The following is a 144179-nucleotide window of genomic DNA, read 5'->3' on the forward strand; positions in this document are numbered from 1 at the left end:
TCTCCATTGGGGTGCTTTCATGATGTTGTGGCCACATACAGTATCATGGCTGTGGTCTCCATTGGGGTGCTTCCATGATATTGTAGCCACATACAGTTTCATGGCTGTGGTCTCCATTGGGGTGCTTCCATGATATTGTAGCCACATACAGTATCATGGCTGTGGTCTCCATTGGGGTGCTTCCATGATGTTGTGGCCACATACAGTTTCATGGCTGTGGTCTCCATTGGGGTGCTTCCATGATATTGTAGCCACATACAGTATCATGGCTGTGGTCTCCATTGGGGTGCTTCCATGATATTGTAGCCACATACAGTATCATGGCTGTGGTCTCCATTGGGGTGCTTCCATGATGTTGTGGCCACATACAGTTTCATGGCTGTGGTCTCCATTGGGGTGCTTCAATGATGTTGTGGCCATATACAGTATCATGGCTGTGGTCTCCATTGGGGTGCTTCCATGATGTTGTGGCCATATACAGTATCATGGCTGTGGTCTCCATTGGGTGCTTCCATGATGTTGTGACCACATACAGTATCATGGCTGTAGTCTCCATTGGGGTGCTTCCATGATGTTGTGGCCACATACAGTATCATGGCTGTGGTCTCCATTGGGGTGCTTCCATGATGTTTTGGCCACATACAGTATCATGGCTGTGGTCTCCATTGGGGTGCTTCCATGATGTTGTGGCCACATACAGTATCATGGCTGTGGTCTCCATTGGGGTGCTTCCATGATGTTGTGGCCACATACAGTATCCTGGCTGTGGTCTCCATTGGGGTGCTTCCATGATATTGTAGCCACATACAGTATCATGGCTGTGGTCTCCATTGGGGTGCTTCCATGATGTTGTGGCCACATACAGTATCATGGCTGTGGTCTCCATTGGGGTGCTTCCATGATGTTGTGGCCACATACAGTATCATGGCTGTGGTCTCCATTGGGGTGCTTCCATGATGTTGTGGCCACATACAGTATCATGGCTGTAGTCTCCATTGGGGTGCTTCCATGATGTTGTGGCCACATACAGTATCATGGCTGTGGTTTCCATTTTGGTGCTTCCATTATGTTGTGGCCACATACAGTATCATGGCTGTGGTCTTCATTGGGTGCTTCCATGATGTTGTGGCCACATACAGTATCATGGCTGTGGTCTCCATTGGGGTGCTTCCATGATGTTGTGGCCACATACAGTATCATGGCTGTGGTCTCCATTGGGGTGCTTCCATGATGTTGTGGCCACATACAGTATCATGGCTGTGGTCTCCATTGGGGTGCTTCCATGATGTTGTGGCCACATACAGTATCATGGCTGTAGTCTCCATTGGAGTGCTTCCATGATGTTGTGGCCACATACAGTATCATGGCTGTGGTTTCCATTTTGGTGCTTCCATTATGTTGTGGCCACATACAGTATCATGGCTGTGGTCTCCATTGGGTGCTTCCATGATGTTGTGGCCACATACAGTTTCATGGCTGTGGTCTCCATTGGGGTGCTTCCATGATATTGTAGCCACATACAGTATCATGGCTGTGGTCTCCATTGGGGTGCTTCCATGATATTGTAGCCACATACAGTATCATGGCTGTGGTCTCCATTGGGGTGCTTTCATGATGTTGTGGCCACGTACAGTTTCATGGCTGTGGTCTCCATTGGGGTGCTTCCATGATGTTGTGGCCATATACAGTATCATGGCTGTGGTCTCCATTGGGGTGCTTCCATGATGTTGTGGCCATATACAGTATCATGGCTGTGGTCTCCATTGGGGTGCTTCCATGATGTTGTGGCCATATACAGTATCATGGCTGTGGTCTCCATTGGGTGCTTCCATGATGTTGTGACCACATACAGTATCATGGCTGTAGTCTCCATTGGGGTGCTTCCATGATGTTGTGGCCACATACAGTATCATGGCTGTGGTCTCCATTGGGGTGCTTCCATGATGTTTTGGCCACATACAGTATCATGGCTGTGGTCTCCATTGGGGTGCTTCCATGATGTTGTGGCCACATACAGTATCATGGCTGTGGTCTCCATTGGGGTGCTTCCATGATGTTGTGGCCACATACAGTATCCTGGCTGTGGTCTCCATTGGGGTGCTTCCATGATATTGTAGCTACATACAGTATCATGGCTGTGGTCTCCATTGGGGTGCTTCCATGATGTTGTGGCCATATACAGTATCATGGCTGTGGTCTCCATTGGGTGCTTCCATGATGTTGTGACCACATACAGTATCATGGCTGTAGTCTCCATTGGGGTGCTTCCATGATGTTGTGGCCACATACAGTATCATGGCTGTGGTCTCCATCGGGGTGCTTCCATGATGTTGTGGCCACTTACAGTATTATGGCTGTGGTTTCCATTTTGGTGCTTCCATTATGTTGTGGCCACATACAGTATTCAACATGAAGGTCTGGAAACCAGACCCCTATTGGGACTATGGGAGTTCTAGTGAAGATAACAACCAATCAGATTCTCCTTCTTACTGATTTAGCACCTTCTAAAAGATAATAGATACAATCTGATTGGTTGCTATGGGCAACATCCTATCTTCAATACAATAGAACTCCCAACTTTGTAAATTTGCCCTATTTGTGTAGTTGAATTCTTAAACCTTTTTAAAGACCAGATACTGAGATAACGACTATGGGGGTTATTCTGGTTCACTCCTTCTGGCAAATTTCTTCTTAGAGGGACAAAACCATGTGCACTGCAGGTGGGGCAGATGTGACATGTGCAGACAGAATTAGATCTGGGTGGGGTTTTACTTCAAAGTGAGATCTATATTGCAGGGTAACAATGAAACAGTCAGTATTTACCCTGCACAGAAACAAAATAACTCACCCAAATCTAACTCTCTCTGCACATGTTACATCTGCCCCCCTGCAGTGCACATGGTTTTGTCCATCTAAGAAGGAATTTTCCAGAAGGAGTGAACCAGAATAACCTCCTATATTCTTAGAAAGAAACTGTCCAGGGACAAATCTCTAAAACCTACAGTATTTCTAGAAATGAAACATTGACTGGCAGAAGCTTTGCAGCAGTACCGGATTTAAGAGTCTTAAATGAATTTAGAGGAATACAAATAATTTTGCAAATCTTGAAAGTCCCTAGCATTACTAATGCGTTTAAATCTAAATCCCTTTATAGTCGCTGGGATGTGCGATCAAGCGGGAGAGTTATCATTAATGGAAGGGGCTAATCACTTGTGTTCTATAACTCTTGGCAGTTAGGTAAAGATACACCCTCATTAAAGGGCTGTTTTCTGATAAACGGCAGGGTCACCTGGGAACAGAGGGGGTGCTCTCCTTTTCCATAAATCATGGATTAATATCTTATCAAAGTAAGAAATATGTTTTATTCATATATGTAAATTAAGAAATGAAAGTTTGACTGCAGAGGTTTTCTATTTGTACAATAACAGATGGATCGTTTTAGCAAATTAATGCACAGCTGCACTGTCCACAGTAGTGGGGGGCCAGGGCCTGATGAAACCTTTGGGGGGCCCAGGTCACTTTAGACAGGAGGGCTCCCTCCCAATTGTCCTTACTGGTGGCAAATTGCACAGGAGAATATTACACTGTCTAAACACAGAGTAAAGGCAGTATAATCTTGGTCATTGGGTAGGTGGGGGGGGGGCATATATAAATAAATATATGGCTATATATATATATATATATATATATATAAATACAACATGAAAAGCCTGTGTTTGTCCCTCTGTACCTTACTCTGTAGGAGGCGTGACAGGCTCAGCACTACCTCTGATTAAAAACCCTCCCATGACGAGGCCGTTGCTGCTGGGCGTGAGAAGCATATGATGAGCTCCACAAAGCAGAGCTCAGCACAAGCATCTCAGCCTCTGGCCTCTTGTGCAAAGTTTCATGGGACTTAGTCAACTCCCAGGAATGCATTGCACACTTGTGCAATCAGTGTGCCTTGGCTACCGATGCTCAGCACCATTAATCATTGTCACATTGGCAGATAGGTGAAGCTGCAGCACTACCCCACTGCCATGCACAAAACCTTTAGCTAAAAAATATATAATATTTTTTTTTTTTTAAATACTTGCCAACCACAGGGGGCCCCTAGATAGAGGGATGCCCAGGGGTACTGACCCCCTGTGCACTCTCCTTCATCCGGCCCTGTGGGGGTTGCAATCCTGCGTATCATTTATTTCTAAGGACTGAGTGGCCCACTGCTGACACCCACTGCTATGTTGTATATTGTGAACTTGGGTTGGAGTGAAGGGGGGGGGGGGGGGGCTTACATGATATGTTTGCATCTGGGACTACCACTTACAAGTTCCGCCACTGGGAGGGGGCATGGCATATTGGCATGCAAGCCCCACTGAGCTAAATATTCAGGATACTACTGGGGCACGCCGGGCAACCTGTGTAAAAGCTTCTACAGTGTCAGAATTGGCAAGGCTTTGACCCTAGTCACCACCAGGGTAACTCTCTCAACCAACCCAGGTAGCCTGAGGTGTGAAAAGTGTGACCCGGATTACTGTACCTACCAAAGCTGATGATTGGCTTTGTATCTATAATATGTGCAGTGTGTATCTCTAGTGATCTGCGCATGGGCGGGGTAGTCTGAGTACTTGAGCGCTAAGCTAGAGCTAAGACCTGGATCCATCCCAGGTTCCATGACCTAGGAAAGAGCAGGATTGAAGCCCCGCCTTTCTCTCTCTCTCTCTCTCTCTCTCTCTCTCTCTCTCTCTCTCTCTCTCTCTCTCTCTCATGTATATCCTTCATTTTGTCTACAATCTGTAGAAATTGTAGAAATCAATACAAATACTCTAATAAAAAGCAAATCAACAGCATCACAACATTACTTCAAGGTAAAAACACTTCAACAAGTCCCCATGGAAACAGCCTGAACAGTCATGATTATATACAATTTACATAGGAGCAAACATATCATTTAATACTGGCAACCTTTGGCCCAAATGAAGCTGGAGATAAAAAAGGTTTGTTGGACTGCAAAATGCTCCAAAAATATGCATCAAATATTCCACAAGGGTAGGAGTAGAACCCTTTACTCCAGGGCTGAGAGGGTTGTGGGTGCTGGGGGGTAACTATGTACTTTTATTATACCAGATAAGGACAATCCCGTCCTACTGTAGTTCCTGTAATGTGGACCACAGTCTTCCTACTGTCATTGATGTAATGCGGACCACAGTCTTCCTACTGTCATTGATGTAATGCGGACCACAGTCTTCCTACTGTCATTGATGTAATGCGGACCACAGTCTTCCTACTGTTTGCTGATTTAAATCTAGTGACTAACTGGCCAGAATCGCGATGACACAAAACATGTTGACATGCACTATGTTTCTTTCATGTTTTTTGTCCACGACGACATCTGTCTACATGGAACCCCAATTATACACCTTTCAGACCACAAATGCCGCCAAGATTAGGATACGGGTCCAACCCAGAAGGGACCCGGCATTTGCGGTCTCTTATCTTTGTGTCTGACCTGGCTTATTGCCGGCTCATTGATGTGACGGCAGGGGCAGGGCAGTGACGCATCATCAGGGGGCGGGGATGAGGCTGACAGTGCTGCCTCCTCCATATTGTGAATGGGACCCGGGTCATTCGACCCAGGGCACCCGTTCACACTGCACCTTGACCTGGCTAAGAGCCATGTTCAACCCTGGTCATGACCAGGGTTGAAATCCCAGGTTGCTCGACCTGAGGTGGCGCTTTCACACCGCAGCTCAACCCGGGTTGGTGACGTAAGGACCCGGCAATAACCCAGGTTGAGAGTGTGGCTGAAAGGTGTATTAGTGTAAGGCGTACCCTCACATGGCTTGCTTCGCTTGGCATTCTTTAGTTGCGGACAAAATGAATGCTTTAGGCCAGTAACCCATCGCCCCCTCATCTGTGAGGTATGTCTGATTCTGTGCCAAATTGGTGCAAGTGGAATAATAGGATGTAGGGGAGGGGGAGAAGAAGCAGCAGCAGCATATCAATTCATCCCCTCTATGTGACATGACCGCCTGTCCTGATCCTCAGACGTACAATGCTGTGACGTAGGAATGTGCCCCACAGTCCTGCCTAAACATGTCATATACCTTCTTACAGTGATGGGCACAGACGGCCCTCTTGGGTGTGGCATGGGGCTCCGACTGTCAGAATCCTGACTGCTGGTACACAGACAGTGGGCACAAAGGAGCTCCTTGCAATCGGCACATTGCGGGCTTGGTGTCTCGCTACGCACACCACAGGTTATATTCTCCATCTATGGGGGTCGTGGGCAAGTGAGATTAGCCCCTGTAAATTGGACTCCCAAGTATCAGTCGGGATTCCAATGTCTGTCTACTGACCTCCAGAATCCGACACCCGCCCCCCTCTTAGGGCCCCCATACACTAGTGGGCCCTTTTCACACGCTTTGGATGTATCGGGCGATAAATCAATGTGAAAAGTGTCAAATCGTCTGTCTTCACTTCCGATCCTAAGCGTAGTCTCATGTGCGTCGGATTGGATCTGGTGATTGTCATTGCTGCAATGAGGGTGCATCATATTCAGCAGCAGTGAATGGGACCGCATGCGATACATCATAAAGGCCCTTATTCCGATCGGTGCGGCCGGATCCGAATATGCGGCCAGCACCGTGCGTCCTAAACCCCGCCTTCCATACGGATCGCCAACTCCGTCCGAACGCGGTAAGAAGCTGTCCGAACGGACCGCACGTGTATTTCTCATGAATACACCTCCTCCATCTCAGGGAACCTCCCCCATCATTCGATGGTCGCAGACCATCGAATGCAGGACCGAGTGGCCAGGCAGCTCCCGCAACCTCAGACCACACGGGCATTTCTCCATGCAAAAGCAGGGATCTGGGCGGGCAGCTGATATCCGGCAATGTCATATGTCACGCCCGCATTACCATACGTACGCCCAGCGTTTGCATGGGAACGCCCATGAAACGCGGGGTGTAAACATATGGTAATGAGCCCAAACAGCCCTTCACACCCCTCTCCACCCCCTGTTCGTAGTGTACACATTTCATGCGGAATGTGGCCGTGCGTCCCGCTCGCACATGCGCAGAGACGCCTCTGCACATGCGCAGACACAAAACTTCGGCGGCACGAACGCACGCGGATATTACCGCACCAACCAGAATAAGGGCCAAAGTGACCGAATACCGCATCGTATGCGAGATATCCGCCCAGGAGCGCGGCAAGCGATACCTCCGCTGTGTATGCCACCTCACCAGCGGCAGCCAGCACATACTGTACCTCCTGTAAATACCAAATGTGTTGGTGACAGCTTGTCTGCTTATATCACTGCAGAAGAGCCGCACTCTGCGTACACAGGACACAACTGCAGTCACACAGGCAGCCCTGCACCACAATCCTGCGCACATCAACCTTTGCCTATGTTGTCTCTTGTATTGGTGCAAGGCAATCTAGCAGAGGTTAATGGAGTGGCAGACAGTGACGAACAGGAGATAGCTGGGTGGGGATGATGTGCACATGAAAGAAAAGCAATTGTGAGTGGGGAGAAAGAGAGGGAAGGAGAAAGGAGAGAGAATAAAAGAGAGGCGTTCTCTGCAAAGGAGGAGGATGGAGGGAGTGTGTCATGAGAGGGGGAGGCAGACTGACTGTTCCATACAGGCAGCAGCCAGTGAATGAGAGACACAGGCGGGGAGAGGAGGAACAGGGCATGTGTAAATGTGTCCAGTAACCAGGGACAACCATAGAAGCACAGCACTGGCAGCAGCGAGGCAGAACCTGCACATAGGGCAGACAGAGGCCTGTGTCAGCAGCAGCAGCAGCAGCCTCTCCTCTGTCAGGGGCCACAGAGCAGTGACATCTGAGCTGCAGCAGAGGCCAGACCCACAGCAGTCTCCCCACACTGAGGAGGCTGGGAAAGGGCCTCAGCTAGGGAAGGTCTGGGAACTGGAGGCTGCAATTCATGAAGTGATCTTCAGTTCTCACCATGGGGAAATCTAACAGCAAACTGAAGCCTGAGGTGGTGGAGGAGCTGACCAGGAAAACCTACTGTAAGTTCTCCTTCTTTCTACATGTCATCCGCTTATACATATTTATGGGTGCTGGTTGCCATAGGCTACCACACTTGGGTGTGCATACAGAGGAGGGTGCTTGCAGGTTAGTGGCAGCAGTAGGTGAGTCCAGGCTACATGCAGACAGGATGCATAATAATGTTTATAGCCAGAAATGTATCCACGATACAGGATGTGTCATCTGCTCCTGAATATGGGTCCTGGCTGGTTGCCATGGGCTACCCCACCTGGGTGGCTGCATGCAGGTCAGTGGCCGCAGCAGTGGCACTGTCAGGCTGGGGTTAGGAGGTGCAATGTGCAGCTAGAATCAGTTACTTGTATCCACAGCACAGGATGCTGTATATGGACCTCGCTGGTTGCTATGGGTTACCCCACCTGGATGGCTGCATGCAGGTCAGTGGCGGCAGCAGTGGCACTGTCAGGCTGGGGTTAGGAGGTGCAATGTGCAGCTAGAATCAGTTACTTGTATTCACAGCACAGGATGCTGTATATGGACCTCGCTGGTTGCTATGGGTTACCCCACCTGGATGGCTGCATGCAGGTCAGTGGCGGCAGCAGTGGCACTGTCAGGCTGGGGTTAGGAGGTGCAATGTGCAGCTAGAATCAGTTACTTGTACCCACAGCATAGGATGCTGTATATGGGTCCTGGCTGGTTGCCATGGGCTACCCCACCTGGGTGGCTGCATGCAGGTCAGTGGCGGCAGCAGTGGCACTGTCAGGCTGGGGTTAGGAGGTGCAATGTGCAGCTAGAATCAGTTACTTGTATCCACCGCACAGGATGCTGTATATGGACCTCGCTGGTTGCTATGGGTTACCCCACCTGGGTGGCTGCATGCAGGTCAGTGGCGGCAGCAGTGGCACTGTCAGGCTGGGGTTAGGAGGTGCAATGTGCAGCTAGAATCAGTTACTTGTACCCACAGCATAGGATGCTGTATATGGGTCCTGGCTGGTTGCCATGGGTTACCCCACCTGGGTGGCTGCATGCAGGTCAGTGGCCGCAGCAGTGGCACTGTCAGGCTGGGGTTATGAGGTGCAATGTGCAGCTAGAATCAGTTACTTGTACCCACAGCATAGGATGCTGTATATGGGTCCTGGCTGGTTGCCATGGGCTACCCCACCTGGGTGGCTGCATGCAGGTCAGTGGCGGCAGCAGTGGCACTGTCAGGCTGGGGTTAGGAGGTGCAATGTGCAGCTAGAATCAGTTACTTGTACCCACAGCACAGGATGCTGTATATGGACCTCGCTGGTTGCTATGGGCTACCCCACCTGGGTGGCTGCATGCAGGTCAGTGGCGGCAGCAGTGGCACTGTCAGGCTGGGGTTATGAGGTGCAATGTGCAGCTAGAATCAGTTACTTGTACCCACAGCATAGGATGCTGTATATGGGTCCTGGCTGGTTGCCATGGGCTACCCCACCTGGGTGGCTGCATGCAGGTCAGTGGCACTGTTAGGGTGGTAGAATCGGTTCCTTGTGGCACAGTGTAGGGCAGGACTGTCTGTATACATGGTCGGTTACACTGCGTCTAGGAGCTTACATGACGCAGACTGTTCATTCATATTGTTCTGCACTTTATACCAGGAATATGCTGCATGTCATTGCACTGGCATGGTGGGCACATGCTACAGATCACTGCACTGGCATGCTACAGATCATTGCCCTGGCACACTGGGCACATGTGGGAGATCTTTGCCCTGTCATGCTGGTTACATGGCTCCACACACATACACACACCCTCCCCCTCCTGGTACAGGAGAGCCATGTGTAAGGGTGTGGGCTGGGATTTCTTCTATATGGGAGCAGTGTGGGTGAATGTGCCTGACCGACGTCTGCATATAATGCCATGCGGGCACTGCTTATTTGTGCAGTATATTGCATGTGTAGATTGGCACTAATGGGAGGGCACATAATCAGCTAGACTTGGTAAGGTTGCCATTCTTGCCTTTAATGTTGTAGTCTAGGAATGTCATAGTTAATGCATTTTTTTATTATTAGTTTAATGATACATTTGTGCACAGTAAAGGAACAAAACAGGATAAACAAGGCAACAAAATGTAACATATTTATATAAATACTGCAATTTATTATTTATAACCAGTTATATATGTATCGCACACATATTCTGCAGCGCTGTACAGAGAATATCTGAACATTCACATCAGTCCCTGCCCCAGTGGAGCTTACAATCTATATTCCCTACCACATGTACACACAAACACACACACGCGCGCGCACACACACACACACACACACACACACACACACACACACACACACACACACACACACACACACACACACACACACACACACACACACATATATTCTAGGGTTAATTTTGTTGGGAGCCAATTGACCTACCAGTATATTTTTGGATTGTGGGAGGAACCCGGAGTACCCAGAGGAAAACCACCCATTCATTGGGAGAATATACAAACTCCACACAGTTCGGGTCATGGTGTTTTAACATATGGACAGCCTCGAAGTGTACCCGTGTAGGCTGATCCTGGTACCGCAGCCTAACCGTTCACTGGGCATGGGACATCTCAGGAAACTAGGGGCACTCAGCAAGCATACCGTGGGCAACCAATCAGATTCTATCGATTATCTTCTAGAAAGTGAAAAATAAATAAGAAGTAGAACTTGATTGGTTGCTATGAGCAAGATCCCATCTACAACATTATGAACATTCGGTTTTAGGCCAAAGTTGACATATTGCAAGTTGACATCTCATATTGAAAAGAGGGAGAAGGGGACGTGGAAGATCTTCTGCACTAGTTTGGTGATAAGTCCCCAGTTATAATTGCAGTGTTAGAGCAAAGTGGGGGTGCTGCCAACGACTAGAGCAAAGTGGGGGTGCTGCCAACGACTAGAGCAAAGTGGGGGTGCTGCCAACGACTAGAGCAAAGTGGGGGTGCTGCCAACGACTAGAGCAAAGTGGGGGTGCTGCCAACGACTAGAGCAAAGTGGGGGTGCTGCCAACGACAATAAGCTGACACAAAGGAAGAAGGAAAAATAAATACATTTCTTTCCTTAGTGCGCCAGCAAAAAAGAAAATATTTTTTCTTCTTCCTAAATTGACACCTCACCCATGTTGACATCTCACCCATGTTGACCTCTCACCCATGTTGACCTCTCACCCATGTTGACATCTCACCCATGTTGACCTAAGAGTAGGTCGATATTATGGATTTGACAGCATTTTCCATGTGTACAAATCATACTTAACCCATCATATACTGATAACACTAAGGGCGGGATATACCAGCCTATTACGGTACATCGCGAGGAGTTCGTGTGCGCCTGGATATCGCGACTATAGGGTAACGCCAGCAATACCAGGTGTTATTTGTACTCCTAGGCACAGCAGACGTACTGTCATTAGCCTACACAGGTGCACTGCAAGAAGCCTCTTTCAGCCATATATCAGAGAAGACTAGAAGGCTTCGCATTACATATGGCAAACATCATTTTGGTTTATTTTTTAAAAATAAACTCAATCTAGAACAATTTGTAGCCTAGGATTAGTAGTGCTTTAAATGTTATCCAGTCACATGGTCCACGGATACCAAATTGACATTCATAGGTGCCATGTCATGAAGTGTGAACACGCTCTGAGTTCCTACGGTTAGGAGGGTTAGGATGCGCTGGAGATGCCGCTGCCACAAGTAACCTATAGGGGATGTGGCCTGTGGCGGTGCTGGAGGTATCGCTGCAGGGGTCGGAGATTCCTACTGAGGTCCCTCCTGATACATTCAGGTGATACTTAATATTTGCAGCTACATTTTGGGGATTTAGCCAGAAATGTTAAATGATAAATAGATCCCATACGGATAATTCGGAGGGAGCAGGGCAGAGCAAGCAAAAACTGGGGGGTGGATTCTTCAGCGCAAATCTCATCTTCACCACAGAAAGTGGTGTGGACTGTCAAGTTATTGGTCTCTCTGTCTGGGGGAAATTTACTAAAGGAAATTTGTAAAAAAAAGTGTATTTGTATCCAGAAATAGACATATTTTTGACATTTACTATCCCGAAAATACAGCAATTCGTATTAGTATTCATGTGCTTTCAATACGAATACGAATTGCCGTATTTTCGGGATTGTAAATGTCAAAAATATGTGTATTTCTGGATACAAGTACACCTTTTTTTTACAAATTTTCTTTAGTAAATTTCCCCCTCTGTCTCTCTGTCTCTCTGTCTGTCTCTCTGTGTCTCTGTCTCTCTGTCTTTATCTCTGTGTCTCTGTCTGTCTCTCTGTCTTTATCTCTGTCTCTGTCTGTCTCTCTGTCTTTATCTCTGTGTCTCTGTCTGTCTCTCTGTCTTTCTCTATCTCTGTGTCTCTGTCTGTCTCTCTGTTTGTCTCTCTCTCTCTCTGGGCTAGATTCTCTAAACTTCAAAAGTGATAAAATGGAGAGTGATAGACAGCCAGCCAATCAGCTACTACCTGCCATGTCACAGACATTGTTTGAAAAACGTCAGACAGGAGCTGATTGGTTGGCATTTTATCACTCTCCATTTTATCACTTTTGAAACTTAGAGAATCTGGCCCTCTGTCTCTCTGTCTGTCTCTATAGGCCCCCATACACTACACGATTTGGGCACGATTTCACCCGATTCTGGAGGATCGGGCTGAGAAATCAGGTGAAATTGCCCAAATCGTGTAGGGTATGACATCCAATCTGATCCGATGCGCGGTCCCGTGCGCATCGGATCAGATCTGGATGTCGGACGGTCTGCACATAAGATAAATCTTATGTGCAGCCGGCATTGAGCTGGTCTGTGGGCGTGGGGACCGGAGAGCAGGGTCCGGTCCATGTGTGATGAGAGAGGGTAGTCACCTAGCGGCAGGAGAGGTGGTGGGGAGCGGGGTCCGGTCCAGCTGCAGGAGGGGTAGTGAGCTAGTGTGTGGACTGGAGACTAGGTAGCGGCAGCTGCAGGTGGGGAGCACGGAGCGCACGGCGCATAATAACAGAGTCCGGGTAGCGGTGAGCGGGAGAATAGGAAACATCCTATTCAAAAGACTGGGCGGACGCTGATTGTCCTAGAGCTTAGCCAATCAGCGTCAGCCCTGCCCGCCCAGTCTTTTGAATAGGATAGGATGTTTCCTATTCTCCCGCTCGCCGCTACCCGGACTCTGTTATTATGCGCTGTGCGCTCCGTGCTCCCCGCCTGCAGCTGCCGCTACCTAGTCTCCCCAGACCCTGCTCTCCCACAGCTCCCCCGGATTTACATGTGATAAATCGATCCAATTTATCACATGTAAAAAATGGCACATCAAGTGCCAAATCATATCAGGAGCTGCCGGGGGGAGCTCAGGGGAAGTCGGGGCCGACATTAGGCCGACTTGTCCTTAGGACAAGTTGGCGTAGTGTATGGGGGCCTTATCTCTGTGTCTCTGTCTGTCTCTCTGTCTTTATCTCTGTGTCTCTGTCTGTGTCTCTGTCTTTATCTCTGTGTCTCTGTCTGTCTCTCTGTATTTCTTTATCTCTGTGTCTCTGTCTGTCTGTCTGTCTGTCTGTCTCTCTCTGTCTCTGTCTGTATCTCTGTGTATCTATCTCTATCTCTGTGTCTCTGTCTCTGTCTTTCTCTGTGTCTCTGTCTCTGTCTGTATCTCTGTGTCTCTGTCTCTATCTCTGTGTCTCTGTCTGTCTCTCTGTCTTTATCTCTGTGTCTCTGTCTGTGTCTCTGTCTTTATCTCTGTGTCTCTGTCTGTCTCTCTGTATTTCTCTATCTCTGTGTCTCTGTCTGTCTGTCTCTCTCTCTCTGTCTCTGTCTGTATCTCTGTGTATCTGTCTCTATCTCTGTGTCTCTGTCTCTGTCTTTCTCTGTGTCTCTGTCTGTATCTCTGAGTCTCTGTCTCTGTCTCTATCTCTGTGTCTTTGTCTCTCTCTTTCTCTGTGTCTTTGTCTCTCTCTTCTTTGCTTAATCTCCCTATAAGTCTAATACATGATCAAAGATTGATCTGAAATATAATCAGGTTTTATACTTCTAGAACTTTCATACATATATTATTTATGAATATTATTATTAGTTTTTGTATGTGAGGAAAAGTGTGCACTGATGCTGCGTACACACGGTGAGATTCCCTTGCTATTCGGCTTAAGATTCGAGTGCTGTGCAATCTTTGCGACCTCTGTGCTATTTACATACAATTCATACAATCTTTTGATACTTGGTGATACCTCAGCGGCCAGATGCCCAGGTATCGTATGAGAGGTTGCATGCAATACCTTGGTGTGGTGTATGGGGGCCCTTAAGAGGTCTATTGAATAGAAGTCACGCAGTGATGTCACTGGCTCCTACCAAATTGTTTTGCACTTAGAACAAATAATACAATTTCTACTACTACATCTGTATGTGTTTCCATAGCCAGAGAGGAACATAAATACCAGCGGTTCCCATGGCAACCATCCGTTAAGGCAGATACATTAAGATTGCAGAATAAGTCAAATCCACAAAAACATTTCAGTCATGTTATATGCACAATGTACCCTGATCCTCCTCTCCAGAAGAGAGGCTGACCTATAAGTAGCTGATAATGGAATAAGTTGTGTTCTGTGGCGTTGACCCCCGCGGAGGTTACGGAGTTAACATTCTATAAATAATATTATCTGCAATTATATTTGTGGCATCTTTTTGTTACACAGCATCTGTGTCCCATTGTTCTGAGGATGCACTAAGGCAGCAGCAGCAGTTTCCCCTCCTTCAGAGACATGTGTGTTCCGGTGTGCGTGGGCTATGGGACTGTGCTGTGTTCTTGGTGCTCCACAATCCCAGCAAATGCCTCATGTTCTTCCCTGGTTGTTACTGTGCAGGGCCTGGCATAACGTGAGTGAGTGCTGGTGAGGGGTTTGTGGTGCCAGGTGCACTAATGTCCAGCGCAGGACATGTGTGGCCTCAGCTACTATTCCATCTATCCAGCCACTATGGACATGGTACCTCTCTGAGGCATGAGGTGAGTGAGTGCTGGTGAGGGGTCTGTGGTGCCAGGTGCACTAATGTCCAGCGCAGGACATGTGTGGCCTCAGATACTATTCCATCTATCCAGCCACTATGTACATGGTACCTCTCTGAGGCATGAGGTGAGTGAGTGCTGGTGAGGGGTCTGTGGTGCCAGGTGCACTTATGTCCAGCGCAGGACATGTGTGGCCTCAGCTACTATTCCATCTATCCAGCCACTATGTACATGGTACCTCTCTGAGGCATGAGGTGAGTGAGTGCTGGTGAGGACTCTGTGGTGCCAGGTGCACTAATGTCCAGCGCAGGACATGTGTGGCCTCAGCTACTATTCCATCTATCCAGCCACTATGGACATGGTACCTCTCTGAGGCATGAGGTGAGTGAGTGCTGGTGAGGGGTCTGTGGTGCCAGGTGCACTAATGACCAGCGCAGGACATGTGTGGCCTCAGCTACTATTCCATCTATCCAGCCACTATGGACATGGTACCTCTCTGAGGCATGAGGTGAATGAGTGCTGGTGAGGGGTCTGTGGTGCCAGGTGCACTAATGTCCAGCGCAGGGCATGTGTGGCCTCAGCTACTATTCCATCTATCCAGCCACTATGGACATGGGACCTCTCTGAGGCATGAGGTGAGTGAGTGCTGGTGAGGGTTCTGTGGTGCCAGGTGCACTAATGTCCAGCGCAGGACATGTGTGGCCTCAGCTACTATTCCATCTATCCAGCCACTATGGACATGGTACCTCTCTGAGGCATGAGGTGAGTGCTGGTGAGGGGTCTGTGGTGCCAGGTGCACTAATGTCCAGCGCAGGACATGTGTGGCCTCAGCTACTATTCCATCTATCCAGCCACTATGGACATGGTACCTCTCTGAGGCATGAGGTGAGTGCTGGTGAGGGGTCTGTGGTGCCAGGTGCACTAATGTCCAGCGCAGGACATGTGTGGCCTCAGCTACTATTCCATCTATCCAGCCACTATGGACATGGTACCACTCTGAGGCATGAGGTGAGTGCTGGTGAGGGGTCTGTGGTGCCAGGTGCACTAATGTCCAGCGCAGGACATGTGTGGCCTCAGATACTATTCCATCTATCCAGCCACTATGGACATGGGACCTCTCTGAGGCATGAGGTATGTGCTGGTGAGGGGTCTGTGGTGCCAGGTGCACTAATGTCCAGCGCAGGACATGTGTGGCCTCAACTACTATTACATCTATCCAGCCACTATGGACATGGGACCTCTCTGAGGCATGAGGTGAGTGAGTGCTGGTGAGGGGTCTGTGGTGCCAGGTGCACTAATGTCCAGCGCAGGACATGTGTGGCCACAGCTACTGTCTCTACTGTCTGTAGGTTTTATGTCCCCTTTATTGATCTATCTGTAGTAATGGGGCAGAGATAAGTCTGGTGAAGAGATAAAGTTGAAGGTGATAACGCAACGGCCAATAAACTCCTAACTATCATTTTTCAAACATAGCTGATTGGCTGGTGTGTTATCACCTTCTACTTTATCTCTTCACAAGGCTTAATACATCTGCCTCAGTATCTGAAAACTCTCCGTTATCTGGAGAACCGAGAAGGCCGCCATGGTCAATGGCGAAGTGGAAAGTGTAGTGACACCTGCTATACCAGAAACATATGCAAACGTGTGTCCGGATATACCTTTGCTGCAGAGGCCTAACTCTGGGAGGCAAAGGAGTCATCAGCCGCCGGGCTCCTGCTCCCATGGGGGCACCTCTACTCCCCTGCAAGTTTAAATCAGTTCATTGAAAGCCTTCAATATTGCTTCTGTGGCTGACTCCACCTCCTAGTAGGACCATAGACGACCATAGTCTGGGGGGGGGGTCGGGGGGGAGAGCACCGGCCGGAAACAAATTAAATCGGCGCCCCTGGTCCCAAGCCTCCCAGTAGAGACATTTTCTTAATATATGGTAATGTGGCTTATTCACATCCCTCCATTCTGCCTACACTGCAGGAGGCTCCTGATCTTTAGGGTAGTCCCTGCAGCCCTGGATGAGAAGACGGCTCTCCTGCATCCTATCATACCCTGTCAAATGTCTGATCCTATAGGGAGCCGTATTTCCAAAATGTTTGGGAAGCACTGGTTTAAGGGATTAGAAATTCAGACCCAGTGACAAATCAGGTGGTTTTATATCCTTCAGTAGTCATAGAGTGAGAATATAATAGTGTGTCGAGCGAAATGAGGCCCCATGCTCACATACATTGTGTTGTGTATTGATACGGTGTCCATGTTGACGTACGTCAACAACAGGAAAAAAGCATGTCGACCCTTACCAGGTTAACCTAATGTATGTAGACCTAACTTGTGTCGATCTAATGACCAACCCCCCAGCAACTGACCAGCTCCAACAAGCTCAGGCTTCAGTAATTGGTACCCCCCCCCCCCCCCCATCCCCCTCCTCTCTCCTCTTCAGTCGTCCCTCCCAGAGATATTACAAAATGCAGATTATAAGTAATGAGAAGAGAACTCATCATTGATACAGACAGAACCACACATTATATATTGATTATTACATTGCAGTCGGCTTCCATGGTGATGGGAAATAACCTGTAGAAATGTTTTCCTATAGTAGAAGGGTACTACACATGCATGGCATTTGTTATATACAGCCAGCAATTGCACTGTTTACCGCTAAGGTCATGGGTAATAACAATGCAAATTTCAATGAGGGGGGAAATAAATCAGAGAAATGAAGACTATTTAATGCAAATGCAGGGTCCTTGAACAGCTTGCAGTGATAAGCAATTTCCTCGTCTGACCTCCTGCCTAGGAATGACTTTGTGTGTCTGATGTGCAGCTCTAAAATCCCCAGTCTGGCATCTAAGCGCAGAACACAGTCACTGGTGGAATCTCGCTTTACACCATGGCCCATTAGGGAAATAATGCCGGCGAGTGCACTGTGAGTTACCCGGCGTGGCAGGCGAGTAGAATTGGCGCCAATGTATTTAAATATGTGTAGTGGATGACATATCTTTTATGGTTATATAGACATAGAGAGCACACCCGGGTTTTACCTGCAACAAAGGATGCTGGGAGTATATTAGGTTCACAGGACAGCTTGGTGGTTATGCACTTTAGGAGGAGATAGTGGGGGGCCTTGAAAAAGATCTGGGGGCCGACCGAAACGTTGGCCCATGGCCCACTGTCATGCACATTGCACTTTAAATTGATTTGGTGAGATGGATTTAAAAACTGCTCAAAGAAGACCGGTTAGTGTCCTCTTAATCTCTTAATTTTTTGTTATATATATATATATATATATATATATATATATATATATTTGATTTGGAGTGCACCAGGTTTTCTACTGATTGTGGAGTGCCGATATATTGGAGCATATATATATATATATATATATATATATATATATATTGGACTAGAAGAGTGGATGAGCCCAGCACTTACCCTCTGTATCTGCTGATGTTCAGTACGAAAGTAGAATACCTGTTAACCCTTGCTCAGAGGGGCCCTGGGATCGTTGTGTGCCATCATTAAATTGTAGAGAAGGTTTGAATTGGCTCTGAACTGTTGCCCGTAGATAATTTCCGTCATGTCTGAGGCTCTAGAACAGAAATTTCCAATCAGATGATTTGGTCCCTTTTTATTGATCATGATCTGAATAATTGTGAGCTGTAATTGCAGGTGTGGCTTTTATATTTCTACTGCCTGTAGTATCCATGTGAGATGTAAGTTCCCCATTTCTTTCATCACGGATAAACCCATGGGGATGCTGCAGCACGCCCCCTCCCCCCCTTCTCCTGCCCCGTCCAGTGGTGTAACTATAAATTTTGCTCCCCAATGCCAAAAAGTTTGTGGCGCCCCCCTCAGTCTCCTCTCCAGCGTGTTTCCCCAACAGGTGACGTGATGACGTCACACGCATAACGGAGGAGCTGAAGCAAGAGAAAGGAAGAGAGACCAGCAGACACTGCTGCTTCCCTTGGCTCCGACGCATCCCAGGCCGCCCCAGCACGCCCATCCGCCTGCCCATCCTGTACACAGGAGCCAATAGCCGGCTCTGTGTACAGTCAATTGAATCAGTGGGGGGATTCGTCATCTCTGCCATGGCTCCACCCGCGCTGCGGTTGACTCGTCCCCAGTGCTCAGTCAGTGGGCAGCGGCAGGCAGCAGCATGTCAGTGCATTGAGGGGGTGTCAGTGCCCGCATAGACCCCGCTTCCGCTTGCTCCACCAAGTGGCAGCTGGGGCTGCCTTACAGTAGTTACACCACTAGCCCCGTCTTTACCCCCACCGGCATCGGTAAGTGTGAATGTGGGATCACCGCCAGGTCCCCACTGCTGCCGTCAGCGGTGGTATATAGTGTGTTTGGGCCTTTAGAGAGAGATAAACTACCAACCAATCAGCTTCTGTCATAGTGTAGCAGTTAGTAGCTAATTGTCTGGTACTTTGGGCCCGATTAAAGGCTGTGTATATTCGCTGCTTAGAGAGCAGGTAAATGCCGCCCCGCTGAACATACGCCCCCCCCCCCCCCCATCTTCCGGTACGCAGAACAGATCTCTTATATATTTAGCCAGATCTGTCACTCAACCCCTGTGGAGAACGTTCCTGTGTAGGACAGTTTCACTTTCATGTGTCTGACGTTCCACCCCCTTGACATCACCTCCCCCCGCCCAGCCAGGGCTACAGTACACGCCCACCATCAACCATTACTCCACAGCCACCATCCACCATTACTCCTGCACATCCCTACCCTCTGCCAGGACCCCCGCGACCCCCCTCCCGCGATTCGCGGGACCCCCCGCGACCCCCCCTCCCGCGATTTGCGGGACCCCCCGCGATTTGCGGGACACCCCCCCGCGACCCCCCCTCCCGCGATTCGCGGGACCCCCCCTGACCCCCCCTACCGCGAATCGCGGGAACCCATCGACACCATTAGTTCGACACCTCAATAGGTCGACATGGTTTTAGGTCGACATACCATTAGGTCGACATGTCAATATGTCGACATGTCAATATGTCGACAGCTCATTAGGTCGACAGCTCATTAGGTCGACATGTTTTTAGGTCGACACTGCCATTAGGTCGACAGTGTCTATGTCGACAGTCAAAAGGTCGACATGGGTTTTTTCACTGTTTATTGAGCCGACATGTGCCGACAGGCGGTATTTCATGCCCTACTATCCACTAGGGCGTGGTGGGAGAATAAAATAGTGTACCGAGCGCAGCGAGGCACCGTGCCCGAAGCATAGCGAGCGGCTGCGGTACACTTCAAACTGTGTCCATGTCGACTGTGTCGACATTTAGGCCAAAAAACAGTGAAAAAACCCATGTCGACCTTTTGACTGTCGACATAGACTCTGTCGACCTAATGGCAGTGTCGACCTAAAAACATGTCGACCTAATGAGCTGTCGACCTAATGAGCTGTCGACACAATGACATGTCGACCTAATGGTATGTCGACCTAAAACCATGTCGACCTATTGAGCTGTCGAACTAATGGTGTCGATGTAATGGCTGTCTAATATCCGTCCCAGACCCGACCACCCCCTCCCGCGATTCGCTGGACCTCCGCAACCACCCCCTCCCGCGAAACGCGGGACCCCCGCGACCCTCCCGCAAATCGCGGGACCCCAGCGACCCCTCCCTCCCGCGAGCCCCCTCCCGCGATTCACAGGACCCCTGCATCCTCCCCTCCCGCGATTCGCGGGACCCCTGCGACCCCCCCTCCCGGCATTAAAAGGGCCCCCCGCGACCCCCCCTCCCGCGATTCACGGCACCCCCCCCCCTACTGTGATTTGCGACCCCCCTTCCGCAATTCGCGCCGCCCCCTCCCGCGATTCACGGAACCCCCCGTAGCGCCCCCCTCCCGCGATTTGCGGGCCCCCTCGGCACTTCTCGCGATTTGCGACCGCCCCCTAATTCACACATTCGGGGACCCCACCTCCCGCGATTCATGCCCCCCTCACGCAATTCACGGCACCCCCCACACCCCCCTTCCTGCGATTCGCAACCCCCCACGACCCCCCCTCCCGCGATTCACGAAACCCCCCGTAGCGCCCCCCTCCCGCGATTTGCGGGCCCCCTCGGCACCTCTCGCGATTTGCGACAGCCCCGTAATTCACACATTCGGGGACCCCCCCCTCCCGCGATTCATGCCCCCCTCACGCAATTCACGGCACCCCCCATACCCCCCTTCCTGCGATTCGGAACCCCCCACGACCCCCCCTCCCGCGATTCATGCCCCCTCCCGCGATTCACGGACCCCCGCACCACCCCCCTGCGCCCACCCTCCCTTGATTCACGCCCCCCTCATGCAATTCACGGCAACCCCCCACACCCCCCCTCCTGCGATTCGCAGCCCCCACACGACCCCCGCCTCCTGCGATTCATGACCCCTCCCGTGATTCACGGACCCCCGCACCCCCCCCCCTTGACTCACGGCACCCCACGCGCCCCTCCCGCAATTCACGGACCTCCGCAACCCCCCCTCCCGCAATTCACTAACCCCGACAACCCCCCTCCCGCAATTTGCGGACCCCCCTTCCCACGATTCAAGCCCCCCCGCACCCCCGCCCACGATTTGCGGACCCCCTCCCGCTAACCGCGGATCCCCACACACCACCCACCCTCCCGCAATTTGCAGACCCCCCAGACCCCCTTCCGGCAATTCCACCCCCCAGCGGACCACCGCGGCCCCCGCTCCCGCATTTCACGTACCCCCGTGACAATGGGGGATCCTGTACCACCACAAGCAGGTACCGCCCCTAGGTGGGAAATCCGGCCCTGGCTGCCACACTGCAGGTTTCCCCACTGCCCTCTGCACCAGCGCCACAACTTTTATCAATGTCTTGCCCACATACCACTATTATACAGCCTCCTGCTCTCATGCACGCTCACTCGCTCTCAGTGGGAGGAGACGCTCACCCACTGCCGGGAGCTGCATACTGTCCCCCACCCTCCTCCAGTTCTAGGGATGCCCATCGACCATCAATGATTTTCAAATAATCGATGGTTTATGGCCGATGTTGAATACTTTTGCCATCAATGTGGGAGGACACTGCCCTGCCTCCTGTTCTCCTGCCCCGTAACTTCCGCCAGTGGAGACCCGCTCACCCTGTGTTGCCCACATTCCCCTATCATGCTTTACCGCCCAGCCTGCTGCTCTCATGCACCCTAACTCCCACCCAGTTGGAGGAGACACTGACTCCTGTATTTCTGTGCTGCCACGCTGGACCCTCACCCACTGGCAGAAGCTGCACAGTGTCCACCACCCTCTTTAGTCCCCCGTATGCCCACACACCCCTATCACTACCCAGCTTCCTGCTCTCCTGAACCGTAACTTCCACCACTGGGTAATCGCTGACGCTGTGTTGCCCACATACCCCTATCATGCCTCATATCCCAGCCTCCTGCTCTCATGCACCCTAACTCCCACCCAGTAGGAGGAGACACTGACTCAGGGCCACCGTCCGGTACTCCTGTGCTGCCACGCTGGACCCTCACCCACTGCCAGAAGCTGCAATACAGGGCATCTTTCATACAATTCTAACCATATTTCTCACAATACAAATGTTCACAAATTAAGGGGCGTAGCCCCTTACGCCGGTGTGAAGAGCGCCCGTAGGGCGCGATGAATCACCTAGTATATATATATACGCTTGCACACCTGCTCACATGCGGCAGCACAGAGGAGAAATCATTTGAAGAATTTTCACCATCACATGATTATTGCCCTGTTCTCTGTGAAAGTAAACCGGGACTTACTCTTCATATGAACGCTTCCGACCAATTGGGGGCAGGTGCTAACATCATGTGACGTCATCAGCACGCCTGCATTCCCTGGGGTCCACCCAGTGTTTCTAGTGCCTTCGCTGGGGCACATGTGCAGTGGTGACAGTGCGCATGCACAGACCCCCACCATGGGTCCAGTGTTCAGGTCTGAAACGGTAGCGGCTAAATCAGAGTGTACCGATTGTACCGGTTTTTGGAGGGTTTAGGCGGCTCCTCCTTTACTCCATGATCGGGGAAGGTGCAGAAGGAAAGAATAATTAATTCTACTGGCTCTGGCCCCTCTCCGGCAGGTTAGGTCTCTCTCCAGCACCCTCTCAGTTCCCATGTGGTGCATGGCGGCGGGTCCCGGCAGCGTGCGTCGCATCATGATGTCATGCAGCCAACAGACCCTCCCACGCTAAAGAGAGATGCTGAAAGCCGGATGCACCCTGCGATGCACCGAGAACATGTTGGGAGGTGAGGGAGCGCGTTCATTTGTATATATGTAAGGGGAGTGTTATTTATCAGAAAGGGGCGTGTGGCCCCCTTTACCAATGGACACGCCCCCTTTCCGAATGTGTACAGATAGTGGTGTAACTATAAATTTTGGTCCCCCCTGCCAAAAAGTTTGTGCCCCCCCCCCCCTCCCCGGGTCCTCTATAGCGTGTTTCCCCAGCGTGTGACGTGATGACGTCACATGCATAACGGAGAAGCTGAAGCAGGAGAGAGGCAGGGAGACCAGCAGACACTTCTAATTCCCTGGCTCAGATGCGTCCCAGGCCGCCCTAGTACGCCCATTCGCCTGCACATCCTGTACACAGTAGGCAAAAGCCGTCTCTGTGTACAGTCAATTGAATCAGTGGGGGGATTTGTCGTCACTGTCATGGATGACTCGCCTCTGGTGCTCAGGCAGCTTCAGGCAGCAGCATGTCAGTGCGTCGAGTGGGTGCTAGCGCCCACACAGACCCTGCTGCTGCTTGCTCCCCCAAGCGGCTGCTGGGGCTGCCTTACAGTAGTTACGCCACTGTGTACAGATTTCCAACCTTCATATGTTGGAGGGTATGACTTATGGGCCCTACACACATGCCGATGTGTGTAGGGCGACCTAGCTGTGCTACGTCAGGCCGTTCTGCTCAGCACACAGAGCTGACAGCCCACACACAGAGCAAGCTGTCAGCTCTGTGTGCTGAGCGAGCAGACAGCGCCAGTGTTCTCCGGTGGGAGAACCCTGCCGATGCCGATATTGATGGACACTGTTCATCAATCTCGGCCAGCGACAAAGACGCGCGGGGACGCGCATTGCTGTCGCTATAGCCCCCCCACACACACACCGATGTGAGGGCATTTTCTAAGCGACTTTGCCAAACGAAGCAAAATCGCTTAGAAAATGCCTTAATATCGGCATGTGTGTAGGCCGTATTACTGATATCTAGAATCCTGCATTTCATATTTATTATTTATTTATTTATGCCTCCCAACATGACCCTCTCTAGAAGGGACACAATGCTCTGCTCCTGGAGAGGGTCATATTGGGAGGTATACGCAGCTACAGACACCACAAAGTCATTCACAGCGCTTGGCACTATACGTATTGAAGTCAACTGGAAGCTCATGAAGGAATACAGCCATAGTTAGCAATGCCTAGTCCGGAGCAAGGGGATCAATGGGAACTGTGCATTGTAATGCTGGCTGACATGTGTGCTTACAATCCGTCATCGAGATTCCGCGCTCACAGGCCAGGCTCCCAATGGGCTCCCAACTGAACACTCTGTCACATGATATAAATATTATATTATATAGAATATAAATAAATCCTATTTCATTCATTGATTGGCAGTTCATTTAGATTATTCCCTAACTGAATGACAGAGTTATAAACCTCTGCAAGCGGGAACAGCAACAATTCCTGTCTGGCATAGGAGCTTATTACGTCTGTATGTGTGAGTGAGTGAGTGCAATGCAGTCAGTTCAAATATTTAAAGACAAAAACTCCATCTATCAATATACTGTGAATGTTCTTGGTGTCTGTAGATACTGTTGTACCCCTTTAAGTGTTTAAGGTGACAGCTGCGTCCATATAGCTCACGCTGAGCTTAGTGCTGTCTCACTGGGTCAGAACTCGTGAGGTGGTTATCCGCGGCTCCTAGAGAGGTGTCTCTCCTGTCATCTCACCAATGCGCCAGCCAGGCCAACAGTCACTTCCCACCTAATTATCACCTCCGTCATCGTGTCTGTTCTGTGCTCGGAGGCGCAGTCCCACTTAATGGCTTTGTACGGAGAGGAAAACATACAGCTCTTATTCTATCGTCTTCTGTTTCATAATTCAGGAGTGTTTATTAATGCGCCATTTTAAGTGTAGAGCTCGCTCCCTCCCGTATTACCTCATTCCAACAATGGGGCAGATGTATTAAGCCTGGAAAAGAGATAAACTGGAGATAAAGTGGAGATAACATGGAAGAGATAACGCACCAGCCAATCAGCTGTGTCTGAAATATGACAGTTGGGATCTGATTGGCTGGTGCGTTATCTCCTTCAACTTTATCTCTGTCAGATCCCCTGCGTCCAGCACGGAGGCTGGCGCAGGGGGATCTCAGCGACGCGCTCCGGCTGTTGCCGGGCAGCGGGGACGCCGCCGCGTCACTCCGCAGCGTGTAGTCAGACGTGGACGCGACGGCAGCGCGCAACCCACGTCTGACGGCCGGGAGACTAGCTCCCGCCCGCTCCCACAGCGCCCGCCTCGGTTGCCTAGGCGATTGGGGACGCCAGGCAGCCGGGCGGGAGATTCAACATCCAGCTCACTATATAAGGCTTCCGGCCAGGACGCTCAGGGCCGGTTATAGCTCAGACCTTGTGCCCTGAGTGTTCCTGGTCCCTGGATTCCCTGACTCTGCCTTGGCCACAGCAGTCCAGCCTCTGTGTCCTGTACGGCATCTTAGCAGTCTGTTTTCCTGCTCTTTCCAGCTGCAACCCTGCATCAGCTAAGTGCCTGCATTATTCATTGTATTGTTACACTTATTACGTTGTTGAGTCATCTACTGTGTATTGTTACACTCATTGCATTATTGAGTCATCTACTGTGTATTGTTACACGTATTACATATTGAGTCATCTGCCGTGTATTGTTACACATACAATCTGAGTGAGTTATCTGCTGCATCTTGTGGGTCTTCTTGTGTGTACTGTGGCTCGTTATACCCTGTTCACACATTCTGGTCCTTACGAGATCCTCGCCAGAGGAAGGGTTTAGTTAGTCTGTCCCCTTGTCAATCACTGACCTTGGCGTGTGTGTTGTCCCATCGTAAGACCAGGTGGCATCGAGGTAGGAGCCTGACTAACGGGCTCCTACGAACGCGGCTATTAGTGGTGAAGCTTAGTTCCGCACACGCACGTCAACGTCACCTGGTTGCAACGGAGTTAGGCTGGCGAGGTAGGTCTTCCTGATCGTATCTCCTACCAGTCAGTGTCACGTGGTGCCTCGCCAGGCAGCATGACACAGGAGACCCTTACATTATAACCGGCCACCCACTTACTCAGTTGTTATCCTCGGCCAGTCATGGATCCCTCTCAGCAGGTCACGGGTCATGCTCTAGTGGGTCAGATTCATTCCCTCACACAGAAGCTCCAGGAGCTCACACTCCGGGTGAACTCCCAGGAGGAACAAGTCCAGGGGGCCCTCACGCCATCCAGGCATCCTGAACCTAAGCTTAATCTCCCGGATCGATTCTCTGGAGATCGTTCCCATTTTTATAACTTCAGGGAGTCATGTAAGCTATATTTCAAACTACGTCCCATATCCTCTGGTTCTGAGTCCCAGAGGGTGGGAATAGTTATTTCCCTGTTACAGGGAGATCCTCAGACCTGGGCCTTCGGACTCCCAGCAGGAGATGAAGCTTTTTCCTCTGTAAATTCTTTTTTTTCCGCTATGGGGTTGATTTATGATGACCCCGATAGATCTGCTTCGGCAGAGGCTAACCTCCGGGCCCTTAGGCAGGGACAGGGTACTGCAGAGAGTTATTGTACGCAGTTCAGGAGGTGGGCCAATGACTCAGGTTGGAATGACCCCGCACTGCGTAGTCAATTTAGAATTGGTCTGTCGGACACGCTCAAGGATGCTTTGGTTCATTATCCCTCTCCTACGTCCTTAGATGACATTATGCAATTAGCCATTAAGGTTGACAGGCGTTTTCGGGAACGTCAGAGAGAGAGGGAGTCTGGAGTCTTTCCCTCGTCATCTCAGGGCGAGTCTCCAGATCCTTCAGGGGAAGAACCCATGCAGGTCGGGGCCACTCGGCTTTCAGCTGCCGAGAAGAACCGGAGAAGACTTAAGGGCTTGTGTCTTTATTGTGGAGGTACAGGCCATCGTGCCTTAGGTTGTCCCCTTAAGGCGGGAAAAGACAGGGCCTAAGTGGATTCGGGGGAGTTCACTTGGGCCTCACTCATTTTTCCCCTACTGATTCTGTGAATATTACAGCCACCGTCACCTTTGGGAAGCAGTCTTTGGAGATTTCTGCCTTTTTGGATTGTGGTGCGGCAGGTAACTTTATTGACATTTCTTTGGTCGAATCACTCGGCTTCAAACCAGTTCCCCTTGAAGGGGCCCTGTCCGTCTGTGGTTTAGATGGCCTACCACTATCTAATGGCAGCATCTCCTTCCGGACTCCTTCTCTCCGGTTGACCATAGGAACCTTGCATTCAGAAGAAATAACTTTTTTAATTTTTCATTGCCCTTTCGCACCTTTGGTCTTAGGTCTTCCGTGGCTAAAAAAGCATTGCCCTAGTATCAATTGGGTTTCAGGCGAGATTACTCAATGGGGGACGTCTTGTTTTAGTAATTGTTTATCTTTACCCGTAAGGGCAGTCTCTTCGGTTCCTTCTTCTTTACCCATTCCTTATCATGATTACGCTGATGTATTCTCCAAGAAAGAAGCAGACACACTGCCGCCTCACCGTTCATATGATTGTGCCATCGACCTCGTTTCCAATGCCCGGTTACCCAAAGGACGTCTTTATGCCTTGTCTACTCCTGAATCTCGTGCCATGGATCAGTATATTAGGGAGAGCCTAGAAAAAGGCTTCATTCACCCTTCCAAGTCTCCTGTGGGGGCGGGTTTCTTCTTTGTCGAGAAAAAAGATGGCTCTTTGCGCCCCTGTATCGACTACCGTGCCTTAAACCAGATTACCATCAAGAATTCCTATCCGTTGCCCCTCATCACCGTCTTGTTTGACCAGATTCGAGAAGCCGTGATCTTTTCCAAGATCGATTTAAGAGGGGCATATAACCTCATAAGAATAAAATACGGGGATGAGTGGAAGACCGCTTTTAACACTCATTCCGGCCACTACGAGTATCTTGTAATGCCGTTTGGTCTCGCTAACGCTCCTGCGGTCTTCCAGGATTTCATCAACGAAGTACTCCGGCCTTTCTTAGGACTTTTTGCGGTTGTCTACCTGGATGATATTTTAATTTATTCCAAGAGCCTGTCTGAACATAGACAACACGTTTGCATGGTCCTTCAAAAACTCCGTGAAAACCAACTTTATGCCAAACTGGAGAAATGTGAATTTGAGGTCTCCCAAATATCCTTTCTGGGCTATATCATTACCCCACAAGGGTTTTCTATGGACCCCAATAAAGTTCAAGCCATTCTGTCATGGGCTCGGCCTACCAACCTCAAGGCCGTTTAGAGGTTCCTTGGCTTTTCGAACTATTATCGCAAATTCATTCGTTCATTCTCCGATATTGTCGCGCCAATTGTGGAGCTAACTCGCAAAGGAGCAGACCCACAAAATTGGTCTCCCCAGGCTATCAGATCCTTTGAACAATTAAAGAAGGCTTTTTGCTCTGCTCCAATTCTTCATCATCCAGACCCCCAAATTCCTTTCATTGTGGAGGTTGATGCCTCCGATGTCGGAGCTGGAGCAGTACTCTCTCAGACCCACAGCCTGGATAATAAATTACATCCCTGCGCCTATTTCTCACGCAAATTTTCTTCTGCGGAGAGAAACTACGACGTCGGTAACAGAGAGCTTCTTGCTATTAAGTGGGCCTTCGAAGAATGGCGCCAGTGGTTGGAAGGAGCAAAGCATCGGATCACCGTCATCACTGATCACAAAAACCTGGCATACATTCAGTCAGCCAAACGACTCAATCCACGTCAGGCTAGATGGGCTCTATTTTTTACCAGATTTCAATTTGTAATTACATTCAGACCCGGACCTAAAAATACCAAGGCCGACGCACTCTCCCGAAGTTTTCTGTCCTGTCAAGACTCCGAGGTGGTGAATGAGCCCATTATTTCGCCTGATGTTATCTTGGCTGGGGTAACTCAAGACTTAGCCACTCGTATAATTGCTTCTCAGTCCTCGGCACCTCAGTTGACACCTCAAGATCGCCTCTTTGTCCCCAAGGTCTTGCAAAACCAAGTTCTCCATGATTTTCATTCTAGTAAACTTGCCGGACATCCAGGTGTTATCAAGACTTTCGAAAGCCTAGCCAGAGTGGTTTGGTGGCCCGCCATGAAACAGGATGTCACCCGTTTTGTGTCAGCTTGTCCTGTTTGTGCCCGACAGAAAACACCCAGAATTTCTCCTATGGGTCAACTTCTACCACTATCCATCCCAAAAAGACCCTGGTCCCATATTTCTATGGATTTTATTGTCGACCTTCCCGTATCCTCCCACTGTTCCACCATTTGGGTTACGGTCGATCGATTCAGCAAGATGGCTCATTTCGTACCCTTGCGCAAGCTCCCCTCAGCGCAAGAATTGGCTAGGCTCTTCATTACTCACATTTTCAGATTACATGGACTTCCCACGGATATCGTTTCTGACAGGGGTCCTCAGTTTATTGCCAGGTTTTGGAAATCTTTCTGCTCCAATTTGGGTATTCAGCTCAGTTTCTCGTCTGGTTTCCATCCTCAGTCAAACGGACAGACAGAAAGAGTCAACCAGTCCTTGGAACAATATTTCTGTTGCTTTATTGCCAAATGTCAAACCAATTGGGCAGATTTGGTTCCGTTAGCGGAATTTTCTTATAATAACGCCTACCATGTATCTACCAAAGTGTCACCCTTCTTCTGCAATTTTGGATTGCATCCCAAATGTTCTTCCTTGGACTCTCCGCTACCATCTAATCAATCCCACTCCTCGGCGGTTGCCACTCTTAGAAAATCCTGGAGGAAGGTGCGTCTTGCCTTGAGTCAATCTGCACTCCGGTTCAAAATGTTTTATGATAAACACAAGAGGCCTTGTTCATTTAAGGTTGGGCAGAAAGTCTTTCTTTCTACTCGTTACATTAAGTTACGCCAGAAATGTCATAAACTGGGGCCTAAATTCATTGGACCTTTCCGCATCATCAAACAAATCAATCCAGTGGCCTTCCAGTTACTCTTACCCAAGTCCTTGAAGATCAATAGTGTTTTCCACTGTTCTCTTTTCAAACCGGTCTCCCCTTTCTTTCGTCAAAAAAGAACCAGAAAACCTGTAATCATCAAGGGTCATAAGGAATTCGTGGTAGAACGGATTCTTGACTCTAAACTTGTCCGCGGTCAGCTCAAATTTCTGGTCCATTGGCGGGGTTACGGGGATGAAGAAAGATCATGGGTTCCTGACAAGTTTTTGCACGCGCCCAGATTGAGGACAGAGTTCTTTAAGAAATTTCCGTGGAAACCCGGGAGTAAGGGTTCGGTGACCCCTCCTCAAGGGGGGGGTACTGTCAGATCCCCTGCGTCCAGCACGGAGGCTGGCGCAGGGGGATCTCAGCGACGCGCTCCGGCTGTTGCCGGGCAGCGGGGACGCCGCCGCGTCACTCCGCAGCGTGTAGTCAGACGTGGACGCGACGGCAGCGCGCAACCCACGTCTGACGGCCGGGAGACTAGCTCCCGCCCGCTCCCACAGCGCCCGCCTCGGTTGCCTAGGCGATTGGGGACGCCAGGCAGCCGGGCGGGAGATTCAACATCCAGCTCACTATATAAGGCTTCCGGCCAGGACGCTCAGGGCCGGTTATAGCTCAGACCTTGTGCCCTGAGTGTTCCTGGTCCCTGGATTCCCTGACTCTGCCTTGGCCACAGCAGTCCAGCCTCTGTGTCCTGTACGGCATCTTAGCAGTCTGTTTTCCTGCTCTTTCCAGCTGCAACCCTGCATCAGCTAAGTGCCTGCATTATTCATTGTATTGTTACACTTATTACGTTGTTGAGTCATCTACTGTGTATTGTTACACTCATTGCATTATTGAGTCATCTACTGTGTATTGTTACACGTATTACATATTGAGTCATCTGCCGTGTATTGTTACACATACAATCTGAGTGAGTTATCTGCTGCATCTTGTGGGTCTTCTTGTGTGTACTGTGGCTCGTTATACCCTGTTCACACATTCTGGTCCTTACGAGATCCTCGCCAGAGGAAGGGTTTAGTTAGTCTGTCCCCTTGTCAATCACTGACCTTGGCGTGTGTGTTGTCCCATCGTAAGACCAGGTGGCATCGAGGTAGGAGCCTGACTAACGGGCTCCTACGAACGCGGCTATTAGTGGTGAAGCTTAGTTCCGCACACGCACGTCAACGTCACCTGGTTGCAACGGAGTTAGGCTGGCGAGGTAGGTCTTCCTGATCGTATCTCCTACCAGTCAGTGTCACGTGGTGCCTCGCCAGGCAGCGTGACACAGGAGACCCTTACAATCTCCAGTTTATCTCTTCACCAGGCTTAATACATCTGCCCCATTGTTCCTTTTGTTAATTATTTTATTTTTTGTAAAGTTTAGTTCTCGTGGTTCGGGGTCATTATTATAAGTTTATGTGATTTATGTTACTGCAACATGGATGATGTCTGTGAATTGCTGTTTATTACAAGTAGCATTCATGGAACATTTATTTTGTGGTCCTATATAGCACAGCAATTCCCTCAGGAGTTATATTGTCATATAGCTACATATTGTCATTTAGGTATGTGGCCTTTAGCCACCAGTAGTGGTGATGTAGCCTGATGACATGGTCTGGGCCCTGTACAAATGTAGCAATATAATAATGCAGATTATGCCCTGTAGTGAGTAAACCACAGTCCTAGGAGTGATATATAATCTAACCTATGTCAAATAATAAAGCACATGATGGTGGGGACTATGTAAACACTGGACCCAAACAAGACCCCGGACTGCCGCACCGGACATCAAAATTTGCATTCCTGAGCTTGTAGTGTCCGATCTGGGGGATGCCTGTGATAGCTATCACCAGGGACATGGGGAAGGGGAGATTACAGCCTTGTGGTCCGAACCATTCCGGTTTTTGCTACATGCCGGACCATACAGGGAGGCTTTATTCTCCCCCTCCTCCTCTCCCAGGTGACAGCTGTCACATGAAGCCCCCCCATACCGGATGCCTCAAGCTCCGGAATGCAGAGTTTGATGTCCGGTCTGGCGGTCTTGTCCGGGTCCAGTTTTTAGCCATACCCCATGATGGTGAAGCTATCTATATACCACATTAAAGGTCTAGTTCTGATTTGCACGCATATGCCTAAGCAGCTGTGAGTTTTTAGCCTAAGGACTCACTGAGCAGATGCTCAAAAAAGAATATAGATGTCCACCAGAGCCTTCAGCAACTGCATACACATACGTAGCACTGACATAGAAATAAGGTGCATCGAGTCACTGAGTGAGTCTTGCAAACCATTCACGGCAGTAATAACGCTGGCACTGTATTTCTCTATGTACAGGATCGCAGCTGGAGTCAGAAAAATTTAAACAATGCACCTTTATTTATACCGCCACTCTGTTACCTCCCCAAACTGCCCCATTCATTATCTGATATGGGCCAAACTTTCAGGACGATACCCAGTTCTGCCGATCAAATATCCTGATTCACCTATACCAAAAATTTTTTGGGTCAGATTCTGCCAAGTGAGGTTTTTCAACATCTTTAATTTTCCCAGTTCCTAGACTCAGGCATCAGCAGAACGGGGAACTGCCCCAACACCTAACAAATCTATGGGTCCCTTGACCCTCAATGAGAATTGCTTTAGGTCTAGAGTAGTCCAACAAGTCTAGTCCTAAAGGAAACTGGAAAAATGAGATCTATGAACCTGCCTTGGTGTTTCTATAGAAATAATCTAAGCACCCATGTTCATCTGTGTTACTCTTCTTCCGGCTTATTGACCCTTTAATAGAGTAACAATGTATAATTCAAGTGCTCAATCTGGAGCCTGACATTAAAGGAGGAGCTGAGACCAATAAGGGATTTCTCCTGTACCCCATCAGACAGTCTGACCCTGAATTTACATAAGAAAAAAAAGATGACAAATCAAAAATAAAGAGGGAGATTTATCAAAGACGACTGTGGGGAAGTTTCCCTCCATGATCTGTAGAAGGTTTGATACGTCTTCATGCTTGACTACTTTCAAGTTAAAGTTTGGAGATGTGTGGTGGTGCCACAGAAATGGATGACCCGTGGGTGAACACTAAACAACATCGCTAATGATATCGTTCAGTACCGTCAGCTGGACCCTGCCGAGCAGGCACTTACTGATGATGACTTCATGTTCAGATGATTGGGCATAGGGTTAACTATCCATGGCAGATTGCATACTTAACAATATACTGTATACACACTGAACGATATGCACAACAATAAGGCCTAGAGCATGCATGTCCAACCTGCAGCCCTCCAGCTGTTGTGAAACTACACATCCCAGCATGCCTTGCCATAGTTTTAGCAATACCATGGTAAGGCATCCTGGGATGTTTAGTTTCACAACAGCTGGAGGGCCGCAGGTTGGACATGCCGGGCCTAGAGCATGCGTTCTATGAGCCGTACGCCATACAGTCTATCGATAATCGCCCCTGCCTGCGAATTCACACGTCTGAATTAGGCCCATTGTTTGATGCTTCCAAGTCTCAGCAGTTAACACCTGTTGGCTTATGAAAGGGAGGAAGGGGGGGGGGGGGTAAGGTTGCAGCCTAAGTAGCCCGGCACCATTTGAATTCGGAAGCCTAACTTTCCTCTGTATATTTTCTGTTGCCCATTTCAGTGAGTCCATCAGCTGTATTATGGCTTTCCTTTTGCAGGGGTGTTTTTGTGTACAGTGTGTGGGATCTGACTTCTCCTGCTTTGCCTGTGTGGGTGTACCAGTGTCAGTGGGGCACTCCAGTGACTGTAGCGCAGCAAGTGCAATTATCCAGCACCTGCGCTTCCAGCAATACGTTACATGGGCTATGGAGCAGGAGCAAGTTGGCGAACATTGTTTTTATGATGCCATTGTATTACCAGATGATGATAATGTCACTTTTGTTATGCTGAATCAATTTGCTTACATAGATATTAGGTTGACAGTCACCATGACAACGTACAGCATGTCGACACTGAGTATTTACATGATCACAATGTCGATGAGGTATTTTTCAGGTAACCCTAATAATTTTACTGTTTTCACTATGTCAACATTTTGTCCATGTAGAAATGTTAGATGTCATCACATGCCCACATCATAAATTCGAGATTATAAATAGCAAATTTGGAACAAAGTGACAGCAAACTCGGAAATTCTAAAGACTGCATTTCCGATTACTTATCATTAGGCAACAGCCAAAAAGGATCCTACGTAAAAACAACCAATTCTTACTGATTTCAATGCGCTGACCACAAATATGAAGGGTAAATTTGTTTGTGAGTTCAAGTTTTCAAGATCCTTAGCGATCCTTAGCCCATTTCTGCGTCGGGACTCCCCCCCAGTGGGGTCGATCCTTAGCGACATGGACCCAGGACATGGGTGCATGGATCCAGCAGTAAGGAATGTACAACATGTGCCATTCACAGAATATATTACTGCCACCACTTCACACTTGGTTTAATGTAGAAATGTGTGAAGGCAATGGGTAGGGATGGGCGAGCATTTCAGTAGCTTAGGCAAAAGGTCCCAAGGCTCAGTGAAGCCAAAATGAAGGAGGACATCTTTGTTGGACCACAAATACGAAATCTCTGCAAGGACAAAGATTTTGAAAGTATCTTAAAAGGAGATGAGAAGACTTCTTGGAACGATTTTCTTCTGGTAGCACAAAACTTGTTTGGAAATAAGAAGGCAGCAAACGACATTGAACTGGCTGAAAATCTGTTTTCCTCGTATCAGACAGTTGGGTGCAATATGTCTTTGAAAATGCATTTTCTCCATTCTCACTTAGATTCTTCCCAGCTAACTGCGGTGCTGTTAGTGATGAACGGGGAACGTTTTCACCAGGATAGTTCTGAGATGGAGAAGAGATTCCGGGGAAATTTAATGCTAGCAGACTATAGTTATTATAGAAATAGTGTACAAGCGACTTGCAAAATGAAAGCAGCATTAAAAGCAATGATGTGTATTATTGTTGATGTGTATGTATATTAAGCTATTTGTTTTAAAAAACAACAAATGGGAATAACTATAAAATGGCAACAAATGTTTTAGGATCCCAATTTTTTTTTTTTTTTTATTGTTGTCCAGTGTTATCAGAATCCGACAGCAGAAGAGAGTATGTCAGTCAGCAAATAATTAATTAGAAGATTCAAACTGAAATAGGCCGGAGACTATGGTGCGGCTGAGAGACGTTTTATATTGTAGCGAGTGCCAATAGTTAGACACACCCAATGGGCGGTGTTAGACACTCCCAATAGGTGGTGCTAGACACACCCCTTTTACGGTGCACCCCCTAATAAAATGTGCTGCGCACATCTATGTATGTTGCTATGGAACCAATACTGAGCCGGGTATACATTTTTAATTTCTTTCAAAGTGACTTGGGTCACTAGATTGTAATGTCAATCCTAACTGTTCATATAGCCATCTTATCCATGTTACTATGGAAACTGTTGCCTCATTATAGGTAGTTTAAATGCATTGTCAGTGGTGGCTCTTTATAGGTATTTAAGCATGTTGTCTGTGGCCTGTGTGCAGTAATCCTGTGGCGCCGGTTGACAAACAGTTTAGGCCTTGCACCTAATTTATGCAGGCCACATGCATTTGTGTGGGGCAGCCCTTTATATGACCTATCCCACAGGGGTAGATGTATGAAGCGGTGATAAGGGAGAAGTGACCCATGGCAACCAATCAGCACTGAAGTAACATCTATAACTTGCATAACATAAAATGATACAGAGCAGCTGATTGGTTGCCATGGGTCACTTCTCCTCCCTGATCACTGCTTCATGCATCTGCCCCACCGTTCCAGACATCCAGGGTGGTTCTGCAGAAGCCTGTCCAAGCATACCATTCACAAATGGCGGCCGTTGATATCACCGGCAGAATGTAATATAATCTTACTGCATTATAAAAGTATTGTTATTGTAACGAACGTCTGTGCAGGGAATTAGTGCTTTATGAAACCCGTCATGACCCAGCAGAGGTATTTTTTTGCTGGTGAAGATTGAAAAGCACTTTGGTAATCTCGATGCTGCCGTCCCCTTGTAGAATTGGGAATTAGAACAATTTCTTGTAAATTGCTTCTCTGCTCCCACGGGCCTGCACCCCCCACCACCCCCCCTTGTTCCATGCATCTTTGTTTTCCTCTTGAGCCTACATTCAGAATAAGCTCCGCAGCTCTCTGACCCCCACTATACCACCATCTTCATTGCAAAATACTTCCCATTATAGCAATCACTAGCTGCTACGGAGATGGAAGCTATTATTATTCATGAGCAAATTTTGGGAAATACTGAAGGGTTTATCTTCAAATGATTCCTACATCAAACACAAGAGAGAGAGAGTGACAGTCGGGAACAAACAGGACACTTGGGCGGAAAGGTTCCAGGCCATTCTTTTCAGATGTGCTTATGTACAGTCATTAGAAATTAGTTAAGATTTATTTAGTGCATTGAATGCCGGATGTGTGTGTGTGTGTGTGTGTGTGTGTGTGTGTGTATGTGTGTGTGTGTGTATTCAGACCTGATTGCTGGGCTGCTATTTTGCAGTGATCAGGTAATTGCTGCCTGGGCACGCCTGCAGTTTCCATGACACTCCCACAAAACAGCCGGTTACCACCCCCAAGCGCCGGCTTCCTGTCAATCAACTTACTTGATGACTGCGAGGAGATAGCCACTGCCCAGAGAGAAATGATTTATCCAATCTGTGCAAATGTGAGTTAAGCTGGGTACACATATATACAATTGTCGGGCCGTTCTACCGTTCTGGGTCGGACGGCGTTCAATTGTATAGGTGTGTACATGGCGAGTGCCAATAGATGATGGTAGACACGCCTGATTGCGGTGTTAGACACACCCAAAGAGCGATAAATGGCAAAAACCGGTCTTGTCCGTCCATACTCGGTCGGTCGAAGGTTCTTTGCTGTTTAATTTTCATCCGACAGGACGGCCTCACATCGGTTCAAAAGTGCAGTGTGTACGCACGTTCGATCGATATGCTGCCGTCCTTGTGACTATATTGCCATAGCTGCATGATCTCTCGGCGGGGTGACAAAAAAAAAAGGCGTGGGGTACCCCCCATGGCTGTAACCAGCACCAGGCTGAAGAGCCGGGGCTGGTATTAAAAAATCAGGAAACCCGACAAATAGGGCTTCGCTGATTTTTTAAAACCAGCCCCAGGCTCCAGGCCAAACCAGCCAGCAGGGTAATGCCGCAGCCGGGGGACACTTATTATATAAGGTCCCGTGGCCAAAGCATTCAACCCTCTGACCGGTCAGCCTGGCCAGGGGTCCTGGGGAAGTGGGGACCCCCCCAATAAAGCCCCCCCCCCTCCAGGACTTACCTGACCAGGCTGAAGCCTGGTGCTGTCCCCGGTGACCCTGTGCGGTGGTCACCGGTGCAGTGTGCGTAGCCCAGGACTAACTCAGCGGCTGTGATAGAATCAGGCTGATCGGGGGAAGAGCTGATGTCACATGACTTCCACTCTTACACCTGGCCACGCCTGCATTCTGTGTGTAGCCCTGGTCATACTCGGCGGCTGCCATAGGAACAGGCTGACATCACACACCCTCTCTGAAAACACCTGGCCACGCCTGCTTTTTTCTGACACTCCCAGTAAAAGCCGGTTTCCTGTCAATCTTGTCAGTGGTTAAAAAAAGATGCTATGTGTATATATATATATATATATATATATATATATATATATATATATTAGAGATGAGCTGGTCCGGATCCCCGAGATCCGACAGATCCGAATATCGGGGATCCGGGCCAGATCCGAGCCGGCTCGGGAGTTCCCGCCTGAATTCCGGACCAATAACGAGGCCGAACGCCATCATCGCGCTGTCGGATTCTTGCTGGAGCGGGATCTTATAAAAGACGCACGTGCGCCCCGCCATCTTCACTCCAATATTGGAGAGGGAAGAGGGTGGTTGGGAAGCTCCGTGTGCTCCGTGCTGTGCTCTGTGCCATGTGCTCCGTGCTGTGCTGTGCTCCGTGACCTGCCCTGTGCCCTCACTGCCCTGTGCTGTGCTCCGTGACCTGCCCTGTGCCCTCACTGCCCTGTGCTGTGCTCCGTGACCTGCCCTGTGCCCTCACTGCCCTGTGTTGTAGACTTGAGAGTCAGTGACTGTTTATAGGCCTGAGCCCTGTAGTGTGATTTAACTAACTAGGTGCTGCAGTGCTCACACGCAGGGGCTGCAGTGTCCACTGTCCAGGGGCTGTCCTGTGTGATTTATTTAGCCCTAAGCCCTGTGTTGTGATTTATTTAGCCCTGAACCCTGTGTTTTTTATGATTTAACTAACTAACTCAGTGCTGCAGTGCTCACACACAGGGGCTGCAGTGCTGCTGAGTAGTACACTGTGTACAGGGGCTGCAGCAATACAAGGGGCTGTGTCCAGTGTGACGGCCTATATCTTATCCATTGTCCAGTGTCACGAGTCACTCACGACATATATCCTGTGTCCTGTCCTGTGTGACGACTGACGACATACATCCTGTGTCCAGTGTGACGACATATATCCTGTGTCCAGTGTGACGACATATATCCTGTGTCCACTATGACGACATATATCCAGTGTCCAGTGTGACGACATATATTAGGGTTCCAGTGTGACGACATATATCCTGTGTCCAGTGTGACGACATATATCCAGTGGCCAGTGTGACAACAATATATCCTGTGTCCAGTGTCACAAGTCACAACATATATCCTGTGTCCAGTGTGACATGTAATGTGTGCCGGCATATATCCTGTGTCCAGCGTGACATATATCCATTGTCCAGTGTGACGACATATATCCAGTGTCCAGTGTACAGGAGCTGTGTCCAGGGGCGGTATCCAGAGGCTGTGTCCAGTGTGACGGCTGTGTCCATTGTCCAGGGGCTGTTTCCAGTGTGACGGCTGTGTCCAGTGTACAGGAGCTGTGTCCAGAGGCTGTGTCCATTGTCCAGGGGCTGTGTCCAGGGTGACAGGCTGTGTCCAGTGTCCAGGGGCAGTGTCCAGGGGCTGTGTCCAGTGTCCAAGGGGCTGTGTCCAGTGTGACAGGCTGTGTCCATTGTAAAGTAAGAAAAAGAAATAAAAGTAATAAATAAAATAAAAACACATTTTTGGAGGATGATGGAGGAGGAAATAGTGGGAGTGCTGAAGCTGCTACCACCAGTCATGACAAGGCCGATACCTCTTTGTATTTGCTGTTTGGAGCATTTCTCTCTTTTTGGGATAGTTTATTAAACTGCCACCCTGTCTGCCCCTGCAGTGCCGCTCTGCCAGGTTGGAAGTGTAAGGGCCACATGTATGTGATGCCGACTGCTGTCGCTTAGCTTAGTCATCCAGCTACCTCGGTATACCCTTTTGGCCCAACTACAGTAAATGAAAACAATTTTGTAAGCTGTGAAGTGATCAAAATTGACTAGAAATGAGTGGAAACTAATGTTATTGAGGTTAATAATACTTTAGGGGCAAAAACAGGCCCAAATTCTGTTATTTTAGCCATTTTTAGCATTTTTTCATAAAAATCCAGATCCAAAACCAAAACCAATCCAGATCCAAAACACGAAGGGAGATCCAGATCCAAAACCAAAACCCGAAAAAGTGGCCGCCGCACATCTCTAATATATATACATCGATAGATAGATAGATAGATAGACCTGGAGTGACGCAGTTTTATTGATGATTGATTATTACTGTATATATGTATATATTCATGTTCAATATCAATATGTTCTATATGCAACAGACTGTTCTCTATTAATTGTTATATGCAAAGCATTGGGTCGACTTAATGTCGACATGGATTAGGTTGATACATGAAATAGGTCAACATGGCTTAGGTTGGAAGGTCAACACAAGCATTAAGTCGACAACGGCTAGGTCAACAGTCAAAAGGTTGACAAGAGTTTTTCAGGTTTTTTTTGTACCCAAATGTTGCCATGGTTGACATGGACACCGTCAAAGTGTATCGCGTCCCCTTGCTGCTATTGCAGGCTATTCACCCTCCACAACCTAGTGGATGGTAGGGCATGAAATCCCGCCTGTCGGCACGTCGACTCCAAAAAACCGGAAACACTCATGTGTGTCACTGTCCCCTCACACAGAGTCTGGTGATTTTCCTTCCCCGCAGACTCCCATGTGTGTCACTGTCCCCCTCACACATAGTCTGGTGACTTTCCTTCCCCGCAGGCTCCCATGTGTGTCACTGTCCCCTCACACAGAGTCTGGTGACTTTCCTTCCCCACAGACTCCCATGTGTGTCACTGTCCCCCTCACACAGAGTCTGGTGACTTTCCTTCCCTGCAGACTCCCATGTGTGTCACTGTCCCCCTCACACAGAGTCTGGTGACTTTCCTTCCCCACAGACTCCCATGTGTGTCACTGTCCCCCTCACACAGAGTCTGGTGACTTTCCTTCCCCACAGACTCCCATGTGTGTCACTGTCCCCCTCACACAGAGTCTGGTGACTTTCCTTCCCCACAGACTCCCATGTGTGTCACTGTCCCCCTCACACAGAGTCTGGTGACTTTCCTTCCCCGCAGACTCCCATGTGTGTCACTGTCCCCCTCACACAGAGTCTGGTGACTTTCCTTCCCCACAGACTCCCATGTGTGTCACTGTCCCCCTCACACAGAGTCTGGTGACTTTCCTTCCCTGCAGACTCCCATGTGTGTCACTGTCCCCCTCACACAGAGTCTGGTGACTTTCCTTCCCCACAGACTCCCATGTGTGTCACTGTCCCCCTCACACAGAGTCTGGTGACTTTCCTTCCCCACAGACTCCCATGTGTGTCACTGTCCCCCTCACATAGAGTCTGGTGACTTTCCTTCCCCACAGACTCCCATGTGTGTCACTGTCCCCCTCACACAGAGTCTGGTGATTTTCCTTCCCCGCAGACTCCCATGTGTGTCACTGTCCCCCTCACACATAGTCTGGTGACTTTCCTTCCCCACAGACTCCCATGTGTGTCACTGTCCCCTCACACAGAGTCTGGTGACTTTCCTTCCCTGCAGACTCCCATGTGTGTCACTGTCCCCCTCACACATAGTCTGGTGACTTTCCTTCCCCACAGACTCCCATGTGTGTCACTGTCCCCCTCACACAGAGTCTGGTGACTTTCCTTCCCCGCAGGCTCCCATGTGTGTCACTGTCCCCCTCACACAGAGTCTGGTGACTTTCCTTCCCCACAGACTCCCATGTGTGTCACTGTCCCCCTCACACAGAGTCTGGTGACTTTCCTTCCCTGCAGACTCCCATGTGTGTCACTGTCCCCCTCACACAGAGTCTGGTGACTTTCCTTCCCCGCAGGCTCCCATGTGTGTCACTGTCCCCCTCACACAGAGTCTGGTGATTTTCCTTCCCCGCAGACTCCCATGTGTGTCACTGTCCCCCTCACACAGAGTCTGGTGACTTTCCTTCCCCACAGACTCCCATGTGTGTCACTGTCCCCCTCACACAGAGTCTGGTGACTTTCCTTCCCCACAGACTCCCATGTGTGTCACTGTCCCCCCACACAGAGTCTGGTGACTTTCCTTCCCCACAGACTCCCATGTGTGTCACTGTCCCCCTCACACAGAGTCTGGTGACTTTCCTTCCCCACAGACTCCCATGTGTGTCACTGTCCCCCTCACACAGAGTCTGGTGACTTTCCTTCCCCACAGACTCCCATGTGTGTCACTGTCCCCTCACACAGAGTCTGGTGACTTTCCTTCCCTGCAGACTCCCATGTGTGTCACTGTCCCCCTCACACAGAGTCTGGTGACTTTCCTTCCCCACAGACTCCCATGTGTGTCACTGTCCCCCCACACATAGTCTGGTGACTTTCCTTCCCCACAGACTCCCATGTGTGTCACTGTCCCCCCACACAGAGTCTGGTGACTTTCCTTCCCCGCAGGCTCCCATGTGTGTCACTGTCCCCCTCACACATAGTCTGGTGACTTTCCTTCCCCGCAGGCTCCCATGTGTGTCACTGTCCCCCTCACACAGAGTCTGGTGACTTTCCTTCCCCACAGACTCCCATGTGTGTCACTGTCCCCCTCACACAGAGTCTGGTGACTTTCCTTCCCTGCAGACTCCCATGTGTGTCACTGTCCCCCTCACACAGAGTCTGGTGACTTTCCTTCCCCACAGACTCCCATGTGTGTCACTGTCCCCCTCACACAGAGTCTGGTGACTTTCCTTCCCCACAGACTCCCATGTGTGTCACTGTCCCCCCACACATAGTCTGGTGACTTTCCTTCCCCGCAGGCTCCCATGTGTGTCACTGTCCCCCTCACATAGAGTCTGGTGACTTTCCTTCCCCACAGACTCCCATGTGTGTCACTGTCCCCCTCACACAGAGTCTGGTGATTTTCCTTCCCCGCAGACTCCCATGTGTGTCACTGTCCCCCTCACACATAGTCTGGTGACTTTCCTTCCCCACAGACTCCCATGTGTGTCACTGTCCCCTCACACAGAGTCTGGTGACTTTCCTTCCCTGCAGACTCCCATGTGTGTCACTGTCCCCCTCACACATAGTCTGGTGACTTTCCTTCCCCACAGACTCCCATGTGTGTCACTGTCCCCCTCACACAGAGTCTGGTGACTTTCCTTCCCCGCAGGCTCCCATGTGTGTCACTGTCCCCCTCACACAGAGTCTGGTGACTTTCCTTCCCCACAGACTCCCATGTGTGTCACTGTCCCCCTCACACAGAGTCTGGTGACTTTCCTTCCCCACAGACTCCCATGTGTGTCACTGTCCCCCCACACATATTCTGGTGATTTTCCTTCCCCGCAGACTCCCATGTGTGTCACTGTCCCCTCACACATATTCTGGTGACTTTCCTTCCCCGCAGACTCCCATGTGTGTCACTGTCCCCTCACACAGAGGCTGGTGACTTTCCTTCCCCGCAGACTCCCATGTGTGTCACTGTCCCCTCACACAGAGTCTGGTGACTTTCCTTCCCCACAGACTCCCATGTGTGTCACTGTCCCCCTCACACAGAGTCTGGTGACTTTCCTTCCCCGCAGACTCCCATGTGTGTCACTGTCCCCTCACACAGAGGCTGGTGACTTTCCTTCCCCGCAGACTCCCATGTGTGTCACTGTCCCCCTCACACAGAGTCTGGTGACTTTCCTTCCCCGCAGGCTCCCATGTGTGTCACTGTCCCCTTACACAGAGTCTGGTGACTTTCCTTCCCCGCAGACTCCCATGTGTGTCACTGTCCCCCTCACACAGAGTCTGGTGACTTTCCTTCCCTGCAGACTCCCATGTGTGTCACTGTCCCCCTCACACAGAGTCTGGTGACTTTCCTTCCCCGCAGGCTCCCATGTGTGTCACTGTCCCCCTCACACAGAGTCTGGTGATTTTCCTTCCCCACAGACTCCCATGTGTGTCACTGTCCCCCTCACACAGAGTCTGGTGACTTTCCTTCCCCACAGACTCCCATGTGTGTCACTGTCCCCCTCACACAGAGTCTGGTGACTTTCCTTCCCCACAGACTCCCATGTGTGTCACTGTCCCCCTCACACAGAGTCTGGTGACTTTCCTTCCCCGCAGACTCCCATGTGTGTCACTGTCCCCCTCACACAGAGTCTGGTGACTTTCCTTCCCCACAGACTCCCATGTGTGTCACTGTCCCCCTCACACAGAGTCTGGTGACTTTCCTTCCCCACAGACTCCCATGTGTGTCACTGTCCCCCCACACAGAGTCTGGTGACTTTCCTTCCCCACAGACTCCCATGTGTGTCACTGTCCCCCTCACACAGAGTCTGGTGACTTTCCTTCCCCACAGACTCCCATGTGTGTCACTGTCCCCTCACACAGAGTCTGGTGACTTTCCTTCCCTGCAGACTCCCATGTGTGTCACTGTCCCCCTCACACAGAGTCTGGTGACTTTCCTTCCCCACAGACTCCCATGTGTGTCACTGTCCCCCTCACACAGAGTCTGGTGACTTTCCTTCCCCACAGACTCCCATGTGTGTCACTGTCCCCCCACACATAGTCTGGTGACTTTCCTTCCCCACAGACTCCCATGTGTGTCACTGTCCCCCCACACAGAGTCTGGTGACTTTCCTTCCCCGCAGGCTCCCATGTGTGTCACTGTCCCCCCACACATAGTCTGGTGACTTTCCTTCCCCACAGACTCCCATGTGTGTCACTGTCCCCCCACACAGAGTCTGGTGACTTTCCTTCCCCACAGACTCCCATGTGTGTCACTGTCCCCCCACACAGAGTCTGGTGACTTTCCTTCCCCACAGTCTCCCATGTGTGTCACTGTCCCCCCACACAGAGTCTGGTGATTTTCCTTCCCCGCAGACTCCCATGTGTGTCACTGTCCCCCTCACACATAGTCTGGTGACTTTCCTTCCCCGCAGGCTCCCATGTGTGTCACTGTCCCCCTCACACAGAGTCTGGTGACTTTCCTTCCCCACAGACTCCCATGTGTGTCACTGTCCCCCCACACATAGTCTGGTGACTTTCCTTCCCCACAGACTCCCATGTGTGTCACTGTCCCCCCACACAGAGTCTGGTGACTTTCCTTCCCCGCAGGCTCCCATGTGTGTCACTGTCCCCCTCACACATAGTCTGGTGACTTTCCTTCCCCGCAGGCTCCCATGTGTGTCACTGTCCCCCTCACACATAGTCTGGTGACTTTCCTTCCCCGCAGGCTCCCATGTGTGTCACTGTCCCCCTCACACAGAGTCTGGTGACTTTCCTTCCCCGCAGGCTCCCATGTGTGTCACTGTCCCCCTCACACAGAGTCTGGTGACTTTCCTTCCCCACAGACTCCCATGTGTGTCACTGTCCCCTCACGCATATTCTGGTGATTTTCCTTCACCGCAGACTCCCATGTGTGTCACTGTCCCCCTCACACAGAGTCTGGTGACTTTCCTTCCCCACAGACTCCCATGTGTGTCACTGTCCCCCCACACATAGGGGGTTATTCTGATCGTAGCGGCCAAACGTGCGTACGTTCGCTATTAACGCACGCTAGCCGCACGTGGCCGTTGGGGTTAAGTCCACCCACAACTCAGCCGCATACGTACGGCCAGAAACAACGTCAAAGGGGAGTGGCGTACAATTGAGCGTACGCCAACGTACACGGACGGGCCAGCCCTTACACTCCGACAACTGGCGTACAACTGAGCGTACACCACCGTTTACGGACGTCTCTCGTCCGTCTTCCCGCCGACTTCTTGCGGAAATCTGAGCGTACGCCAGCTTGCACGGACGGGTCCCTATTGTTTTCAATAGAAAAGTCAGCTTATGTCACCGCTCGTGAGAGTGAGCGTACGTCCGTGTACGCTGGCATACCCTTCACATATATGGACCTGCAAATCTTGCCTTTCAACTATAATTATGAAAATTAATTAATTGATTGAATTAATTAATGTGCAAAATAGTGGCCATGGGCTTAAAACATTGCTGAAACATCCTTTGTAGGTGTTAGATGTGGTTTATGTTACTGTATCATAAATACAAAACCTATGTTTGTATTAGAGTGAACACGTTGACACATGTCGACTTGTGTAGATTGAGTGTGCTACTGTGTAAAGTCTATGAAAGCACGTAGTGAATGTGTCTAACTGTTTAGCAAATACCTACCTTAGCATATATAAGCAGGTCTTACAAAGATTCTTACCTTAAATTAAACAAACCTTTAAATGTAGAGAAGTATAGAAAGATAAGCTTCCAATGTGTTTGAGTGCTGTGTATGGCTTTGCAGGTAGTGAAATCATGGTTTGGACTTAATAGACTGCAGCATTGGTTATTACATTCAGGTGTATGTATTTGGTAGTAAGCAGCGTAAATTAGCAAACCCAGGCGCACGCTGGCATGCGGTATCTGTAGGGGTGGTTTGAGATGGCGGTTGGCGGCCGCCTGTTTTGTGTCCGAAATGAACGGTGCTGTAGTCGATCGTGCGGTAGTAGCACCGCTCATTTTTGGTGCACACCCCCGTGTACGCCCATATTTACGCCCATTTTCCCTCATTATTTCGGCCGCTCCCCTCATCACGCCCCTATGCCGCCCCCAATGCCCGTACACTCGCGTATAGGTTTTTTCGCACGTAGAGACCCGTCCGTAAGCGTTGTGGAGTGTTCGCGCCTGCGCATTAGCGAATGTACGCATGCGCAGATCATTAAAAATCCCGGGACGTCCACGTACGGCCCGGCCGCTCCAACCAGAATAAGGCCCATAGTCTGGTGACTTTCCTTCCCCACAGACTCCCATGTGTGTCACTGTCCCCCCACACAGAGTCTGGTGATTTTCCTTCCCTGCAGACTCCCATGTGTGTCACTGTCCCCTCACACATATTCTGGTGATTTTCCTTCCCCGCAGTCTCCCATGTGTGTCACTGTCCCCCTCACACAGAGTCTGGTGATTTTCCTTCCCCGCAGACTCCCATGTGTGTCACTGTCCCCCTCACACAGAGTCTGGTGATTTTCCTTCCCCGCAGACTCCCATGTGTGTCACTGTCCCCCCACACAGAGTCTGGTGATTTTCCTTCCCCGCAGACTCCCATGTGTGTCACTGTCCCCCTCACACAGAGTCTGGTGATTTTCCTTCCCCGCAGACTCCCATGTGTGTCACTGTCCCCTCACACATATTCTGGTGATTTTCCTTCCCCGCAGACTCCCATGTGTGTCACTGTCCCCTCACACAGAGTCTGGTGATTTTCCTTCCCCGCAGACTCCCATGTGTGTCACTGTCCCCCTCACACATATTCTGGTGATTTTCCTTCCCCGCAGACTCCCATGTGTGTCACTGTCCCCTCACACAGAGTCTGGTGATTTTCCTTCCCCGCAGACTCCCATGTGTGTCACCGTCTCCTTCTGCTCCTCAGTTACGTTCTCTCTCTCTGTCTTATTCCTGGAACTCTGACCCTCACCTGCAGTGCAGTAATTGGTAATTGCTGAGATATCTCATGCTCAGCATCAGCAACCTGTCACCTGGCTTCCGCTACACACACTCGGGAAGAGAAATCCTGAGGGCCCCAACATATGACTTGCCAATATTTTATGTACACATGACAAACATGGCGGACTTAAAGTGAACATGCCAGAATCAATGTATTTACTGTTACCAAGGTATAGCAGTGGCTTTCATACTCTGTCCTCAACGTACCCTAACAGTCCAGGTGTTCAGGAAAGCCCTGGCAGAACACAGCTGGCTAAAGAAATAGCAAAAATAAAATACAAAATGAAGTCACATGGGCTCAAGCATGGATAGCACCGCCAACAGAAGTGTAATACATGGGATACATTGTACTCGTCGGACACAACGTATACAATGTATTATAGCAACCTTAAGGTGTGTACACACGGGTGCGATATGGCTTCCGATGTTGCCAATATAGTGCACATCGGAAGCCATATCATATACCGATTGTGTACTTTTCCCGAGTGAGCGCAAATCGGCAGCGACATAGTGAGGGCACTATATAGGGGGGTATTCAATGCTGCAGCGAGCGGCCGGCGAGGGGGTTAAACAGCGAGGATTGCAGAAAACCAGCGATCTTCGCTGTTTAACCCCCGCGCTGGCCGCTCGCTCTATTTAACGTTCTGGGGAAATCCTCGCCGTCACAGGACGGCGAGAATTCCCCAAAACAGCGAGACCCGCGGCTACTGCAGAAAACTCGCTGTTTTTAGCAGCAAGTCTCGCTGCTTCTGGAGCCGCATACGCCAATTCCCCCTCGTTTAAAAAACGGAGCGAGGGGGAATTGGCGTATGCGGAGTGTTGAATACTGTCAGGGTGAGTGGTGACAGCGAGCAGGAAGCCCTGCTCGCTGTCACCACTCGCAAACAGCATTGAATACCTGCCATTGTCTTTGTGCCTGAATACTCACTATAGCTCTGGCGGCCAGAGGGAGAGGGGCTTCTCCTGGGGCTGCAGGGCTGATGACCTGGAAGTCCGCCTAAAGAGGAGGGCGGGGGGTGTGGCCTGATGTCTGCACGGCGGGGGGGAAGCTGTTGCTGTGCCGCGGCCCCGGTGTCACAGCACGCTGATATCTGTACCCCTGCCCGACACCCTGGTGACAGGTACTGTCCTCTGCTCTCCTTCATGCTCCCACACGGTCGACATGCTGCCGTACAATGTGAGTCCCGCTGCCATCAGATCACATCGGGACTCGCATCGCACGGCAGCATGTCGACCGTGTGTACACACCATTACATTTGTGGTTGTAATGCTGTAAAGGGTTAAGGAGCCATCCAGCCTCAGAGAGAGCTTTGCAGACAGGTAACAGAAACACAGAATGCTGATTAAGCATGAAGTGAACATAAACCACTGAGGTTACACTTTGCTGACAGTCAGGTGATATGTTAATTGTGGATGGGCATAAGGCCTATCAGTGCAGGGGGGCGGGTTTTAGACAGGGTAGGGCTGATCACATGTTAGAGTGATATCCCTCTGTCTGACGAAGCCCCACCCACCCTTCCCTATTTCTCTTCTTCGGCGGCGGTGAAGAACGGTCATTCTTTAAGAATTGTGTGTGTGTGCAGATAGTGGGGTGCACTCTCCCTTGACATCGAGGGGGAAATTTACTAAAGGAAATTTAAAAAAAAATAAGTGTATTTGTATCCAGAAATACACTTATTTTTTACATTTACTTTCCCGAAAATATGTCAATTCGTATTTGTATTGATAGCACATCACTACGAATACGAATTGCCGTATTTTCAGGATAATAAATGTCAAAAATAAGTGTATTTCTGGATACAAATACACTTATTTTTTTTTTTAAATTTCCTTTAGTAAATTTCCCCCCGATTGTCATGGGCCATGCTTCTGCACGGGGGATGGCCACACCACCTGGCTGGGTGGCTGACCAGGGAGAGTGATCACCAGCGATGTATGTATGCATAGTGATCTTTAACCCCACCTTTCCTTTAGTGACCATTCTTTAGTGCCGCCACCATTTATAGTCATATAGTTTAGTTGTCAAAATAAATTTGATATTCTTTTTTAAAACGCCAGCACTTGTGTCCGTGTCTTTATTTAAGTTCAGTTATTTAAGTTAGGGTTAAAGTTATGGTTAAGTTTGTTTAATGGGTAAAGTGTGGGCCAGGGGATACCCGATGGAGAGTTTAAGACCCTGGTTCACTGCAAAGACAGAAATGGGTCTCTGAGGTGTCATAAGGGGAGAGACGAGTGGGTTCCCAAGCTCCTGTCCAGGTTTCCGGACCTGCACAGCCACAGGTGGGAACTGGGCTAATTGCAGTAGTAGAGATTTAAGCTTTCCTAAAGCTGGCCATACATCTACAGATTGATTGTCAGATCTGGCTGGTTGGAACAAAAACCTGGTAATGGATGAGAGTAAATGACAGTTCACCATTTACTTTGAAATGCTGAAAAACTGCCAAAAACTGCCATTCATCCATTACCAGGGTTTTGTTCCAACCAGCCCAATCGATCTGTAGATGTATGGCCACCTTTAGTTTACTGTTCATTGCGCTGATGCCTGGTAGGGACCAGTTAGTAGGCCCAAGTATTGTAGCGCCACGGACTTGGGGCCAGATGTGTGAATGGTATTAAATGCTTTTTAAAACGGTTTTCACCTGCAATGTGAAAGGTCTTAAGGTTCAGACCCGTTTTAAAGTCCCATTTAAGAATATTTCTGCAATGTGAAAGCAGTATGAGATGGACAAAACCATGTGCACTGCAGGTGAGGCAGGTGTAAAACCCCACCCAAATCTAATTATCTCTACACAAATTACACCTGCCTCACCTGCAGTGCACATGGTTTTGTCCATGGAACCAGTGAAGCTTTAATCAACTGATTAAAGCTTCACTGTTTACACTGTTATTTAAAGTCTCTGAGTGCCGCCCGTTATTCTCTACATACAGCAAGGAGGTTCCACCTTCCCGGGAAGGCAACGGAGCAGGAAACCCCCAAGTTGGGGGCATCAGGAGTATAAATTTATATGAAGGGTAAAACACAGGTCACCTTCTGTATAATGGGCAATGAGGGTTTAATGTAAAAGTGCCGGACCTGAGTTGGGCACTGGATGAAGAACCCAGGTTCCGACCTGGCAATGAGATCACCATTTTGGGAAAGATTTATCACCCGCGGTGTTCCCAGCTTTAAACCCGATAAATAATAGATACAACTAGGACACGCACCTTCCCACTTTACATCTGCCCACTTGCAGTGCAACATGGATTTCCCAATGTGCTCTCTGTTTTTTGCTCCTACCTCTGAATCAGGACTAACTGTCCCTTTAAACAGGAGATTAAGTTATTTCAAGCCATCATCCCTGAATGTAACACTGAGCAGACAGGTCTGAGAGGATTAAAACGTACCTTTGTATCGACCAAAATAGGATTCTTCCTTGTAGGAAGAAACTCTGGGGGATTTTCAATGCTCTGCGCTTCTTCTTAGCAGAATAAGGGTTAGTTCACATTACATGGCAGTGCTGAAGGATTGCATTCTGTTACAGTTTCCTGCTGGTGACGCCACACAGCTTCTTCGGCATTTCCTCACCTCCATTAGGGTAACAAACAAAGATTTCTTCTATAAACTGACATTTACATTTGTAATAAGAGTGTCACAGCTAAAATAAAGAGCATGATTACTACATACAGGGTGAGGCAAAAAAAGCTCCAGGACTTTAATGGTTAACATTGTAAATGCAGTTTTAGTACATAATCTAAAGGCCCATACACACTGGGCGACTTTCAGCTCAAAGCCACCTAGTGTGTATGCCCCGGCGGTGAGCGCTGCGCGGTATTACCACCAGATGAGCGGCTTTAAGGATGGCTTTGCAAAGCTCCCCACTGATGGCGCCGGGCAGGGGGAAAGCCACCTAGTGTGTATGCCCCGGCGGTGAGCGCTGCGCGGTATTACCACCAGATGAGCGGCTTTAAGGACGGCTTTGCAAAGCTCCCCACTGATGGCGCCGAGCAGGGGGAAAGCCGCTCAGTGTGTATGCCCCAGCGGTGAGCGCTGCTGCGCGGTATTACCAGATGAGCGGTTTTGAGGAAGGCTTTGCAAAGCCGTCCTCTCCCCACTGATGGCGCTGGGCAGGGGGAAAGCCGCACAGTGTGTATGCCCCAGCGATGAGCGCTGCTGCGCGGTATTACCAGATGAGCAGCTTTAAGGACGGCTTTGCAAAGCTCCCCACTGATGGCGCCGGGCAGGGGGAAAGCCGCTCAGTGTGTATGCCCCAGCGATGAGCGCTGCTGCGCGGTATTACCAGATGAGCGGCTTTGAGGATGGCTTTGCAAAGCTCCCCACTGATGGTGCCAGGCAGGGGGAAAGCCGCTCAGTGTGTATGCCCTGAGCAGCTTTCCCCCCAGCGATGATAATGATCATCGCTGTCCATACACACTGGGGATAGTCGCCCAGTGTGTATGGACCTTAAAAGTGCACAGAACACGGATTAATACAGGGCAAAGAGCATAGCTCGGACTCAGCCAAGTGTAGAGGAAAGCAGGGGTGACCATCGTTGGTTAACGCCATTGATGGTCCCCATGTGGTTGGTTGGACACCATCAATGCTATCCAGTAATGTAAATACTGATGGTGATCATCAATGATAAACCCACCGATGGACATCTCTACTTCACCCTGTAGTTCTATATAGAAAAAAGTGTACATTTGTGGAATTTTTGCACAGATGGTCCTGAATAATTCGGTGCCCTATGCAAGATTTAAGCTGGTGCCCATAGTTTACACAAATATGTCACACGTTGGTGTCCCACCCCTTCTCCTCACTGGTGGTTAGAAGAGGTCACATGGTCTACTGGTGGCTACTCCGTGTGTCTCCTCGCTGGTGCTGCTGACCTATTGGAGATATTCAGTGAAGCCAGCAAGTTGTTTTTAAAGCGGCAATCATGTACAAGACAGGGATTGCCTTGTAAATGATTCCGAGTTTGGCTCCTCTGGCAAACTCGGGTGTTATTACATAAGCCGTATAAAGGAAGAAAGCCTTTCATCAGAGTATACTTGTGTCTTCAGAGAGTACACAGCCCCGTGTATTTTATTGATAGGTTTGTACATGTGCTGATAAAGGCCGTAGTGGTAATTCTTGCTCTCCCCTGGGTTTTTAGCCATGCCTTTATCATCACAGGACGTGACACACACCGACACACCGACACACACAGCTACTCTCTGGACACAGTTGTGTTACAGACACCCCAGGCTAGGGGCATGCCCTGATGGGTCTTTATCATGTGCAATCATGTATTCGGCAGCCACAAGATGATTGGAATAGCAGAGTATAATGTCATATCCAGTCTGGTAAAACATATTGTACTGTGCAGTCATTACGGTAATGGCACATATGTCGGGATCGGGATTTCTCTATGAAAGTCAGTGTATGACAGAGATTGGATCGGCGTCGCTTTGCTTTACGTTGTTGCCGATAGATAACACTGTCATAAGGTCGTCATGACAACACATAACCCTGACATTGGTATTGTCAACACTTTGGTAACGTAGACATATCACATGCCAACATTTTTGACCATGTCGACAAACTAAACATCAACATTTTAACCATGTCAAAGGGAAAGGGTTACTAGGTCGACCCTCTTTAGGTCGATATGCATTGGTCAACCACTGAAGGTTGACACATGAAATAGGTCAACATGGCCAAGGTGACAGGGTTGGCAGGTCGACATAAGCATTAGGTCGACAGTCAAAATTTCAGTAGGGTGCAAGGAAACTTCCTCTAGTTGTGGATTTACCCCCTCCCCCCCCACTACAACCATCTGAGATAGAAGAGAATGCTGAGACTTCTAGTCCCCCCCATTTCCGCACCGTACTATAACGCCTTATTACCTTTTTTACCCTATTTTGCTATTGCAGCATAAATATACATCACGTACAATATTATCTTTGCTTTATAGTTCAGCCCTGCGTCATTATTTGTGTGTGTGTTATAGAAGTAATAGGTGGTCGGTATATAAGTGATTTGTGTTCTGGGTGCCACATAGTCTCACACAACCAATTATATCCATGTAAGTGCCCGTTCAAGGCGGATGGTGGCATCACATTATGCCCGTCTTCTGGCACAAATCCCAGTCTGTTATGTACCCCAATATGGCGGTGGCCCTTTACATTATTTGGCTAAAACAAGTCACATTTTCTTTTTGTAATGAAATGCATTCATCTGTCCTTCCGTGTCCTTCCGTGTCCCTGTGTCTACACATTAGGCCACGTGGCAGAGTTCCATCTGCCACGTGGCCTGTTCATCATCTGTGGATGGGAAGTTTCACCAAGTAAGGAAAGTCGCTTGTTCCTCCTTGTGCCCATCAGCTGTTTGTGTTCTCCTGTTGGCAGGAAACATCTGTGCACCTTAGCAGCCTCCCCACCCTGAGATGAGATGGTGCATTCAGCTTACCATTCATTCACCCTCATTTAGCATACTTATTATATATATATTGTTTCTAAATTCCTGGGACACTTCTGCAGCTCTTTAGACACCCTAGATAGATGCATCGAGACAGGGTAAGTGCAAAGTGATGCAAAAAACCCCCCAGAAATGTTATTGTGAATTAGGTCAATATTGAAAAAAATGCACGCCCTCCGGAGCTATTCAATTGTCCTGCGCCCCCTCTTTTGCCCATGCATGCACCGTATGCATGCCCATTTGTTTAAAGTCACGGTGGCGTGCACCTCTGTTAGGTGCCATCTTGTGGCAACCTGGGGAGACCGTTCCTAATGATGATGGCTGTGGTAGATGCACATAAGAACAATGGGCAGGATAGTCTTACACACATACAGTAGGGCATAATTCAGACCTGATCGCACGGCAGTGATGTCGCAAGCTGGGCAAGTATTGATAGACAACTATTGCGCACGATGTGTAGTACCCATGCGAGAGGCCATCTTGCAAAACAAAAGTTGATTGAAAGGAAGCTGGCATTTGGGGGGTGGTAACTGGCCATTTTATCAGATTGTCAGGAAAAACGCAGGCATGGCCAGGTGTATGAATGGAAGTCGTGATGTCAGCTCCGCCCCCGATCAGCCTGATTGTATCACAGCTGCTGAATAAGTCCTGGGCTACACACACACTGCACACACTGGGGAATCATTACATGGTGAGCGGCTGTTATCTGGGAGTGTCAGGGAATACACAGGTGTGGCCAGGTGTGTGAGGGGAAGTCATGTGACATCAGCTCCGCCCCCGATCAGCCTGATCCTATCACAGCCGCTGAGTAAGTCCTGGGCTATGCACACACTGCACACACTGGGGAATCATTACATGGTGAGCGGCTGTTATCTGGGAGTGTCAGGGAATACGCAGGTGTGGCCAGGTGTGTGAGGGGAAGTCATGTGATGTCAGCTCCACCCCCGATCAGCCTGATCCTATCACAGCCGCTGAGTAAGTCCCCCGATCAGCCTGATCCTATCACAGCCGCTGAGTAAGTCCTGGGCTACGCACACACTGCACACACTGGGGAATCATTACATGGTGAGCGGCTGTTATCTGGGAGTGTCAGGTAATACGCAGGCGTGGCCAGGTGAGTGAGGGGAAGTCATGTGATGTCAGCTCCGCCCCCGATCAGCCTGGTTCTATCACAGCCGCTGAGTAAGTCCTGGGCTACACACAGACTGCACACACTGGGGAATCATTACATGAGGAGCGGCTGTTATCTGGGAGTGTCAGGTAATACGCAGGCGTGGCCAGGTGTGTGAGGGGAAGTCATGTGATGTCAGCTCCGCCCCCGATCAGCCTGATTCTATCACAGCCGCTGAGTAAGTCCTGGGCTACATACAGACTGCACACACTGGGGAATCATTATATAGTGAGCGGCTGTTATCTGGGAGTGTCAGGGATAATACAGGCGTGGCCAGGTGTGTGAGGGGAAGTCATGTGATGTCAGCTCCGCCCCCGATCAGCCTGATTCTATCACAGCTGCTGAGTAAGTCCTGGGCTACGCACAGACTGCACACACTGGGGAATCATTACATGATGAGCGGCTGTTATCTGGGAGTGTCAGGAATAATGCAGGCATGGCCAGGTGTATGAGGGGAAGTCATGTGACGTCACCTCCGCCCCCGATCAGCCTGATTCTATCACAGCCGCTGAGTAAGTCCTGGGCTACACACACACTGCACACACTGGGGAATCATTACATTGTGAGCGGCTGTTATCTGGGAGTGTCAGGTAATACGCAGGCGTGGCCAGGTGTATGAGGGGAAGTCATGTGACATCAGCTCCGCCCCCATTCAGCCTGATTATATCGCAGCCGCTGAGTCCAGGGAAGAAGGTGGTAAGAGAGCAGGGAAGAAGGTGGTGAGAGAGCAGGGAAGAAGGTGGTGAGAGAGCGGGGAAGAAGGTGGTGAGTGATCAGGGAAGAAGGTGGTGAGAGAGCAGGGAAGAAGGTGGTGAGTGATCAGGGAAGAAGGTGGTGAGAGAGCAGGGAAGAAGGTGGTGAGAGAGCAGGGAAGAAGGTGGTGAGAGAGCAGGGAAGAAGGTGGTGAAAGAGCAAGGAAGAAGGTGGTGAGAGGGCATGGAAGAAGGTGGTGAGAGAGCAGGGAAGAAGGTGGTGAAAGGGCAGGGAAGAAGGTGGTGAGAGTATGGGGAAAAAGGTGTTGAGAGAGCGGGGAAGAAGGTGGTGAGAGAGCGGGGAAGAAAGTGGTGAGAGAGCGGAGAAGAAGGTGGTGAGAGATCAGGGAAGAAGGTGGTGATAGAGCAGGGAAGAAGGTGGTGAGAGAGCAGGGAAGAAGGTGGTGAGAGAGCAGGGAAGAAGGTGGTGAGAGAGCAGGGAAGAAGGTGGTGAGAGAGCAGGGAAGAAGGTGGTGAGTGAGCGGGGAAGAAGGTGGTGAGAGAGCAGGGAAGAAGGTGGTGAGAGAGCAGGGAAGAAGGTGGTGAGTGAGCGGGGAAGAAGGTGGTGAGAGAGCCGGGAAGAAGGTGGTGAGAGAGCAGGGAAAAGGTGGTGAGTGATCAGGGAAGAAGGTGGTGAGAGAGCAGGGAAGAAGGTGGTGAGAGTGCAGGGAAGAAGGTGGTGAGAGAGCAGGGAAGAAGGTGGTGAGAGTACAGGGAAAAAGGTGTTGAGAGAGCAGGGAAGAAGGTGGTGAGAGATCAGGGAAGAAGGTGTTGAGAGAGCGGGGAAGAAGGTGGTGAGAAAGCGGGGAAGAAGGTGGTGAGAAAGCGGGGAAGAAGGTGGTGGTGGTTATTGTTCAGTGAAGAAGGTGGTGAGAGAGCAGGGAAGAAGATGGTGAGAGAGCAGGGAAGAAGGTGGTGAGAAAGCGGGGAAGAAGGTGGTGGTGGTGGTGGTTGATCAGTGAAGAAGGTGGTGAGAGAGCAGGGAAGAAGGTGGTAAGAGAGCGGGGAAGAAGGTAGTGAGAGCATGGGAAAAAAGATGTTGAGAGAGCGGGGAAGAAGATGGTGAGAGGGCAGGGAAGAAGTATGGGGAGCGGACGGGAAAGGGAATGAGGGAGGGTGGTATGCTCGAATCCCGAAATCAATAAGGATGCCATTTGCAGAATAACCTCTGTTGAATTTCTTAAAATACAAAAATCTTTATATAATTAACTGTCCCCATGTTGTCTGCACTTGAGAGCAGGACATTTTGAGTCACCTTTGCTTTGTATTATACAAAAGCTGCATTGGCCAGCTGTCTTTGTGAACTACTATAATGTCTGCTTAGTCTGTTTCTCTTGAATGCATTTGCATTGGACATGTTCCACCAGCTATATAAATGGCATTTGGCAAATACGAAATAACTAATAATGAAAGTCTTGTGTGGGCTAACTTGGTACTATGACTTTTTATACAACTACTGAATAAAACGTGATTCACCGTAACACCAAAAACTCTGCAAACTGTATTTTGACCTTTCATGTCTTAATATTAGAGAACGGGTGCCCAGTTGCTCTCACTTTCCTTCTTTATTGCAGTTTAGTTTGGACTAGATGATCCCTGTTTCTAACAGTTCCCCAGATTTCGGCATGATTCATTGATAAAAAACTTTGTGCAGTGTTAATGATTAATCCTAAAATAGGACTGACGTGAGCCGCCTGCTCTCTGTGGGGCCTGATAATCTGTGCGTTATGTTGGGGGAATCTGCAGTAATGGTCTAATCCCCTCTTGTTTTGTCTTGCAGTTACAGAGAAGGAAGTACAGCAGTGGTGAGTAACAATATCACCCATTCCCATGTCAGCATGCTGTTTGCATTACATGTGTTCCGCTAGCTGCTATTTAGAGCTTATTTAATAAAATTGTGTAAGTACATAAACGTTAACCCTTAGCAACCAAAGACGGGATGCTCCTTAGCAAAAATGCAGTAAAAACCCTGTTATTGGGGGTTTTAGCACATTATTTAGTATGAACTAAAACCCGCAAGCCGGGTTACTGCTAAGGGGGGGTGCAATACCACATAGAAGCCTATGGGCTTCTTTTCATGACACCCGCTGCTCCCCCTTACCTGATGTCCGGGCAGCCTCTTGCTGTGCTGCCCGGACCAGTGACCTCCTCCTCCCTAGCACCATAATTCCCCTTCTGGGTGCAGGGAGGAGAAGGAGCTGATGGAGTCCCTGCAGCAAGGGGGGCACAGGAGGAGGGGGAGAGCCGATGGGGACACGCTGAGACATCGCTGGCTGCTTCCCAAAGGGCAGCTGTCCTCTGCAATAATAATCGCATATCTTAGTGCATATGCGATTATTAAAGATGCGGTAGCCGGCGATGTTTGGCAAGTGGGGCGGCGGATGTTAGTTCATCCCCCTAAATCAGATGTTCGCTTTTCTGTGTATGTTGCACCGAGACCAAAGGCCCATTTAGGAAGGATCCAGTGGCGGAACTTGCAACATGACAGCATACCTCCCAACAGTCCCGATTTTATCGGGACAGTCCCGATTGTCAGGGCCTGTCCCGCTGTCCCACCCGCGGGCGGCAGTGTCCCGCGGTGTGGGGGGGCTGTTGGGAGTCCCCCCTGTCAGCTGCTAAGCAGCGGGGACTAAACGCTGTGCGCATGCGCACAGCGTCTATTCCCGCAGCCGGGGGGCTGGGGGCATGGCTAGAGGCTCACAGAGCCTCTGGGTCATGCCCCCATAGCGGCAAAATGGGGGCGTGGCCTCGTGGAAGAGCTGCGAGTATAGACCACGCCCCCAAATTAGGCCTCCGGCGCGCAGCAGCATCGTCCCGCATCCTAAAGTGACAAAGTTGGGAGGTATGCGACAGTGGGTGACAGGGAGAGGCAGAGAGTGACAGGGAAAAACAGTGGGTGACAGGAAGAGGGTGGCCAAGGCAGCAGTGGGCCCCTTAGTCCCAAAAATCCCATTAAATGTCACCCATTATTACTTATGTACAGTGGTGCAAGTAGAAATTTTTTCTTGGTGGTACTGATAGGCTCCAACAAAAAATGGCCGTGGCCATGTTTCATGAGGGGGCGTGGTTACACAAAGCTAGAGGAGTGATTAAATGACAATAGTAGCATGGCATCAGGAGACAGGGAATGATAAACAGGGAATTACTGGGGGTGGGTTAGCTCTTGCTTGGGGGAGAGCCGGGTAGCTTGTGCTTACAATTGTGGAGCCTGCTCTTCATGGTGTCGGCGCCGCTGATGCCTGTCAGTGTGACAGGCTCAATCAGCAGTAGCCGGTAGCTGCATACAGCACCAATCATAACGCTGGGTGGGCGGGCTGCGAATGCATTATATTTAGACTTAAAATAAAAATAGAATTGACAGTGGGTCAGGGGGTAAGTGGTACTGCGTACCTACAACATATTTCTTACAGGTACCCCGTACCACGCCGTACCCCCTTACTTGCAACACTGCTTATGTACGAAGTTGTGGCATACATATATTTAGTACGTATATTATTCTATATTCTTCTTTGTTTTATCTCGCCAAAAATATGCTTTTTTCATAAACCATTCATCCATCTTTAGATTTACTAGCAAGAGCGGGTATACATGTTATTGTGTTTGACTGATTTATAAGGGAATGCAAACCATATACTGTACCTGCTGCTGTTGGTAGTGAAGCCAATTGTGTTTTATATATTTAATGGTATGGAAACAGACCTATCCAATCAGTATCCATCAGATTACAACACGACTCTTCTTGCGGCCATGCAGTAATCTGGCCAGAACAGTGCCTTTATTCCTGCATTGTTGCAATACTGTTCTTTCCTCTATTGAATTTCTTTAAAGAACTGCAGAAAAATCTGCCTTATATGTCTTGGAGATCATTTACGTGGCAGCATTGTGAGCAGATTCTAGCACAGCTGGTGAGAACAATTAACACACTTATTATTGCAAGGAATGCGTAAAACCAGGCAGCAGAAAATAAGAAAATAAACCTTTTGTATCTTCTGTTGGTCCTATGCTGCTGCTGAGAAAATCTTAAACTGAGCATTATATAGAAAATGATTACATTTATTTTACATTTATTTCATCCATTTTATTAAGCACCCCCCCCCCCCACCCCAACTGTTAACACAGTCCCATGTGCCAAAGATATTTAGGAGATGTGTCCCACTAATGCCGCAAATAGCAGTGGTATGTGCATGCCGCAATGGGATAGCTGAAGCCAGCTGGGCAGGGCCTAACTAGGGGATCCTAATACTGAAGTGGACAGAAAAGAAATCACAAAAACCTCCTGCATCCAGTCTGCACTTAGGGGTACCAATCCTTAAACGATAACGAATACAGAAATAAATGTTCTCGTCAGCACTGTCAAATCACAATATTTATGAGATGTGCTAATGGGGTATACCCATAGACACCTACCTAACAACCAAAGGTTACGTTCCTATAAAGGTTTCTTTACAAGTAGCATGTGGGTGAATGGATCTACATTATCTGTCCCTAAACGGTAACCAAAGGAGCAACACTCACCTAGGGAATAATCCCTATATGCACGTAAGGGTATCTTCAAAATGGATGGTCCACCAATGTCCAGAAAACCAAGGTTTTATTTCAAAGTCACAAAATAAACAAAGTATATACAGTAGAAGCAACTGGTGACGACAATCTGCTGATGAATAACTCATGAGTGTTAGATCCATTCACCCACATGCTACTCATAAAGAAACCTTTATAGGAATGTCATTGTTCTGGTGTGTACCATGTCCCCTCGCATTACTCGCTGCACCTGCCATGCTTCAGGCACTATTTTATTCTCCCACCACACCGTAGCGGATGGTAGGGCAAACTCCTGTCAACCTTTTCACTGTCGACCTTCCCAATGTCAACCTAATGCTTGTGTCAACCTTCTGTCAATGTCAAACTTGGGTCTGTCCACCATTCTCAGGTGTCGACCTACTCATTGTCGTTCCCAGGGACTGGATACCCTTTTTACCCAGGCCCAGTTTTGATGGAGGGGCCCAGGTCCTGCTCCTCCTCCTGCGTTGCAGGGAGCCGGTTAAAGTAATGTAGGGTATATGTCATCATAATGTCGACATTGACACACAAAAAAAAAAAAGAACTGGAAAAACTCATGTCTACCTTTTCATGGCGACATTTTGACACTGTCGGCCTATTGCATATCTATTGCATGTTGACCTTTTGACCCTGTCGACCTCTTTCATGTCAACCTTGAGGGATAGACCCACTGACTATCTAATAATCCGCAAACTGAGGAAGCTGTTACAGCAGCCTGTCCCCTCTCTCTATTTCATCACAGGGGCGTGGACACGGCCCTCCAGTAACCACGCCCCCTCCAGATGGCCACACACCCTTCGATTTTAATGGGGCCCGGCCATCCTGTCATTACCCCTGCATGTCCTGCTACAGTTTTGATATTTGTCCATACTATAACTGTTGCAGGGCATGCTGAGATCTGTAGTTCAATAACAGCTGGAGTGCCAAGGTTCCCCATCACCGGTCCAGGGTGTTCGTACCTCATACTTGCCTACTTTTGAAAACTAGTTTCAGGGAGATTAAAGGGAGGTGACATGAGGGAGATTGCTAGACTAATGAGGGAGAGAGGGATATTGCTGCTATGTCAGGGAGTCTCCTGCAGAATGCAGGAGGGTGGTGGTGGTGGTGGGGGGGGGGGGGGTAACTATGATGTAACAGTGTAATGTGGGCTAGGTGACATGAGGGAGATTTCTAGACTAATGAGGGAGATAGGAATATTGCTGCTATGTCAGGGAGTCTCCTGCAGAATGCAGGAGGGGAGGTAACTATGATGTAACAGTGTAATGTGGGCTTGGTGGCATGAGGGAGATTGCTAGACTAATAAGGGAGATAGGGAGATTGCTGCTATGTCAGGGAGTCTCCTGCAGAATGCAGGAGGGGAGGTAACTATGATATAACAGTGTAATGTGGGCTAGGTGACATGAGGGAGATTGCTAGACTAATGAGGGAGAGAGGGAGATTGCTGCTATGTCATGGAGTCTCCTGCAGAATGCAGGAGGGGAGGTAACTATGATGTAACAGTGTAATGTGGGCTAGGTGACATGAGGGAGATTGCTAGACTAATGAGGGAGAGAGGGAGATTGCTGCTATTTCAGGGAGTCTCCTGCAGAATGCAGAAGGGGAGGTAACTATGATGTAACAGTGTAACATGGGCTAGGTGACATGAGGGAGATTGCTAGACTAATGATGGAGAGAGGGAGATTGCTGCTATGTCAGGGAGTCTCCTGCAGAATGCAGAAGGGAAAGTATCTATGATGTAACAGTGTAATGTGGGCTACGTGACAGAGGGAGATTGCTAGACTAATGAGGGAGAGAGGGAGATTGTTGCTATGTCAGGGAGTCTCCTGCAGAATGCAGGAGGGCAGGTAACTATAATGTAACAGTGTAATGTGGGCTAGGTGACATGAGGGAGATTGCTAGACTAATGAGGGAGAGAGGGAGATTGCTGCTATGTCAGGGAGTCTCCTACAGAATGCAGGAGGGGAGGTAACTATGATTTAACAGTGTAATGTGGGCTAGATGAAATGAGGGAGATTGCTAGACTAATAAGGGAGAGAGGGAGATTGCTGCTATGTCAGGGAGTCTCCTGCAGAATGCAGAAGGGAAAGTATCTATGATGTAACAGTGTAATGTGGGCTACGTGACATGAGGGAGATTGCTAGACTAATGAGGGAGAGAGGGAGATTGTTGCTATGTCAGGGAGTCTCCTGCAGAATGCAGGAGGGCAGGTAACTATAATGTAACAGTGTAATGTGGGCTAGGTGACATGAGGGAGATTGCTAGACTAATGAGGGGGAGAGGGAGATTGCTGCTATTTCAGGGAGTCTCCTTCACAATGCAGGAGGGAGTGGACGTACCTTTCAATAAGAGCAGGGCAGTATGTGTGCAGCGGGCAGTACTTGCCCTGTGTGCTAGAACAGTTTGCATTTGCACCCATTGCAGCGGGGCAGAATCAGGAGATATTGGGGAGAAGTGGGTCGGAATCAGGCGTATTTATAGTCCGGTATTATCAGACTTACATACATTATAATTCCCCTTTATTACTTAGGTATGAGTCACCTCCTTAGCACAGAGGAAAGTATTTTAGGACTTTATAAATACATGGTAATATTAATGAGAATAAGTGAATGAGTATGTGGGTGAGACATTCTGACAGACCCATTAACCACAATACAATGTGCTAGAGAAATGGGCTTGGAAACTCCTGGCCTTTACCCTTTGTGTATGGTCTGTGTTCTATCACAATGCGAGTGGTGTAGATCCTTTGGAACAAGACCTTTCCGGGGATATTTTGCATAGAAAATAATACTTTTATTTCCGGCATATCTTACAGAACAGCTTTTTTTTCCTACTCAGAACATTATCAAGAAAATATTCAGTGCATGCTGCCATATCTCTGAAAAAGTCCATCCCACATGCGGACATTCTGAGCATGTCGACATGTTAAGCCATGTAGACATTCTAATGTCAACATAGTCGCCCGTGTGACTGGATCCCCTGTGCCAGACATGCAGTCACTGTTATGCCTTTATATCAATGTCCTAGTTGTACATATTGTTTTCCAGGTGTTGATGCCATAGTGAGCATGTACACCAGGGGTGGGGAACCTTTTTTGTGCCAAGGGCCATTTGTATGGGAAAAAAATTCTACGGGGGCCATATGTAAAAATGTCTCTTACAAATTGTCCTGCTGCAGCCGTCCCACGCTCCGGCGGCTGCCGCTGAATAGGACTGACAGTCTACGGCTGCTGTTAATTAAGAGGAATCTCGAGAGAACTACCGACCTCTCGCGAGAATTCCCCTGTACTTGACTCCTGGCAAAGCTGCCAGGCGGGTGAGAGGGCCACTCAGACCGGGCCTGAGGTTCTCCCCACCCCCAATGTTCAGTATGGGGCTGGTGTAATCATGTTAGGGGTGTGTGCGGAGGGGAGAAGGTTCGCCACAGGTGGTGGTGATGGCGGGGGGGGGGGGGGTGTTGTGTGAGTCACAGGTAAGAATTTGGGAATGTGAGAGAATACAATATGGCCAACCAGTCCTTGTTCCTTCCCCTCAACTCCTCCTAATACTCCCAACCCCAGGTGTTCCTCAACACCTTTAACTCCATAACTGCCCACTTCATTCCTCCAGGCCCCTCCTCCCAATCCTCTCCCTCCCCCACCAATGGAGAGAAAGTCCAGCCTCCTCTCCCATCTCTACCTTATACACTCCCACTAAAACTGAGGACACACGGTGTAGTAAAAATCAAATGGAAAGTCAGAATCGCAGTTTTCAGTCGCATGCAATGTTGATGCGTGGCCCAGTTTAGTCCATATTGCAGACAGAAATATACTGTGCAGTCTATCTTCTACTATCTCACCTGTAGAATGGATTTGGAAAATCCAAGATCGCAGCAGCGATCACCGCTCATCAATGGACCATACACACTAAACCGCTTGCTTTCCCCCTGCCTGGCTGGTGTTACCAGCAGATGAGCTGCTTTCCCGGCGATGATGCGGGAGCGTGCAGCAGCAATCTCCGCTCATCGATGGACCATACGCACTGAGCCGCTTGCTTCCCCCTGCCTGGCTGGTATAACCAGCAGATAAGCGGCTTTCCCGGCGATGATGCGGGAGCGTGCAGCAGCAATCACCGCTCATCGATGGACCATACACACTGGGCCGCTTGCTTTCCTCCTGCCTGGCTGGTATAACCAGCAGATGAGCGGCTTTCCCGGCGATGATGCGGGAGCACGCAGCAGCGATCACCGCTCATCGATGGACCATACGCACTGAGCCGCTTGCTTCCCCCTGCCTGGCTGGTATAACCAGCAGATGAGCGGCTTTCCCAGCGATGATGCGGGAGCGTGCAGCAGCAATCACCGCTCATCGATGGACCATACACACTGGGCGACTTTGAGCTGAAAGCCACTCAAACTTGCGGTTTGCCCAGTGTGTATGGGCCTTTAGTCAAAATCAGCCATCACCTAAAGTCGCACCTTGTGTCCACAATCCTCCCCCATGTCTGCCTACAGCTTTCTCACCTTTTCAACCTTCCCCTTTCCTCTGGAATTTCCCCGTCATCCTTCAAACATTGCCTATGTCCCCATCCTCAAAAATACCCTCATCACCACTTGCTCTCTGCCAATCTATAGCCCAATCTCTCTTGTTTTCCGTTTGCCTTTAGATTTCTTGAGAGGCTTGATCCCTTCCAATCTGGCTCTCACACCATTAACACCACTGAAGATACCCTGGCAATGGGCACCAGTAAGCTCATTCTTGACCTTTCCGCAGCCTTTGGCTCAGTGGACCATTCAGTCTTCCCCTGTCTTTACTCACTTGGTTCTCTGTTGGTTTTCCTTTTATCTCTCTGTCCTAAACCTCCCGACAGATCCAACTGACCCTTTCCTGCTCTCAGTTGTGTTCCCTCAAGACTTACTCCCAGGCTCCATACTCTTCTTACTATCCGCATCTCCCTTTGGTTATAGAACCCATATACTGACACGTGAGTCTACCTGTCCTCCACTGAAATCTCCCCTCCCTCGCATCCTATCTGCTAGCTCCTCTTGGATGTCTCAATGTTTTCTCAAGCTTAGTATGTCCAAGACTGAGTCGTTGTCTTCCTTCTTTCTTATGTATCATCACTCACTAGACAGAATGTAGTATCAACAATTGTGCGCGATTAATTACAAAGTGCAGCTAGGAAAAAACACCAAATTGTAAACATCCAAATAGTTACCCAAGAGGATAGTGTAGAAACAAACAAGAAGGTGCTTGGCACACAGCGCCCAGTGTAAAACCTATTTTACAGCAGAATAAAAATACAGGTCACCGTAATTCCTTAGTAATGACACTGACTTAGTCCAATTTCCAGGATTCAACACCTGAAATGATAGTCACCACTACCTCACAATGATGAGGTGAGGGTGGTGAAAATGGAAGACACACAATAGTGCAGATTATCTTTGGATAAAAGGTATTTAATACTAATCCACACTTACAAATGTAGATGATAAAAACAGCATAAAAGGTGTCCCAACAAAGGCAAACAGCTAGGTCAGATGTAGGCAGCAGGCTCAGTTAAAGGTCCACCAACCAGTCCGGAACAGGGGGATGGATTCCTCATCTGCAGCACCATGATCACCACATGTCGGCTTCTTCTGTCGGCTTCTTCTCCCAAGGACAGTCTATAAACGTGTTTCGGGTATTCCTTCATATACACTCCTGGTCATTCTCCCGGAGCACTGGAACCAGGAGACAGATCAGATAACTGGACCGGAGACTGGAAAGGAGCACTGGAACCAGGAGACAGAGCAGATAACTGGACCGGAGGCTGAAAAGGAGCACTGGAACCGGGAGAATGACCAGATAACTGGACCGGAGACTGGAAAGGAGCACTGGAACCGGGAGAATGACCAGATAACTGGACCGGAGACTGGAAAGGAGCACTGGAACCGGGAGAATGACCAGATAACTGGACCGGAGACTGGAAAGGAGCACTGGAACCGGGAGAATGACCAGATAACTGGACCGGAGACTGGAAAGGAGCATTGGAACTGAGAGATTGACCAGATAACTGGACCGGAGACTGGAAAGGAGCATTGGAACCGAGAGATTGAGCAGATAACTGGACCGGAGACTGGAAAGGAGCATTGGAACTGAGAGATTGACCAGATAACTGGACCGGAGACTGGAAAGGAGCATTGGAACCAGGAGACAGATCAGATAACTGGACCGGAGACTGGAAAGGACCATTGGAACCGAGAGATTGAGCAGATAACTGGACCGGAGACTGGAAAGGAGCACTGGAACCAGGAGACAGAGCAGATAACTGGACCGGAGACTGGAAAGGAGCACTGGAACCAGGAGACAGATCAGATAACTGGACCGGAGACTGGAAAGGAGCATTGGAACCGAGAGATTGAGCAGATAACTGGACCGGAGACTGGAAAGGAGCACTGGAACCAGGAGACTGCCCCCCAACGGAGAACACTGATGTGTGACAGTCCCCCCAAAAATGGGACTGTTCCGCGAAATCAGCACAATTGAGAGGTATGGTCTCCAATACAGAAAATAGGTACGCAGAGCTTCAGTCTATTCCCCATAATAAAGATGCACACTCCAGATTAAGGGGGAAATATAAAAATCTTCTACAAATGAAGAGTTGATGTTGCCCATGGCAACCAATCAGGTTCTGTCTATAATTTTCTAGGATGCAATTGAAAAGTGTTATGGGGCAAGTGGTTTTCACCTTGACCTTATCATTTGTAACTGTGTACAGGACATTGTTGTGACCCTTTCCAGGTCAGTGGTATATAGACTGTATGTAAATATGCCCCCACCTAGGAGAGTCCCTCACACAGGACAATGTCTTCAGGGGATTCTTGGGCACAGGCTGCAGACACTGAGCAATAGAGCTGAGCCCCGAGCATTCAGTCATGCAGAGACAGGATGCAGCCATGCAGAACCTGGGCAGGTTCCGGATAAAGAAGGACAAGATTCACCTGTAAGACAGAGGACCAAGGAGCTGCGGGATCTGGGATACGTCCTAGTATCTTATTCACCTGTAAGACAGAGGACCAAGGAGCTGCGGGATCTGGGATACGTCCTAGTATCTTATTCACCTGTAAGACAGAGGACCAAGGAGCTGCGGGATCTGGGATACGTCCTAGTATCTTATTCACCTGTAAGACAGAGGACCAAGGAGCTGCGGGATCTGGGATACGTCCTAGTATCTTATTCACCTGTAAGACAGAGGACCAAGGAGCTGCGGGATCTGGGATACGTCCTAGTATCTTATTCACCTGTAAGACAGAGGACCAAGGAGCTGCGGGATCTGGGATATGTCCTAGTGTCTTATACACCTGTAAGACAGAGGACCAAGGAGCTGCGGGATCTGGGATATGTCCTAGTGTCTTATTCACCTGTAAGACAGAGGACCAAGGAGCTGCGGGATCTGGGATACGTCCTAGTATCTTATTCACCTGTAAGACAGAGGACCAAGGAGCTGCGGGATCTGGGATACGTCCTAGTGTCTTATTCACCTGTAAGACAGAGGACCAAGGAGCTGCGGGATCTGGGATACGTCCTAGTATCTTATTCACCTGTAAGACAGAGGACTAAGGAGCTGCGGGATCTGGGATACGTCCTAGTGTCTTATTCACCTGTAAGACAGAGGACCAAGGAGCTGTGGGATCTGGGATACGTCCTAGTGTCTTATTCACCTGTAAGACAGAGGACCAAGGAGCTGTGGGATCTGGGATACGTCCTAGTATCTTATTCACCTGTAAGACAGAGGACCAAGGAGCTGCGGGATCTGGGATACGTCCTAGTATCTTATTCACCTGTAAGACAGAGGACCAAGGAGCTGCGGGATCTGGGATACGTCCTAGTATCTTATTCACCTGTAAGACAGAGGACCAAGGAGCTGCGGGATCTGGGATACGTCCTAGTATCTTATTCACCTGTAAGACAGAGGACCAAGGAGCTGCGGGATCTGGGATACGTCCTAGTATCTTATTCACCTGTAAGACAGAGGACCAAGGAGCTGCGGGATCTGGGATACGTCCTAGTGTCTTATTCACCTGTAAGACAGAGGACTAAGGAGCTGCGGGATCTGGGATACGTCCTAGTATCTTATTCACCTGTAAGACAGAGGACCAAGGAGCTGCGGGATCTGGGATACGTCCTAGTGTCCAATGCTGTGGATTCCATGATATAGTGCAGCACAAGGTCATTCTGCTAAATAACCCGAATGCGCTCACTAGCTCCACCCTATGAAGGACGACATACATTAGGTCGACTACTGATGGTCAACAGGGCTTAGGTCGACAACTGAGATGGTCGTCACAAGCATTAGGTCGACAATGGGAAGGTCAAAAGGCCGACATGCGTTTTTCATGTTAGCCATGTGAGAGGACGCAGTACACTTGGACAGTGTCCATGTAGACTATGTCAACATTCAGGACAAAAAAAAACCTGAAAAATTTCATGACAACTTTTTTTGCCTGTCGACCTTCCCATTGTCACCCGAATGCTAAAGTCTCTGATCTCATCTGCTGATGTCAGCTGCTCGCCCCCTGCACCCGCATCACCAGGCGATTACCACGGGTACCAAGTGTAGCGAAGCATGGCGAGCAATGCGGTACACGCAAGTCAACATAGGCACACAAAAAACACAATGTCAACCTTTTTCATGATGACCTTTTTCATGTTGATATAAAGTCCCTGACGACCTATAGTCCATGTCGACCTACGCCATGTTGATCTGTTGTAGGTGTCGACCTATGGCCTGTCGACCTAAGGGTGTTGACACAATGTACATCGACCTACATTGGGTCCACCCTTACCCAGATGCTCCTGGGTTTCATGACAGCAAGGTCCATGATGGCTCCTGACCTGTCCCCCACTTATATTGTGACCTGTGCTTGAAAGACAATGGGAGAAATGTAATAGGATGAGGGATTCAGAAAGTGAGAGATTTGGTAAGAAATCTACAGGGTTTTTAAAGCGGCAATCATTTACACTGCAAACCCCAGCTTCATACCTCCCAACTTGTAGGTAGACCAAGGAGGGACATAGTGATGGGCGCCGCAGTTGGGGTGTGGCCCAATTGAAGGGGTGTGGCCTATAAGTGCGGCTCTCCCATGAGGCCACGCCCCCATTTTGACGCTATGGGGGCATGACCCAGAGGCTCTGTGACTGCAGGAATAGACACAGTGCGCATGCGCACAGCGTTTATTCCCCGCTGCTCAGCAGCTGACAGGGGGACTCCCAACAGCCCCGGGACTGTTGGGAGGTATGCCGTGTAAATGATTGCCGTTTTGAAAAAAAACAAATCTCACTTTCTGAATCTCTCATCCTATTATATTTCACCCAGAGTTTGATATTGTAACATAATGACAGACGGCTTTGATCTCGTTTTGTAGAATCGAGTGTTAGTTCCATTATGGCGAGTTTTAGGCCTTGCCCAGTCACTATCAGTATCTGCTTCCTTCTATATTTACAGCACCAAGGAAATAAATGTGTACTTGTTCCTTACACATTAGGGCGATAATAATAATATATAGCTCAGGCTCTCAGTAACATCGCTGTTCCAGGAGGTCCCATGTTCGCCTGTGTCACACCTTCTATGTGTAGTGTTCTGTGAACAGATCAGTCAGAAAGTCCCCTGTAGTTATCTGAATGGAAACGGGCTGCGTTCCATTCATGCTGATGACCATCTGCTTACTATGTGCGTCTGTTGTGGCCCAGGAATCCGACATCTAGAGATGGAGAAAACTGCTGAAATGAAAATAAATATAAAATCCTTCCCTCTGTAGACTACAGGTCAGGGTGGCGAATCTCCCTTCCATTAGGGTACGTGCCCTTCTTCCCACTGAGAACGCTAAAATCTAAAGTCTGGGATTAACCTTCTTTGTTGGTCTGGAGTTCAATTTATCATACTGCCCAAAGGCGGACCTACCATTGGTGCAGCAGGTGCATTGCACCGGGGCCCCTGAGGACTAAGGGGTCCATTGCTGCCCAAACCTTCAGTGAGTTATCCCCTGGCCCTTCCACTGTCTGAGGGACCTGGTCCTTACCTGAGAGAGGCAGGGATGACCTTGTGTTCCGGACAGAGTCCTGCCACCTATCAGTGCTGAGGATCACAGTCACATGCTGCCTGAGGGACCTGGTCCTTACCTGAGAGACGCAGGGATGACCTTGTGTTCCGGACAGAGTCCTGCCACCTATCAGTGCTGAGGATCACAGTCACATGCTGCCTGAGGGACCTGGTCCTTACCTGAGAGACGCAGGGATGACCTTGTGTTCCGGACAGAGTCCTGCCACCTATCAGTGCTGAGGATCACAGTCACATGCTGCCTGAGGGACCTGGTCCTTACCTGAGAGACGCAGGGATGACCTTGTGTTCCAGACAGAGAGGGAGATTCTCTAAGAATCTCTGCTCCCCTTCGCCGCCCATCGCAATTATAATTATGCCCTGGACGGGTGAAGCCTGGAGGGGGACCCCTTTATTGGGGGACCTTGTGTAAAAAGTGTCCCCCAGCTGTGGCATGACACTGCGGGCTGTTGGAGCCCGATGCTGGTTTCAAAATATGGGGGACCACCAGATTTCTTTGTCCCCCGTATTTTTGGAACCAGGACCGGTCCAAGAGTCCGGGGCTGGTTTCAGAAATACGGGGGACCCCTACGCTTTTTGTCCCCCGTATTTTTGGAACCAGGTCTGGCTCAATGAGCCCGGGGATGGTTATGTACAGGAGGGGGACCTCACGCCATTTAAAAAAATAAATAAATTGAATGACAAAATCGCGCATTTCACCAAAATCGCACCTTTTCATTCCGAAAATCGCCCTATATCGCACTTTCTCGCACTTTTCATGCCGGAATACACACCTCATTAAGGGCGAGATGTATCAAATGGAAAATGCGGTAAAACCCCGGTTTTACCGCATTTTCCAATGTATCAAAAATGATACCGCACTTTGGATGGCGATACCCTATAGAAGCCTATGGGCTTCTTTTCGCCGCCCACCGACACAAACCCGCCGCCTCGCCAACCCCCCTCTGGCTTACCTTCCTGAAGGGTCCTCCTGGACCCCGGAAGGTAAGCCCTGCCTCCCCCTAGTGAAGCAGCTGGACATCCTTCCGGCTGCAGGGGGGAGGAGGAAGCGCCGGGGACAGCATGCATAGCTGTCCCCAGCGTGAGGGGAAAGCGTGGCGGCAGGGAGGTGATGGAGACCCCCCGCACACCAGTGTACAGGTATCGCGGGGGGCCTCTTTCACCGCACCGCGATGCCAGCCGCATATGTTAGTACATCACGGCGGGGGGGAGTGATAAAGAACCAGCCAATCAGCTCCTACCTGTCATTTTTCAAACCAGTCTACAACATGACAAGTAGGAGCTGATTGGCTGGCTGTTTTCACTCTACATTTTATCACTTTCTGATGCTTGATGCATCTGGCCCTCAGCATGGGAATACATACACGATACTGGCGGGCAGGATACCAGTGGTCAGAAGGCCGACAGAAGCTTCCTGATAATCAGAATCCCGAAAGTGACTGGGTAAGTATACTTCCCCTCCCCCCTAACCCCCATCGCCCTGGTTCCTACTCCCCCCACCCCCTGCAGCCTAACCCTACCTCTGTTCTCAACCCACAACCCCCTTTTTTTGCCCATACCTAACCCACCCTCCTCGCAGCCTATCCCTAACTCTACCTCCTTGCAGCCTATCCCTAACCCTTACCCCTGCCATAGTGAATAAACCCCCTTTCCCTGCAGTCTAACGCTAATGCTAGGTACACACAATTCTCGCAGATGTAGTCAAGTATATCAGTGGTGCCGCGGGAGAATGGTATTGAGCGTAGCCACCGGCCAATATCGTTCCCTGCCCCCGCTCTGTACATGCAGTCACTGATGATATTGTTAGATTGAGCTGCATGTACGGACGACAAGGGGGGGGGGGTATCCATCAGCGGTTGTGCGCATCATTAGCAGTATTGACTGTACACACTGGAGGACATATACGTGATATCAACAACAATATTCATATAGTTCATGTTGTTGACTATATATTGCCCAGTGTGTACCCAGCTTAAGAGTCCCTGGTATAGTTACATATATCCTGGCTTTGGCGTTTGCACTGATGTTGGGATCCTGGATGTAAGCCGGGATTCTGGTGCCGGGATTCTGGTGCCGGTATCCCCGTCTCATAGATATTGCTACAGCGTATGAACATAGACAGACCATAGAACAAATCTGCTACATCTACGAGTATCACATGACATACAATATATAGTAACAATGGAGGTCATTCTGGTTGCCTTACCAGGCAGTGGTATTTTGCTGCTTCGCGAATCATGTAACGCCGCGCACCAGGCACACAGCCCACCCCACAGCGAATGTCCCCGCCGCACAAACATCCATTCGCAGGCTGCACGCGGCCAATCACCGAATGATTTCTGCAGTGCTCGCAAATCGGTCTCTGTTGATTTAGATCTGCTCCGAGAACAGGGCAGGTAGCTGATGCACACCTCCCAACTTACAAAGGGACGGAGGAGGGACAGATGGATGCGCGGCGGAAATTCCGGGGGCGTGGCCTACTTAAAGGGGCGTGGTCTATATGCGCGGCTCTCCCGCGAGGCCACATCTCCGTTTTTACACTATGGGGGCATGACCCAGAGGCTCTAGCCATGCCCCCAGCCCCCTGCTCAGCAGCCTACAGGGGGACTCCCAACAGCCCCCCCCCCCTCGCCGCGGGACACTGCTGGCCACGGGAGGGACGCAGGAATGTCCCTGAAAACCGGGACATTCCCGCGGTAATCGGGACTGTTGGGAGGTATGCTGATGTCTGATAAGCAAATATGCGCAGGACTTCACCATCGGTTCCCATTGCAAATTCGCAGGGTCCGAATCAACTAGAATGACCGGCTCCAATATCTGTGTGTTTTCTAGAATCCTCTGTCTTGCCTGATTAAGCAGTGGATGCTGTGGAGACTATCATCCGAATTATTATACATGTATGATTTATGTATGGACACATTCTCCTGGATACACGGATGTACATGGAGATCTGCAGGCGGACACCGTGTCACACACACAGACAGTCCATTGTATACACACACACACGGCGTTCCCAAGGCTCTGGCAGATCTTGTGGATTTTTTCTTTTCTTTTTGGATCTTGCACACAAGATTTTGTGTTAATTGGGGTGAAATTGGGAGTTTTCCAGTTTCCAGTTTAATTAGCATCTGGAAATGAGAATGTAGAATTGGATGTAATATGTGTGTGGAGGAGGAAGCAATGTAACACTCAGGGGTAATAGACAGCAGATCTCTCCCCTCTGAGACCGAAGATTACACCGATAACAAACAAGGGCCCTTATTCTGGTCGGTGCGGATATATCCGCGTGCGTTCGGGCCGCCGATGTTTTGTGTCTGCGCATGTGCAGAGGCGTCTCTGCGCATGTGCGAGCGGGGCGTACGGCCAAATCCCGCATGATATGTGGACACTCCGAACAGGGGGTGGAGAGGGGCGTGAAGGGCTATTTGGGCTCATTACCATATGCATACGCCCCGCGTTTCATGGGCGTTCCCATGAAAACGCTGGGCGTACGTATGGTAATGCGGCCGTGACGCACGTGTAGGGGGCGGACATATGACATTGCCGGATGTCAGCTGCCCGCCCAGATCTCTGCTTTTGCACGGAAAAATGTCCATGTGGTATGAGGTTGCGGGAGCTGGTGGAGCACTCGGTCCTGCATTCGATGGTCTGCGACCATCGAAGGATGGGGGAGGTTCCCTTAGATGGAGGAGGCGTATTCCGTGTAAAATACACGTGCGGTCCGTTCGGCCAGCTTCTTACCGCATACGGACGGAGTTGGCGATCCGTATGGAAGGCGGGGTTTCGCACGCACGGTCCTGGCCGCATAATCGGATCCGGCCGCACCGACCAGAATAAGGCCCAAGGTCTGGATCCGACACCAGAACAAACAGACGATGCCAGTCGCAGTGTTTACTGCAGCGTAACCTGTTGTTCTGTTCTGTGATCTGAGAAATGAAGGGTATTGATAACATTGTTGTATATTTACTGAACAACGGCTTTTTGCGCATATAAAGGCCCATTTATCATTAATCGAATATTCAGTGCATTCTGGATATATTTTAGCCCCCAGAATCGCAATGCAATATGTGATTACATTACATTAAGAGGCACCTGCAGGGAAGCAGGCACCGAATGCAGCCCATCCTCGCGATGTGCTCTGTAAGCTGTCAGGGGTGCTGTGTAAGGGTGAAATCACTGATTGCGCAGCAGCATTTTCTGTGGAGGGTCCATCCTGAACTACATATGCTGTGACCCAGAGGTGGAACTACCATTGGTGCAGCGGGGCCCCTGAGGACTAAGGACCCAAACCAGCAGTGAGTTATCCCCTGGCCCTCCTGCAGACCATTTTGAGCAATAATGAATGAATGGTCCAGTGCAGGGAGCAGGGGGGGTCCCACTGTCTGAGGGACCTGGTCCTTACCTGAGAGAGGCAGGGATGACCCAGGGTTGCCGACCCTCCCGGAATTACCGGGAGTCTCCCGAAAATCGGGTCCCCCTCCCGGCCCCCCCGGAAGGGTAGGCAACCCTCCCGGAATCAGGGGGACCCCCACTGAGCCCCCAATCGCGGCATTTAAATGCCGCAATCTGCGGGTCTCAGAGGAGGGGGCTGAGCTAAAATTACACACTCGTGTCATTTTAGCCCCGTCCCCTCCATGGAGATCAGTGATTTCTTCTATTTCCCGTAATGGGGACGGGGTTTAATGACGTCACAGTCAAGCCCCGCCCCCAAACGGGTAATGAAAGTCTCCTCTCCGGGCTTCTCCCGGAGAGGAGCATTTGAAAGTCGCCAACCCTGGGATGACCTTATGTTCCAGACAGAGCCCTCAGCACTCCTGCTCCCCACCGCAGGTCCAGCCAGCCGACTCCCAGAGCCGGTAAGCGCCGGAGTCTGTCCCCGCGCTGCCCGAACCCTGCTGCACTCCTACTCCCCATTGCAGGTCCAGCCAGCCGACTCCCAGAGCCAGTAAGCGCCGTAGCCTGCCCCCCCCTCCCCACGCTTCCTGAACCCTGCTGCACTCCTACTCCCCACCACAGATCCAGCCAGCCGACTCCCAGAGCCAGTAAGCACCGAAGCCTGCCCCCACCCTCCCCCCTACCCGCGCTTCCCGAACCCTGCTGCACTCCTACTCCCCACCGCAGATCCAGCCAGCCGACTCCCAGAGCCAGTAAGCACCGAAGCCTGCCCCCACCCCCCCTACCCGCGCTTCCCGAACCCTGCTGCACTCCTACTCCCCACCGCAGATCCAGCCAGCTGACTCCCAGAGACGGTAAGGTTAAATGTAAACAGACCAAAAACATTATCAAAACGGTAATTTACCCTTTAGAAGATGCAATGTGAAGGGGTTTAACTGGCTTTAGACCTGTTTTTGGAAACATTTACAAAAATGGGTTGAAAGCAGGTTTGCAATGTGAAAGCAGCATAATATGTGCAGGAACATGATTGGCATTCACATTCAGTGTCTGAGATTGTACACACTCATGATTTAAAACCTTGTTTCATGCACAAATAAAATATATATGTGTGTATTTCATGTGTTTAATGTGCTTATACAACATAAACACAAGATACCTCATTCAAATATAAAAATATTCAAAAATATGGAATAAAGAAACACAGAATGCTGATTAAGCAATGAGGTAAACATAAACCACTGATGGGTTCCTGCAGGCTGCACGACTAGTAGATAGTCATGTGTTATGGTAATGAGGTGGGCATAAGGCCTATCAGTGCAGGGGGGAGGGAGTAGAAAGGGTAGGAAGGATCACGTGCTAGAGTGATTTCCCTCTGTCCTGAGAAGCCCCACCCACCCTTCCCTAATTTTCTTCTTCGGCGGCGGTAAAGAACGGTCATTCTTTAAGAACTCTGTGTGTGTAGATAGTGGGGTGCACTCTCCCTTGACATCAATTGTCATGGGCCATGCTTCTGCACGGGGGATGGCCACACCACCAGCCTGGGTGGTTTGACCAGACAGAGTGATCACCAGTGATGTTTGTCTGCATAGTGATCTTTAACCCCCACTTTCCTCTAATGACCGTTCTTTAGTGCCGCCACCATTTATAGTCATAGTTAATTTGTCGAAATAAATTTTGACATTCATTTGAAACGCCAGCACTTGTGTCCGTGTCTTTATTTTAGATTAAGTTAGTTAAGTTAAGGTTAAGTCATGGTTAAGTGTGTTCCGTTTTTTAAAGTGTGGGCCTGGGGATACCCGACGATGAGTTTATCCGTTATACAAAATTCTTCTGGTCCCGAGCATTTTGGATAAGTGATAAGCTGTGTACCCACACTTCGTTTTGCTTTAGATTCAATGTTAGGGGGGTACACACCAGAACGATTAGGGCTCAATTCCATCAATCTGGATCCAATTCCGACCGATTGGATGCAGATTGTATGTAGATTGGGCATGTTTAGGTCCAATTCCGATCCGATTCCAATCCGATGCGCGTCCCCGCTGTCGTTTGGTCGTTTTACAGATCCTACCTGCTGCAGTGAGGATCTGTAAAAGATCCATTCAACTGGATACAGACTCAGATCGGATTGGGATCAGATTGGATGCAGATCGTTAGCATATTGTGTGCACCCAACAGATCGTGCGAGCATCACACAATCTGCTAACAATCTACTAACAATCAGGATCGTTCTGGTGTGTACCAGGCCTTAGATTCAATTTTCTATTAGATCTGGCATTAGATCTTCCCATTCAATTTGGCATTAGATCTGTACTTTTGCATTCGATTCGATTTTGATTTCCAGTGTAGGCACAATGTACTCATTCGATTTACTGGATCGAATTCGAGATTTCCTTGGCTGCAGTCTATTTTTCTTTTTGATTTTGAGAAAACGGGAGCGCGCATCGAATAGAATGCAGAGTGAGTGTCCTAAAAACCATTCGATGTGGATTCGATTTTGCTTCTATAAGCAGAATCGAATCTAAAACAGGGAAAAATCTATGCCTGTGGACACAGCTATACTCAGCCTGTATAATAATCTTGTCAAAAGGAATTTCCTTTACCAATGACCAATATTAATAAAATGCGAATAATAATAATAATAATAATAATAATAATAATAAAATCCTGTTGAACAAACATCACTGTTATTTTTCAACCAACACATACATGACGGCTTGCATTGTGCATGTCTTTGTGTGACCTTGGCGTGTGCACATGCAAGCTTAAGTCAGAGGCATTAAAATAATATATTCTCAAGGTTGAGTGTTGTTCACTGATTGAAGAGTCACATGTTGTTCTTGAGATCCTGGCCATACAGAATGATATTGACATGTGAACTTCCGGACTTGGAAGAGCGATTTTATTTTTGTTTGAATATAAGTGGATTCGTTTGTTTCAAATAAGTTATTCTCTAGTAGTTTGATAGTCCTGATGTATTGTCCTTTCACCAAGACAATTTGTAATAATCTCACATCTGCTTAAGTGAGAGTTCTGTAAATTATTCTCAGCAAAAAAAGCCATTGGTTATATTTAATATTTTTGGAGGAAAACATTAGAACGAAAAATATAATGTGCCATATGGATAAATGACCTTTGGTTTTAAATGATCTTTAACCCCTTCCTGACAGAGCCAGTTTTTGCGTTCCTGACAGAGCCCTTTTTTTCAAATCTGACATGTCTCACTTAAGTGGGGATAACTTTTTTTTGCTTTTACTTATCCCAGTGGTTTTGAGATTGTTTTTTCGTGACACATTGTACTTCAAATTAGTGGTAAATTTGGGTCGATACAGTCTGTGTTTTTTTGTGAAAAATACCAAAATATCGTGAAAAAATGGAAAATTTAGCGATTTGCAAAATGTTAAATTTTCTGCTTGTGAGACAAATAATCTTACCACTCAAAATAGTGAATAACTAACATAGACCATATGTCTACTTTATGTTGACATCATTATTTCAACTTCCTTTTAATTTTTTGGGACACTAGGAGGCTTACAATATGAATAGCAAATTCTCAAATTTTCAAGAAAATTTCAAACACTGATTTTTTTAGGGACCAGTTCAGTTCTGATGTGACTTTGAGGGACTTGTATGTGAGACACCCCCATAAATGATGCCATTTCAAAAACTGCACCCCTCACAGTATTCAAAACAGCATTTTGGAAGTTTGTTAACCCTTTAGGTGTTTCACAGGAATTAAAACAAAGTGTAGGTGAAATTTCAAAATTTCTTTTTTTTTGCAGATTTGCAATTTTAATACATTTTTATAAGGAACACAGTACATTTTACTAGAGAAATGTGACTAAAAATTGATTCCCCCAATTCTTTTGTTTTCATAAATATCCTATATGTGGCCCTAGTGTGCACGGTGACCAAACCACAGGCTTCATAATAGAAGGAGCACCTACTTGATTTTGGAGCCTCCTTTTTATGAGATTATTTTTTAGGCACCATGTAGGTTTCAAGGCACCATAAGATGCTAAAAGTTAGGAACCCCCCCACAAGTGACCCCATTTTGCAAACTACACCCCTCAGGGAATTCATCTAGGGGTATAGTGTACATTTCAAACCCCCAGGGGTTTCACCAATTGTGGTACAACTGGGCAGTGAAAATGAAAAATTATTTTTTTTACACAAAAATGCAGTTCTGGCTCCAAATTTGTCATTTTCAGAAGGTATGAAGGAGACAAAGCACCCCAAAATCTGTGCCCCAATTTCTCCCGAGTACGGCAATGCCTCACATGTGACCAAAAAATACCAGTTGGGTGCATGGCAGGACTCAGAAGGGAAGGAGTGATTTTTGGATTTTGCAGCTCAGATTCTGGTGGAATTTTGGTGGGTGCTATGTCGCATTAGCAAGACCCCCCAAGCACCAATACAGTGGAACCCCCCCACAAGTCACCCCATTTTGCAAACTACACCCCTCAGGGAATTCATCTAGGGGTATAGTGTACATTTCAAACCCCCAGGGGTTTCACCAATTTTGATACAAGTGGGCAGTGGAAATGAAAAATTACATTTTTTTACACAAAAATGCAGTTCTGGCTCAACATTTTTCATTTTCAGAAGGTATGAAGGAGAAAAAGCACCCCAAAATCTGTGCCCCAATTTCTCCCGAGTACGGCAATGCCTCACATGTGACCAAAAAATACCAGTTGGGTGCATGGCAGGACTCAGAAGGGAAGGAGTGATTTTTGGATTTTGCAGCACAGATTCTGGTGGAATGAATGGTGGGTGCTATGTTGCACCAATACAGTGGAACCCCCCCACAAGTCACCCCATTTTGCAAAGTACACCCCTCAGGGAATTCATCTAGGGGTATAGTGTACATTTCAAACCCCCAGGGGTTTCACCAATTTTGATACAAGTGGGCAGTGAAAATGAAAAATTACATTTTTTTACACAAAAATGCAGTTCTGGCTCAAAATTTTTCATTTTCAGAAGGTATGAAGGAGAAAAAGCACCCCAAAATATGTGCCCCAATTTCTCCCGAGTACGGAAATGCCTCACATGTGACCAAAAAATACCAGTTGGGTGCATGGCAGGACTCAGAACGGAAGGAGTGATTTTTGGATTTTGCGGCTCAGATTCTGGTGGAATTTTGGTGGGTGCTATGTCGCATTAGCAAGACCCCCCAAGCACCAATACAGTGGAACCCCCCCACAAGTCACCCCATTTTGAAAACTACACCCCTCAGGGAATTCATCTAGGGGTATAGTGTACATTTCAAACCCCCAGGGGTTTCACCAATTTTGATACAAGTGGGCAGTGAAAATGAAAAATTACATTTTTTACACAAAAATGCAGTTCTGGCTCGAAATTTTTCATTTCCAGAAGGTATGAAGGAGAAAAAGCACCCCAAAATCTGTGCCCCAATTTCTCCCGAGTACGGCAATGCCTCACATGTGACCAAAAAATACCAGTTGGGTGCATGGCAGGACTCAGAACGGAAGGAGTGATTTTTGGATTTTGCAGCTCAGATTCTGGTGGAATTTTGGTGGGTGCTATGTCGCATTAGCAAGACCCCCCAAGCACCAATACAGTGGAACCCCCCCACAAGTCACCCCATTTTGCAAACTACACCCCTCAGGGAATTCATCTAGGGGTATAGTGTACATTTCAAACCCCCAGGGGTTTCACCAATTTTGATACAAGTGGGCAGTGAAAATGAAAAATTACATTTTTTTACACAAAAATGCAGTTCTGGCTCAAAATTTTTCATTTTCAGAAGGTATGAAGGAGACAAAGCACCCCAAAATCTGTGCCCCAATTTCTCCCGAGTACGGCAATGCCTCACATGTGACCAAAAAATACCAGTTGGGTGCATGGCAGGACTCAGAACGGAAGGAGTGATTTTTGGATTTTGCAGCACAGATTTTGGTGGAATGAATGGTGGGTGCTATGTTGCACCAATACAGTGGAACCCCCCCACAAGTCACCCCATTTTGCAAAGTACACCCCTCAGGGAATTCATCTAGGGGTATAGTGTACATTTCAAACCCCCAGGGGTTTCACCAATTTTGATACAAGTGGGCAGTGAAAATGAAAAATTACATTTTTTTACACAAAAATGCAGTTCTGGCTCAAAATTTTTCATTTTCAGAAGGAATGAAGGAGACAAAGCACCCCAAAATCTGTGCCCCAATTTCTCCCGAGTACGGCAATGCCTCATGTGTGACCAAAAAGTGGCAGGACTCAGAAGGGAAGGAGTGATATTTGGATTTTGCAGCACAAATTCTGGTGGAATGATGGTGGGTGCTATGTCGCATTAGCAAGACCCCCCAAGCACCAATACAGTGGAACCCCCCCACAAGTGACCCCATTTTGCAAACTACACCCCTCAGGGAATTCATCTAGGGGTATAGTGTACATTTCAAACCCCCAGGGGTTTCACCAATTTTGATACAAGTGGGCAGTGAACATGAAAAATTACATTTTTTTACACAAAAATGCAGTTCTGGCTCAAAATTTTTCATTTTCACAAGGAATGAAGGAGACAAAGCACCCCAAAATCTGTGCCCCAATTTCTCCCGAGTACGGCAATGCCTCACATGTGACCAAAAAATACCAGTTGGGTGCATGGCAGGAATCAGAAGGGAAGGAGTGATTTTTGGATTTTGCGGCTCAGATTCTGGTGGAATGAATGGTGGGTGCTATGTGGCATTAGCAAGACCCCCGAAGCACGGTGAAATTATGAACCTAATATTCCATAGATGTGTGGTATATTTTAAAACACTCCTTTATACATAGGCCGGGTTTGTCGGGGCAAGTGTCACACTGGAAAATAGTTTGCTTTCTTATTCCCTTTTTATAGCAAACTTTGCACCTTTTTTGTGTCCTGCCCTTTTTTCCAGTGGAGGGGATTTCATCAGGAAAATGCTGCCCTGGTACAATACGGGGGCCAGTACTAGAAGTACTGGGGCCCTCTGCCTGCTGGTTCCCAAATATTAGGCCCTTTATGACTTCCTCTTGAAAGTGCATAAATGTCCCCCTCTGGCCGGTAGAACGGAATAGCACGTAAGCGTTATACAGTGCCATCTGGATGATATACACGGCCACCTTCTTGTACCAGATTTTTGTTTTCCGCAGGGCACTGTACGGCTTCAGTACCTGATCTGAAAGATCCACTCCGCCCATGTACCTATTGTAATCCAGGATACAATTAGGTTTTGAGGTGTGGGTACTGGTACCTCGTACAGGGACGGAGGTGGTACTGTCTCCGTGAATTGTTGTCAGTATAAGGACATCCCTCTTGTCCTTATATTTGACCAACAACATATTTTCGTTGCATATTCCCCTGCTTTCACCCCTTCTCATTACTTGGGCAATGTGCGTTTTTGGGAGGCCTCTTTGGTTCTTGCGCACAGTACCGCAAGCTGCTGTACCTCTTGAACCAAGGGCCTTAAACAGGGGGATGCTGGTGTAAAAGTTATCCACATAGAGGTGATAACCTTTATCCAGGAAGGGGTGCACTAAATCCCAGACAATTTTCCCACTAACACCTACGAGGGAGGGGGGGCATTCTGGCGGTTCAATTCTTGAATCCTTCCCTTCATAAACCCTAAACCTGTGAGTGTACCCTGAGGTGCTTTCACACAGTTTATACATTTTTATGCCATACCTTGCCCTCTTACTGGGAAGGTACTGGCGGAATTTAACCCTTCCTTTAAAATGTATAAGGGACTCGTCGATACAAATAAATTTTTCAGGGATGTACACCTCTTCAAATTTGGCACTGAAATGATCAATGACCGGCCTGACTTTGAATAGCCGGTCAAAGGTGGGATCATCTCTGGGTGGGCACTGTGCATTATCGGTGTAATGTATAAATTTAAGAATTGTCTCAAATCGAGCCCGGGGCATGGCCATACGGTAAAATGGAGTACTGTACAGAACATCTGTACTCCAATATTGCCTAATTTCTGGCTTTTTTACTATGCCCATATGAAACACCAGACCCCAAAACGTCATCATCTCTACTGCATCTACAGGGGTCCACCTAGCAAATGATGACGTGGGGTTTTGAGCAATAAACTGCTGGGCATATAAATTAGTTTGGTCCACCATTAAATTTATAAAATCATCAGAGAAAAATAATTTGAAAAAGTCAATTTCTCTGAGACCTGTGGAATCAAATTGGATTCCTGGCATGGCCAAAAACTCAGGAACCTGGGGCTCAAAATTGTCTGGTGGTGGGGTCCATACGAGATCAATTGTTGGGGGGGGGGGTCTCAGCTGCTCTACGGGGGCGTCTTTGAGGGGGTCCCTCATCACCAGAGGAGGAAGAGGAGCTTAAGGCGAATCCTTCAAATTCCCCGCTTGCATCACTGGCTGTGTCAGAGTCAGAAGCAAGCATGGCATATGCCTCCTCCGCTGAATACATTCTCCTGGATGACTGGGAGGACATTTGGGAGGACATTTGGGAGGACATTTGGGATGCCATTTTTATTTTTGTGTTACTGGTAGTGAAATGTTTCAACACGTGTATAGTGTAGGGGGGGGTACAAACTTTATTTCAATCCGGGGGGTATGTAGTGTGTAGTGTGTATGTGGTGCAGAAAAAAAAAAAATACTTTATACCAATAAAAAAAAAAAAAATGAAGGGGTTAAAAATAAAAAATTTAAGGGGTTAAAAAAAAAAAAAGGTCCTGCGCCAAAAATTGAGCACAGATGTTGGTCAGTAACGTCTGTCACTGAACAGCGCTCAAAGGCAACAGGAATTTGATCAAAAAAAAAAAATATAGATCAACCCTGTGCCGAAAAAGATGATCAGTGATGTACGTCACTGATCAGCGCACAGCGGCCACAGGACACCCACAAAATCACAGTGTGTGTAAAAAAAAAATTAAAAAAAGACCCCACAGCACTCACAAAAAAAAAAAAAGGTGATCAGTGATGCGACACTGATTACCAGTGAGGTGCAGCAGGTGCACAACCTTTGGTGCAACTGACAGGTATATATAAAAAAAAAAAAACCTCTGTACCCCCAAAAAAGTTGCTGATCACCTCAGATATAGTGATCAGCACAAAAGGCGGGGGCAGCAGACACAAAATTTAGCACTCTCTATCACTCTCAGTCACTATCTCTCTCTATCTCTCTATCTCTCACTATCTATCACTCTATGACACTGCAGCAGCAGCACTGACAGGTATATCTATATATAAAAAAAAACCTGCGCCCCCAAAAAGTTGCTGATCAGTTAATTTATACTGATCAGCACAAAAGGAGGGGGCAGCAGTCAGTTATATCAAAAATATATAGCACAATCTGTCACTATCTCTCTCTATCTCTCTCTATCTCTCTATAACTATCACACTGCAGCAGCACAAAATATAGCACTCTGTCACTAGGCCTCTCTATCTATCTCTCTCTCTCTATCTCTCTCTATCTATAACTATATCACACTGCAGCAGCACAAAATATAGCACTCTCTGACACTATCTCTCTCTCTATCTCTCTCTCTCTATCTCTCTCTCTATAACTATCACACTGCAGCAGCACAAAATATAGCACTCTGTCACTAGGCCTCTCTATCTATCTCTCTCTCTCTATCTCTCTCTCTCTATCTATAACTATATCACACTGCAGCAGCACAAAATATAGCACTCTCTGACACTATCTCTCTCTCTATCTCTCTCTATCTCTCTCTATCTCTCTCTATCTCTCTATCTATCTCTCTCTCTATCTAGCTAGTACACTGCAGCAGCACAATTTCACAGGAAGGCACAAGTAGCAACAGGATCCAGGAAGCAGTGATGAAGCAGCGATCAGGTAAGTATGGAGCAAGTATGGAGCAAGGTTCTGGTCAGTATGGCGGCAGGGGGGTACGGTGACCGCACTGCACGCTATTCCAGACCGGAATGGCGTCTGCAGTGCAGTCACCGTTAGTTTAAATCCCCCTCCTTGGCTGTGATTGGTCCGTCGGTCCGACGAACCAATCACGGCCTTTGGGGGCGGGCGGGGTGAGGTGGGGTGACACCAGTGTCACCCTTACACCCCGCGGTGATTGGTGCTGTACTTTACAGCACCAATCACCTCTGATCCCGTGTCACCGGCGAACGTTATTCGCCGGTGACACAGGAAAACGCTGTAATTGGCTGTTCACACTGAACAGCCAATCACAGCGATCGCCGACGGGGGGGCGGCATCGCAGCCCCCCCCTGGGCATGCACGGACATGTCTGCTGTCAGGGACAGCAGACATGTTGAAACTGTCACCGCGTCTATAGACGCGGTGACAGTTTAAATCCATGACGTACATTTACGCCATGTGTCGGGAAGTGCTTCCCGACCATGACGTAAATGTACGTCAAATGTCGGGAAGGGGTTAAAAATGCTGCGGTCCTGCAGCTAAAGGTACATTTGTTTAGGTCCACTAAAATGGGAACACGTGGTTCTCTTGAGGGCCAGTAGGGTTAATAATAGGGTGGTGCAGGATGATGGATGTACTTGGGTACTTGGTATGTGGCTGAGATTAACCCTCCTGTTGCTCCTGACACTTTCATATACAGGAGCCCTGCTCTGTGCATGTCCTCTCCAGGGCCAGATCTAGTAGCATCCTTTGTTCTTTATAGATTTATATATATATTGGTATACTTGGTTGTTCCTCTATATACCATCCACGGAGTGTATTTCACCCATTGTGTTATTCATATTGTTATATTTTGATCTATACCTTTTCTAGTTTATTTTATGTTCACTGTGAGTTGTTCGCGTTTGGTTGTGCTATCAGCATTGCTTGAACTTTATCCTTCTCTTGATATAAGCTCTACAGCTCTTCCCACAGACCCAGGAGGTGACTGCCTACTGTCATGTTTGTTGATGGCGTTTCGCCTGTACCCATAATCTCCAGATTCTGTGAGCGGCAATCTTCTTACCAATTTTTGTTTGGGGGGGGGGGGGGGGACGGACGGACGGACAATGCCTTTTATCTGTATCTGTAGCATTTTGTAAATTATTTTTGGGATTTTTGCCATTTTGTTTCCTGCTTCTCAAATTTTCTGACATTTCCATCAAAATCCATCTAGTGGAAGGCACAGAACGTGCTTCCCAGGTCAAAGGTCTGCCCGGCGTACACCTGTTTGACAATGTACAGAGGTCCTGGTCACTCCAATAGGCATCCCAGAACATTTGCCATCCCTCTCTGACGTTCTCATTCAAATCCTTCCAGCGAGAAGTCCCTGAACATGCTCCCCATGTCCATGGTGTACCCAGCATACACCTCTCTGTGGTCGGATCCCGGATCTGACCACATTTTTTTTCTTAAACCCCATGTCCTCTACCACCTCTATGTTATGCAACTTTGCCATATCTTGCATCCCTGACCCACTTTTGTGTAGTGGCCGGACCCCTTTTTGGGCACCCGGGCACCACACGGGGTCAGGATTGGGGAACTTAGTGGCTGTGAACCGAATCTGGTCCCAATCAAGCCACCTTGCGTTGGTTTTGTCCAAATCGGTACAACAGTGTCTGAATGCATACCAGACAAACAAACAGGCAAATAATAGATGACAAATATGTAAGAGATAATAAAGGTGTTTCTTTTTTAGATATGAGTATGTTATTTATTTTGTTGCTGTAAACTAAAGGGTGAGTCCATCATTTTAGAAACCTTGCATTAGAGCATAAAAAGATGGCTCCTTGCCCAGTGGCATTGTCTCTAGTGGTATGCATCTTGTGTGTTGTTGGTGTTGCGTTGTGTATAATACACCTGTCCTCCTGCTGCAGGTATAAAGGCTTCATCAAAGATTGCCCTAGTGGTCAGCTGGATGCCGCAGGGTTCCAGAAGATTTACAAACAGTTTTTCCCATTTGGAGACCCCACTAAATTTGCCACTTTTGTCTTCAATGTTTTCGACGAGAACAAAGTAAGTATGCATCGGATTTCTCCTTCACATTAAATGAACCATGTTGCCTCTCTTGGAATCCAAAGATTCACAACTAATTTGTTACTATTTGTTAGAAATTGTTAATGACCGTTAAAAAATACTGATGCTAAAGAGAACCTGTGGAAAGAGCCATTTTGTTTGGTGTACCAGTATGCATCGTACCAACTTGGTAGAAACCAGCAACATCACTGAGACTCTCAGCCTATTATTCATGAGGATTGTGTTTATGAGATATAGGTTACCATTAACTTGATCGACTCTGGTTACTCTAAATGAACTTCATTCTCACTTCAAAATGGCTGCCTCCTCTGTTTGTAGATTACAGATGTAGTTTACTAAAATACCCCTATGAAGTTCTACCAAGATGCTAGAATTAGACCATGGGTTGTGCACTATGCCTGGTAACACACACACAGACCCCAACCTACTGCTCACTTTGCAATAGTGTTCTAATGTGGGAGTGAACTCATGATCACCATCTATTTGGAAGTATACAATGTCTGTATAGAGTGTAAAATAATATTATGTCATGTCCAGACCATTTTGTTGGAATGGGGGGAGGGTTCCTATATCTGAAATAGAATTGTATTATGGTCATGTTCAGTTGTCAAAACATGTTGGGGGTGTAGTGTCCTACGTCTGTATACAGTGTAATAGGTGTATTATGCTCATGTACAATGGTCAGGTTATGTTGAGGTGTCGTGTCCTATGTCTGTATAGGGTGTAATAGATGTATTATGGCCAGTGGTCAGGACATGTTGGGGTGTAGTGTCCTATGTCTGTATAGGGTGTAATAGATGTATTATGGCCAGCTGTCAGGATATGTTGGGGTGTAGTGTCCTATGTCTGTATAGGGTGTAATAGATGTATTATGGCCGGCGGTCAGGACATGTTGGGGTGTAGTGTCCTATGTCTGTATAGGGTGTAACAGATGTATAATGGAGAGTGGTCAGGACATGTTGGGGGTGTAGTGTCCTATGTCTGTATAGGGTGTAATAGATGTATTATGGCCAGTGGTCAGGACATGTTGGGGTGTAGTGTCCTATGTCTGTATAGGGTGTAATAGATGTATTATGGCCAGCGGTCAGGACATGTTGGGGGTGTATTGTCCTATGTCTCTATAGGATGTAATAGATGTATTATGGCCAGTGGTCAGGACATGTTGGGGTGTAGTGTCCTATGTCTGTATAGGGTGTAATAGATGTATTATGACCAGTGGTCAGGACATGTTGGGGTGTAGTGTCCTATGTCTGTATACAGTGTAATAGATGTATTATGGCCAGGACATGTTGGGGTGTAGTGTCCTATGTCTGTATAGGGTGTAATAGATGTATTATGGGCCCTATATCCCTATATCTTAGCTCTCTTACTCACTACCATCTATACCTGCATCTCTTCTCACTCACTTCCCTACATCTCAGCTCTCTTACTCACCTACCATCTATACCTGCATCTCTTCTCACTCGCTTCCCTACATCTCAGCTCTCTTACTCACCTACCATCTATACCTGCATCTCTTCTCACTCGCTTCCCTATATCTCAGCTCTCTTACTCACCTACCATCTATACCTGCATCTCTTCTCACTCGCTTCCCTACATCTCAGCTCTCTTACTCACCTACTATCTATACCTGCATCTCTTCTCACTCGCTTCCCTATATCTCAGCTCTCTTACTCACCTACCATCTATACCTGCATCCCTTCTCACTCACTTCCCTACATCTCAGCTCTCTTACTCACCTACTATCTATACCTGCATCTCTTCTCACTCGCTTCCCTATATCTCAGCTCTCTTACTCACCTACCATCTATACCTGCATCCCTTCTCACTCACTTCCCTACATCTCAGCTCTCTTACTCACCTACTATCTATACCTGCATCTCTTCTCACTCGCTTCCCTATATCTCAGCTCTCTTACTCACCTACCATCTATACCTGCATCTCTTCTCACTCACTTCCCTACATCTCAGCTCTCTTACTCACCTACTATCTATACCTGCATCTCTTCTCACTCACTTCCCTATATCTCAGCTCTCTTACTCACCTACCATCTATACCTGCATCTCTTCTCACTCACTTCCCTATATCTCAGCTCTCTTACTCACCTACCATCTATACCTGCATCTCTTCTCACTCACTTCCCTACATCTCAGCTCTCTTACTCACCTACAATCTATACCTGCATCTCTACTCACTCACTTCCCTACATCTCAGCTCTCTTACTCACCTACCATCTATACCCGCATCTCTACTCACTCACTTCCCTACATCTCAGCTCTCTTACTCACCTACAATCTATACCCGCATCTCTTCTCACTCACTTGCCTACATCTCAGCTCTCTTACTCACCTACAATCTATACCTGCATCTCTTCTCACTCACTTCCCTACATCTCAGCTCTCTTACTCACCTACCATCTATACCTGCATCTCTTCTCATTCACTTCCCTACATCTCAGCTGTATTGTTCTTTAATTGTGTTATGTCTAGTTCTGTGTACCCTGTACGTTACTAATGTGTTCTATATGTACGGCGCTGCGTACCACTTGTGGCGCCTTAGAAATAAAAATATAATAATAATAATAAATACCAGGTTGTTCGACTCAGGAAATAGTCATGTGGCTCTTTCACACTACAGATCAACCCTGGTTAACACGGCAATAACCCAGGTTGATTTAGTGGTATGAAAGGGGTATAACAGTGCAGGTTTTAGTGATATCCAGGCTTGAGCACAGGTGACTTAACTAGTACCTGAGTTATTTGATTCAACCATCTGTGTTAAGGCCCAGTTTGAGCGTCTTTCAGCTCAAAGCCGCCCAGTGTGTATGGCCCAGCGATGAGCGGTGAGCGCTGCTGCGCGCTCCCACAACATCGCCGGAAAAGCCGTTCACCTGCTGGTTACACCAGCAGATGAGCGGCTTTCAGGACGGCTTTGCATAGTGCTCCGCTATGCAACGCCGTCCTCCCCCCTCTGTCGGTGCCGGGCAGGGGGAAAGCCGCTCAGTGTGTATGCAATGAGCAGCTTTCCCCGCAGCGATGAATGTGATCATCGCTGTCCATACACGCTGGGCATAGTCACCCAGTGTGTATGGACCTTTAAAGTCTGGATATCACTTAAACTGCACTGTCAGTGTGCCGTGAGGGATTGCCTGCTGCAAAGTGTAAAATGTAGACATTTTCTTGTAATTTTGCCAAAAGAAGAATTATGTTTTTATCATTTGGAAATGTTGAATCGTATCTTTGTCTGTTGTTGAGTAGTAACATTGAAGCTAAACAGAGGGACTGTATACCATTGCTCAGCCAAGCGTGTTACCATCTGTATCCTTGCAGGACGGCCGGATTGAGTTTGCAGAGTTTATCCAGGCCTTGTCTGTCACCTCGCGCGGGACCCTGGATGAGAAACTGAGATGTGAGTGACCTTCTGCATGCTGGATATGTGCCGTATATAATACATTTATACGTCATGTATGTACCCTGTATGAGGCTTTTACACGTCATGTATGTACCCTGTATGAGGCATTTACACGTCATGTATGTACCCTGTATGAGGCTTTTACACGTCATGTATGTACCCTGTATGAGGCATTTAGAAGTCATGTATGTACCCTGTATGAGGCATTTACACGTCATGTATGTACCCTGTATGGGGCATTTACACGTCATGTATGTACCCTGTATGAGGCATTTACATGTCATGTATGTACCCTGTATGAGGCATTTACACGTCATGTATGTACCCTGTATGAGGCATTTACAAGTCATGTATGTACCCTGTATGAGGCATTCACAAGTCATGTATGTACCCTGTATGAGGCATTTACAAGTCATGTATGTACCCTGTATGAGGCATTTACACGTCATGTATGTACCCTGTATGAGGCATTTACAAGTCATGTATGTACCCTGTATGAGGCATTTAAACGTCATGTATGTACCCTGTATGAGGCATTTACAAGTCATGTATGTACCCTGTATGAGGCATTTAAACGTCATGTATGTACCCTGTATAAGGCATTTACACGTCATGTATGTACACTGTATGAGGCATTTACACGTCATGTATGTACCCTGTATGAGGCATTTACACGTCATTTATTTACCCTGTATGAGGCATTTAAAAGTCATGTATGTACCCTGTATGAGACATTTACGGGTCACATATCTGCCGGATGTATGTACCCTGTATAAGACATGTACGTGTACCATCACTGCCGGATATATGTACCCTGTATAAGACATGTACGTGTACCATCACTGCCGGATATATGTACCCTGTATAACACATGTACGTGTACATCACTGATGGATGTATGTACCCTGTATAAGACATGTACGTATACCATCACTGCCGGATGTATGCACCCTGTATAAGACATGTACGCGTGTACCATCACTGCCGGATATATGTACCCTGTATAAGACATGTACGTGTACCATCACTGCCGGATATATGTACTCTGTATAAGACATGTACGTGTACCATCACTGACGGATGTATGCACCCTGTATAAGACATGTACGTGTACCATCACTGACGGATATATGTACCCTGTATAAGACATGTACGTGTACCATCACTGCCGGATATATGTACCCTGTATAAGACATGTACGTGTACCATCACTGCCGGATATATGTACCCTGTATAAGACATGTACGTGTACCATCACTGCCGGATATATGTACCCTGTATAAGACATGTACGTGTCCCATCACTGACGGATATATGTACCCTGTATAAGACATGTACGTGTACCATCACTGCCGGGTGTATGTATCCTGTATAAGACATGTACGTGTCCCATCACTGACGGATATATGTACCCTGTATAAGACATGTACGTGTACCATCACTGCCGGATATATGTACCCTGTATAAGACATGTACGTGTACCATCACTGCCGGATATATGTACCCTGTATAAGACATGTACGTGTCCCATCACTGACGGATATATGTACCCTGTATAAGACATGTACGTGTACCATCACTGATGGATATATGTACCCTGTTTAAGACATGTACGTGTCCCATCACTGATGGATGTATGCACCCTGTATAAGACATGTACGCGTACCATCACAGCCGGATATATGTACCCTGTATAAGACGTGTATGTGTACCATCACTGTCGGATATATGTACCCTGTATAAGACATGTACGCGTACCATCGCTGCCGGATATATGTACCCTGTATAAGACATGTACGTGTCCCATCACTGATTGAGTGAGTGACCTTCTGCATGCTGGATATGTGCCGTATATAATACATTTATACGTCATGTATGTACCCTGTATGAGGCATTTACACGTCATGTATGTACCCTGTATGAGGCTTTTACACGTCATGTATGTACCCTGTATGAGGCATTTAGAAGTCATGTATGTACCCTGTATGAGGCATTTACACGTCATGTATGTACCCTGTATGAGGCATTTACACGTCATGTATGTACCCTGTATGAGGCATTTACATGTCATGTATGTACCCTGTATGAGGCATTTAAACATCATGCATGTACCCTGTATGAGGCATTTACACATCATGTATGTACCCTGTATGAGGCATTTACAAGTCATGTATGTACCCTGTATGAGGCATTCACAAGTCATGTATGTACCCTGTATGAGGCATTTACAAGTCATGTATGTACCCTGTATGAGGCATTCACAAGTCATGTATGTACCCTGTATGAGGCATTTACACGTCATGTATGTACCCTGTATGAGGCTTTTACAAGTCATGTATGTACCCTGTATGAGGCATTTAAACGTCATGTATGTACCCTGTATGAGGCATTTACAAGTCTTGTATGTACCCTGTATGAGGCATTTAAACGTCATGTATGTACCCTGTATGAGGCATTTACACGTCATGTATGTACACTGTATGAGGCATTTACACGTCATGTATGTACCCTGTATGAGGCATTTACACGTCATGTATGTACACTGTATGAGGCATTTACACGTCATGTATGTACCCTGTATGAGGCATTTACACGTCATTTATTTACCCTGTATGAGGCATTTAAAAGTCATGTATGTACCCTGTATGAGACATTTACGGGTCACATATCTGCCGGATGTATGTACCCTGTATAAGACATGTACGTGTACCATCACTGCCGGATATATGTACCCTGTATAAGACATGTACGTGTACCATCATTGCGGGATATATGTACCCTGTATAAGACATGTACGCGTGTACCATCACTGCCGGATATATGTACCCTGTATAACACATGTACGTGTACATCACTGATGGATATATGTACCCTGTATAAGACATGTACGTGTACCATCACTGACGGATGTATGCACCCTGTATAAGACATGTACGTGTACCATCACTGCCGGATATATGTACCCTGTATAAGACATGTACGTGTACCATCACTGACGGATGTATGCACCCTGTATAAGACATGTACGTGTACATCACTGATGGATATATGCACCCTGTATAAGACATGTACGTGTCCCATCACTGACGGATATATGTACCCTGTATAAGACATGTACGTGTCCCATCACTGCCGGATATATGTACCCTGTATAAGACATGTACGTGTACCATCACTGATGGATATATGCACCCTGTATAAGACATGTACGTGTCCCATCACTGACGGATATATGTACCCTGTATAAGACATGTACATGTACCATCACTGCCGGATATATGCACCCTGTATAAGACATGTACGTGTACCATCACTGATGGATGTATGCACCCTGTATAAGACATGTACGTGTACCATCACTGATGGATGTATGTACCCTGTATAAGACATGTACGTGTACCATCACTGCCGGATGTATGCACCCTGTATAAGACATGTATGTGTACCATCACTGCCGGATATATGTACCCTGTATAAGACATGTACGTGTACCATCACTGACGGATATATGTACCCTGTATAAGACATGTACGTGTACCATCACTGCCGGATATATGTACCCTGTATAAGACATGTACGCGTGTACCATCACTGCCGGATATATGTACCCTGTATAAGACATGTACGTATACCATCACTGCCGGATATATGTACCCTGTATAAAACATGTACGTGTACCATCACTGCCGGATATATGTACCCTGTATAAGACATGTACGCGTGTACCATCACTGCCGGATATATGTACCCTGTATAAGACATGTACGTGTACCATCACTGACGGATGTATGTACCCTGTATAAGACATGTACGTGTACCATCACTGACGGATATATGTACCCTGTATAAGACATGTACGTGTACCATCACTGCCGGATATATGTACCCTGTATAAGACATGTACGTGTACCATCACTGATGGATGTATGTACCCTGTATAAGACATGTACGTGTACCATCACTGCCGGATATATGTACCCTGTATAAGACATGTACGTGTACATCACTTCCGGATATATGTACCCTGTATAAGACATGTACGTGTACCATCACTGCCGGATATATGTACCCTGTATAAGACATGTACGTGTACCATCACTGCCGGAAATATGTACCCTGTATAAGACATGTACGTGTACCATCACTGCCGGATATATGTACCCTGTATAAGACATGTACGTGTACCATCACTGCCGGATATATGTACCCTGTATAAGACATGTACGCGTGTACCATCACTGCCGGATATATGTACCCTGTATAAGACATGTACGCGTGTACCATCACTGCCGGATATATGTACCCTGTATAAGACATGTACGTGTACCATCACTGCCGGATATATGTACCCTGTATAAGACATGTACGTGTCCCATCACTGATGGATGTATGTACCCTGTATAAGACATGTACGTGTACCATCACTGCCGGATATATGTACCCTGTATAAGACATGTACATGTACCATCACTGCCGGATATATGTACCCTGTATAAGACATGTACGTGTACCATCACTGCCGGATATATGTACCCTGTATAAGACATGTACGTGTACCATCACTGCCGGATATATGTACCCTGTATAAGACATGTGCGTGTACCATCACTGCCGGATAAATGTACCCTGTATAAGACATGTACGTGTACATCACTGCCGGATATATGTACCCTGTATAAGACATGTACGCGTGTACCATCACTGCCGGATATATGTACCCTGTATAAGACATGTACGCGTACCATCACTGCCGGATATATGTACCCTGTATAAGACATGTACGCGTACCATCACTGCCGGATATATGTACCCTGTATAAGACATGTACGTGTACATCACTGCCGGATATATGTACCCTGTATAAGACATGTACGCGTACCATCACTGCCGGATATATGTACCCTGTATAAGACATGTACGTGTACATCACTGCCGGATATATGTACCCTGTATAAGACATGTACGCGTGTACCATCACTGCCGGATATATGTACCCTGTATAAGACATGTACGCGTACCATCACTGCCGGATATATGTACCCTGTATAAGACATGTACGTGTACCATCACTGCCGGATATATGTACCCTGTATAAGACATGTACGCGTGTACCATCACTGCCGGATATATGTACCCTGTATAAGACATGTACGCGTGTACCATCACTGCCGGATATATGTACCCTGTATAAGACATGTACGTGTACCATCACTGCCGGATATATGTACCCTGTATAAGACATGTACGTGTACCATCACTGACGGATATATGTACCCTGTATAAGACATGTACGTATACCATCACTGCCGGATATATGTACCCTGTATAAGACATGTACGCGTACCATCACTGACGGATATATGTACCCTGTATAAGACATGTACGTGTACCATCACTGCCGGATATATGTACCCTGTATAAGACATGTACGTGTACCATCACTGCCGGATATATGTACCCTGTATAAGACATGTACGCGTGTACCATCACTGCCAGATATATGTACCCTGTATAAGACATGTACGTGTACCATCACTGCCGGATATATGTACCCTGTATAAGACATGTACGCGTACCATCACTGCCGGATATATGTACCCTGTATAAGACATGTACGCGTACCATCACTGCAGGATATATGTACCCTGTATAAGACATGTACGCGTGTACCATCACTGCCGGATATATGTACCCTGTATAAGACACATACGTGTACCATCACTGACGGATATATGTACCCTGTATAAGACATGTACGTATACCATCACTGCCGGATATATGTACCCTGTATAAGACATGTACGTGTACCATCACTGCCGGATATATGTACCCTGTATAAGACATGTACGCGTGTACCATCACTGCCAGATATATGTACCCTGTATAAGACATGTACGTGTACCATCACTGCCGGATATATGTACCCTGTATAAGACATGTACGCGTGTACCATCACTGCCGGATATATGTACCCTGTATAAGACACATACGCGTACCATCACTGCAGGATATATGTACCCTGTATAAGACATGTACGCGTGTACCATCACTGCCGGATATATGTACCCTGTATAAGACATGTACGCGTGTACCATCACTGCCGAATATATGTACCCTGTATAAGACACATACGTGTACCATCACTGCCGGATATATGTACCCTGTATAAGACATGAACGTATACCATCACTGCCGGATATATGTACCCTGTATAAGACACATACGCGTACCATCACTGCCGGATATATGTACCCTGTATAAGACATGTACGCGTACCATCACTGCCGGATATATGTACCCTGTATAAGACATGTACGCGTACCATCACTGCCGGATATATGTACCCTGTATAAGACATGTACGCGTACCATCACTGCCGGATATATGTACCCTGTATAAGACATGTACGTGTCCCATCACTGCCGGATATATGTACCCTGTATAAGACATGTACGTGTACCATCACTGCCGGATATATGTACCCTGTATAAGACATGTACGCGTGTACCATCACTGCCGGATATATGTACTCTGTATAAGACACATACGCGTACCATCACTGCCGGATATATGTACCCTGTATAAGACATGTACGTGTCCCATCACTGCCGGATATATGTACCCTGTATAAGACATGTACGTGTACCATCACTGCCGGATATATGTACCCTGTATAAGACATGTACGCGTGTACCATCACTGCCGGATATATGTACTCTGTATAAGACACATACGTGTACCATCACTGCCGGATATATGTACTCTGTATAAGACACATACGCGTACCATCACTGACGGATATATGTACCCTGTATAAGACATGTACGCGTACCATCACTGCCGGATATATGTACCCTGTATAAGACATGTACGCGTGTACCATCACTGCCGGATATATGTACCCTGTATAAGACATGTACGTGTACCATCACTGCCGGATATATGTACCCTGTATAAGACATGTACGCGTACCATCACTGCCGGATATATGTACCCTGTATAAGACATGTACGCGTGTACCATCACTGCCGGATATATGTACCCTGTATAAGACACGTACGCGTACCATCACTGCCGGATATATGTACCCTGTATAAGACATGTACGCGTGTACCATCACTGCCGGATATATGTACCCTGTATACAGCATTTATGTATCACAAAAGTCAGACTGTAGGAATGCAGTCTCACTATCACTAAGAAGGAACCATTAATGCTGTATGCTGTACATATGTTCTTTTATTCTTTCTGTGAGTAATTATTGTAATTATATCACCAATGCCGTACGCTTCACCAAAACTATTATCTGTAGATATTGGGAAAGTATAACAAATGCCGGGATTGTGAACAGTGCTTCCCTTACCCATTTCTGTGATAACCCTCCCAGTATGTTTCTGTGTTTGAAGTCTCCTTTATATGTCTCTGGATGCTTAATGATGTAATAAGATATTCTGGACGTTCTATTATTTATACACAAGCTGCATGTTTCCCTTTTATATGAGCAGCATTGTCTATGACGAGACCAGGGATCGTTCTGCAAGTTTGATGAGGAGTGATTGCCTGTTTGATGAGTCCTCTCTTCGTTCCCTAGGGGCGTTTAAACTGTATGACTTGGATAATGATGGGTACATCACACGAAATGAGATGCTGGACATTGTGGATGCAATTTATCAGATGGTGGTAAGTGGTCAGAGGCATAGACACTGTAGTATCATCTGTCTCGCTGCAGGTTATGCTGTCAGTATGTGTAGCTCAGCGGCCTGTGTGTCTGTATGTATCGCCGCATGCTAGGAATTCTTTACTACATCCAATATATTTTATTTGTGACCTTAGATCAGGGCTGGGCAATTGCAGCACTCCAGATGTTGATGAACTACACATCCCAGGATGCTTTGCATTAGTTTTGCTATGTGGCCATGCTGAAACTGATGCAAGGCATGCTGGGATGTGTAGTTCATCAACATCTGGAGGGCCGCAATTGCCCAGCCCTGCCTTAGATAGTCTGAATTAAATCATGCCTAATACTTTGGCACTAAACATGCCCATACCAACCTACTGTAGTATGTATATATATATATATACACAATTGCTGATATGGAAACTTTAACCCCTTTGGTACACCCAGAAATTTTCCTGGGAATCAGTATAATGCATTATATGCTTAAACCTGCCCCCAGACTCCTATTGGCCAGGGGGGGGGCGGTCTTAACTGTATAATGCATGATTCTAGGATGCAGTAGGGTGGATTGGAATGCGCGGTAATGCTGGAAGTCCCCACTGGTAATCTCTATGCTTACTTTCTATTTGTGTGAGTGCCGTCTCTCTATGCTTACGTTCTATTTATGTGAGTGCCGTCTCTCTGTGCTTATTTTCTGCTTCTGTGAGTGCCATCTCTCTATGTTTACTTTCTATTTGTGTGAGTGCCCTCTCTCTATGCTTTCTTTCTATTTATGTGAGTGCCGTCTCTCTATGCTTACTTTATATTTGTGTGAGTGCCATCTCTCTATGCTTACTTTCTATTTATGTGAGTGCCGTCTCTCTATGCTTACTTTATATTTGTGTGAGTGCCCTCTCTCTATGCTTACTTTCTATTTGTGTGAGTGCCATCTCTATGCTTACTTTCTATTTATCTGAGTGCCGTCTCTCTATGCTTACTTCCTGTTTCTGTGAGTGCCATATCACTATGCTTACTTTCTATTTGTGTGAGTGCCATCTCTATGCTTACTTTCTATTTATGTGAGTGCCGTCTCTCTATGCTTACTTCCTGTTTCTGTGAGTGCCATCTCTCTATGCTAACTTTCTATTTGTGTGAGTGCCATCTCTATGCTTACTTTCTATGTATGTGAGTACCGTCTCTCTATGCTTACTTCATATTTATGTGAGTACCGTCTCTTTATGCTTACTTTCTATTTGTGTGAGTGCCATCTCTCTATGCTTACTTTCTATTTATGTGAGTACTGTCTCTCTATGCTTACTTTCTGTTTCTGTGAGTGCCATATCACTATGCTTACTTTCTATTTGTGTGAGTGCCATCTCTCTATGCTTACTTTCTATTTATGTGAGTGCCATCTCTATGCTTACTTTCTATTTATGGGAGTGTCCTCTCTCTCTATGCTTACTTTCTATTTGTGTTAGTGCCAGCTCTCTATGCTTACTTTATGTTTGTGTGAGTGCCGTCTCTCTATACTCACTTCCCATTTGTGTGAGTACTGTCTCTATGTTTGCCTTTTATGGGGGAAATTTAATAAGCTATTTGGGCACATATTCATATTTTTTAAATTTAATAATGTAGGAGTATGTTAGTAATTTGCCTTTTTACGGCCGATACTACCAGTCCTATTCATATTCCTGAAGTTATAAGAATAAATAAGCCATTGAAAGAATATGACTTGTATTTTACATTTACTCCCATGTTAATTTGAAATGTACTAACAATTCGTATTTATAAATACATACGTATACAAGTACAAATCATAAAATAATACGACTGAAAAATACTCCATTATTTCCAGAAGTATTTAGCATTATTATTTTAACATGTGAAATTACTCAAATATTAGCCCACAGCTACTCCCATAAACAAATGTGTGCCTTATAAAAGCCCATTAAGCACACAAACACACTCCTCTGCTTGTTACAAACAGTGATGGCTACTCATTTATACATTCAGAAGTTTTCATTGTGGGCTACCTGATGTCTTTACACATGCATCAAAGAAGACGCCGTTGTCATCAAACAGAACATCAGCAGCAGGCTGCGTATCTCTCGTTTAATCCTCCCCCACCTGACTACTCTCATTATCAGACACAGACACTGCACACACAAGAACAAACAACACACTGAAAAATAAAAGGACAAACAAACAAAGAATACCCTCCTTTCCTTACCTCTCACATACACACATACACATATATACACACATACACACACACACACACACACACACACACATACACATATATATAAACTTCACTCACAAATAAAGAGTTAATTAAATTAAATTACAACACAAATCACAAGACAACTTTCAAACAAATAAACCACTCAACAATCACTAGATAACTACATAACTCAGCAAACTCCATTTTTTATATGGCTGGGAGAATACTCCCAAGTATATAATTTTAGCCAACCATAAAGTTACTTTCTGTTAAGCAAAAGGCATAAAAACAGCAAAAATAGGTACGGAAACCAAAATACTAATACGAATATGCAAACAAAAATACAACTCCATATGGCCAAATACGCCACCTTTTACCTTCTATGTCTGCGAGTGCCGTCTCTCTATTTTTACCTTCTATTTGGGCAAGTTCTACAGTATCTCTATGTTTACCTTCTATGTGTGTGATTACCATCTCTCTATGTTTATCATCTATGTGTGTGAGTGCCGTGTTTCTATGTTGACCTTCTATGTCTGCGAGTGCTGTCTCCATGTTTACCTTCTATTTGGGCGAGTTCTATCTCTATGTTTACCTTCTATGTCTGCGAGTGCTGTCTCTCTATGTTTACCTTCTATGTCTGCGAGTGCCGTCTCTCTATGTTTACCTTCTATGTGTATGAGTGCTGTCTCCATGTTTACCTTCTATTTGGGCGAGTTCTATCTCTATGTTTACCTTCTATGTCTGCGAGTGCCGTCTCTCTATGTTTACCTTCTATGTCTGTGAGTGCCGTCTCTCTATGTTTACCTTCTATGTGTATGAGTGCTGTCTCCATGTTTACCTTCTATTTGGGCGAGTTCTATCTCTATGTTTACCTTCTATGTGTGTGATTACCATCTCTCTATGTTTACCTTCTATGTCTGCGAGTGCTGTCTCTCTATGTTTACCTTCTATGTGTATGAGTGCTGTCTCCATGTTTACCTTCTATTTGGGCGAGTTCTATCTCTATGTTTACCTTCTATGTCTGCGAGTGCCGTCTCTCTATGTTTACCTTCTATGTCTGCGAGTGCCGTCTCTCTATGTTTACCTTCTATGTGTATGAGTGCTGTCTCCATGTTTACCTTCTATTTGGGTGAGTTCTATCTCTCTGTTTACCTTCTATGTGTGTGATTGCCGTCTCTCTGTTTACCATCTATGTGTATGAGTGCTGTCTCCATGTTTACCTTCTATATGGGGGCGAGTTCTATCTCTCTGTTTACCTTCTATGTGTGTGTGATTGCCGTCTCTCTATGTTTACCTTCTATGTGTGTCATTGCTAGCTCTGTTTAGAGAGGTTGCTTATTCAGCTAAGGAATAATGTGTCAAAGTTGCAATTTTTCCCATTAAAAAAAGCATTGAGTGGGGACGCGCACTTTTTCCCATTGGTTTGTAAATTGCAACAAAGCCCTCACCAACTTTTTGTCTGCCCTGAATTCAGTTGCTATAATGAGTTCTTTCTAACACTTTTGGGATACAGTAAATGAATGCATTGTGGAACACAGAATAGAATATTCTTCTTTTTTATTTATTTTTTTGCATAATTTTGAGCAGCGCAGTTGACTGTATTTGTTAATGTGTTAACCAATCCATGCCCGTATGATTCATATGCCGGCTGTCCAGTGCTGCAGATATTTTGGCATCTCATAAATAATTGATGATGCATAGTTCTACAATGAAGTAAACAATCTGGTTGCTACAGGTTACTGCAGTTTCAGTTTTAAATAGGCATATAAACAGGAATACAGCTATTATTCTGCTGCCATGGGCCCGGCTAGTTCTATGATGGTAACATCTGTGCAGCTGCGCGTTACTGATGTGAGACCTGCCATGCGTATGATCAGTGTACTGGTGTGAGACCATGCAGGTCCATGCGTATGATCAGTGTACTGGTGTGAGACCTGGCAGGTCCATGCGTATCATCAGTGTACTGGTGTGAGACCTGGCAGGTCCATGCGTATCATCAGTGTACTGGTGTGAGACCTGGCAGGTCCATGCGTATCATCAGTGTACTGGTGTGAGACCTGGCAGGTCCATGCGTATCATCAGTGTACTGGTGTGAGACCTGGCAGGTCCATGCGTATGATCAGTGTACTGGTGTGAGACCATGCAGGTCCATGCGTATCATCAGTGTACTGGTGTGAGACCTGGCAGGTCCATGCGGATCATCAGTGTACTGGTGTGAGACCTGGCAGGTCCATGCGTATGATCAGTGTAGTGGTGTGAGACCTGGCAGGTCCAAGCGGATCATCAGTGTACTGGTGTGAGACCTGGCAGGTCCATACGGATCATCAGTGTACTGGTGTGAGACCTAGCAGGTCCATGCGTATGATCAGTGTACTGGTGTGTGACCTGGCAGGTCCATGCGTATGATCAGTGTACTGGTGTGAGACCTGGAAGGTCCATGCGTATGATCATTGTACTGGTGTGAGACCTGGCAGGTCCATGCGTATCATCAGTGTACTGGTGTGAGACGTGGCAGGTCCATGCGTATCATCAGTGTACTGGTGTGAGACCTGGCAGGTCCATGCGTATCATCAGTGTACTGATGTGAGACCTGGCAGGTCCATACGGATCATCAGTGTACTGGTGTGAGACCTAGCAGGTCCATGCGTATCATCAGTGTACTGGTGTGAGACCTGGCAGGTCCATGCGTATCATCAGTGTACTGGTGTGAGACCTGGCAGGTCCATGCGTATCATCAGTGTACTGGTGTGAGACGTGGCAGGTCCATGCGTATCATCAGTGTACTGGTGTGAGACCATGCAGGTCCATGCAGATCATCAGTGTACTGGTGTGAGACCTGGCAGGTCCATGCATATGATCAGTGTACTGGTGTGAGACCTGGCAGGTCCATGCGTATCATCAGTGTACTGGTGTGAGACCTGGCAGGTCCATGTGTATCATCAGTGTACTGGTGTGAGACCTGGCAGGTCCATGCGTATCATCAGTGTACTGGTGTGAGACCTGGCAGGTCCATGCGTATCATCAGTGTACTGGTGTGAGACGTGGAAGGTCCATGCGTATCATCAGTGTACTGGTGTGTGACCTGGCAGGTCTATGTGTATCATCAGTGTACTGGTGTGAGACCTGGCAGTTCCATGCGGATCATCAGTGTACTGGTGTGAGACCTGGCAGGTCCATTCGTATCATCAGTGTACTGGTGTGAGACCTGGCAAGTCCATACGTATCATCAGTGTACTGGTGTGAGACCTGGCAGGTCCATTCGTATCATCAGTGTACTGGTGTGAGACCTGGCAGGTCCATGCATATCATCAGTGTACTGGTGTGAGACCTGGCAGGTCCATGCGTATCATCAGTGTACTGGTGTGAGACCTGGCAGGTCCATGCGTATCAACAGTGTACTGGTGTGAGACCTGGCAGGTCCATGCGTATCAACAGTGTACTGGTGTGAGACCTGGCAGGTCCATGCGTATCATCAGTGTACTGGTGTGAGACCTGGCCGGTCCATGTGTATCATCAGTGTACTGGTGTGAGACCTGGCAGGTCCATTCGTATCATCAGTGTACTGGTGTGAGACCTGGCAGGTCCATGCGTATCAACAGTGTACTGGTGTGAGACCTGGCAGGTCCATGCGTATCATCAGTGTACTGGTGTGAGACGTGGCAGGTCCATGCGTATCACCAGTGTACTGGTGTGAGACCTGGCAGGTCCATGCGTATCATCAGTGTACTGGTGTGTGACCTGGCAGGTTCATGCGTATCATCAGTGTACTGGTGTGAGACCTGGCAGGTCCATGCGTATCCTCATTGTACTGGTGTGAGACCTGGCAGGTCCATCCGTATCATCAGTGTACTGGTGTGTGACCTGGCAGGTCCATGTGTATCATCAGTGTACTGGTGTGAGACCTGGCAGGTCCATTCGTATCATCAGTGTACTGGTGTGAGACCTGGCAGGTCCATGCGTATCAACAGTGTACTGGTGTGAGACCTGGCAGGTCCATGCGTATCATCAGTGTACTGGTGTGAGACGTGGCAGGTCCATGCGTATCATCAGTGTACTGGTGTGTGACCTGGCAGGTCCATGCGTATCATCAGTGTACTGGTGTGAGACCTGACAGGTCCATGCGTATCATCAGTGTACTGGTGTGTGACCTGGCAGGTCCATGCGTATCCTCATTGTACTGGTGTGAGACCTGGCAGGTCCATCCGTATCATCAGTGTACTGGTGTGTGACCTGGCAGGTCCATGCGTATCATCAGTGTACTGGTGTGAGACCTGGCAGGTCCATGCGTATCATCAGTGTACTGGTGTGAGACCTGGCAGGTCCATGCGTATCATGGAGACATCAGTGTACAGCTTCCTCGGAGATAGATGTAGACTGCCTGTGTGGACACTTAGCTTTCCGAAGTCTGTGCTTTGTCGTGTACTGGGAAATGGAGGAATCAGAGGGGAACAACTGCACATGTTGCTTTCATATCTTCTCTTCTGCTTCTAGATTGAGCCAACCCCACATCTGCTACCCCTCTGGCTGCAGAAATGGCGCCGTCATTACATCACAATAGTATTTGTATACTTGGTACTTGTGTAGTTTCACGGCGCCAGCTACTTCCGGGTTCTACACTCGCCACAAACTATGTTAAAAAAAGAAACTTAACGCCATGCCAACATGGATGGTTCATACCTCCACTATCCATGTTGGCATGGAGTTGATTTTAAATAGCGTGGTGAGCGTAGCGAGCCACCGAGCCCGCAGCATGGGCGAGCGAAACGAGCCCCGCAAGGGGACTCAGACGCACGGCGCCGTGAAACTACACAAGTACCGTATACTTTTGTACTTGGCTTTGTGTCTCTTCAAAATTTTCCCAGCAAGAGCCTGATTCAGACCAGTTTGCAGCCTAGCGAACAAGTAAATGCCGTCCAAATACCCACCCCCACCAGCACGGGGATCCCCTCGCTAGCATGCGAGTACGTTAACACATCCCCTCACGTGCAGCCGAAAAATCATTTCACTGTCGCTCACCATCGAATGATAATTCAGCCTGGACCGATTTCTCATTTACACGCTGTCCTCCGATTTTGGGACGTCAGACTCCCGCCCCAATCAGGCATCGCCACGCCTGCATCTGCAAGGGAACGCCCAGAGTTTTTATGGGGACGGGCATTTTCTGTTACCGCCCCCTGTCCTCCATTTTCCGAACTAACGGCCCGGAGAGTGTGAAACTTGCCGAAACCATTTGCTCCCGGTGTTTTCACATGCGCAACCCCCAAACATCGGGGACGGGGCCAGATGTATCAAGCTTCAGAAAGTGATAAAGTGGAGAGTGATAAACAACCAGCCAATCAGCTCCTACCTGGCATTTTTCAAACACAGCCTAAACATGACAGGAGCTGAATGGCTGTTTATCACTCTCCATTTTATCACTTTTTGAAGCTTGATACATCCAGGGCCGCCATCAGGGGTGCTGTGGGTACAGCTGTTCCGGACCCGGGCTGGGTGTTCACAAACTGGAAATTAGTTCCGGGCCCCGAAATGCCTAGTGGCATCCCTGGATACATCTGGCCCAGATTGGCCCCAAGTCACTGTAGATGCAGAACAAATTGCCGGGGATCGATAAGTCCTAATATTTGTAGTCTTCTTAGCGTGTTGAGATCATCCAGAACAAGTCGGTGCTTAAATGATCTTTTTCAACCGTTGCACAGTAAACAATGTCTAACAAGGTTTCCAAATCACATCTGTGCCTCTGGCCATTACACAAGGACAGCTCACAAATCTCCTGAAATTATCTGTGCTGCTTTGAGCTTCCTGAAGATCTAATTGGCTAACAATTGTTTTATGCCCATCTACTTACAAATGAGGACAGACATGGGAGATGAAGAATAATAGCACATCGGCACTCAGGCCAAGGCCTAATGTTCCTTATACATAGCAAGGAGACCGTTGCAGATCCATGTCAGAAAGGCTCGTAGGGTCATTCCTATCACGCTGTATATGTGTGTTTTCTGCAGGGTAACACAGTAGAATTGCCAGAGGAGGAGAACACACCAGAGAAAAGGGTTGATCGGATTTTTGCAATGATGGACAAGGTGAGAGACGTGGGCAGTTCCTAAGGATCAGAGTTATTGTATACTAGTTAAAAGCCCATCTAAATGACAACTTCTGCAATGTTCTTTCTCTATGAACTGTGACAGTTTTTACTTTCCATCCCACCCCCAGTCCCTATCTGCTCCAACCTCCAATCTTTGTCTTCACAGCTCCCTTTCTCCATATACAAGTTTGAAACCAATCAGTGTCCCTGCAAAAATTGCTTTTACTTTTGGTCTGTTGATTGACCTCTAGTGGTCACTGCCGGTACTTCTCTGCAGTTATTTAAGATACTCTTAAAAATATATAGGCATCAGCTAACTTCTAAGTAATAAGAGATGTAAATCATTTTATAATGGGTTAGGAAGGGTGAATAGAAGTATACAGCAACCTATGGTATCATTAACTGGTTATAACGAATATATATATAGTAATGACAAATATAAATAATAATATTGATAATATTAATGATAAAAATATAGTTATAATAAAAACTGGTGCGTGAAATGATTCTATTAAAAACATTTTTTTAATAACATACCATATTATAACGACAATAGAGAGAATCCACCTACGCGTTTCGTCCCTCAGACTTTTTCTATATACTGTAGATGGAGATGTAGGTGGCACAGCATGGGACTGGTGGGATGTTAATGACCGGTCTTTCACTGCTTGTCTTTCACAGAATTCAGATGGTAAACTGACTTTGCAGGAGTTTCAAGAAGGATCAAAGGCAGACCCCTCTATTGTGCAGGCACTATCCCTGTATGACGGTTTGGTATAGGGACCACCCACCACAGCTGTGTGTAAGTAAGTACCAGGGGTGGCAGTGTCTGCTTACATAAACCGTAAGCACTCTCATAGTACTGGGCAAACGTGCAACTCCACTGGGGACACTTGTGAAACTGGTGCACTATAAAAAGATGCTGTAATCCATTAACACCAGATTATTATTTTTAATGAATGTGTGGTTCAATTGGTTGCTATGTATTAGGGCACCTGTTTTCTGTGTAACATTTCTGTCTCGTGGTGGTGTGACCATCTCTAATAATGATGCAATCCGATAAATATTATGTGCAGTATATAATATCTATCAACCCGACATTGGACCGGCGGGCTCGCGCATCACATCGAGGGACCCATTTCATGTGCATACAGTCCTTCCATTTATCAATTTATCACACAGATGCTGTCGAAATCAAAGAATTGCATGCAATTTCGCCCTAGTGTATGTGCAGCATCAGTTATGAATCACATTGTGCAGCAGTGACAGAAGCAATCAATCCCAGATCTGACAGCAATAACAGGGGACTTCATAGGTGCCTAATAACCACTTCTACAGCCAGTGACAGAAGCAATCAATCCCAGATCTGACCAGCAATAACAGGGGACTTCATAGGTGCCTAATAACCACTTCTACAGCCCAGTGACAATCTCCATACTGCCGCAGGTCTGCCCACCATGTATTATCTCCTGATAAACAAGCACAGGAATACCCCTTGGAAAGAACCTTAGTCGACCCCCTCCAGCACACAGCTTTGTGTCACACTTTCGGCTGCCCTACATAACACTTACTTGATGCTTTTTGTGTGAATTCCAGACAAATGATTACACTGATGTAATTGTGCAACACTTAAGCTGAGTGTCCCGGAAGAGAAAGTGCCATCAGCCATCCTACTTGTATATGTAGCAGGTTATATAGGGGGAAAAAACATTACCAGCCATCTCTGCCGCAACATACCTGGGATGCAACACCACAAGGGGGAGCTAGAGTGTTACGCTCATCGCCATACAGTCCATAGATACGTTTTACGTCCGGAGATTGAGTAACACTAGTATTGTACTGAGCAGCTTGTAAACCATGAGGATTCCCACTAAATACAATACAGCGGGCATCGTCTTTGGTACATTACTGCTGTATTCGCCATGAATATACAGAGAAAGTACACCATTTTATTTCCTCTATCCTTTGCTGGACGGTCCTACCCTCCTTCCTTTATTTGGTGGTCTCTGAGACAGCACTATGACCTTACAGAAGCCTTCGGGCAGTATATGAAGGGCCTGATTCAGACCCAATCGCCGAGCGATTATCAAACAACTGCGTAGGAGCACGGTACACATGCATGGGGTCCACCTGCAAACCAAGCCGGCGATAGCTTGCCATTACTTTTCATTTGAAGGTGATTGACAGCCGACAGCCATTTGTGGGTGAAATCCCGGTGATTTATGGAAGTGCCCCGGATAGCGAAGTGGCCTCTACCTCCCTGCGGCGAATAAATCTAGACTTCCAGTACCCGCAGCTATGAACTCATTTGCAGCCGTGCACAGGGGTGAGTTTCTCCTGGTCGCTAGACTCCGAAGTTTCGCAGCCCATCGATCAGGTCTGAATCAGGCCCTTAGCCTTGAAGACTGGTGCCATGGGAAGGCACTTCACCAATGCATGGGAATTATGTAGTGATTGCGAAATTGTTGTCCCATCCCCAGCCATCCAATCAGATACCCCATTCACAGCCATCCAATCAGATGCCCCATTCACAGCCATCCAATCAGATGCCCCATTCACAGCCATCCAATCAGATGCCCCATTCACAGCCATCCAATCAGATGTCCCATTCACAGCCATCCAATCAGATGCCCCATTCACAGCCATCCAATCAGATGCCACATTCACAGCCATCCAATCAGATGTCCCATTCACAGCCATCCAATCAGATACCCCATTCACAGCCATCCAATCAGATGCCCCATTCACAGCCATCCAATCAGATGCCCCATTCACAGCCATCCAATCAGATGCCCCATTCACAGCCATCCAATCAGATGCCCCATTCACAGCCATCCAATCAGATGCCCCATTCACAGCCATCCAATCAGATGCCCCATTCACAGCCATCCAATCAGATGCCCCATTCACAGCCATCCAATCAGATGCCCCATTCACAGCCATCCAATCAGATGCCCCATTCACAGCCATCCAATCAGATGTCCCATTCACAGCCATCCAATCAGATGCCCCATTCACAGCCATCCAATCAGATGCCCCATTCACAGCCATCCAATCAGATGCCCCATTCACAGCCATCCAATCAGATGCCCCATTCACAGCCATCCAATCAGATGCCCCATTCACAGCTGTTCTCCAGTCCATTAACACTCATTGTGGAGGAGATGCATCAGTCCTTCTAAAGAGGTCAAGTGGATGTGTTGCCCATAGCTAACCAATCAGATGACAGCATACATTTGTATAGTGCATGCTCTAAATGGATAGCTAGAACCTGATAACTATTCCCCTGTGCCTCTATGATGAGTCGACATCTCAATCTTCTCTGCGAGATGTCTCGTCTGAAGGCTATGTTCTGGTAATGTTCTGAGGTTAATAAACATGGGAGGATGGGGTTGCACAGTTGCCCATATATGATATGTTTGTGCCATAAAAAGGGCAGAAGAGAACCTAAACAGGCCCAGGTATTTCTCAGCTTCCACGTAATGGGGGGAGGACCAGAGCCCCCACTGGACAGCTCTATCAGACCTGGGCCCGGGTAATTAGTTACCCCCTCTCCCCCTCGTGGTGCCCCTGGCCATAAATACCCCTCCAATAATCTGCCATCACTCCTTGTAGTGTGTGCTAGGAATGGATATTGTAAGAAAATAATCACTGTACGTTAGAGGCTTCCAATACCAAAAGAAGCCGTCTGTCTGGTATAACAGTTGTGACAAGGAATCACAGCAATGTACAAACTCTTCAGAAAGCTCCTGTGGTCCCTACCATAGCCCCCACCTGGCCTATCACCTGGGCAGCTATTTCAGCATCAGAAGCAATGACCCTCTGCCCTGGAAACACTTGTATCAGGAGAGCACAGGTGCTGCTAATCAGCCCAACACAGATCACATCAGTTTTCTTACTGCTGCTCTAAACCCTGTACCGGATCCTCCGCATTACTTTCATATGTAAAGATGCTGTCCGGCCACACAGGCGAGAGATATGAGTGTCCTTTGCATGTCAGTAGAAAGCTGCTGTTTGCTTACAAACATACAGAATTTAGAAATCAGTAAACCTGCAGAGAACAGATCTAGATTTGTGTAAGTGTAACAGAGTATACGTGTGTGCCTTTACCACTTGTTCTAGTTCCTCAGCCATTAATTCTCGCTACCTCATGTTTCTCCCCTAGTTGCCCTGGGTAATCGTATCCTTCCTGTGCCACCAGACCATGTCAGCAGCTTATCTTCCTCTTTTCAATCACTCCCACATGACGCAAGGACGAGGTCACCCATTCCAGCTGGCCTTCTCCTCTCCTGAGATCCTTCACACGGGTGCTGGTGGCCCCCGGAGAGAGCAGGGACACCATCCACGACTACGTTCCAGTACCAAACGTGCTACAGTTTTCCTGACGTCCCATCTTCTTCCTGCTGCTTCTTGTGTTTCCTTGCACTCTGAGAGGATTGCCTATACACAGAGAAGAACCAGCCCTTACCTCCTGGTCTTGGACTATGTTCCAGCAGACAAATCCTCAGACTGTGTGACTGGGTAATTGAAGAGCAGAGGCAAAAGGTGATGGTTGCAAGAGAGGACGTAAGAGACTAATAAAGCTTGTTTGAGTCTTGCAGCATTGTAGAGACTTGGGGACATCCTAGGACAATGCTTCAATAGGACAAGGCTGTTTCTGTGTTTATGTCATACGCAGGGCGTCCATGGATTTGGGTCAATTTACATGATGCTGAATTGTGCTTTTTTTGTGAATAAGTGATTTTTTTATACATATATATATAGCTTATCTTTTTATTTATTTTTAATGTAGTTATCGTCACCTGCTTTTATCAGATAGGTGAGGGAAAATGTACATTTGGCTGCAATTCACCTCTGTTTTTGGGTGTTTCATAGTCCGTTATTACACATACAACTTATGCAACAGAAGGGTTCACAAAAATATGATGGCTTTTTATTTGGTCATTCTGGAAGGAAACTGACCCTTTAATTGATGTGCCTGGATCATTGTTCAGAGTGTGTGGGGGGAGAAGTGCAAATCAGGCTCCACAACTAACATGCAGCACTTTGCATGGATAAGAAATGCATGATTAAATGAACAGCTGTAATCGCATTGTCAGTGTGCACTGTGCAGTACCAGCTCACTGCCTCTAGGAGGCACTATTAATACTCATGGAGAGGTTTTGCTGTCCTCCGAATCATAAACCAGTTTTACAGTGTGGCTGTCAGTGGTACCCGTGGTTTAAACGTGGACGTGGCAGTACATGTGATTAAGCCAGTAGAGAGTTCACTTTCCACTAATGTGAAAGGAAAAAACGGTAAGAATATAATTTAAAAAAAGAAAAGTTTTATGCATTGCTGATGTGCTTTATCGAGAGAACATAGCATAATAATTTGGGGCTTATTCTGACCTGATCGCTGGGCTGAGGATTCGCAGCGCAATCGACTGCGGATGCATACGGATCATAACGCGCAAGCGAGAGGCCATCCTGCAATAAATTCAGCATTGTATTTAATCACTAGCCGTTCGCAAGTTATGTGACTGGAAGCCGGCGTTTGTGGCTGGTAACTGGAAGTTTTCTGGGAGTGTCAGGGAAAACACAGGTATGTCCAGGTATTTTCAGGGAAGTCATGTGATGTCAGCTCCAGCCCCCATCAGCCTGATTCTATTGCACCGACCAAGTAGGTCTTGGACTAAGCACACACTGCACACACTGGGGAATCATATGGTGATGGGCGTGGCCAGGTGTGTGAGGGGAAGTCATGTGACATCAGCTCCGCCCCCAATCAGCCTGATTCTATTGCACCGGCCAAGTAGGTCTTCGACTACGCACACACTGGGGAATCATTACATGGGGAGCGGCTGTTATCTGGGAGTGTCAGGTAATACGCAGGCGTGACCAGGTGTGCGAGGGGAAGTCATGTGACATCAGCTCCGCCCCCGATCAGCCTGATTCTATTGCACCGGCCAAGTAGGTCTTGGACTACGCACACACTGGGGAATCATTACATGGGGAGCGGCTGTTATCTGGGAGTGTCAGGTAATAGGCAGGCATGGCCAGGTGTATGAGGGGAAGTCATGTGACATCAGCTCCGCCCCCAATCAGCCTGATTCTATTGCACCGGCCAAGTAGGTCTTGGACTACGCACACACTGGGGAATCATTACATGGTGAGCGGCTGTTATCTGGGAGTGTCAGGTAATAGGCAGGCATGGCCAGGTGTATGAGGGGAAGTCATGTGACATCAGCTCCGCCCCCAATCAGCCTGATTCTATTGCACCGGCCAAGTAGGTCTTGGACTAAGCACACACTGCACACACTGGGGAATCATTAGCCGTTGAGTGAGTTACAAATAGTCGCAGCTAATCACAGGGCTGAGATATTGTCACAGGCCGTTCGCAGCCTTACACAAAGCGGGATTTCACTCTGACAGAAAGTCGGGTATTAGCAGCTCAGCGATCAGGTCTGAATAACCCCCTTGGTTCTTGTTAATTTTGTGAAAACAGTACAAATAAATAGGTAATGGGCCTAGAACTGTGTGTGTTATACAGTCTGTAGCTTTCTCCAATCAGAGGTCACAGAATACATATATTGGGCAAGAAGGAGGTGCAGAACTTTGTGCAGAAATTACCTTTTTCTTTGTTAACAAGCGATCATTATCCAGCAAACCCAGGCTGGTTTCCCTTGTAAATGATTAATGCTTTAAAAATCCGGACATCCTCTCGCAAAGTCTCGCAGGCTATAACATTTAGCCCTTTGTGGGGTTGTTGGCATTTTCTATGCTACAAAATGCCCATCTAAACACATACAGCAAACAGGAGCTTCCAGTCACAAACACGGCGTCTAGTCAGCCATTTTGTTGGATGAAACACCATCCCCCTAGCAGGCATGATGACTTTGAGATGTCGCTGGTGCTCAGTATATACACAGTCTTGTGAATATTTGTTTGACATTAAATAACTTTACCCTCTGTTTGTAGACATTGGATTCACTTCCAAGTGACATGTCTTTGTGTAGGTGGAGCGGAGAGGGGCAGCACTGGGCCAATGCAGGAATTCCTCAATGTCTGCTGAAGAACTATAATCATAACAATGACAAGTGCTGCACTTACAAAGCAACTATAGAGAACACGTAATGAAGACTGAGTATGACCTCTGAGCATTAATCACCTGTTCTGCATTAAGTAACTGTTCCCTGCATGGTTTCCTCCACTAAAATGACTCATTAATGATAACTGCACCCATTAAACATCCTAGCATCTGATGTGTGACCTTGTGCATGTATACATTTTTACATTTCAACACTTACTTATATAAACCTGAAATAACGACTCGGAGACTTGGGTTTGGCAGAAATTGTTAGCTGAATTTATTTAAAACACTTTAAGCTAATTGCTTGTATTAGAATTCCTTAATTAAATGGTGGCCCAGAAAGAACGGCTAGTGATCTAAGCTCCACCCCACGACTGACGTATGTAATGACGTATTCCCTACACAAGCGGTATGGCTCCACCTACTCCAATGACTGCCAACCCGAGCGGGTGGTCTCGCTGTCCCCCCGAGCGGGTGATCTAGCGCAGGCCTATAGTCAATGAAGGTGAGCGCACCGAAAATAACCGATATGATGTATCAACATCGCTTACTGAAGACCTAAATCAATTAATCTGCCGTTCTTTCCCGCCTTTCAGCCAACGCGTTTACAGCCCCCCATTTATCCCCCCCTTACTAAATCGTAATAGGGCGGGTAGGGTGGGAAATTCCACAGGGAAAAGAGGAAGACTCCTCCTTCCCTGTCCCTATTATCCCAGCTAACTCTGCCCTCCCCTGTTTTCCTATTGGCTCCGAGTCACATGCTCCATGGTGTCCACACAGCCTTGGATGTTTAATTCACTCCTTTCCTATGGCAGTCATTACATTATTCAAATAAGGGTAAAGCTGGTTCTATAATATGGTGGAACTCATTCCCCTCTGCCACCTAATTCCTTCTCTCCCCTCCACCATTAGGCAGAACCAGGGCCAGTGGTAGGGTTCTTGGTGTGTCCTCCCCCCCCCCCCCCCCCCTCCACCTCACTACTACAGGTGGTGGAACTCAGTTCCACCACGTCCCCAACACCTCTTTAACACCTGGCCACGGGTTCTAAACCTGGCACTAAATACATCTGCCCTACAAGAAGGATCAAGTGTCTAATAGCACTGCATGGGTTAACCCAGGAGAAAATATGTAAGGCAGAGGAGTTATGGAAAAATGTGCCAACTCTTGTACCTTGTAGAGCCTGAAATCCATCACTGGCACAAGTGGCGCTTTGCCAAAACAAAAACACCATCTTTCTTTTTATGTGCAGCATAACTTAAGCCCCCGGCATCCAAAGAGCTTGTTGTGTGATTAAGGTAACGTCACATTGTGCTGTGGGAGGTGAACATTCTGTGTCCGTTACTGCATAATTCCTTCCTGCAGATACACACACAGCAAACAATGTCTTCTTATAGATCCTGGGAGCAGATGTCGCTGTCTGACCAGCAAGAGACTTATATGAATGTAACAGTTTATTTTTCTTTATTGGTTGAGCATTTTATGTGGCTGGAAGTTTTCATGGGTTACATTGAATTCTGCCCCTGTTACCACTTCTTTGGAATCTTAAATCTCTCATTTGCCATTTTGATAGTGTCCTTATGGATCATTGTTTTGCTGTATTCTAATACATTTTCGTATTCTTAGTAAATTCCCCCCTATGTATTTTATGCATGATGGTCAACTCTTGTATATGGGAGCGCACTCCAAGGATTTTGGGGCAGGCAGTTTTCCTGCAAGGACACTTACCTGCTGAGGTGCCATGATAATTCTCGTCACATGTTGGAGCCACACCCACCTGGGTGAACCACAAGTGGACAAAACCGCGACAACGCACGTAGCTTCAGTCTCCTTGCCATGACCACTTGGTAAAATAATCATCTATATATATATATATATATATATATATGTCTAGTGTCCATTTGTGTGTCTCCGAAATGCTCATCTGTTGGCAACGAGTGAAACTACATCTCTTTCTCACATATGCACAAACACAGAGGCAATCACAAGGTAGCACACTAGCTTTCGAAGCATTTGCTTTGAGTGGGCTGAGTTGTCATCAAGTTGCTCCTGTTTTTTCTTTTTCAATTTTTCAAAAGGGAACTACATTATAGACTAAAGGTAAATATCCTTCAAGGGCCTTTGGTAAACTATCCGTAGTAACGATTACCTGCCTGATAAATGCAGTGAAACAGACCTCGATATAGTAACATTGATGCAAGAAAAAAATATACAAGTGCGCGCTTGATGCAGGTGTTGCTCTACCTGTCCATTGACGTCTGCATAGTAAATTCATAAGGGCGGCCTATATAACTAAACCCCTTTTGCTTTCAGTAAAGCCGCAGGATATAAATGTGTTACACACTTACTATAACTTTACTGTAGAGTTTTATGGACTTGGGTCAACCACCCTCAGAGACCAGTCGGACCACAGTCCTGTCTTTACCCCCTGAGTAGGACAGAAGTAATTCTGAAATAAGTGCGCGATTAAAACACTTGTGCAGCTATATTCCAACCACCCAATAGGTATACATCCAACAGAATACCAGGGAGACAGATCAAAGCGACAAGAATGGTGGTTATGGAAAGTAGCGCTCAGTGTATAACCAAATACAATAGGTGAATACAATTTGAGGTGAATACAAATTTTGTTATATCACCGTTTCACAGCATTACTTCAATGTTGACAGGATTTTGACAGGGTTTTGAGACAACCTGTAAAGATAACCTCCCTTTCACAGGACATGTGACAAGGGGGTCCGACAAGAGAAGGACAAAATAGTGCAAATTATCCTTTAAAAACAGAAGTTTTAATAAAAGTCCACACTTACAAATGGTAGACAGTGTAAACAGCATAAAATGGAATTCCACAATGGCAAACAGCAACTGGTGAAGCAGCGTGAAGATCCACTTGAATAGTCCTTGACCGACCTCAAATTGTATTCACCTATTGTATTTGGTTATACACTGAGCGCTACTTTCCATAACCACCATTCTTGTCGCTTTACCCCCTGAGTGCCAACATTTCCGCTAAATATGTCAGCACCGCCCACAGCGACTGACCTTTAGTATGAATAAATACTAATACAGCCAAGCCAATTAACTGAAGTTTAGTTGCACCCCAAAAAAAAAGAGCAGACGCTGTGGGCGGAGCCGGAATTTATAACGGATATTTTTAGGATCCCTCCCAGCAACGTTGGCACTCAAAGAGTTAATAAAAAGGTTTGCTTGCCAATTTTCAGACGTATTTTGACAAATTCCCTTGACACTCAAAGGGTTGAGGCAACATGGGGTACTGGGGGTTTGCTTTGAGAAGCGGTTTTGAGACGGGGCTTCCAAAACCCCTTTTGATAAGTTCCTAAAGATTATAGCATATAAGGAGGGATGTATTATTTATCGGATTCGATTTTTTTGTTATCATTGTGTATTTTATGGCGCGTTTTGTAAATGACTCTTCTTTTCTCATCGCTGGTATGAACAAAGATTTGTCTGGCCACACTTCCGTTATGCACAATCCCATTAGCCAGCAATGGGGAGAGATAACAGCACAGAAGTTGGGGAATCGGCACAGTGGAAACACAACTGAGTTCTTGGAATTAAACTTTATTAGTATATCGACAAACAGAATGAAGGACCCAGAAAAGCAATTTTAATGCGGCCGTGAGTAATAGTATATCCCAGCCATAGAAACCAACCAATTGATCCTCGGCGTGATGTCGGTGGATCCGGACGGTATTTCATTTGTCCTGATTCGGCCTCAAAGTTAGCAGCTATGCAAATCGGATACAAACTTTAGACTGACAGTCGACAGGTCATCCGCTCTTGGACAACATGCATTGGGTTGACATGGTCAATAGGTTGACACAGAATATGGTTAGCATGAGTTTTTCATGATTTTTTAATTGTTGAACTTTTTTCATACTTTTCCATCCACTTTGACTACAACTGCGAACAGTAAAGTGCCCGAATCGTGACAAGCGTAGTGAGCTGTGCGTTAATTCAGGGGCTATGTTCTACAAGAAGGTACAAAACCCATGTCAACCGTTTCATGCATCAACCATTTTAATGTTGACCATTTTTCCATGTCGACCTTTTGACCACTGTTGACCCTATGATCCACACTTGGGCAACTAATCACCAATCAGCTTTTATTGTCTAGTTTAGACCATGAATGCGAAGTCTGTTATTAATTATCCATCTATAAGTATTAGAAATCACGTTATCAGGAAATTACCGCTCATCAACCAATACAAATACAAAAACAAGATGCATTCATTGTTCAAATCTAATTTATTATAAACTTTGCCTTTATCTGTGACTATAGTATTACTACTAGACCAAAGTAACCGCAAACACTTTGTATTGGTTATAAGATTATGGCAGGAGTCCTGACTGAGTAAAACGAAGGTTCTTCTTCCCTAATATCAGACCCAGTAGTAACGTGAGAGGTGTCATCGGAATCCCACAGATAACTGAATCTACCCATTCATCTGGGTGTGGTTTGATGTCTAAGGGGCGTGGCTTAATATGTCCCCACCTTTCGTTCAAGTAATGCAGAAATTTTGTACTCTGAATTATGCATAACTTTGTAAAATAGTGTATTTCTTCACCATCTCACACTCAATCCCACAATTTTGTATTTTGGTTTTTATGCTTGTCTTGCTGCCTTCTCTACAGGTGAATGTAGAACCATTACAATATATATATATATATATATATATATATATATATAAATGTAAAGGCTGAGAACTGAACGTGTCAGTTGAAATAAATACTTGTATGTCAGTGTTAACATCTGCATGTGGTACACGCTATAAATATGTAAACACAAATATTTTTAACAAAATAAAGAAAAAAAAAGAGGGACTAATCTACTCTGTGCAATGCTTCTATTGTGACTTGTTTTTAAAGGGAAAATGTAAATTTGTACGTTGTTTTTTGTTTTCTTCAGTTTATTTATTTTTTTATAAATATTCAATAAAACACAGATATCATTCTGCACATTCAAAATCTTATTTCTCTGCAAATTTGAATTAACACTTGTGTAATTCACCAGTATTTTTGCCTTTCTAATGTCAATTTATTTAGTAGCTACAGGGTGTGTATAGGGCCCCAATTCCAAAAGGTTTTCCAGGGAACGTTTGCTGCAACGATGCAGGTTACATGCAGTGTGGGGTGCCGGATGACGCTCCGACAATACACCGACATTGGAATCCTGACTGTAAATTGCCCGACAGTCGGGATCCCGACTTACTGGGGCTATTCTTCCTCATGGGGGTCCATAACCCCCATAGAGGGAGAACTGAACCTGTGGCGAGCGAATTGAACCACCAAGCCCTCAAGGGGCTTCTATGTGCTCACCCCCCTGTCAGAGTATCGGTGGTCAGGATTCCAATGTTGCTGTAATGACCATTGGAACCTGTTGGAGCCGCATACCACACTGGGTATGTCTTGTTTAGGGAGTATGTTGTGCAGGTTTTGCCTTTAAATTCCTTGTAGTAGATTTCAGCTCCCCAATATTTACAGTTCCTCTAGCTATTTGACTGCCATATGACACAGAGTTCAGTGACCACCATACAATACGAAGATCATCAGTGACTCCCATAAAATGCAGAGATCAACAGTGACCGCCATATAATGCAGAGAGCATCAGTGACCACCATATAATACAGAGACCATCAGTGACTGCCATATAACACAGAGAGCATCGGTGACGCCATATAATACAGAGATCATCAGTGACATCATATAATACAGAGAGCATCAGTGACCGCCATATAATACAGAGAGCATCAGTGACACCATATAATACAGAGAGCATCAGTGATGCCATATAATACAGAGAGCATCAGTGACGCCATATAATACAGAGACCATCAGTGACGCCATATAATACAGAGATCATCAGTGACGCCATATAATACAGAGATCATCAGTGACACCATATAATACAGAGAGCATCAGTGACGCCATATAATACAGAGACCATCAGTGACGCCATATAATACAGAGATCATCAGTGACGCCATATAATACAGAGAACATCAGTGACGCCATATAATACAGAGAGCATCAGTGACACCATATAATACAGAGAACATCAGTGACCACCATATAATACAGAGAGCATCAGTGACGCCATATAATACAGAGAGCATCAGTGACACCATATAATACAGAGAGCATCAGTGACGCCATATAATACACAGAGCATCAGTGACACCATATAATACAGAGAGCATCAGTGACGCCATATAATACAGAGAGCATCACTGACTGCCATATAATACAGAGATCATCAGTGACACCATATAATACAGAGAGCATCAGTGACGCCATATAATACACAGAGCATCAGTGACGCCATATAATACAGAGAGCATCAGTGACACCATATAATACAGAGAGCATCAGTGACGCCATATAATACACAGAGCATCAGTGACACCATATAATACAGAGAACATCAGTGACCGCCATACAATACACAGAGCATCAGTGACCGCCATATAATACAGAGAGCATCAGTGACACCATATAATACAGAGAGCATCAGTGATGCCATATAATACAGAGAGCATCAGTGACGCCATATAATACAGAGAGCATCAGTGACGCCATATAATACACAGAGCATCAGTGACACCATATAACACAGAGATCATCAGTGACGCCATATAATACAGAGAGCATCAGTGACCGCCATATAATACAGAGAGCATCAGTGACGCCATATAATACAGAGAGCATCAGTGACCACCATACAATACACAGAGCATCAGTGACGCCATATAATACAGAGAGCATCAGTGACGCCATATAATACACAGAGCATCAGTGACACCATATAATACAGAGAGCATCAGTGACCGCCATATAATACACAGAGCATCAGTGACACCATATAATACAGAGAGCATCAGTGACCGCCATATAATACAGAGAGCATCAGTGACGCCATATAATACAGAGATCATCAGTGACCGCCATATAATACAGAGAGCATCAGTGACCACCATATAATACAGAGAGCATCAGCGACACCATATAATACAGAGAGCATCAGCGACACCATATAATACAGAGAGCATCAGTGACCACCATATAATACACAGAGCATCAGTGACACCATATAATACAGAGAGCATCAGTGACCGCCATATAATACAGAGAGCATCAGTGACCACCATATAATACAGAGAGCATCAGTGACCGCCATATAATACAGAGACCATCAGTGACACCATATAATACAGAGAGCATCAGTGACACCATATAATACAGAGAGCATCAGTGACCGCCATATAATACAGAGAGCATCAGTGACGCCATATAATACAGAGAGCATCAGTGACGCCATATAATACAGAGAGCATCAGTGACGCCATACAATACAGAGAGCATCAGTGACGCCATATAATACAGAGACCATCAGTGACACCATATAATACAGAGAGCATTAGTGACGCCATATAATACAGAGAGCATCAGTGACACCATATAATACAGAGAGCATCAGTGACCGCCATATAATACAGAGAGCATCAGTGACGCCATATAATACAGAGAGCACCAGTGACGCCATATAATACAGAGAGCATCAGTGACGCCATATAATACAGAGATCATCAGTGACGCCATATAATACAGAGAGCATCAGTGACGCCATATAATACAGAGAGCATCAGTGACTGCCATATAATACAGAGACCATCAGTGATGCCATATAATACAGAGAGCATCAGTGACGCCGTATAATACAGAGAGCATCAGTGACACCATATAATACAGAGAGCATCAGTGACACCATATAATACAGAGAGCATCAGTGACGCCATATAATACAGAGATCATCAGTGACACCATATAATACAGAGAGCATCAGTGACGCCATATAATACAGAGATCATCAGTGACGCCATATAATACAGAGAGCATCAGTGACCGACATATAATACAGAGAGCATCAGTGACACCATATAATACAGAGAGCATCAGTGACGCCATATAATACAGAGATCATCAGTGACGCCATATAATACAGAGAGCATCAGTGACGCCATATAATACAGAGAGCATCAGTGACGCCATATAATACAGAGAGCATCAGTGACGCCATATAATACAGAGAGCATCAGTGACGCCATATAATACAGAGAGCATCAGTGACGCCATATAATACAGAGAGCATCAGTGACCGCCATATAATACAGAGAGCATCAGTGACACCATATAATACAGAGAGCACCAGTGATGCCATATAATACAGAGACCATCAGTGACGCCATATAATACAGAGAGCATCAGTGACGGCCATATAATACAGAGACCATCAGTGACACCAAATAATACACAGAGCATCAGTGACGCCATATAATACAGAGAGCATCAGTGACACCATATAATACAGAGAGCATCAGTGACCGCCATATAATACAGAGAGCATCAGTGACGCCATATAATACAGAGAGCATCAGTGACCACCATACAATACACAGAGCATCAGTGACCGCCATATAATACACAGATCATCAGTGACGCCATATAATACAGAGAGCATCAGTGACGACATATATTACAGAGAGCATCAGTGACCACCATATAATACAGAGAGCATCAGTGACGCCATATAATACAGAGAGCATCAGTGACCACCATACAATACACAGAGCATCAGTGACCGCCATATAATACAGAGATCATCAGTGACACCATATAATACAGAGAGCATCAGTGACTGCCATATAATACAGAGAGCATCAGTGACGACATATATTACAGAGAGCATCAGTGACCACCATATAATACAGAGAGCATCAGTGACGCCATATAATACAGAGAGCATCAGTGACCACCATACAATACACAGAGCATCAGTGACACCATATAATACAGAGAGCACCAGTGACACCATATAATACAGAGAGCATCAGTGACGCCATATAATACAGAGAGCATCAGTGACACCATATAATACAGAGAGCATCAGTGACGCCATATAATACAGAGAGCATCAGTGACGCCATATAATACAGAGAGCATCAGTGATGCCATATAATACAGAGAGCATCAGTGACCACCATATAATACAGAGAGCATCAGTGATGCCATACAATACAGAGACCATCAGTGACCGCCATATAATACAGAGAGCATCAGTGACGCCATATAATACAGAGAGCATCAGTGACGCCATATAATACAGAGAGCATCAGTGACGCCATATAATACAGAGACCATCAGTGACCGCCATATAATACAGAGAGCATCAGTGACTGCCATATAATACAGAGAGCATCAGTGACGACATATAATACAGAGAGCATCAGTGACGCCATATAATACAGAGAGCATCAGTGACACCATATAATACAGAGAGCATCAGTGACGCCATATAATACAGAGAGCATCAGTGACGCCATATAATACAGAGAGCATCAGTGACGCCATATAATACAGAGAGCATCAGTGACGCCATATAATACAGAGACCATCAGTGACACCATATAATACAGAGAGCATCAGTGACACCATATAATACAGAGATCATCAGTGACACCTGATAATACAGAGAGCATCAGTGACCGCCATATAATACACAGAGCATCAGTGACACCATATAATACAGAGAGCATCACTGACTGCCATATAATACAGAGAGCATCAGTGACACCATATAATACAGAGAGCATCAGTGACACCTGATAATACAGAGAGCATCAGTGACGCCATATAATACAGAGAGCATCAGTGACCGCCATATAATACACAGAGCATCAGTGACACCATATAATACAGAGAGCATCACTGACTGCCATATAATACAGAGAGCATCAGTGACCATCATATAATACAGAGAGCATCAGTGATCGCCATATAATACAGAGAGCATCAGTGACCATCATATAATACAGAGAGCATCAGTGACACCATATAATACAGAGATCATCAGTGACCGCCATATAATACAGAGAGCAACAGTGACGCCATATAATACAGAGAGCATCAGTGACACCATACAATACAGAGAGCATCAGTGACCCCCATGTAGTACAGAGAGCATCAGTGACACCATATAATACAGAAAGCATCAGTGACGCCATATAATACAGAGAGCACCAGTGACACCATATAATACAGAGATCATCAGTGACACCATATAATACAGAGAGCATCAGTGACACCATATAATACAGAGAGCACCAGTGACACCATATAATACAGAGAGCATCAGTGACGCCATATAATACAGAGAGCATCAGTGACACCATATAATGCAGAGAGCATCAGTGGCCACCATATAATACAGAGAGCATCAGTGACACCATATAATACAGAGAGCATCAGTGACGCCATATAATACAGAGAGCATCAGTGACGCCATATAACACAGAGAGCATCAGTGACGCCATATAATACAGAGAGCACCAGTGATGCCATATAATACAGAGATCATCAGTGACCGCCATATAATACAGAGAGCATCAGTGATGCCATATAATACAGAGAGCATCAGTGACCATCATATAATACAGAGAGCATCAGTGACACCATATAATACAGAGATCATCAGTGACCGCCATATAATACAGAGAGCAACAGTGACACCATATAACACAGAGAGCATCAGTGACGCCATATAATACAGAGAGCATCAGTGACGCCATATAATACAGAGACCATCAGTGACACCATATAATACAGAGAGCATCAGTGACCATCATATAATACAGAGATCATCACAGTGACGCCATATAATACAGAGATCATCAGTGACGCCATATAATACAGAGAGCATCAGTGACGCCATATAATACAGAGAGCATCAGTGACGCCATATAATACAGAGAGCATCAGTGACGCCATATAATACAGAGAGCATCAGTGACGCCATATAATACAGAGAGCATCAGTGACTGCCATATAATACAGAGAGCATCAGTGACGCCATATAATACAGAGAGCATCAGTGACCACCATATAATACAGAGACCATCTGTGACCCCCATATAATAGAGGGAGCATCAGTGACACCATATAATACAGAGATCATCAGTAACTGCCATATAACACAGAGAGCATCAGTGACGCCATATAATACAGAGAGCACCAGTGATGCCATATAATACAGAGAGCATCAGTGACCGCCATATAATACAGAGAGCATCAGTGACACCATATAATACAGAGAGCATCAGTGATGCCATATAATACACAGAGCATCAGTGACGCCATATAATACAGAGACCATCAGTGACCGCCATATAATACAGAGAGCATCAGTGACTGCCATATAATACAGAGAGCATCAGTGACGACATATAATACAGAGAGCATCAGTGACGCCATATAATACAGAGAGCATCAGTGACACCATATAATACAGAGAGCATCAGTGACGCCATATAATACAGAGAGCATCAGTGACACCATATAATACAGAGAACATCAGTGACGCCATATAATACAGAGAGCATCAGTGACCACCATATAATACAGAGAGCATCAGTGATGCCATATAATACAGAGAGCATCAGTGACGCCATATAATACAGAGACCATCAGTGACACCATATAATACAGAGAGCATCAGTGACATCATATAATACAGAGATCATCAGTGACGCCATATAATACAGAGAGCATCAGTGACGCCATATAATACAGAGAGCATCAGTGACGCCATATAATACAGAGAGCATCAGTGACGCCATATAATACAGAGAGCATCAGTGACGCCATATAATACAGAGACCATCAGTGACACCATATAATACAGAGAGCATCAGTGACACCATATAATACAGAGATCATCAGTGACACCTGATAATACAGAGAGCATCAGTGACCGCCATATAATACACAGAGCATCAGTGACACCATATAATACAGAGAGCATCACTGACTGCCATATAATACAGAGAGCATCAGTGACACCATATAATACAGAGAGCATCAGTGACACCTGATAATACAGAGAGCATCAGTGACACCATATAATACAGAGAGCATCAGTGACGCCATATAATACAGAGAGCATCAGTGACGCCATATAATACAGAGAGCATCAGTGACCGCCATATAATACACAGAGCATCAGTGACACCATATAATACAGAGAGCATCACTGACTGCCATATAATACAGAGAGCATCAGTGACCATCATATAATACAGAGAGCATCAGTGACCGCCATATAATACAGAGAGCATCAGTGATCGCCATATAATACAGAGAGCATCAGTGACCATCATATAATACAGAGAGCATCAGTGACACCATATAATACAGAGATCATCAGTGACCGCCATATAATACAGAGAGCAACAGTGACGCCATATAATACAGAGAGCATCAGTGACTGCCATATAATACAAAGAGCATCAGTGACGCCATATAATACAGAGAGCATCAGTGACACCATATAATACAGAGATCATCAGTGACACCATATAATACAGAGAGCATCAGTGACACCATATAATACAGAGAGCACCAGTGACACCATATAATACAGAGAGCATCAGTGACGCCATATAATACAGAGAGCATCAGTGACACCATATAATGCAGAGAGCATCAGTGGCCACCATATAATACAGAGAGCATCAGTGACACCATATAATACAGAGAGCATCAGTGACGCCATATAATACAGAGAGCATCAGTGACGCCATATAACACAGAGAGCATCAGTGACGCCATATAATACAGAGAGCACCAGTGATGCCATATAATACAGAGATCATCAGTGACCGCCATATAATACAGAGAGCATCAGTGATGCCATATAATACAGAGAGCATCAGTGACCATCATATAATACAGAGAGCATCAGTGACACCATATAATACAGAGATCATCAGTGACCGCCATATAATACAGAGAGCAACAGTGACCACCATATAATACAGAGATCATCAGTGACACCATATAACACAGAGAGCATCAGTGACGCCATATAATACAGAGAGCATCAGTGACGCCATATAATACAGAGACCATCAGTGACGCCATATAATACAGAGAGCATCAGTGACCATCATATAATACAGAGATCATCACAGTGACGCCATATAATACAGAGATCATCAGTGACGCCATATAATACAGAGAGCATCAGTGACGCCATATAATACAGAGAGCATCAGTGACGCCATATAATACAGAGAGCATCAGTGACGCCATATAATACAGAGAGCATCAGTGACGCCATATAATACAGAGAGCATCAGTGACCGCCATATAATACACAGAGCATCAGTGACCGCCATATAATACAGAGAGTATCAGTGACGCCATATAATACAGAGAGTATCAGTGACACCATATAATACAGAGAGCATCAGTGACGCCATATAATACAGAGAGCATCAGTGACCACCATATAATACAGAGACCATCTGTGACCCCCATATAATAGAGGGAGCATCAGTGACACCATATAATACAGAGATCATCAGTAACTGCCATATAACACAGAGAGCATCAGTGACGCCATATAATACAGAGAGCACCAGTGATGCCATATAATACAGAGAGCATCAGTGACCGCCATATAATACAGAGAGCATCAGTGACACCATATAATACAGAGAGCATCAGTGATGCCATATAATACACAGAGCATCAGTGACCGCCATATAATACAGAGAGCATCAGTGACCGCCATATAATACACAGAGCATCAGTGACACCATATAATACAGAGAGCATCAGTGACGCCATATAATACAGAGAGCATCAGTGACGCCATATAACACAGAGAGCATCAGTGACGCCATATAATACAGAGAGCACCAGTGATGCCATATAATACAGAGAGCATCAGTGACCGCCATATAATACAGAGAGCATCAGTGACACCATATAATACAGAGAGCATCAGTGATGCCATATAATACACAGAGCATCAGTGACCGCCATATAATACAGAGAGCATCAGTGACTGCCATATAATACAGAGAGCATCAGTGACGCCATATAATACACAGAGCATCAGTGACACCATATAATACAGAGAGCATCAGTGACACCATATAATACAGAGCATCAGTGACTGCCATATAATACAGAGAGCATCAGTGACACCATATAATACAGAGAGCATCAGTGACACCATATAATACAGAGAGCATCAGTGACACCATATAATACAGAGAGCATCAGTGATGCCATATAATACACAGAGCATCAGTGACCGCCATATAATACAGAGAGCATCAGTGACTGCCATATAATACAGAGAGCATCAGTGACACCATATAATACAGAGAGCATCAGTGACACCATATAATGCAGAGAGCATCAGTGGCCACCATATAATACAGAGAGCATCAGTGACCGCCATATAATACAGAGAGCATCAGTGACTGCCATATAATACAGAGAGCATCAGTGACACCATATAATACAGAGAGCATCAGTGACACCATACAATACAGAGAGCATCAGTGACCCCCATGTAGTACAGAGAGCATCAGTGACACCATATAATACAGAAAGCACCAGTGATCACCATATAATACAGAGAGCATCAGTGACGCCATATAATACAGAGAGCACCAGTGACCGCCATATAATACAGAGAGCATCAGTGACACCATATAATACAGAGAGCATCAGTGACACCATATAATACAGAGAGCATCAGTGGCCACCATACAATACAGAGAGCATCAGTGACCCCCATGTAGTACAGAGAGCATCAGTGACACCATATAATACAGAAAGCATCAGTGACACCGTATAATACAGAGAGCATCAGTGACCGCCATATAATACAGAGAGCATCAGTGACGCCATATAATACAGAGAGCATCAGTGACGACATATAATACTGAGAGCATCAGTGACGCCATATAATACAGAGAGCATCAGTGACCGCCATATAATACAGAGAGCATCAGTGACCACCATACAATACACAGAGCATCAGTGACCACCATACAATACACAGAGCATCAGTGACCGCCATATAATACAGAGAGCATCAGTGACCGCCATATAATACAGAGAGCATCAGTGACTGCCATATAATACAGAGAGCATCAGTGACACCATATAATACAGAGCATCAGTGACCGCCATATAATACAGAGAGCATCAGTGACTGCCATATAATACAGAGAGCATCAGTGACACCATATAATACAGAGAGCATCAGTGACACCATATAATACAGAGAGCATCAGTGACCGCCATATAATACAGAGAGCATCAGTGACACCATATAATACAGAGAGCATCAGTGACTGCCATATAATACACAGAGCATCAGTGACCGCCATATAATACAGAGAGCATCAGTGACTGCCATATAATACAGAGAGCATCAGTGACACCATATAATACAGAGCATCAGTGACCGCCATATAATACAGAGAGCATCAGTGACTGCCATATAATACAGAGAGCATCAGTGACACCATATAATACAGAGAGCATCAGTGACACCATATAATACAGAGAGCATCAGTGACCGCCATATAATACAGAGAGCATCAGTGACACCATATAATACAGAGAGCATCAGTGATGCCATATAATACACAGAGCATCAGTGACCGCCATATAATACAGAGAGCATCAGTGACTGCCATATAATACAGAGAGCATCAGTGACGCCATATAATACAGAGAGCATCAGTGACACCATATAATACAGAGATCATCAGTGACGCCATATAATACAGAGAGCATCAGTGACGCCATATAATACAGAGAGCATCAGTGACCGCCATATAATACAGAGAGCATCAGTGACTGCCATATAATACAGAGAGCATCAGTGACACCATATAATACAGAGAGCATCAGTGACACCATATAATACAGAGAGCATCAGTGACCACCATACAATACACAGAGCATCAGTGACCACCATACAATACACAGAGCATCAGTGACCGCCATATAATACAGAGAGCATCAGTGACCGCCATACAATACACAGAGCATCAGTGACCGCCATATAATACAGAGAGCATCAGTGACCGCCATATAATACAGAGAGCATCAGTGACCGCCATATAATACAGAGAGCATCAGTGTGCAGAGCAGGAGGCCAGCGAGAAGGTAAATGCCACCCTACCGTATGCACTCCCCCCTGTGTGCATGGTGGCATATGCAGCCATGCACACAGGGGGAAATAATTCTCCATCTAATGATTTTACCCTGGCGGCAGCGCTGAGTAAGCAAATACTTATTTGCCGCTGCAAAGGCCATGGGGAGAAGGAGGCCTCCAATGGGATTCAGTATTAAATCCTGGCGGTCGTCATCCCGGCGTTCAGAATCCCGACGCTGGAATCCCAATCGCCGAAATCCCGACAAGGAGGGATGTGGATCGCCCTCCCTTGCGGGCGCGCTGCGCTCGCCACGCAGCGGGCCCGGTGCCTACGCTCGGCACACTAATTTATTCTCCCTCCGGGGGTGTCGTGGACAGCCCCGGTGGGAGAAAGTGTCGGGATTTCGGCAATCGGGATTTCAGCGTCGGGATTCTGAACACCGGGATCCCGACCGCCGGGATTTACACTGCATCCCCTACAATGATGTCAGTGGACCTTCCTCCCAACGCCTGGGGATCGCCTGTGTTTTCTGGGGGAGCCAGAAGCAATCCTGCAGATTGCTTTTCCAGCTGGGGCGACTCAGAGGGTCCGGGGAGATGGGCACGGTACCGTGCATTGCATCAGACCCGCTGTTAGTCACCTGCAATTTAGTCTTTTCCTGTGATTGATTGCTGCAATCACAGGAAAAGAGCCCAAATTGCTGTTACATAACCCAGTGTATGGGGGCCTTTACGGGAATCCGGCGTGGCCATAGACTCACTCAGAATGTCCAAGTTAGTCTAATGTGGGCCCCATGGATCTTTATACGCAAGTGGCAGGTCAGAGACGCCACCAGTGGGTGTATAAGTAAACAGGGGTTAAAGTGAGGGGGAACTGGGTGGAACTGAGTTCCACCACCTCTAATAGTAGGGGGAACTGAGTTCCCCCTCTACAGCCCTGAACAGTAATTCCAACAGAAAAGCCTGGTCCCAGCGGCTTCTTTTTTGGCACAGCGTATGTGATGTCATACCATCACCGCCGCTAAAGTAAAGAAGAGCCACTAAGAGGAGCAGGCTCAGTGCTAGCTGAAAACTGGGTGAGAGGGGGATGGAGGGACTCAGAGGTGGGGCAGCTGCTGGAAGAACACAGCGTATGTGACTGCTGAGGGACATGGACAGTGAGCTGCTAGAGTACAGAGACAGATGTGTATAAGCAGCACTACTATGGACATTACAGTATGTGTATAAGGGACACTACAGTGTTAATAAGGGGCACTACTATGTGATGTAAAATAAATCATGGATACTACATGCGGTTTAATGTGAATACTATTATGCTAATGTGTGGTGCAATATTAATTGGAGTTACTATTGTGTGACCACACCCTTTCCTTGTGGGACCACTATTTCTTTTTGGGAGCAACGGCACACATTTATAGTTTGCAGAGAGTGTCAAAAACCCTGGCACTGGTCCAGGCTCCTCCTAATGGGGGAGATGGGGATCAGTGTCAGGGAAAATGAGTTCCACCACCTCTCCAGGACCACTTTAAGCTCTGAGTACAAATCCCGGTGGCTGCCACATTTGCATAATGTTGCACAGTGGCTGCATACAAATCTGCAGCTGCGGTGGCATCAGCGTACGTCTCTGTACCAGGCCCTCTGTGTCTGCTCTGTTATTCCTCCTGACCTGGCAACAGGCTGCCGGGGATTAGAGGAGAACATGGGTTTGTTTAGTTAAGTTTGTTGAGTTAGTATAAACAATCCATTTATTTCGTGTATAAATCAAAGTTTTATTTACATATTAAATATAAATTAGTAATACCCAAACAGAAGCATGTACCTTGCTGCTACTAACTCTAGGTTACCGTGTGCAATACGAGTGGTGGTCATGTGGTTTGTCACACATTGTTCGCTTGCTTATACAGTGGAAGCCACAGCCTGTAAGACGTCACTGACTGGATAAGTAAGTAAATAAACAGCTGGGTTTTGTAGCAGTATATTCTACAGTCACAGTGCCAGATTATGGAATTCAGAAATTCTGCTGCTGGTGGTCCTGTACCTTCCAACATCCCTGATTGCAAAATCAGACACATTCGGGCCCCGGCCCCTGTCTTTTATACCCCATGAGGAGTCCATCAGGCACTTTACTCATCAACTTAACAACAACAATAGAAACCTAGAATTCACCACTCATTTTAGCAGTACCGTTTTAGCCTTAGAAATATACACGGACCCTGAGACACTGCACACAAAAACATAGAAGAAGAATGTGGAGGTCAACAGTTACATCCTTTACAGTAGTGGACATTACAAACCCAGGTTGGACAACATACAAAAGGCCAATTCCGTAGAATAAGACGAAACTGCTCAAAAACATCAGATTATGAGAATTGAGACAATTCCTAGACAAATGATGACATTATGACCCAGAACTAGTGACATCAGCACAAGATATATCCCGGTCCCCGCCACACCTGCACTATGATGACAGGCACAGAGACTGGCGTATGCACAGTACAAACCTCTGTGCTGCACATGCGCCCAGATTCTATGGGTTGCTTCGGCAACAGCCTATAATGGGATATCACAGGGTTGCCGACCCTCCCGGAATTTCCGGGAGTCTCCCGAAAATCGGGGCTCCCTACCGGCCCCCCGGAAGGGTGGGCAACCCTCCCGGATTCAGGGGGGACCCCCGCTGTCCCCCGGATCGCGGCATTAAAATGCCGCAATCCTCGGGTCTCAGAGGAGGGGGCGGGGCTAAAATGACACAATCGCGTCATTTTAGCCCCGCCCCCTCCACGGAGATCACTGAATTAGCTGGTTTAACAGCATGGGCGGGGCTTAGTGATGTCACGCTTAAGCCCCGCCCCCCTGAGCGGCTACTGAATCTCTCCTCTCCGGGCTTCTCCCGGAGAGGAGAATAAGAAAGTCGGCAACCCTGGGATATCACGGTCCCAGCGCCTGTAGAATACAGATGACAGGCAGCAGGACTGGCATGTGCGCAGTACGGACGTAGGTTCTGCGCATGCGCAACTCCCAAGTTTTAGGGACTTACGCTCAGCAGCTCGTAGAGAGGCATCCCAGAGGGAGGGAACAACTCCCAATAGGACTGCCTTGGGTGACTGGCAGGTCGGACTTCCAATAAGAAGCCACTACCAGTCACAGTGAAGCCAGTGCGGTCTCACAGACTGTATCTGGCTTCACTTCAGTGGCGGATTTTACCTGAGGGGGTCATAGGTAAAAAACGCCACTGGCAACAATACAATTGCTATCAACAGCTTGTTCAGGACATAATATAAAGGTCTTGTATTTATCCTATACGTTTCTGGTCACATTGATGGGCAGATATAAACCCAGAACTCAATGTCGCTACTCCATTCATTTCATTTCTAAATTCAGGCCTAAGACTTGTCCGATGGTCACCCTATTCTATCCCACTACTAACCACAGGGTGTCAGTATTACTCCACAGGGTTCCCGGTGCTATTGTACACTACACAAAAGCTAGAATGTGTGTCTAATTCCGGAACAACAGTATTCACAGGGTGGTGTCAACATGACGGGAGTAGCATATTTCATCCGGCATATTATATATATAATATATTATATTAAACAGTGGAGCGAGGAATCAGCATGGGAACTGGAGAGCATAAGGAATGGTCTATGAAGAGAACCCCGGATTGGCCAGACAGGATGATTCATCAGATCTATTAGTAAATAGTTCCTTTGTAGATGTTCTATGGTGGCAGGTTTGGGGGGATGATTCACTAGTGATTGGACGGGGCCGATGGTGGGGGATCTGCGAATGTGCAGTATTGGTGAGTATCACATTCCGGGTAGGGGAGGCAGAGATCAGCCCGGAACAGGGGAACGCCCAGTGGGCGTTCCTCTGGGAACACAGGCGGGCCGTTGGTTGCCAGGGGCGGGCAGCAGACATCATGATGTCAGCATTCGCCCCCTCCTCGGCGGACTCCAACGGAAATAAAAAGCAGACTTTTAGCATTGATTCTCTCCCCCTCGGCCGCATGTGTTCAGGTACTCAGAATCAGGCCCTGTAAGAACGGATTCCGCCACTTATAGACCCCGCCCCCTCTACAGACCTCACTTCTATGAGGGCTGGTTTATTGGAGCGGATGTGTACATGAACACACCCCATTGTATGCGGAGGAGAAGTCCATGGTCGCTGACTATCGCTGAGGTTTCAGAGCCATCGTACTGAATACTTACTATTCAGATGCCCGCTATCCACCAAATTGGGGGCGGGCACTGACGTCATGTGACTCCTCGCAGGCATTGCCATGCCTGCATTGTCAGGGGAACACCCAGCAATTTTATGGGGACGGCCAATGTTCCCCTGCTGCTGCCCCTCCTCGAGCAAACGGCTCAGTGAGAGTGAAACTCGCCCAAAGCCGTTCGCTCCTGGGATTTGCGAATGCGCAAAGCCGAATATTGAAAGGGCCAGATTCGGACACGAACAAATGGGTCTGAATCGCCCCTTTGTACAAATGGTGTAAAGGCTCCTACTTGTCAGTCAAATATGAATAACTCCTATAAACCAGTGGCTTTCTAGCTGTGGCTGGACTACAACTCCCATAATCCTCTGTCTGTGACAGGAGTCGTTGCTGTGATATTAATGTGATATTGCTGTGATATTGTTGTGATATTGCTGTGATATTGCTGTGATAGTGCTGTGATAGTGCTGTGATAGTGCTGTAATATTGCTGTGACACATAGGGTATGGGAGTGGCAGATGTGCACTGAAGAAATGAATGGTTGGAACGTGACCTCACTGAGCCCATAGGGCACGTCGGATATAATACTTACCATGTCTGTAAGGGCAGTGCGCATTGCTTTGTAGAGACAGTAAAATACAATCACAGATTCTTGAGTATAAGTTGCTGTTTCAGGCGTGGATGCCATAGATGCCTTTCCCTGATCATTTGTCAGAAGTATGTACGCACTGGGCCTTACCCATTCCTCTCATAGAATTGATTTTGAAGGTGTTTCGTGCTGAAATGTATATAACAGTTGTTTCAAACATTCTGATGTGTACGTTTCACTACCAATTTATGGCAAGGTTGCTCTACCCTTCCGGAAGGGCTGGGAGGCTCCCGAAATCCATACCCCCCGATCGTGGCGTCCTCCCCCGACCACAGTGTTTAAATACCGCAAACTGCGGGTCTCCGGAAGGGGGCGGGGCTAAAATGTCATAATCGTGTCATTTTAGCCCCACGCCCTCCATGGAGAGCTGCGGTTATTTTATGTCCTGGGGGCAGGGCTTGAAGAAGTCATGCTTAAATCCCACCCCCAAAGTGCTGCTGAAAGTTTCCTCCCCAGGCTCCTCCCGGAGAGGAGACTAGAAAAGTAGGCAAACCTAATTTAGGGAGAGATTTGCATGACCTTCTACTGCAAAGGTTATACGGTTGTTAGGTCGACATTCCCACTGTCAACACACAGAGTAAAGGCAGTGTAAACTTGATCAATGGGTAACTACGGAGGGGGGGGGATTAATATATATATATATATATATATATATATATAAAATGCCACATGAAAAGCCTGTGTTTGTCTCTCTGTACCTTACTCTGTAGGAGCCCTGACAGGCTGAGCACTACCTCTGATTAAAAACCCTCCCATAATGAGGCCGCAGCTGCTGCCATCTTCCATGGGCTTGAGAAGCATATGATGAGCTCCACCAAGCAGAGCTCAGCACAAGGCTCCCAATGCTCAGCACCATTAATCATTGTCACATTGACAGATAGGTGAATCTGCAGCAACTACCCCACTCACATGCACAAAACCTTTAGCTAAAAAATACATGCCAACCACAGGGGGGCCCTAGATAGAGGGGGGCCCAGGGCCTTAATCTGTCCCTGTGTCCAGCTCACGTTGCTCTCTTGGTTTATTGACCAGCTCCCTGTTTCCCCTAGTGTCCATGATGTGACATGTACTGTAGTCAGAATCCTGTCAGTAACAATGCCAACGGATGCCCACGGTAAGCATTAGGATTAGGTACTAAGGAGAGGGTTAGGGTTATCCTGGGAAAGGTTAGGGTTAGGCTGCAGGAAGGGGCATATAAGGTTAGGCTGTGGGAGTGGTGGGTTAAGGCTAGGGTTTGGGTTTAAAATACTTACTGGGATCCATTGGCATTCGGACCATAGGGATTCTGATCACCATGATCCCACCGGTATTTAATATCCAACCCACGCAGAGTGCTGGGAGGCAGAGTTGCTTAGTCAGGACTCCAAATGGCTTAGCATCCGACTGCCAACCGGGTTGGCTCATCAGGCCATCGGCCAATCTGGCATTAGCCAGAAGTGCACATTGGCTAGTCCTACATCGAGGGCCCCATCCCCAAAAATGATTTTGCTATGGCTCATGGTGGCTAAGTCAATGCATAGAGATAAATAATTTATAAACTGTTTCCTCTTATGAACATAAACTGTCACTACTGTCTCCTGAGAAAACCCTTGGTCATAGCCAGTCAACATTCAGGTGGGAGAGGAACCGCAGAATAATCTCCTTTATGCCCTGCAGAACTTATTTTATTTAAATATATTTTCAGTTGTATTCCTGTGAATGCCGAGTGAAGTTGGCAAAATTGGGGTGAAAATTGCCAAGCAAACATTTTTATTCCTCATAATGACCTGTAATGTTTACCTTATATAGGAAATATTGAGTGAAATGTAATAGGGTGAGAGATTCAGAAAGTGAGAGATTTGGTGAGAAATCTCCAGTTTTTTTAAAGCGGCAATCATTAACACTGCTTGACCAGTTTGATTTTGCAGTGTTAATGATTGCCGCTTTAAAAAAAACCTGGAGATTTCTTAGCAAATCTCTCACTTTCTGAATCTCTCATCCTATTACATTTCTCCCATTGTCTTCTTTTACACAACAATTTTTTATTTGAATTTATGTAACAAAAGAGATGCTGCCAATTTTTGTGGAAATTTTGCACATCAATTACAGAGTTGGTGGCACTCAAAGGGTTAAAAAGACTGACAAATTGTAAAAACAGAAATTGTATTTTAAATGTGTAACAATTAGATGAAGCAGGTACATTTTAGTAGTCCCATAAGATACTTTCTATCACTTTTCCTTTAAAATGTGAAAAATGTAATAAAAAAATAGAGTTATATTTTTCTGTTTACGTCTTGCTTTCCAGAGCTGTTATCACAGAGACATGAAGGGAGAGGCTGCTATTTAAGGAGGGTGTTCTGCACAGACAGGAGACAGAAAGCAGTCGGGGGGGCTTAGAAGATCAGTGAGACTGGAGGGGGCTGTATAAGTTAGGGTCACGATCATTTCCCAGCTATGTGCACATTTACACACATTATGAAGATTAATTTATAGGCAGAGATATTTCAGGGAGGAAAAACTCTCATACCAAACTTTAGCCAATAAAGCTATATACACAAATATATGGCCGGTGATAACAAAAAAAAAACATTAAGTAAAAAAATATATTTTATTTAAATTGTTAAACAAGTAATACCATACTCTAAAAGGAGAACATAAAGATGCTACACCAGGTAAATTCACACAATTTGTGGGGATTGCTGGGAAACAAGGTTTATCAGGCGCTTGGAAAAAAAGAAAACAGGTTTTTTTCGACAAGTGCAGCAAAAATTGAGATTTCTTCTGCGGGGGGTGGTAATGTTGGGAGAGATAAAGTATGAGATGTAGAATGATTCTGCAAATGCAGCCTGTAGCAACATACAGCTCCTGCCATCTAATTATCCCACAGCATCCAGGCACTAGCGCACTTCACCGGCAGTGCATTGTTGTTGCTACTAGGCAGGGGCTGATGCGGGCCAGGTGGGACGGAAGCATGACCCCCCCCCCTTTCAGTCTTTGTATGCGCCGGACTGCAGCAGAGTAAAAAAAAATAAAGGAGAGGAGTTGAAAAGAAAATAGTGATTTACAGTAGAAGCAAATTAGGACAAGTACATGGTAAATAAATGACAGTTGCAGTAGCGGAATTTACACTATTTTAACAGTGGCAGAGATTATTATTATTATCATTTTATTTATAAGGTGCCACAAGTGTTTCGCAGAACCGTACAAAGGAACAATACAGGGAGACAAAGCTAAGCATTACAGTAAATAAATAAAAAAAATAGAGTACAGGTAAAAAGAGCGCCACAGTTCAATACACAGTGCAGCTTAAATGTAAGTAGTGAGGACTCAATCAACATACAACTAAAGGCTTGTGGCCAATGATGGAGATGAGTATGCAAAGATGGTCACTGAGTTTTTGAGTATAGGAGAGCTGTGAGTGACATGTGGAGAGAAGAGGGCCTTGACAACAGGAGGGAAGAGGGCCCTGCTCGGAGGAGCTTACAATCTAGTAGGTATACCGTATTCTTAGAAAAGCACACAAGGAGAGAAGGCCCTGCTCGGAGGAGCTTACAATCTAAAGGGAAGGGGCAGACAGACAGGTGACATAGCAGGGGTAGAAGTGAGCATAGTCATTAGGATGAGAATTGGTTAGATTGAATGATAAACTGATCATACTTTAGTACTCTCCTGGAAGATACGGGAGACTAAAGATTTTCCAGGTAGTCTCGGACACCCCGAGAGAGTGTCTGGATCTCTCCCATCCTGCCCACTTTGGGCATGATGTGGAGGAATTGCAGCTCCATTTTGAAGGGGTGGGTTAAATTATGCAAAATCATGCCATTTAGCTCCACCCCTTTTCCACTCTGGGGACATTGCCTAATGAGGTATTATTTAGACTGGTCCCCCAGTGTCTCCTCTGCAGGCTTCACCCCTGGAGAGTATGAAATCGACCCCTACAACACAATCCTTGTGATGATTGCTATGCAATGAAAGAATGACCTAGCAGCCTATGCGGCCCTTAGGGACAGGCCTGCTGTGCCCAGCGCTAAGTCCCATCCTGCCTTTGTGTAAAAGTGAAACTCCTCCAGGCTTTGTAGCCAAATCCAGCAGATCACCAAGTAAGGTCAGGAAGACAGCGGGGTGACGTCTCTGTACTGTATATATGTAACCTGCCAGTGTGACTGGAGCTTCTTAGATGATGGCTGCATTCAGGGTACAGCTGAAGATTAAGTATAAGCTTGGAACATGACTGGAAGCTTTTGGGACAAGGGGATAGGGTGACTCGTACAATATAACCCACATGTGTTTTTATGTAGGTAATAAGACTTTATAATATCTCTGTTGTGCTGTCAGTATATAACCCTGGGGCCTGTGAGACTAAATACTGCTGCCTGGAAATGTATTGAGATGCCCACTGGTAACAAGGCGCAGTGTCAATCGCAGATGTTCTGATAATAGGCACCAGGTTTGCTGTATGAGGGTAAGTCTCACCACTTGGACGCTTGGGAGGTTTCCAGGATTGGGTCCATTGTCCTCACAATTTGTGCGGTGTGTAGTATTTTGGATGTTAATGCCGCTGGAGGAATATCAAGGGCCTTGGGGAGCTTTCCCAGAAGAATGCAGTCCTTTTGACGATGTTGGAAGTTGTAGTTGCCGTTTGCCAACCAAAAATGGGTTTTCACCTTGAAAAAGCTGAGCCAATCAGCGAAACGCGTCGGTGGCACATTGCACCCTCTACTCTGGCAAGGCTGACAACTGACAGTTTAAACTGCTGTCCCTCATCAAGGAAATTTACCATCTTTAACCCGTTTTTGGTTGGCAAACGGCAACTACAACTTCCAACACCATCAAAAGGACTGCATTCTACTGGGAAAGCTCCCCAAGGCCCTTGATATTCCTCCAGCGGCATTAACATCCAAAATACTACACACCGCACAAATTGTGAGGACAATGGACCCAAACCTGGAAAACTCCCAAGCGTCCAAGTGGTGAGACATGCCAATTATTTTTGTCCTAGGGTAAAACTTGAAGAGAACTTAAAATAATCAGCTAAAACTGCCAGTGAGGGGCAATAGAAATGTTTATTTTTTATTTTCCATATTTTATGTCAATTTTTAACATGTTTCCATGTATTAAATAAATGTAATATATTAAGGCAATCCCGATATACCAATTGAATCATTTAGCGCTGCCAACTTTCTTGTTTCTGTATGTTCCATTTTAGTGGTGAACTATAGCCACCCTCTGGCAGCAGCTCATATATACCGTATTTTTCGGACCATAAGACGCACTTTTTCTCCCCCAAAATGTGTGAGAAAAACTATGTGCGTCTTATGGACCGAATATGACATGTGAAGCAGACAGCTGGAGCTTACATGAAGCTTACTGCGCTGGGTGGGAGAGCCCAGATAGAGTGTGCGGGTAGCGCCGGGTCCTGGATACTGCTGCTGCTGCGCTGTCATCTCAGAGCGTGGCAGCAGAGCCCGACATCTCAAAGTGCGGCAGCAGAGCCCGACATGTAAGAGTGCGGCAGCAGAGCGCCCGCATCTCAGAGCCTAGCAGCAGGGCCGGCACCATGTGACTCCCCTGCTCTCCACCCCCACCTCCATCCACAGGAGTGCACCGCGGGCAGCGTTAGCTGAGAGCCTGGATGCGGGGAACCACTGGGTCTGTGTCTACAATACTGTCTACAATGTGTGTGTGTATGCTGGCTCTGGTGTGTGTGTGTGTGTACGCTGGCTCTTATGGCTCTGGTGTGTGTGTGTGTGTGTGTACGCTGGCTCTTATGGCTCTGGTGTGTGTGTGTGTGTACACGCTGGCTCTTATGTGTGTGTGGTGTATGCTCTATAAAGTGCAATGTTACTGTCACTCAGCCCACACTACTCTGCTTAGATTTGTACATAAAAAAAACTGATGAATTTCTTTGTTTTCACTTAGAAGTGATAAGTGGAGCGCAGATGTTCCTGCCTTTAATATACCCACTTTCAGTACTCAAAACCCCTGCTAACTTCATGTTCGTAAAAACTGACCAAAAGAAATAGATTGCAATCTTCATCTTAATTATTACACTATTTGGTTCAGAATATTTTTTTCCCTGTTTTCCTACTCTAAAAACTAGGTGCGTCTTATGGTCAGGTGCGTCTTATAGTCCGAAAAATACGGTATATAGAAAAAATTGGAGGCATCTCATATAAGCGCCCGATTCTCTTTTACCTTGGTAAAGGAACCCTTTCTGTATGAGGGGTCTGTGGCCTGGATGCTTTGGATGCTTTGTAGCATCACATTTTAATACCTAATCTAGCACTGTTACCGCTCCTAATTATTTTTCTACCTATGTCACACCTAGCATTGTAATTATTAAGGGTATGGGTAAAAACCAGAATGGGGGGTGTTCTGTCCAAGGGGTGTCCTGTCCGGGGGTCTGCCTGTGACAACTGTCTCCAGGGAGAATAAAGCCTCCCTGTATGGTCCGGCATGTAGCAAAAACTGGAACGGTCCGGACCACGTGGGGAGGCTGTAATCTCCCCTTCCCCATGCTCCTGGTGAAAGCTATAACAGGCAGCCCCCTGGACAAGGCCTCCACCCCAGACGGGACACTACAAGCAGAGCTTGATGTCCGGTCTGGCATTCTGGGGTCTTGTCCAGTCCCAATTATTAGCTACCCCCAATGTAACAATCCCAACACATTGCATTTCCTTATTAATGCAACAGGCTGTAGCTTTAAGCTGGCAGTAGTGTGACTCCTTGGAGCAGTTGTCCTGTGCTGTCCTGAGGGGCCCCGTGTCTGGACTTGAACCTTAGTGATAGGGTCACCTTGTTGCGGTTGGTGGGCCCATATATTGTGCTAAGCACCATTATGAGCTTTGTTAGATTGCAGAGTTTATATTTCTTCTGATTAGCAGTGCTATAGCCCTTTCTCACAGCACATAGACCCGGGTCGACCTGGCTACAACCCGGGTCTGACCCAGGTTAATTGTGCGGTGTGAAAGGGGTATTAGAAGCACGCTCTTATTAAAACATAAAGTGAAAAAAAATAACATTAATTGGTACTTATGTAGTATCTGGGCTGCCGATTTCTAAATCGGGTCGGATCGGGAGATCGCATCGCATCGCATGCGACCATGCGATTCGATGCGATGCGATGCGATGACCCGATTTTTCCATAGGAATCAATGTTAAAATGGACTGAGTCCATTTTAACATGGAATTCAATGGGAAAAATGGGTCCTTTTCATACCCCTACTATCCAAGTGGGCATGGAGTTGGATATAAACCTGTGGCGAGCGTAGCGAGCCACCGAGCCCGAAGCGTGGCGAGCGAAGCGAGCCCCGCGAGGGGACGAATACCGTCCCCTCGCGGGGCTCGCTTCGCTCGCCACGCTTCGGGCTCGGTGGCTCGCTACGCTCGCCACAGGTTTATATCCAACTCCATGCCCACTTGGATAGTAGGGGTATGAAAAGGACCCATTTTTCCATAGGAATCATTTTAACATTGATTCCTATGGAAAAATCGGGTCATCGCATCCGATATCGGATGCGATGCGATGCGATGCGATATCGCATCGCATCGCATCTGATTGTATGCCTTAACTTAAGGCATACAATCAAAAAATCGGCAGCCCAGATACTACATAAGTACCCATTAATTTATATGTGAGGGAAATGCAGAAAGTAAAGACTGAAACCAATAAATACTTAGCATTGCGTAGAAATCTGAACCAATCAGCTGCTGGGTTAGGTGAAATCAGGGAGATTTGCTAGACTCTTCAGGGAGACCTGGGAGATTGCTGATATTTCAGGGAGCCTCCTGCAGAATGCAGGAGTGGAGGTAATTATGATGTAACAGTGTAATGTGGGCTAAGTGACATGAGGGAGATTGCTAGACTAATGAGGGAGAGAGGGAGATTGCTGCTATGTCAGGAGTCTCCTGCAGAATGCAGGAGTGGAGGTAATTATGATGTAACAGTGTAATGTGGACTAGGTGACATGAGGGAGATTGCTAGACTAATGAGGGAGAGAGGGAGATTGCTGCTATGTCAGGAGTCTCCTGCAGAATGCAGGAGTGGAGGTAATTATGATGTAACAGTGTAATGTGGGCTAAGTGACATGAGGGAGATTGCTAGACTAATGAGGGAGATAGGGAGATTGCTGCTATGTCAGGGAGTCTCCTGCAGAATGCAGGAGGGTAGGAAAACTATGATGTAACAGTGTAATGTGGGCTAGGTGACATGAGGGAGATTGGTAGACTAATGAGGGAGAGAGGGAGATTGCTGCTATGTCAGGGAGTCTCCTGCAGAATGCAGGAGGGTAGGAAAACTATGATGCCCAGATGGCATTGTAAATGCAGTTCCCTAAAAGAGGTATCTCTCTAAATTTACACAGAAGGATAACTCTTGAATCATACTGTACATGTACAAATTATAAAAAAACAGTGGTGGCTGCAGCCCCTGCATTCAGTGCTGCCGATCCCCAGGGTAACGACCCAGCACATATATTACATACATGTTCACATGTATGCTCTACATCAGGCATGCCCAAAGTCAGGCCCGGGGGCCAATTGCGGCACGTGCTGTCATTTCAAGTGGCCCGCAGGCTCCAGCTGGAAGCGGGCAGAGCATCAGATGTGGGAAGCACAGCACAGGACACTAAAGGTGGGGCCCCGGCTAGCGCGCCTTTACCTTGCTGTCTGCTGCAGTGAGGAGGTGCCGGCCGCCACAGTCAGATGTGTTTGGCGCCCTACACCTGCTGCTGCAATCGTATATCACCCTACTCCACAATCACAGTGACAGCAGTGTTTGGGGAGGGGGCAGCAAGGGGGAAGCTTGCTCCCGTAACATGCATAGCAGAGGAGGGCAGCAGTGGGAGCCCAACCATCTCCTGTCCTTGCAGTGCCTGCTTTGCCTCTCCTTCCTCTGGCTCACACAAGGGGCTAGGAAACATACAGAGAAGGAAGGGGGCAGAGTGGGGGACATACAGTGAAGGAGGGTCAAGCTGGGGGACATACAGTGAATGGAGGCAGTGATGGCCATTCAGAGAAGGGGGAACAGGGGCATGCTGGGGGACATACAGTGAATGGGGGCAGAGTGGAGTACATAGTGAATGGGGGTCATACAGTGAAGGAGGGTCAGACTTGGGGACATACAATGAATGGAGGCAATGAATGGTCATTAAGAGAAGGGGGGAAGGCTGAGGGACAGAGTGAATGGGTGCATAGTGGGGAACATACAGTGAATGGGGGACATACCGTGAATGGGGCCAGGCTGGGGGGACATAGAGTGAATGGGGGCAGAGTGGGGGACCATTCTGATGTGATTAATGATTCAAAGAATGTCAGGCTGAATGGTCGGCCCCCCACATTTTCACCTCACCAAATCTGGCCCTCGTCGCAAAAAGTTTGGACACCCCTGCTCTACATGGTCAGTGCTGCAGCTAAATGACAAGATTTGCATCTTTGCTACCGCGCGGGGGAGCGGGGGGTTTGCCTACCTTTCCAGGGGGCCGAGAGGGTGACCCAATTTTCATGAGCCTCCCGGCCATTCCGAGAGGGATAGGCAACCCTGATTTACATTGAATTATAAAGCAGGTATATGTATAACTAAAATATCATTACCGGAGACTATAAGCAGCTCCTAAACCCTAATAGAGCACAACAGCAATAAACACAAAGAACTGAAGACTTCAGCTGTTCATGTTAATTCCGCACTAATTACAGATAATAAGTATAATTACTAGCAGGAAATTCACCTTACTGGTGCAATGCCTACACATTAGTCACGTCTGTAATAGATGCAAGTAGACACAAAAGCACACTTAGCATGAAGAAACAGAACTATATCATTATAAAGGTACAGAGTGAATAATTCAGCTGCATGGGGTCAGAAGTGATGGGGAACAACACAATGTCTGCTGTAATCTGAACCGAAACAAATCATTCAGATTCACTAGCCAGGGGCTACTCAGGGAGTGCTGGGCACACCCCCCAAATTATGTAAACTGGGGCTACATCACTCGGCCCTACCACTTTTTCCAGGAACGACCATGACTGTCACTGCAGGTCATACTGTAGGTGCTGATTTATGTTTTTGCTGGTGGGTGCTCAAGCCAAAAATATAGAGGAGTGGCTTCATGGGAAAGGGGTGTGGCCACAAAATAATACCAATTTATATTATGGAGCCACATTCAAATTACGGCAACAGAATTCCACATACATAAATGCCCCCACAGTGCAGGTACTTCGCGGAGAATACACTCTTTACGGCATACTGTTTCCCAGGTGGCGGGTCCGGTAATGTGGGTGCTGCAGCTGCAAATTAGCAAGTTAATAAGGCGGCCCAGCAGCGGGACTCGGGCCCGTGGGTGCTCATCAATTTCCGTGGGTGCTCGGGGCCTTGAGCACCCACAGAATCAGCACCTACAGTATGCTGCAGGTCCCGCTGGCCAGCAAACAAATGTTGTGAGGTACTGTATAAACATGACTCCTGTTCTAGAGGACCAGGTGACCATGGCTTCAGCTCACTTGCTCACCTGACTCACTCTATGAGGGAGGCAA

The 144179-nt window shown here is 47.0% G+C and overlaps 1 protein-coding gene across 2 annotated transcripts; it reads left to right on the plus strand.

Moving 5' to 3' along the window:
* The first annotated feature begins 7623 nt into the window (after positions 1-7623).
* Positions 7624-117760, plus strand: NCS1 (neuronal calcium sensor 1). Of its 2 annotated transcripts, none has more exons than XM_083160862.1 (8): positions 7624-8021; positions 57153-57177; positions 86164-86302; positions 89653-89731; positions 97326-97414; positions 105618-105695; positions 106379-106499; positions 109863-117760. In XM_083160862.1, the coding sequence occupies exons 1-7, from the start codon at positions 7958-7960 to the stop codon at positions 106475-106477; spliced, it is 573 nt and encodes a 190-aa protein (XP_083016988.1). In that variant the 5' UTR covers positions 7624-7957; the 3' UTR covers positions 106478-106499; positions 109863-117760. The 2 variants fall into 2 exon arrangements, with proteins under 2 accessions (XP_083016988.1, XP_083016987.1); XM_083160861.1 differs by having other exon boundaries at positions 7625-8021; positions 106379-106503.
* Positions 117761-144179: the final 26419 nt, after the last annotated feature.

The sequence above is a fragment of the Crinia signifera genome, chromosome 9 (genome assembly GCF_055691185.1).
Source record: "Crinia signifera chromosome 9, ASM5569118v1, whole genome shotgun sequence".
Taxonomy (NCBI): Eukaryota; Metazoa; Chordata; class Amphibia; order Anura; family Myobatrachidae; genus Crinia; species Crinia signifera.

Bases quoted from the DNA above. Each gene is read 5' to 3' on its own strand.
- NCS1 (XM_083160862.1), top strand. From the start codon at position 7,958: ATGGGGAAATCTAACAGCAAACTGAAGCCTGAGGTGGTGGAGGAGCTG. The intron at 8,022-57,152 runs GTAAGTTCTCCT...TTTGTCTTGCAG, and splicing joins GCTGACCAGGAAAACCTACT to TTACAGAGAAGGAAGTACAG. The intron at 105,696-106,378 runs GTGAGAGACGTG...TGTCTTTCACAG, and splicing joins TTTTTGCAATGATGGACAAG to AATTCAGATGGTAAACTGAC.